This window comes from Mustela putorius, unplaced genomic scaffold, assembly GCF_011764305.1.
Source record: "Mustela putorius furo isolate JIRA1106 unplaced genomic scaffold, ASM1176430v1.1 tig00000407_pilon_pilon_pilon, whole genome shotgun sequence".
NCBI classification, from domain to species: Eukaryota; Metazoa; Chordata; class Mammalia; order Carnivora; family Mustelidae; genus Mustela; species Mustela putorius.
In genome coordinates, this window is record NW_025421373.1 from 29,945,007 (window position 1) to 30,089,185 (window position 144,179).

The following is a 144,179-nucleotide window of genomic DNA, read 5'->3' on the forward strand; positions in this document are numbered from 1 at the left end:
GAACTATTCCAGAAAGGAAGAGAAGTATGATAAAAGCAATAATGTGGGAAAGAGAATGAGGCACTGCCCCATGTGACTGGATAAGGGGTATGAAGAGAGGAGTGTCCAGAGATCAGAGGAGTATTGGAGTTAGATATGAAGAGCTTTGTTAAACACATTCAAAGAATATTCATTTGACCCTGAGGGTAATGAGAATGGAAAAGAGAGAATTCTAACATTTCAGTGAAAGCTGATCTACATTTTTTTCATACCATATTTTAGTTATTCCATTGTTTCTTTACGACAAGTCTAAGACATGGAGAAGGGCAACTATCCCTTTTTGTAGCCAAGAAAACAGTGTTAGAATCATGTCCTCCTAGGTGACTGCCAAGTTCCATTTTATAAGACAACCTGATGACAAAAAGCATCTCTTCCCTTACTTCCCAATATACACTTGTTTCTCCAAATTTAATTGATGGGATGTTGATGCTGAGATATTGTTCAAGGAGAAAAATTTATAGAATAGGGCAAATCCTTCAGGAAGATAGGTGACCTGATATGGGCCCCTATAGCTCCCGAATCATTTGATTCCATGGAGCTCAACATGCCTTGGCCTGCCTTCTCCATTTGGAAGTTCTGTCTGGGTCTGTTCTTGAAACCCATTGAGGAAACCATGTGAGGTTATCTCCATTACTCCCTCAAATCTTCCTCCCTTGGCACAAGGAAACAGTTAAAATGAGTGGGAATTTGAAAAAGGTCCAAGTGCAGCAGTGCATTGATCACATATATCAGAGAGAGTCCAAAAGCAGGGAGAGCAAGCAATATTTAGTCCAGAGATTCATGACTCTCATCAGACTCAGGTGACTGTATGTACATACATACAGATGCAAGTGAGCAATAACAAACATTAAAAATAGGGCTTTACCAGCTTGGAATTTTTCCAGCAAACAATTTTCCTCATTTTTTTCACCTTCTTAATGATTCTTTTCTCCCTTGGCTTTTTATCCTCATGAAAAGCCAATGAATTCACGAACAAGGATAAAATTCTCACAACCTGAGAGAGAGAATGAATAGGAAATAATTGTTGGAGGAGGCAGCTTTTTCTTTTTTCTTTAAATGACAAGCTTTTGGATGAAAGATGCTACCCTAGTTACCTAGAAAGCAGAGAACAGGGCTTTGCTTCTAGGTATAATAGATAATTTTGGTAACCATATAAGATGTCGTTTACTTTTAGAAAATTATTTTTATTTTGAAATGATTTTAAATTGCAGAAGACCTACAAAAATAGTACCCATAGCCTTCATGCAGTAATACACTTATGCTAACAGCTAATGTAACCAAGAAATTAATTTTGGTACAAAACTATTAACCAAAATACAAAACTTATTTAGGTTTTACTAGTTTTTCCAGCAATGTCTTTTTATGTCTCAGGATTTCACATTGCATTTAGTTTTATGTTTCCTTAGTCATTTCCAGTCTGTAACAGTTCCTCTGTCTTCCCTAGTCTTTCACAACCTTTACACATTTGAAGAGTACTTGCCAATTATTTTGTAGAATGTTGGGCAGTTTGAGTTTGTCTGATGTTTTCTCTTATTACATTGATGTTAGACATTATTGGGAAGGATACAGAAGCGGTGAGGTGCCCTACTCCAGGCACATATTAGGGGGACATAGTATCAGTGTATGTTATTGCTCATGTTAACCTTGACCACTTGGCTAACATCCATTGCCTGGCTGGCTGCCTGGACTTTCCACTGTAAACATTTTCTCTTTTGAAATTACTAAATATTTTTTAGAGGATACTTTGGGATTATGCAGATATTCTGTTTCTGTTTAAACTTTTACTCACCAATTTAAGCATCCATGGATGGCCCTTGTCTACTGTGATGTTTTAATGGTGATCTTCTATTTCTCTCCTTCTTTATAGATGCATCAGTTGGAATTCTTCTGTAAGGGAGAGTTATCACTTCTCCTTCATGTATTTATTTATTCAGTATGCTTGTGTACATTTTTGTTACTTGGATTATGTCCCAGTATTATTTTATTCATTTTGTTGCTTGATTGTTTGAATTTTGGTCATTGGCAACATTTCCAGATTGGCCCCTGTGGCATTTCCATATACTATCATTTGGGTTTTTATTGTTCTTTTGTTTTGTTTTGTTTTTGAGCCCTTGGGCACTTCCTTACTTTCTGGCCCCACAAGATACTCAAGGCCCCTGGTGTATATTCCTCACTCCAGCCTAGAAACCAATCAGTTGTCCAAGATGCCTGGTTCCTTTTATTGGAGAATGTTAACTTAGAGGGTCTGGGTGTTAGGTGTGGTTATTGTTAGGTGTGGTTATATCTCACTCTTTCTAGGTTCTCTCAGTGCATAGAGTTAGAAAAAACATGTATGTGTACTAAATCATGCATGCATACAGATCTATAGTTGTTTATCTGTTCCATATTGATACCTTCAACTTAATCCAGCACTGTAGGGTTCATTCTAGTCTTCCCTTTTTCCTTATTTTTAACTACTTTCTATGACAGTAAGAAACTTGACTCTCATTACTTACAATGCATATATTTATTTGTTCAACCTTATACACAAATAGCGTTTCAGAATTTCTAAGCAGTCCTCCTTTCCTAAACAGATTTACTAGCTAGAGTATAGTATTTGTGTATAATACTTTCTGTCTTTAGCCGAAGAGTACTACCTTCCCAAAACATTATTTCCCAAAGTTCCTTAGGCCAACTACATTGTCTCCAAACCCTTCGGTGTGGTTATGTGATTCATTTGAAATTCATTTAAATTTATTTGCCACACGCTGAGTTATATCTTTCCTGCCACATCCACATTTCCTGTTTGTTATTATTATTTTTTACATTTACGTAAAGTATGGTAGTTTTGTGTTTAACTTTGTAGGAAACCTCCAAACTGTTTCCAAAATGACTTTCCCATTTCATATTCCTACCGACAATATATGAGAATTCTAGTTGCTCTACATCATTGCCTGAACTTAGTATAGCACGTGTTGTTGTTTGTTTGTTTGTTTGTTTTAGCCATTCTAATAAGTGTTGTATAGGTCAGAGTTCACATTTTTGGACATGCAATTATTTAATCACCATTTGTTGAAAAGACTATCTTTACTCCATAATTGCCTTTACAATTTAAAAAATTGGTTAAAAATCACTTGGTTCTATATATGTGGGTTTGTTTGTGGCTCTCTGTTCTATTCATTGATCTTTGTGTCTATCTTCACCAATACTATGTAGTCTTAATTTATTGTGGCAAAGAGAAGTATAGGAAGCATTTATCTGCATCACCCTACCCCCCCAGTCTGGAGCAGCTGAATGCCAAGATCCCCTCAGAGAGAATTCACCCCATGGACAAGGCAAACAAGAGGATCCCAGAAATCCTTGTCACCTTCCTGGACATCTGCAGCCTTTGCTACTGAGGACCCCTGCAGTCTTCACCGATGCTGAACTCAGTAGATAGAGCCACCTGGAGTCCCTACCACTTCATCTCCTTTCTGGGGCTAGAGGTGTTCCTGTGCTGAGACCTGCTCCAGATGGCCCAAGTTGTTGCTATGCTCTGCACTTCTTGATTGGGGTACCATAGTGCCTACCATTTACAGAATTAGAGTTGCCATTGTCCTACACCCTGCCTCCTGAGTCCTAATGACCCTCCACCACTGAGACTATGAAGCTGGTGCTCTGTACTCTGCCCCATGGGTCCTAAGTTACAGATGTGACCCACTATCACCAGAGCTGTGCTGCTGCTGCTCTATACCCTGTCCTCTGGGGCCTGAGTTGGGACTGAGACTTGCCATCCCCAGGAGGTTAGGCTGCTGCTGTGACACATTTCCTGAGCCCAGGCTAGCAGTACTCCTTATCATCCCTGGGCCCATACTCATTGCTGCATCCTGCCTCCTCACCATTCTCAATTCACCATGGTGAGTCCTAGAGACCCAAATCCTAGTTCTGTAGGTAATCTAGACCCAGATCCTACACACATGCCTATATCTCAAGCATTGGTACCTATGCTATAGTAAATGTGCTGTGCCCTAGGCCCCAGATGTCATAGTAATTCCATGTGATCCTGAACCCAGGACCCTGGCTCCACTATCAGGCACTGCATTTTTTTTAAGTTTATCTAGATCTCCCCTTTCCCCAATACACATATATACACATACCCATTCTTTGTTAAGAATTTCCTCAGATAGGGGGCACCTGGGTGGCTCAGTGGGTTAAGCTGCTGCCTTTGGCTTGGGTCATGATCTCGGGGTCCTGGGATCCAGTCCCATGTTGGGCTCTCTGCTCAACAGGGAGCCTGCTTCTCTCTCTCTCTCTCTGCCTGCCTCTCTGTCTACTTGTGATCTCTCTCTGTCAAATAAATAAATAAATAATTCTTTAAAAAAAAAAAAAAAAGAATTTCCTCAGATAGGTCCTAACTTTATCCCCATCTATCAGTGCTAGGGAAAAGCCTCTCTAGATTTCTCTGCTTGAGTCTCACACAGATGGCTTCACATCTTCTAGAAGTGAAGTAGCTCTCTATTGTTTTATCCCTTGCAACACCCTCAGACAGAACCAAAGGTGCCGGTCTACCATTCTAGTACCATGAGTTGCAGAAACTTAGTCTTAGCAACATTACCTGTTAATTGTGCCCTCAAATATCCAAGTTTGGATCTGAGGCTGGAAAAGTTCTACTCTATGCACAATAAAAGGAAGAATAATGTAGACAATGATAAGAATCTCCCATTGATGTAGATTAGTCAAGTTTATACACTACAAAGATAATTTGGTTTGTGGGTATGTGCAATTCTTTTCTTTTAATTCTCTTAGCTATTCCATATCTCTCCAATAGTTTTGTTTGCTTATTATCAAGAAATGGACACAGAGCCACTTCAATTTATAAGTTTAAAAAAAATTATGAATATTTTCTTATATAGTGGTAGCACATTACCTGTGATGTACCATATGCATGATTGTGGCATTAGCAATGTATGAGAAAGCAAACTTGAAAACTTCTCAACTAGTGAAAAGAAGGGCTGTATGTACCCCAACGTTCATAGTGGCAATGTCCACAATAACCAAAATGTGGAAAAGCCAAGATGCCCGTCAACAGAAGAATGGATAAAGATGTGGTCCATATACACAATGGAATATTACTCAGCCATCAGAAAGGATGAGTACCCAAATTTGACATCAACTTGGATGGGACCGGAGGCAATTATGCTAAATGAAATAAGTCAAGCAGAGAAAGTCAATTATCATAGGTTTCAGTAATTTGTGGAACTTTAGGAATAGCATGGAGGACATTAAGAGAAGGGAAAAATGAAGGGGGAGAAATCAGAGTGGGAGATGAACCATGAGAGACTATGGACTCTGGGAAACAAAAGGAGAGTTTCAGAAAGGAGGGGGTAGGGAGATGGGTGAGCCTGGTGATGGGTATTAAGGAGGGCATGGATTGTATGAAGCACTGGGTGTTATACTCAAACAATGAATCAAGGGATACTATATCAAAAACTAATGATGTACTGAATAGTGAATAACCTAACACAATTTAAAAAAAAATGGAAGCTTCTAAACTAGTTTAACTCTTCATCTGAGTTTTGAGACCCCCTTACATTTCTGCCATCCTCTGCTTGCATACCTCCAGTGACAAAGGATCTCACTTCCTGAGGGAACTCTAATTCTCAATAAGCTTAGTGCAGATGAAGCCAAAATCTATCTCTCTGAAAATTTTCTCCATTTTATTCTATATTTTGAGGCTAGGTAGAAAATATCTGTGAAGAGGTCATGGCACAGGGCAGACTTTTGGCTCTTTCCCTGAGGTCTTAGCCAAACCTCTGATGTACCACTGGACTTGGTCAGCTTTTGTTTTTTGTTTTGTTTTAATTGGGAATTTTGCTTGATGATTGAAGCTGATTAGCATTCCAAAGCAGAGATGAAAGAGGACATTTTGGAGCACATCCAACCAAGAGTTGTATTTGAAGCTAATCTACTGGGAAAATTTAGAGGTGTGAAAAGCGCAGAGCAGATGACCTTTGCCCTCTCTAGACATCACTGAATACCAGTCTTACCCAAAGGAGCAGTATAGTCTAAGAAAGAAAGTTCATCTCTATGGAAATGCATTTGGATCCATAGCATGAGGGCAAACAAACAAAATTATTTTCTAGACAAAGCAATAGTTTATAGACTGAATAACAGTATTCAAGAATCCAGATTTTAGAAAGAGACTGCCGGGGTTTGAATCACAGCTCTGCCATTACTAGTCATGTGATTTTTGACAAGTTCTTTGATCTCTAAACATCAGCCTCTTCATCAGTACACTAGGAATACTAATAGCACTATGTCATAAGATTATTATGACAGTTAAATGTGGTAAATTACATAATGGATCATTATGGGAAATTATTATTTATATTTAAAAATTTACATTAAATTTTAAAAAGGTAATTTGGGTAAAAATTTCATAGATAAGCTGACTCACTTTTTTTTTTTCGAAAATAAAAGTTTATCTAAATTAAATTCATTTAAATGGCCTCCCTCTTCTCTTTTTGTTCTCCATTGACTCATGTCTAAAAAGATAGCTTTGCCAATCTCATCTGGACAGCTCTTTTCCAAGAATGTCGACAATAGTGGAAATACTGTATTTAAAACCTAAGGGTCTAGGGTTTAGGGGTGCCTGCGTGTCTTAGTCAGTTGAGCATCTGACTCTTGGTCAGGTCAGGTCATGATCTCATGGGTCATGAGATTGAGCTCCCTGTGGGCTCTGGACTCAGAGAGAAGTCTAATTGAAGATTCTCTCCCTATGATCCTCCTACTACTCACACCTGCATGTTCTCTCTCTCAATCTCTCTCTCTCCTTCTCTCTCTGTCTAAAATAACTAACTAAATAATCTTAAAAAAAAAAAAACAGCAACCCCAAAGTAAGATCTTAATAATGAGTACCTTCATGGTTTTAACTTTCTCTACATAGCAATTTAGAGTCATTGAACTTTTCTTTTCTAATGTTATATACACAATCTAAAAAATATTTTGATTCAACTGTTTGGATTAGGAATTCTATGTAGACATAGCCAACATTGTTGCTGGAGGGAAAATATGAAGAGGGCAAAGTGAGAAAAATCACAGCCTGGGGATAAAAGAAGAATAAAGGGAAAAAACAATTGTGCTCTTTATGAAGAACATTGAGACCAACATTTGAGCTACCTCCCATGTTTATTGTGATCTGGGGGCCAATGAAATACATGTTCTTTGACAGTGTCTTCCAAATTTTAACTGATAGACCAAAGTGGTGTCTTTTGTTTGATTTAACTAAAGTTGAACAAAGTATTTCTTTTATTGTGGACTTTCTGTTCATATCTCTTCTGCCCATTTTCTATTGGGTTGTGCATTATTTATATTAGATTGTTTTTATTGTTTTCTTCTTATGTTGTTTGTTAAGCTTATTCTTGGAGGTTTATAAAAACTCTTTACATGTCAAGAAAACAATGCCTTCTACATGAAGAAATGTTTTGCTTCATATTGTCAAATTAAGGGCATGACATCATTTAAAAACAAAAATCAGGAAAGCATCAATAGTTCTGGAAAATGATTACGTGTGTGTGTGTGTGTGCGCGTGCGCACGCGCAAGTTTATTTTATTCAATTTAATTGTAATACAAGCATGAAATAGCACCAAATTAGCACTTATTCCTATTTAAAAGAAAGCAAAGAAAAAACATTTTTCGTTCAATTTTGTTCAATTTTTAAATATTTTATTTTTATTACTGTTCCTTTTAGAAAAGCATCCTTTCTTATGAACCTCTATCAACGAAGATATTTGATACATATTGTGCCACTTTTATTCTAAGTTTCAGTAAGAGTTATATTCATACATTTTAGTTTTAAAAACATGTCAAGATTGGGTAAGAATTCTGTTAAGAATACCACAGTGTTTATTTTCTCTATTTTTCCTTCCAGATACAGTGTGGGTCAACAATAGTATTTTGCTTAAGGATGCTCACTGCATACAATTGCTCTCAAGGTACTGTGTTGTGCCATTACACTCTTTGGTTATATCTGAGTATAATTTCTTGTTTCTCTTATTTTTACCAGTAGTTTTCTGGCACTATCTTGAACTTTGGGTGATCAATAATAGATATTAACTAGTGAAATTAATTAAGCCAATTGATGCATTATTAATACTTGTCATTATTAATTATAGTAGTGGAAGTAGTAAATAGAGCTATAGTTTTTAGTATTTCTTTCCTAGAATATACGAAAAGAGGAAGATATGATCAGTTTTCTAATCTGTAAAATAGGAACACAAATAGCATTTTCCCTATGAGAAAATGGTGTCCTTTTCCCATCCCAATAAAATATACGGGGCTCAGCAATGCTCAAATCACTCCCCAAATCTGCTAAATTAAGTCCTTTTTTTTTTAACAGTTTTTTTTTTTAAAGATTTTATTTATTTATTTGACAGATAGAGGTCACGAGTAGGCAGAGAAGCAGGCAGAGAGAGAGGAGGAAGCAGGCTCCCTGCTGAGCAGAGTGCCCAATTCAGGGCTCGATCCCAGGACCTCAGATCATGACCCGAGCTGAAGGCAGAGGCTTTAACCCACTGAGCCACCCAGGCGCCCCAATTAAGTCCTTTTCTAAGAAAATGACCCAAACAGAGGGAGGAAAACAACTGCAAGCTATCCAGTATTGTGTATGTACTGAGACGATTAATTACCAGGAGTTTGATTCTGTGTTTGACCAAGAGAGAAATGCGATTCTTTCTGAGTTAAGCACATAGGCATTTAGAGACTTTTATCGTCAAGAGTGCTTCAGGAAGAGTTTGCCCTCCATTGTCATGGTTTATTATTGGATTACATGATTTTCATTTTTTCCATCCCCGGACTTACCACTTTAAATGCTCCATCCTTTGCAATCAAATGTATTTCTTAAGCTTCATTTAAAAGCAACAATAGTGATGTTCTATGGAATGGAAAAAGAAAAGGAGAGAAAAAATTGAGAAGAGATCTAATTTACCAGAACACATCTTAAGGAATGAGAAGAAGAGAAACCTGTCTCTTGGAACTCTCATGCTCCAGTACAGGGCCAATTGTAGGTTCACAAGGCTGTGGGTTTTAGAGGCAGATTTCTGAGAAACGGGTTTTGTTGGAAAGGGGAGCCACAGAGCCACAGGCCTATTGCAAAAGTGTTTGGGGGCCCTGTTGACCTAACAGCTACTAAAACACTTCCAAGGATAAGAAATGCTAGAAATAATAAACAAATATCACCAACCTCCTTGGGTTAGGAGCAAGATTTGGAAGTGAAGTGTGAAGATGGTGTAGAGCTAAGACCCTGGACATAAAAAAAACCAAGTACTCTTATAAAGCCTTGTTTGCTACATCTGCCTCTTGGTTCTTGTCTCTGCCCATGCAGAAGGGAGAGCACTTAGTGAGGAGTCTGAAGAACCTGGAGTTCATATCCACCCTTTAATCTCGAGTTATTTTCTCTATGAATCCACAGCCTTGAGGGTCCTCTTAGCATGGCCTGCAGTCTGTGATCCTACCTTATAAGTACAAGGGCAAAGACCACGGTATTAAATATAAGCAAATCCTTTCTAAGCAAGTTAAGCTATTTATTTTTTCCCAAGATTTTATTTATTTATTTGACACAGAGAGAGAGAGCACAAGCTGGGGGGGGGGGTGGCAGAGGGAGAGGGAGAAAAGCAGACTCCCTGCTGAGCAGGGAGCCCCATGTCTGGCCTTGATCCCAGGACTCCAGGATCATGACCTGATCCGAAGAGAGACGCTTAACTGACTGAGCCACCCAGGTACCCCAAGTTAAGCTATTTTGATGAATACATTTTTGTGTGAAGTCCTGGACTTTTTGATCATAAAACTATTAATGTTATCACTTTCCCAACTGCCTCCACCTCCCACCAACCCACCCATTTCCCATACATTTTTTAAAAAATATTTTATTTATTTATTTGACAGACAGAGATCATAGATAGGCAGAGAGACAGGCATAGAGAGAAGGGGGAAGCAGGCTCCCTGCTGAGCAGAGAGCCCGACATGGGGCTTGATCCCAGGACCCTGAGATCACGACCCGAGTGAAGGCAGAGGCTTACCCCATTGAGCCACCCAGGGACCCCATTTCCCATACATTTTTAAATTGTTTTAGAACTAGCCTGAAATATGCTGGCATGGAGGTATAAAATATAAGTTTGCCAGACTAACTCTTGTATCTTACAATTTTAGAGCTGATTAAAAATGCCCTCGGGGATTTTCTGGTTCAATTTCCTCATTTTAGGAAAGAGCGGTGGCATTTGTTTTACCCAAAGATCATAAATTGCTACTGCCACACCCAGAGCCTCAGACCCCACCACCGCATACAGTTCGCCTGACCACTCACACGGGGTTCACCTCCTTGCCTGAGGGCTTTCCTTTTGCCCCTGAAGCCTGCTCTGTCCACCCAAAGGACAGGCCAGAAACGCCTGGGGAATTACTGCTCCATACTCCAGCAGTCTTTTGCCAGTGATAGACATCCATAAATATGTACCCCAGTTTCTTCACCATCAGCCCCCACATTGCCTACTAAATAATTCTGAGGCCTGTGTTCATGTCTATACTCACCCCAGGGTTCCCAGCTGATTATGTTCTACTTGCTCACAATGGTAACTTATATTGTAATTTAATATAATTAACTTATAATTATATAATAACATTTGTTATAGGTGGTAACTATAACATATTATATATTACAGGTGATTATATATATACTAATATTAGACTGCTATATATGTATAATATATACATAAATATATACATAACATATACATATGTGTGTGTGTGTGTTAGTATAATAGCACCCCTATGCTGGCATATATATATAGAGAGAGAGAGAGTAGTATAATAGCCCCCCATATACATACACACACATATATATATGTGTGTGTGTATCTGTGTTTGTGTATGTATACATATATACACACACATATATAGTAGTGTAATAGTAGTGTATAGTATGTGTAATACACACACATATATAGTAGTGTAATAGCCCCCCTTATACTGGCATCCTTTTCAGCTTACTTCCCCATTACTCTACCCCTGCTTCCTAGATTGCCTTCCAAAATCTATTATTTCCACTCAGATCCTAATCTCAGGTTCTGCTTCTGGGGGGACTTCAAAGATAAACCTTCAAAGATGCATCTTGCACCTACTTCTACTTTTTTTCTAGCACATGGTTTCCTAATGATTTGTTTTTGTAGCTGTGACTCCTGCCAGTTAGTAGATTTGCTGATGACTGTCAATTGTTTTTCAACTTTGCTTTCTTATGCATAATTAAACTGAACTTGCAAGACTTCCCCACTGGTTACTCCAGAGCTGGGAGGAAGTGCCCAGGGCTCCTGGTTCCTGTGGTTCTCTTCATGCAACAGCATCATTCATGCCTTCTCTTGTGGACCTTTACTGTTTCTGCCCACCCAGCATGCACTCTACCTTTGGCCAATTTCAGTCCTCAAGGATAGGGCTTCAGATACATGCAGTTCTTACCTCTGACCAGTGATTTGCTCAGAGATCCAAACTGATGGGGCTGCTGGGAAAGAGGCTTGTTCTTTCCCTCTCCCTTCTCCTTCCTGCTTGCCTTCCTTCTCCCTGCTTCTTTGATTTCTCTCCCTTCCTCCCTTCCTTCCCTCTCTCTTCCTCCCTTCCTCTCTCTCTCTCTCTTTCTTTCTCCCTTCCTTCGTCCCTTCCTCCCTCTCCCCTTCCTTCCTTTGCCTTCCTCCTCTTCCCTCCCCTTCCCTCCCCTTCCCTTCCCTTCTCCTTCTTTCCTACCTCCCTTCCTCCCTTCCTTTCTTCTCTCTCTCTTTCTTTCTTTCTTTTTTAAAGATTTTATTTATTTGTTTGACAGAGAGAGATCACAGGTAGGCAGAGAGGCAGGCAGAGAGAGAGAGGAGGAAGCAAGCTCCCCGCTGAGCAGAGAGCCCAGTGCGAGGCTCGATCCCAGGACCCTGGGATCATGACCTGAGACAAAGACAGGGGCTTTATCCCACTGAGCCACCCAGGCGCCCCCCTCTCTCTATTTCTATTACTAGAGTTACTAGAGTTTATAGGAATGTAAGCCTAAAGTTTTTGGTAAACAGCTGATTATCAACAGAAGAGAGTCTGTTTATGGTAAAATCAATAGGGGGAGAGTAGAATGAATATTTAGAGGGGCTAGGGGGAAAAGCTGAATCCTAAACACACTTAGTTTTTGCATACAGATGTGTCTACAGATCTTGAACTTTCAGCTATGTAAGTTAGCATATTACCATTTTTGCTTAAGTCAGTTGAGTTGAGTTTCTTAGAGTCAAGTACAAGTTTTGTTAAATTACCCACTTTGTAGCAGACCCTGGCCAGGTACTAGCATGCAGGGATACACAAACTATCATGTTCCACATAGAATTTGCATATTAGTAGGTGATTTGAAAAGTAATATTATAACACTGTGCTTTTAATCTTCTTGGCTTCCTTTCTTGGAGCCACCATGTTTCTTCTTTTCTTGACTTTCTGGAGAGACAAAGAAGCTGGTTTATTTTCCTTTCAATATCCCCAGTCACACAAAACTCCTTTCTAGTACTTTTTTTAAGAGGCCAGAATATCCTGGTTGTTTGTTCCAAATGATGAATGTCCCCATTGCTTATTAACCTCCAAAATAGGCAGCCCCCACCATTAGGGCTTATAGTCTATATGAGACAACATAAAAACAAGACATATTCTCCCCCATGCACATTTCAAATGAAATGTAACGGAAGAGAAATAAATAAAAATGAGAAAAAAAATGACTTAAATGGTTTATGTTGGAAAATGTTATATGGGCAATAATGGTGCTTATATGGGCTTTGGGCAGAGACTTTGATAATGAAGGTTAAATGAGGGAATGTTGCAAAAAATGTTCACTGTTCATAAAAATAAATCTCTGGTATGAACCAGAATGAAATAAACAGAGTTGCAGGCACCGGGAGCAGCTGGGGTGACCTCAGCCTCAGGTTGGTAATAGCCAGACTCACCGCAACCACACACTCTCACCTCAGCAGGATTCACTTAGCTCTCCATCACAGGCACTTGGAGTTCCGCAGCCTCGGGGGTGGCTCTTCAGCTGTCTCAGTGGAAAACAAAGGCCTTGTCGTCTCAGGCATTTTTCCAACTTGCGTCCTGACAGGGTTTCCAGGAACCCTGCCTTTCTAGGTTAGCTATCAGTCCAGGAGTTTCAGATGCAAATGTCCACGGGGGCAGTAGGTTGCGTAGGAGTGAAATGGACTTGGAGAGGATAGTGGCAAACTGGAAAAAGCATGCCCCATTTGAAAGGGTCACCACTACTTCCACTACTCAGCTCCAGCTCACAGTGGCAATGCTGCCACTCGGTGGGGTCAGACCTTTCTATTTCTCAAGGGTGAGCTAGAAATCTGAATTTTATATGAATTTTTCTGATTTTTAAGGGTGGGCAATCCATTTCTGTTGAATATATATATATTTTATATTCTATATATATAAGCTATATATGATTATATATATAATTATAATTAAAAATATATAATACAAATACAAATATATATATATATATATATATAAAACACAAATACAAATACAAATATATATATAATACAAATACAAATACGTATATATTTATACGTATTTGTAGTGGCATAGGGGGAAGGCAAAATAATACATGTTTATAGAACAGAACTGGCTGAGCAGCATCCAATTTCAATCCCTCACTAAGTGAATACTGAGATTATAAATATCATTGTTTGGTTTCATTGATTGTTGCTGCAGAATTGTCAGTAAAGGTCCTCCATACTGTGTAGTCCTGGAGGTAGGAGTTTATATTAGAAACAACCATTCATTAGCATGAACTATGTGCTGGGCATTTTGCTATGAGTTTTGCAGGGATTATTTCATTATATTCCCCCTACATTCCTAAAAGGGAAGCACTCGTGTTAACCTACCTTATAGAAGGGGAAACTGATGTTTCCAGAAATGAAATAGTTGACCACAGTCATTATATAGGATATCCTGTGTACACCATTTTACATCTTCTTGACCTCGCCACTGATGCCAGCCAAGGCTGCCACTTTACTTCATGCTCTTCTCTCTGGCTTCCTTTGGTTTTCTGGGGACATTAACATATCATGGGATGACCCTCCACCAATGGAGGCAGGATTAAGTGGATAAAGGCTTTTATCTCCAGCCAACAGGTTTTTTTTTTTTTAATTTAATTTAATTTGTGTGTGTGTGTTCCAAATTCATTGTTTATGCACCACACCCAGGGATCCATGCAATACATGCCCTCCATAACACCCACCATCAGGCTCACCCAACCCCCAACTCCCCTGCCCTCCAAAACCCTCAGTTTGTTTCTCAGAGTCCACCATCTCTCATGATTTGTCTCCCCCTCTGATTTCCCCCAACTCACGTCTTCTCCCCATCTCCCCATGTCCTCTGTGTTATTTCTTATGCTCCACAAGTAAACGAAACCATGATAATTGACCGTCTCTACCTCACTTATTTCACTCAGCACACCAGCACTCCAGTCCCGTTCATGTTGATACAAATGTTGGGAATTCATCCTTTCTGATGGAGGCATAATACTCCATTGTATATATGGACCATATCTTCTTTATCCATTTGTCTGTTGAAGGGCATCATGGTTCTTTCCACAGTTTGGCGACTGTGGCCATTGCTGCTATGAAAATTAGGATACATATGACCCTTCTGTTCATTACATCCGTATCTTTGGAGTAAATACCCAGTAGTGCAATTGCAGGGTCATAGAGAAGCTCTATTTTTAATTTCTTAACCCACTGAGCCACCCACGTGCCCCTATTTTAAATTTCTTAAGGAATCTCCACACTGTTTTCCAAAGTGGCTACACCAACTTGCATTCCCACCAACAGTGTAAGAAGGTTCCCCTTTCTCCACATCCTCTCCAACCCTTGTTGTTTACTATCTTGTTGATTTTGGCCATTCTAACTGGTGTAAGGTGGTATCTCAATGTGGTTTTGATTCAAATCTCCCTGATGGTTAATGATGACGAATGGCTAATGATGGTTAGCCATTTGTATGTTGTCTTTGGAGAAGTGTCTGTTCATGTCTTCTGCCCATTTTTTTGACATGATTATCAGTTTTGTGTGTGTTGAGTTTGAGGAGTTCTTTATAGATCTTGGATATCAGCCATTTGCCTGTAGTATCATTTGTGAATATCTTCTCCCATTCTGTGGGTTGCCTCTTTGTATTCTTGACTGTTTTCTTTGCTGTGCAGAAACTTTTGGTCTTGATGAAGTCCCAAAAGTTCACTTTCGCTTTTGTTTCCTTTGCCTTTGGGGACATGTGTTCAAAGAAGTTGCTGTGGCTGATGTCAAAGAGGTTACTTCCTATGTTCTCCTCTATGATTTTGATAGATTCCTGCCTCACATAGAGGTCTTACTCTCTCTCTTCACAGAAGACATGATACTTTATATGGAAAATCCAAAATACTCCACCCTCTGACTACTAGAACTCATACAGTAATTCAGTAATGTGGCAGGGTACAAAATCAATGTACAGAAATCAGTTGCTTTCCTATATACTAACAATGAAAATATAGAAAGGGAAATTAGAGACTCGATTCCATTTACTATAACACCAAGAACCAAAGAAACCTGGGAATAAACTTAACCAAAGGGGTAAAGGATCTGTACTCAAGGAACTATAGAACACTCATGAAAAAAATTAAAGAAGACAAAAAAGATGGAAGAGCATTCCATGCTCGTGGATCCAAAGAATAAACATTGTTAAAAATGTCTCTACTGCCTAGAGCAATCTGTACTTTCAATGCCATACCGATCAAAATTCCACCGGTATTTTTCAAAAAGCTGGAACAAACAATCCTAAAATTTGTGTGGAACCAGAAGAGACCCCGAATTGCTAAAGAAATGTTGAAAAAGAAAAACAAAACTGGGGGCATCATGTTGCCTGATTTCAAGCTTTACTACAAAACTGTGATCACCAAGACATCATGGTACTGGCACAAAAACAGACACATAGACCAGTAGAACAGAGTAGAGAGCCCAGATATGGACCCTCAACTCTATGGTCAAATAATCTTTCCTGTCAAAGCAGGAAAAAATACACACTGGAAAAAAGACACTCTCTTTAATAAATGGTGCTGGGAAAATTGGACAACTATGTATAGAAAAATGATACTTGACCATTCTCTTACACCATACACAAACTCAAATGGCTGACACATATTCCATAAGATTCCTCAGAAGACTTTAAGTTTTCTCCCATTTTTCTTCCAATATGTGGTTATTTCAGTCTGCCATTCATTTTCCCAATTTAGACAGAGATGTGGTCTTGAAAGCTATTTTAATTCCTTTATTAAAAAAATAATTAACTAGTTAAATTTTTAGTTGAGATATAATTGACATGCAACATTGTGTAAGTATAAAGTAAATAACATGTCAGTTTGATACATTTATATATTGTAATATGATTACACAAGCATTAGTGTTAGATAACACTTCTATCACATCTCATAATTATCATTTCTTTTCTGTGGTGAAAACAGTTAGTATCTATTTTCTTAGCAACTTTGAAGTTTATAATACAACATTGTTGACTATAATCACTATGCTGTGCATTAGAGCTCTAGAACTTATTTATCTACTAAATGCAAGTTAGTATTCTTAAAAACAACATCTCCTCAATTTTCCCACCCCCCAAACCCTGGTAACCAACATTCTACTCTGTTTTTACAAGTTTGACATATATTTTATTTTTATATTTTATATATATTTTATATTCTGTAAGTTCCACATATAAGTGATAACATATAATATTTGTCTTTGTCTGACTTATCTCACTTAGCATAATATCCTCAAGGTCTATTCATGTTTTTGCAAATGGAGGGATTTCCTTCTTTCTCAAGGAATGTTATTTCATTGTATGTGTAGATACATGTGTGGTAGAGATGTATGTACCACATCTTCTTTAGCCATTTATCTGTTGACAGATACTTAGATCATTTGCATTATCTCATATATGTGAATAATGCCATAATGAACAAGGGTGTACAGATATTTCTTTGAGATATTGATTTCAATTCCTTCAGATATGCACCCAGAAATAAAATCGCTGGATCATATGGTTGTTCAATCTGTCATTTTTTGAGGTAGTGCCACTGTTTTCTATAATGGTTCTACCATTTTTACAATCCCACAAATATATAAGGGTTCCCTAATCTCTATATCCTTTCTAACATTTGTTCTTTCTCTCTTTGATAACAGTCATTCTAACAGATCTGAGGTGATATCGTGGTTTTGATTTCCATTTCTCTGATGATTAGTGATGTGAGCATCTTTTCATTTATCTATTGGCTGCTTGTATATCTTTTTTGGTAAAATGCCTATTCAGGTCCTTTGCCTATTTTTAAATCATATTATTATTTTTTTGCTATTGAATTGTATAACTTCTTTACGTATTTTGGATATTAAACCCATATCAGATCTGTTTTGTGAATATTTTCTCATTCCTTAGTTGCCATTTCAATCTATTGACTGTCCTTCGCTATGCAGAAGCTCTTTAGTTTAAGGTAATCTCACTTGCTTATTTTAGTGTTTTATCTAAGAAATCATTGACAAGACTAATGTCAATAATCCTTTCCCCTATGTTTTCTTCTTTGGGTTTTACAGTTTCAGGTCTTATGGTTCAGTCTTTCACCAATTGTGAGTTAATTTTTGTGAGTGGTACAAGGGAATGGTCTAGTTCCTCCTTTTGCATGTGGATAACCTGGTTTTCCCAACACCATTGAAGAGACTGTCCTTTCCCCATTGTGTGTTCTTGATGCCCTTGTCAATAATTAGTTGACCATATATGCACGGGTTACGTCTGGACTCTATATTCTGTACCATTGGTCTATGTGCCTTCTGTTGCTCTAGTCAAATCTAAGGGAAAAAACAATAACAAAACCAAAAAACAACCCTCAAGGATAATAACAAATGGCAGTGAGACTGTCTTTCTGACATGGAAATATGATGGAGTCTGGGAACTAGGGTTACTACCCCTCTATGAGCTCCTGCTGACTCCAGCTGGCTGTCACTGTGCAGGAATGCAGGTTCTATCACGCCAGATCTCCTAATTGTTCAAGAGAAGTCAGAAACTCAGAGATGTTTTTTAAATGTTGACAATGAATTCAGATTTTTAAAAAAAACAGCAGACAAGCTGAACAAATAGAACACATAGAACAAATAGAACACATCTACAAATTGTTCTTTTTTTTTTTTTTTTAAGATTTTTATTTATTAGAGACACAGCCAGAGAGAGAACACAAGCAGGGGGCGTGGGAGAGGGAGAAGCAGGCTTCCTGCTGAGCAGGAGCCCCATGTGGGGCTGGGTCCCAGGACCCTGGGATTATGACCTGAGCCGAAGGCAGGCACTTAATGACTGAGCCACCCAGGTGCCCCTACAAATTGTTCTTTACACACAGGCCACTGGTTTGCCTTCTGTATTATAGGTTCTGCCCTTTGTCCCCCCAAATCTCTGAACCATGTTTTCCTGGGAGAGGTGCAAGTCTTGGGAGAATGCATAGTACATGGCAGGCCACTGAATTTGTCACTTAGGATTCTCTTCACTTTCTATTTCTGGGGGAAGTAGGTTAAGATGTGTTTATGTATTTCTCTCTCTCTCTCTCTCTCTCTCTCTCTGTGTATGTTTGCTAAGGATCCAGAAAGAGACCTAATTCAAGAGAAGCTAACATGTATTACATTGACTTTTTTCAGATACTATGAAGAGGCCAAGGAAAAACAAATTAATTATCCAAATAGATGTCTTTTGCTGATGGATGGCAATACTTGAACATGTTAGATAGATATTTTTAAAAAGCCTTCTTAAATCAGCAAGAAAGGAGTATATGACTTTCATTTTTTTTTCCTTTGTGCAAAATCATTGTGTCCCCTGACCAAATTTCTATTGGCCTTGATCATTCGTTGGCTATTTTAGTTCTTCATTGTGTCAGCCTTTAGTAAGAGCCTCTTCTGAATGGGACTTACTATGTCATAACTATATAAAATATTCATTAATATGATGCTTTTAATGGATTTGTTTGGAATGAGCTTAAGTGGAGGGAGCCATCACTGATTTGTGGAGCAGGAGGGCTCTTCCAGGGCCATGTCTGCCCCAAGTGCTGCCTTGTCTCCAAAGCCCCTCCATCTGCCCTCTTTGCTTGCAGGCTCAAATCTGAGAGGGGACACTGAGACCATTCTGATGGGGGTTTTCCAGACTGGAAATGCTATTCCTTTTGCATGAATATGTTCCAACTTTGGGTTTTTTATGTTGTGTTCAGTGGAAGTATGCTACAGCTTTTCTGAATTATATTAAAGTACTTTTGCCATGTAGAATTAATTGCCTAGTGTGTGAATGCTCAAGCTCTGAAATTAGACAAATTTAGCTTTGAATCCTGGTTTTGCCACCTACTAATTGTGTGGCCTTGAGGCAACATCTCTGTGGCCTCAGTTTCATCATCTTTTAAACTAGAGCAATGCTAGTATTTAATTCATACAATATTTGAAGATTGAATGGGGATAGTTTGCAAAGTAACCTAGTGCCTGAGACCTATTAAAAACTTATTAACTTTAGGGGTGCCTGGGTGGCTCAGTCAGTTAAGCATCTGCCTCAGCTCAGGTCATGATCCTAGGGCCCTGGGACAGAGCCCCACTTCGGGTTCCCTCCTCAGTGGGGAACCTGATTCTCCCTGTCTCCCTCCTTGTGCTCACTCTCCCTCTTTCTCAACTAAATAAATAAAATCTTTAAAAAATTTATTACCTTTATCCATTATTCTCTAAGTAGTAGGCATCCAACTGCTGCCACGTATCTGGGTCCATTTGAAGTTTTTACGGAACCTTCTGCTAGGCAAGTGCCATTTGGTTCTTACTCATACCAATAGAGCAGGTATAACCAAGCACCTTTAAACCAATGAATGAAATATGGACCTGAGAGGTTAAGTGAAATGATCAAGACTCCTATGCAAGGTGGTGATGGGACCTGGGAATAGAATGAAATATTTTGACTTCTTCCTCAGCATTAATTCCAATCCTTTATACCAGATTAAAAGTTTTTCTTTTTATTTTTTGCATATAGAGTACATCTGGACCTAAATCATGCCATTGTTTTTGTTTTTAGAGAGAGGGAGAGAGAGAGAGGAAAGGGGGAGGGGCAGAGGAAAAGAGACAATTTTTTAAAAAGATTTTTATATAGTCATTTGAGAAAGAGAAAGAGAGCATATGTTGGGGGTAGGGGTGGAGGGGCTGAGGAGAAGCAGACTTCCCATAGAGCAGGGAGTCCAACTCAGGACTCAATCACAGGACCTTGGGATCATGACCTGAGGTGAAGGCGGATACTTTAGTGACCGAGACACCCAGGTACCCTGGAGAGAGAGAATCTGAAACAGACTCCTCTCTGAGCTTGGATCTGGGCACAAGGCTCAATTTCACAACTCTAAGGTCATGACCTGAGCTGAAATCAAGAGTTGGATGCTTTAACCGACTGAGCCACCCAGGTGCCCATGAAGTCATGCCATAGTGATCTCTACTATTTAATTTCTATCTGTGCACCTCTGTACTTTTCAGTCCTCAGTGCTCACCTTCCTTTCAACCTTTTGAAATATGGTCGCATGAGATAAATAACAGTAAAAAATCCTCCCTATCTTAACAATATCAACCTCAAAATCTGGACTCTTGAGGCCCAGCCCAAGCATCCAGCAAGCATACTATCGTTTCAGCCCATCCCATTCAGTTCTTCCTGGTTCCAAGCACTGTGTATGTGTTAGAGACCTGTAACTCCCCTGTTGGCGAGTGATCTTGGGCAGATATCATCACTTTTTGGGTCTTTGTTTCTCTGTTCTTAAAATGGAAAAGATTATTAATTTATTTACAAGGGAATAATACTTCCCCATAAAGGTATGGAAGACATTTAGCAATGATCAACTTTGCATGTTGCCCTCTGGGGCTGGGTGGGGCTAAGGCTTTATTTTCATAATCTTCAAACTGAAGTCACAAACAATTTTCATAAGATTGCTGGGATAATGAAACAGCTGTTTCTCAGGGCAGGGTCCAGTGAAGTGGCAGGGATGGAGCAACCACAGGGGAATGGGCCGGAGGCTGCTTCAAATAGACTCTTCCTAGGTGTCTCAGTCCTGGGAGGGAAAATATGCTCATCAAGATCCTGATTAAGCAGGGATTGCCAACGGCACTCTTTGTAACCAGGCAAACAAGAGGTCCTCCCCCACCCCCCACTTCTGCTCTTAAAACAAAAATCTATCAAGATTTAATCACATTGCTTTATCTCCAGGATCTAACCTCTGAGTGTTCATGGGAACATTTTGCTTTGTCTTCAGGCCCTAAGGCATGTGCCTCTATGGGAGCCATGGTCCCTTTAGGGTTTTTACTTGAGTTGAAAAAGCAAAGATTGCTTTTTGTTCCCCTTTGACTCTCTTCCGAATTAACATGAAATTGAAGATGACTGTAGTTAGGGGGGAAAAAAGAGGAGTGAGAGAGAGAACAATGAGGAAGGGAGCCAGGAAAGAAGGCTGGGAAAACCAGTGTGAAGAGTGTGCCTTGGAACCCAAGGGAAGCTCTGTGTTCATCAAGCTGATAGTTCCCCTTCCAGGCCCTCAGCAAAATGAAAATGCCTCACCCAACCACATTTAAATCCTTTCATCTAGGTCTCTAAAACCCTGCTCTGGGGAATGCACTTGGGAGTGTGAATTCCTCCAAGTTGATTATCTCATTGAAATTGCAGATGCCAACCCCCACCCCACCTTTGGTTGTCCTTCCATTGTAATGGATTTTTCTGGGGCTTTATGACCGAATTGATGCCAGCACAAGGGGGGCTGCATCTGAATGTGTAATTGAGAAACAACACAGACACTGATGTCTCAGTATTAATTAATGGAATTTGATGTTTATTGCTGTCCTGTCAGCCAATCACTTTTTTCAGAAAATTAATTAAACCATGGGTAGGGGTTTAGCAGCTCCCTACACAAGGCCGAGGGCTGATTGGGAGCCTTTGGGACTGGGAAAAGGAACTGCATCTGTGGTTTAAATCGTGCGTGAGCTTTGTCTAAAACCACAGACTTATATTCCAACTCAGAGAATGGAGAGGAATGTGGGGATGGGGTCTTTGTTGCCTCTTACTCTTAATCGCTCCTCACTTTTGTCATTGGATTTTTCCTTCTCACCTCCTTCCAGTGACCCTTCCTACTCTGTGCAGTGTAAATCCACCTATTTGCCTGCTGAGATGATGTGTGAAATAAACAGTGGCAAAAGAACTCTCATAAGAAAAATCTTAGTAAGGCTGGTTCAGATGCAGTCACCAGATGGCTTGTATTAGACAGAAAGGCCTGGATTTCAATAATCTGTCCTTCTAAAATGTCATTAGCATTTCTGGATGCTTCTTTCTTTTCTTCTTCCTTCCTCCATCTCTTTTCTTTATTCATTTTTTGTTCCTGGTTGAACAAAAATTACATTTATTTCAAGTTTTTTGAATAACATCATTTTGTGATTATGAACTGAAATGATACATATACACTTAAAATCCATTAAAAACAGAAAAGTATAGAAAGAATGCCTATTGAGGAGTAATAATTCATATTTGAGAGATTATCAGGTAACACGCTCTGTGCTAAGTGCTCTATGTGTATGATCTCATTTAATCATTTAAACGACCACATGAGGAAGGTACTGTTTTTATCTGTGTTTTGTAGATGAGAAAATTGAAGAAAGTTAAATAACTTTTCCAAAGTCACATGGCTTTTGAGGAGTAACATAGACTTTGAACCAAGGCAGTTTGACTCCAAAATCTGCATTCTTATCATGTGCTCTACTGTCTTGCACTGGGCTGTGCCAACTACATTTTGGGCTAGGTACACAGATCAAAACAGAGGGTACCAATTGAGAAGGTCTCCAATCACTCAGACCAGTGCTCCTGGGAGGCATCTGGTCTGGGAAACTCACTACCCTCCATACACAGGCTCTCTACCTTATAGGCTCAGAAGCCTGTTTTTTTATAGGAATAAATTAACATTAATTGGGTTCGTAGTAACAGTTATGTATGGTACCCAGGAATATTAAGCTTGTTAACTTACAAGAGCAAGGTCACAGTCTAGAAGGACTTGCATTCACCGACCAGTGCATCCTCCCTATAGTAAGGCTGCACGACAAGTTAACTAACAACTGTTTTCTTGCACTGGGTGCCTGGGATCATTGCATGGGGACTCATTTAGCTAACTCTGAGCTGAGTTATCTTTTCAGTACCACCCTTTCCCTCTCCTTCTCCCTTGCTCATTGTAAGAGTAATGGAAACCTTAACACACTATGCCAGTGCTGTCTCTCCCCTTTATCTATAGTCCTTTGACTTCCCACCCTTCATTTCGATAACATCCTTACCGTAGATTTCTTACTATGTTGTTATGTTATAGTCAAGTCTTGTTGGTCTGGTCTGGGAACCATTCTGTCTTCTGAAAGTGGCTTTGTGGATATCTGCCCACATCTATTATCCACTGATTTAAAGCTCTTCTTCCAAAGGGCTCAATTAAAAAAAAAATTATTGATGCATACGTTACATATCATAAAGTTTAAGTGTACTTTAACTTTAAGTGTACAGCTGATTGATTTTTAGGAAGTTTACTGGGTTGTACTTGTCATAACACATTCATCAGCACAAAAAATCCATAATGCCCAGTTATACTTAATCTCTGTTCCCATCCCCATTTCAAATAGATAAAATCCTATAGTATTATGGTCTTTTGTGTTTGGCTTCTTTTGGTTACAATAATGTTTTGGAGATCTAACCATTTTGTAGCATGTAGCATGCATTCCTTTTAATAGTGTTCTGTTATATGGACATGCCATATTTTGTTAATGGACATTTTGAGTTGTTTCTATTTTTTAGCTATTATGAATAATGCTATAGTGAACATTTATGTTCAAGTTTGTGTGGCCACATGTTTCCATTTCTCTTGGGCAGTACCTATGAGTGGAATTGCTGGGTTATATAATAAATTTACATTTAACTTTTTAAGAAGCATCCAACATATTTTCCAAAGTGGCTACATCAAAGGGCAGTTTTATTGCCCTAATTCCCAAGCTATTGAGGTATCCATCATGTTAGCTCCCCAGGACTGATAATAAAAGGAATAAAAATGACCCATAATCTCATCCCTATTAATATTTTACTGATGCATATAAATTACTATTTTATGTATATTTTATAAATATAAATGTAAAAAACTTTATTTCATGTATAATAGAAAATATTTGTTTATACATGTATATCTGTATTTTATGTCAAAATCCATATATTTATATATAGAAATGTATATGGAGATTATATAAAAAGATTATATATGTGTATATACATATGTAAGACATATTACATTAATAATTGAGCTTTTTAAACTTATAATGGGATTATAGTCATTTATCTGTTATTAAATATGGAATTTGATTTAGTATCTTCCTAATCTCCACAAGGATAGACTGTAATTTTTAAAACCATTGTCCTGTTTTTGAACTTTCAGATTGTGTTTTTACTTCTAAATCACAATTTAAGTATGCTGTACTTTCAACTTTGGATTAAATTTTTAGCTGGTCCCCTTCTCATACTTTTCTTTAATATTTTATCCCTGTGATTTCCCATGGCCATATGTTCACCCTTCACCAAGTTTTCCCTCCCTGCTGTCTCTTATGAAGTACATATGCAGTCCGGCCCCTTCACCAGAGGAATAATTTAGAAAGCAAACTTGTATTTAAAATGTATCTATTTCTAATAATATCAAACCTGTTGATCAATTCAATTAAAGAAACAATAAGGAGGATGCTAGTTTAGTGAATATAGATAGATGGGCTGAAATATTTTATTCTGTAATAGGGTTTTACATTCACTTTGTCACAGGATGGTGTAAAGGAGGTGACTTTTTAAGATTCTTACAGAGAATGTGGACATTTTAAGAAGGGTATCTTAATACTAACAACAGCATAAAGTCCTCAGTGGCCTCCTAACACGTTGCAACCTGTAAATCAGTCTCTTGACAAGCCTTCCTACCTCTAGAATAAACCAGAATCGTTACACAGTTCTGATCCTTGACTGTTCAGTTCTTTCTACACAGTCATTCAAGACACATCATAGTCTCCCACTCTACTGCACAGAACTTACCCAAACTAAGAAATTGTTCCATAAGAAGAGACTCAAACTCTCAATTTGTTTCTTCTTTCTTTTTTTAAATTACAATATTATTGAGATATAATTCAAAATCCAAAAATGTCACCCTTTTAAAATATATACTTTTGTCATTTTAAGTACATTCATGGTATTGTGCAGCCATTCACCATTTAAATAAAGAACATTTTCATTTTCGTCACCATAAGAAGGAATTCCAATCCCTCCTAGTTCCCTTCTCTCCCTAGCTCCTGGCAACTATTAATCTGCTCTCTGCCTCTGTAGATGTGCCTCTTCTGGACATTTACCTAGATGGAATCATACAGTCAATGGCTTTTTGTATCTGGCTTCTTTTACTTAGTATGTTTTCAAGATTCATCCACGTTGTGGATGAATGTATCAGTACAGCATGTATCAGTTCTTTACCCATTTCCAGGCCAAATAATATTTCATTAAATAGTTACACTGTCTTGTTTTATCAATTTATCATTTGGTGATTTTATTTTTTGACTTTCTGTGTAATGCTTCCATGAGTACTTATATACAAGATTTTGGTCGACATATATTTTGGAAGTTTTTCCTATAGTGCAGATTGAGTGAATAGATATCATTTAGGAAAATAGCATATTCATGTAGTAGAGAGTGAGTAGAATTGGAATTAGGTTAAGTGTTTCAAAAAGATAACTTGCCTCTGACTTACTTTTTTCTCCTGAAACAAGTTTATTCCCTTGAAACCTTTCTATAGCAGTGTGTACAAGGCAAGAATCAGTAATTCCTCGAAGAGCTTCCCTGTGCTCAGAAATCTCCTAGAAGAGAAACAATGTCAACAGCAAAAATATAGAGGGAAAAATCCTTGGAATCAGGAGAGAACTGTTGTGGCAAGATTACTGATCTGTTAAAACTGGGTTGGACCTACTGTTATTTTTCTGTTCACACAGGACACACTGCTTTTTTCCCTCTTGCTGCTGTTGACTAGAACTAGAAAGAACAGAGTGTGGTGAGAAGAGAATTTGCCTCTCTGAGAGTGACTAGCTGGCTGCATTCAGAATTAACACAGGAGGAAGTAACTCTCTGATAACTATGATAGTTAGCTCTGAAGTATATGTGTTTCTTTTTTTTTAAACCCCCCAAAATTTTGAAGTCTAAGCACTATAATAGAAGAAAACTGCTCAAAAGTACATGGATATAAAACTTGAGCCTGAAGCAAAAAATTTTGCCACTCACCTCCTCCGCTAGATGTCTTCAGCAATTCCCCTTACTCTCAAATTTGAATGCACATCAAAATAACCTAGAGTGCTCTTTGTACGTGTATTAGTAGCTCCCTCCCCAGACTTTCTGATTTAGTAGCTTTCTAACAAATTTCCAGGTAATTCTAATGCTTATTGGTGTAGAGAGCTTACTGCAAGAGCTGCAGCTCTAAAATTACCATGATGATCTCAATTTTATCCCATAAAATTCCCTTTTACCTCAATGTTGGTTTTATTTGGCTGTGTGGATCGCAATCTGGTTAAGTCTTCTTGAAAGCTGACTGAGTTTGCTTATTTTTGCATTCACAGTCTTCAGTATAAAGAGCTGGAAATAAGTGCTTATGTTTTTGAGCAAATGGATAGAACTAATTTATACTAAGATGTCCGTGATCTAAAGAACCTTAATGTGTTCCCTTTCTGGGATATTTAAATTTTAAGGGAAAATCAACATAAAATTAACTAATCTTGAAATTATGAAAATATGACCCAAAAAACCATACAACCTAATTTTTAAAAAAAGATTTTATTTATTTACTTGACAGAGAGGGAGCACAAGTAGCCAGAGTGGCAGGCAGAGGGAGAGGGAGAAGCAGGCCCTCTGCTGAGTAGAAAGCCTGATGGGGCTCACTCCCAGAACCCTGGGATCATGATATGACCAGAAAGCAAACGCTTAACCATCTAATCCACCGAGGCAAGTATCCCCACATGACCTAATTTTTAAAATGTATAGAAAATTTGAGACACTTCACCAGAGATAGTATTTGGATAAAAAATCAGCACATGAAAAGATATGCAACATTAGTCATTAGAGAGAGGCTTTAGAACCAGGATGAAATACAATTGCATTCATAACATTAAACTGTGTGACTCAGCAATTCTATTCCTAGGTCTTTATATAACTGTGATAAAAATATGTGTTCATGAAAATACGGTGCCCAAAGGTTGGTAACAGTTTTATTCATGCCATCAAAAACTGGAAATAATCCAAATGCCCCTCAACTGGTAAATGGATTAACAATCTGTGGAATATCTGCATAACAGAATATTACTCATTAGTGAAAAAGAGAGTAGTAGTGAGACATAGAAAAACACAAATGAATTTCAAATGCATTATGCCGAGTGAAAGAAGACTTGAAGGAAGATGCATGATATGGTTGTATTTTATATGATATTATAGAAAAAGGCAAATTAATAGGAAAAGAGAATAATCTATGATTGACGGGAGTTAGGAGTTAGAGGTGGGTGACAACAATGGGTTGGCATGAGAGATTGTTGTGGGGGAGGATGGAAGTGCTTCTATCTTGATTGTTGTAGCGTATATACAAGTGTATGACTTTGCTAAAACACTTAGAACTGTACACCACAAAGAATGTATTTCGTTTTATGCAAATTCTTTTGTTGTTGTTGTTTTATGCAAATTTAAAATAATTATTTAAAAAAATAGTATCACTAAAGATCTTTTTGGAGAGAAATGGGGTGTGAAGCTTGAAGCTTCATGGGTTAGGGGACAGATGACCTGGGTTAGGTATGGCTTGACCAAGTAGTTTCATTGAGTGGTTTGCTGCCAGTAGCAAGAGCTAGTGAGTAGTGACTTAACTTTTTAGGACATCAAGGAGAGCCTAGGAATGCCAGGAAGAGAAGTGGCCAATAAAATAAACAATCCGTCAGAATAGAAGTGAGGTCATAGAGTAACTACTTCAATTGTAAATTGAGGAGAAAGGGGCCAATGACAGATTGCTTCTTCTGAATAAGATATGGAAGGGAAAAAAAAATCTCATAAAGAATAGGATGAAAATGTTCCTCCTTGAGTGATTATCTATAGCAACATTACAGATTTCAAAGAGAATACACCCAGTGGTCCTCACTGAAAATACAACACCAGCCTCCTTATAGATTGGTTGTTCTGTGAAGGAAGTTATCCAGGGGGTTAGCTAAGGGTACATGAGAGGCAGAAAGGCCTAGATGAGTATCAATTCTGTCTTTTTAAGTTTAGAGCCCTTGTGAAAACGACTATGCTTTTTTGATTCTCATTTTCTCCAGCTATGATATAGTGTTAATGATAGCACATCTTTAAGTATTGAGAAAATAAAATGAGATAATGCATGTATAGCATTGAGCATAATACCTGGAAGCCCTCAATAGGAAACCTTCAATAATTTGCAGTGAGCATCACATTGCTGCCTGATTTTAGGAGCATGCTTATGCTTATTTTTTTCAAGCTCATACTTGTATTTAATTTTTTTTTGTCAGCCTCTCATCAATAGGAGATTCTTAAGCCTAAGAAGCATCATCTTGCTGCCTAGAGAGTACATATAGAGAGAGAATTTGATGAGAGATATCTTACTTCCAAAACATAAAATCTTTTATACTCAATACAAAGAACCTTCAAAAACAAGCTGTGACTTCCTCGCTCCAGAACTGGTTAACCTGTTGGGATATTTGGTAGATGAATTCTGCACCACGCTCTTTCCTTCACTATGCAGTAGACTGGGAGGCAGCAGCTGCTCTCTGTGCTCTTCTTCCAACACAGAAAACCAATCTCCCAGCACCAGGGGAGACCATTAAAAAGGGAAAAAATGCAAATGTCCAACACTGATTAGTTTTGCCAGCTGCTCTTCTTCCTCCAGAATTAATGGATTACCCATTTTAGCTGCAAAGTCCATTGGACAGACTCGGGTTTTGTTTTGGTTTGTTTGAAGAAATGGTATTAAAAAATAAATAATCCTTTCTAAGTCAAACCTGTCAAAAAAGTTAACAAATGGAAGGAGGGTTAAAATAAAAAGAGATAGGTAATAGGCCTTTATTGGACTTTTTCTGAAAATATGTTTTTCCCTGTGAAGAGTCTAGTTATTTTAAACATGGGATTGAAAACTCAGATGCTTTGGAGAGGCCGCAGTATTGATGTAAATGAGTGAAGAAGCATCTGGGTGTGAGGCAATAGGGAATAGTGGTGAGTATGGGACTATTTTTTTTTTGTTTTTCACGTATGAGGAAACATTTTTTTAAAGATTTATTTATTTATTTGACAAAAAGAAGGTGAGAGAGCACAAACAGGGGAGCAGCAGAGAGAGAAGGAGAAGCAGGCTCCCAGCTGAGTAGGGATGATGACCCTAGCCAAAGGCAGATGCTTAACAAACTAAGCCACCCAGATGCCCCTATGAGGAGACATTTGAATACAAAAACATTTCACTTTTCTTAGCTCTGCCATAGAGGGGAAAATAAAGTAGGTTTGATGATAAATGACAACTGATACAACCTCAGAGATGTGGAGCAATCTTGGTTCCCATCATGGTTATACGGTGGACTGAAGAAGCCACAACTAAATCAAACAGCTTTTATTCAACTCCAGTGGACTACTGTTGGTCAAGAATGTGAGCCCAGCATTGTTAAATATTCAAGAAACACCCCACATCTTGATTTTAGTGTGATTTCTCTACATCACATCACAAGTTTGATAATTTAGTGCTGAAAATTCCTTCCATTTTGAAAAATAATGATGTGGCCCAAACACAGTATGTCTTTATGTTACTTTTAGCCAGTGGCTATCAATGGAACCTCTGTTTTGAACCTCAGCTTAACAAGTGCTGTGAGGGGAGTACAACTTTTTTGTAGATGGAGATCAATGGTAGAAACAACATAAGTTATGTTATAAATAATCTCTTACTGATCTTTAAAAGGATTGTGAATTAAATTGGTATTATAAAGTATGAAATTACTTATCAAAGCATTATTCTAAAAGCAAAAGATGGAAAATAGACCAGATGTCTACTAATAAGGGATGGCTACGTAAGTTATATTACACCCAAACAATACTATGTAACTATTAAAAATAAGGGAACTCTATAGTTCTATCATAGAACACATGCTAAAGTACATCATTAAGTTAAAATAACCAAAGTGCAGAAAACTGTGTAAAGCACGCTACTGTTTTATTTTTTAAAGTGTAAAATATATATGTTATGCATACTTTATATATAAATTGTGCTCTATTAAATAAAATGTATAATGGTTTCCTCTTCCGCCGCCATTTTAAATCCAGCTCCATACAACGCTCCGCCGCCGCTGCCGCCGCGACCCGGACTGCGCGCCAGCACCTCCCGGCCGACAGCGCCGCCGCCATGGAGGACGTGAACGAGTACAGCAACATCGAGGAGTTCGCAGAGGGATCCAAGATCAACGCGAGCAAGAACCAGCAGGATGACGGGAAAATGTTCATTGGAGGCTTGAGCTGGGATACGAGCAAGAAAGACCTGACCGAGTATCTGTCCCGGTTTGGGGAAGTGGTGGACTGCACGATTAAGACGGACCCGGTGACCGGAAGATCCAGAGGATTCGGATTCGTGCTTTTCAAAGACGCGGCTAGTGTCGACAAGGTGCTGGAGCTCAAGGAACACAAACTGGATGGCAAGTTGATAGACCCCAAAAGGGCCAAAGCTCTAAAAGGGAAAGAACCGCCCAAAAAGGTGTTTGTGGGTGGATTGAGCCCAGATACTTCGGAAGAACAAATTAAAGAATATTTTGGAGCCTTTGGAGAGATTGAAAATATTGAACTTCCCATGGATACAAAAACAAATGAAAGAAGAGGATTTTGTTTTATCACATACACAGATGAAGAGCCAGTAAAGAAATTATTAGAAAGCAGATATCATCAAATCGGTTCTGGGAAGTGTGAAATCAAAGTTGCACAACCCAAAGAGGTATACAGGCAGCAACAGCAGCAACAAAAAGGAGGAAGAGGTGCTGCAGCTGGTGGACGAGGTGGCACTAGGGGTCGTGGACGAGGTCAGGGCCAAAACTGGAACCAAGGATTTAATAACTATTATGATCAAGGATATGGAAATTACAATAGTGCCTATGGTGGTGATCAAAACTATAGTGGCTATGGCGGCTATGATTATACTGGGTATAACTATGGGAACTATGGATATGGACAGGGATATGCAGACTACAGTGGCCAACAGAGCACTTACGGCAAGGCATCTCGAGGGGGTGGCAATCACCAAAACAATTACCAGCCATACTAAAGGAGGACATTGGAGAAAACAGGAGGAAATTGCTAAAGTTAACCCATCTTGCAGGACGACATTGAAGATTGGTCTTCTGTTGATCTAAGATGATTATTTTGTAAAAGACTTTCTAGTGTACAAGACACAACTGTGTCCAACTGTATATAGCCGCCAATTAGTTTTCTTTGTTTTTACTTTGTCTTTTGCTATCTGTGTTATGACTCGATGTGGATTTGTGTTTATACAAATTTTATTTGTATGATTTCATGTTAAACCTCAAATAAATGCTTCCTTATGTGATTGTTAAAAAAAAATGTATAATGGTTTGTAAGATATAATCTCTGGAAGAATGTGAAATGAAAAGATAACAGTGGTGACTACCTCTGGGAAGGAGATGGAGCCTGAGGAACTAAGGACGGGGATAAGGGGAGACATACTTTTTCTTTCATGTGTATTTGGTAACATTTGAATTTTTACCACATGCACATATTCCCCATTCAAAATAAATGTAATAAAAACAACACAGCAACCTCAAATTCATAGGCATAGTCTCTTCCAAAAAGGTAGTGGTAAGGTGGAGATGTGTTGTCATATCATTAGAAAGGATGGACATTTTTTCAGGAAATGCCATGGTTAGGAGGTGCTTCATCATCTTTCTACCACCTGTTTCTGATGGGCAGTTATGTTGGCTTCAGTGGATGGTCCCGGACTTCAGTATGAAACAGAACATAGTCACAGAAATTATCAATTTTTATTATTAAACTCAACAAGATCCTATCCATAAAGCACCAACTGGATACCATGGCAGTTCAAGTGCATGGAACTTGCTATCAGCTGGGTTTTCCAGCCATACCTTCCTTCCATTCTTTGTTATCTACATCATCTTCTTTGGGATATGCTCATATCCTCAGAAATGTTCCTGGTCTACCTGTTGGCTCCCCACTCCCTTGTCATGGTCCTGAGTTTGGCTCATTTATGAACATGATTAGTGTAGCTGTTGGCTTTACTAAATAATTTAGTGTTTCCTAGCATATACTTGGATTTTCCTGAGTTTGTCTGGGTTCTGTTGCAAATAAGTACTTCTTATAAGGAAAGGAATGAGATAACGAATGGACTTTCTTAATTTTACTTTTTTGATCTTTGTATATAGTTAGATAGATATAGATATGGAAATAAATATTAAGAAAGACAGGTTTATACATATATATGAAAGAATATAACAGAAACTGATAATGATGACTGACAATGGTGAAAACCTGATATGTATTCTTTTTAAGCTTAATAAGAGGATTATGGAATTGACAAACTGTATTGCTTGATGTTGTAGGTGAGATGAGGAAAGGAAAAGCTATCTAGTTTGAGATATATAAACTATATATATCTGAGGAAAACAAAAAAAAAGGAAATTTTCTAATCAGGGGAAATTTAGATAATTTTAATAAGTGATATTGAGACCTTGGCTAACCATCTAAAAAATATATATATATATATCCCTACCTCACTCCTTTTATCAAAGTAAGTTTGTGGAGTACAGAGATTAGAATGATCCTTAGGATCTTTGCCTCCTGGTATTTGTGCCTTTGTGTAATCCCTTTGGAAGGATCAGTGAGTTTCTTCTAACCATTGGGATGTGACAAATGTGTATGTGATCACATGTGTGTAATTTACATAAGGGTGTAATGCCCCTCTTGCTAGAGTCTCTCTCTCTCTCTTTTTGGCTTTGAAGAAGGAGGATGCCATGAATCCTATAGCAACAGGAAATGAATTTGGACAATAGTCTGAGGGACCTAAGAAGTGGAATTTTCCCTAGATGAGAACACAGTTCTGGCCAAAACCTTGCTCAGAGCCTGTAAACCCTAAGCAAATAACCCAGTTAAATAACGCCCAGCTCCTGATCCACAGAAACTGTAAGATAATAAATGTGTATTGTTTTAAGCTGCTAAATTTGTGGTAATTCATTATGCAGCATGGAAAACTAACATGGTTCCATATGGATTAATGGATTAATTGTAAAAAGGAAAGAAAAGAAAACATACAAATAACTAAAAGAAAATGTAGGAGAATGCTTTCGTAATCTTGAAGTACAAAAGATATTTCTGAAGAAGAAATAAATCCCCAAAACCATACACACACAAAAAAGACTGACAAACTTGACCACATAAAGTATTTAAAATTCAACATGGAAAAAAATACTATACTATAACTAAATTTCCTTAATTCTTTAGTGTCTGCAAATAAAGAAACAAAATCACCAACCAAAAGAAAAATGAACCAAGGATATTAACAATAGGTTCAAAGAAAAAGAAACGTAAATGTCTTTAACATTCAACAAAATGCTCAGCATTACTCATAATGAAAGAAATATAAATTTTAAAAAATGAGATTTCATGTTTCACTTAACAGATTCATTAAGATAAAAAGCTTGATAACACCAGAGAAACAGACACACATGTGCTATTGCTTAGAATATAAATTGGTGTAGCTTTTGGCAACAGAAATAAAAATTTGTAGCATACATATGCCAGTCTCTGTGTATAAATTCATTCAATAGTCATGTCCACATATGTGCAGTAACTTTTGAATAGAACACCTAGAAATAACCAAAAACACCCATTGGTAGAAGGCCTAATAAGTAAACTCAGGGGTAGCTTACTATAAAAAATATTGTCTTCTGTCTATAAGTCATGGTAAAAAATAATGTATTTGCTCAAGTTAAAAAAAATCAGCATTCGCACAGTTTATGCAGATGATTTGTTCTAAATTTTTCAGTAGTGTGTGTGTGTGTGTGTGTGTGTGTGTGTACACATTGGAAAAGAAGGGTGTACATATTGACCTCAGCCTAGGAAAGTGTCATATGGAGATGAAGAGCTAGATATGCATGGTCTTACAATCACATACTCTAGGAAGTAGTAACCAAGATGAAGGATTTAGAAAATTATAGTTACAAGAAGAGAGGCCTGGGAGCAGAAGACCAGCAAGATGGGGAGGAGTAATCATATCCTGGAGGTCAGTAAGTTAGGAAATCAGTGTCTCCTGGAAGTTCGTGGTTCTAGCAACCAGAGAATCCTAGATGTACCTAATTCTGGAGCAAAAGCTGTTTGTTTTCTGCGGAATCAACAGACAGCAGATACCATGCTAGGGCACTGGGGCAGGCGTCTGGGGAACTATAAGAAAGAATAAGAATTAGTGGGGCGCCTGGGTGGCTCAGTGGGTTAAGCCGCTGCCTTCGGCTCAGGTCGTGGTCTCGGGGTCCTGAGATCGAGTCCCGCATCAGGCTCTCTCTGGGAGCCTGCTTCCTCCTCTCTCTCTCTCTGCCCACTTGTGATTTCTCTCTGTCAAATAAATAATAAAAAATCTTAAAAAAAAAAAAAGAATTAGTCTCTATAGTCTAGCAGAAAAAAATTAAACATATTAAATTAAATAAAAATTAAGTAGCAGAATACTATACAATAGTATTTGTGTATTCACTGAATTCAAGCATCTTGTAATAATCTATTTCCTGGAATCTAAATTTGTCATAAAGTTCTAGGTAGTAGTTTACACATAATACTCTCTGATTTGATCTTCTCAACTAAATTTTAAGGGAGTCTTAATACTCCTATATTATAGGTGAGATTCATAGAGGTAAAGCTCTTCTTTTTAAAGACCTTAGAAAGTGGTCTCAGGATCTGGGAGGAACCATGGGGAAGAGTGAGAAACATGGGTGCAGAAGACTAAGGAAAGATTGAATCCAGTTATGGGAGACCAATTTTTAGATACCTCAACCAGTCTACAAGATCATCTTGCCTCAAACATGCTCCTTTTCTGTATCCTCTATCTTCATAAATATTTTTTAGCACTTCCTGTGAGTTCAGATCATCATTCTAGGATATGGGGTTATAGTGAACTGGATAGACATGTTTGTTTTCTCTCTTTTGAATGGAGCATTCTAGAAAGGAAGCTAGAGAATGAGGATGTAACAAATAAGAGAGTAACATTCTGGAAGAAGAGATAGAGAATAAGAGTAATATATACAGAAGCAAGATTTTGATAAGTATTATAAAAAAAGAGTGAAGCAAGACAAGAGGACAGAGAGTAGTGGTAGGGAGGAGGAGTGGGAAAAGTGTTTTTTTTTTTCATATGGTTGGATGAAGACTTTCTGAGGGGAGTCATTTGAAGACAGAGCTGAATAAATGAGAGAGAATCATAGGAAAATCTGAGAGAAAAGCTCAAGGGCAAAAGTGGTGGGATGGTCATGAGCTTTCCTTGTTGAGGGAGCAGCAAGGGCTTCAGCATGGCTAGGCTGAGGTGGGCAGGAGAGAATGTACAAGAAAATGAGCTCAGAGTGGTAGGCAGAGCCAGGTCACGTAGAGCATTGTAGGGCATGACGAGGAGCTTGGATTGCATCCAGCTCAGAAAGTTTTGTGGAGGAAGATTTTTTTAAATTAACATATAATGTATTATTTGCTTTAGGGGTACAGGTCTGTGAATCATTGGTCTTACACAGTTCACAGCACTCACCATAGCACATACTCTCCCCAATGTCCATAACCCAGCCACTCTATCCCTTCCCCCCAACCCCCAGCAAATCTCAGTTTGTTTCCTGAGATTAAGAGTCCATATAGTTTGTCTCCTTGTTTCCTGAGATTAAGAGCCCATATAGTTTGTCTCCTTCCCTGGTCTCATCTTGTTTCATTTTTTTCCCTCCCTCCTACCCATAACCCACTGCCCTGCCTCTCAAATCCCTCATATCAGAGACATCATATGATAATTGTATTTCTCTGATTGACTTATTTTCCGTAGCATAATACCCATTAGTTCCATCCATGTTGTTGCAAATGGCAAAAATTTCGTATTTTTGATGGCTGCATAGTATTCTATTGTGTATATATACCACATCTTCTTTTTCCATTTATCTGTTGATGGACATCTAGGTTATTTCTATAGTTCAGCTATTGTGGATACTGCTGCTATAAACATTTGGGTGCACATGCACTTTCGGATCACTACATTTGTATCTTTAGGGTAAATACCCAGTAGTGCAATTTCTAGGTCATAGTGTAACTCTATTTTCAAATTCTTGAAGAAACTCCATACTGTTTTCCAGAGTGGGGCACCAGCATGCATTCCCACCAACAGTGTAGGAGGGTTCCCCTTGCTCTACATCCTTGCCAACATCTTTTATTTCCTGACTTGTTAATTTTAGCCATTCTGACTGGTGTGAGGTATTATCTCACTGTGGTTTTGACTTGTACTTCCCTGATGCCGAGTGATGTGGAGCACTTTTTCATGTGCCTGTTGGCCATCTGGATGTCTTCTTTGCAGAAATGTCTCCTCATGTCTTCTGCCCATTTCTTGATTGGATTATTCATTCTTTGGGTGCTAAGTTTGCTAAGTTGATAATAGATTTTTGGATACTAGCCTTTTATCTGATGTGTCATTTGCAAGTATCTTTTCCCATTCTGTCAGTTGTCTTTTGGTTTTGTTGACTATTCCTTTGCTGTGCAAAAGCCTTTGATCTTGATGAAGTCCCAGTAGTTCATTTTTGCCCTTGCTTCTCTTGCTTTTACCAGTGTTTCTAGGAAGAAGTTGCTGCAGCTGAGTTTGATGAGGTTGCTGTTTGTGTTCTCCTCAAGGATTCTGATGGATTCCAGTTTCACATTGAGGTTTTTCATCCATTTTGAGTCTATTTTTGTGTATGGTGTAAAGAAATGGTCCAGTTTCATCCTTCTTTATGTGGCTGTCCAATTTTCCCAACACCATTTGTTGAAATGACTGTCTTTTTTTCCATTAGATATTCTTTCCTGCTTTGTCGAAGATTAGTTGACTATAAACTTGAGGGTTCATTTCTGGCCTCTCTATTCTGTTCCATTGATATATGTGTTGTTTTTGTGCCAGTACCATACTGTCTTGATGATGACAGCTTTATAATAGAGCTTGAAGTCTGAAACTGTGTTGCTGCCAACTTTGGTTTTCTTTTTCTAAACTTCTCTGGCTATTTGGGGTCTTTGCTGATTCCATATAAATTTTAGGATTACTTATTCCAATTCTTTGGGTGGGGGAAAAGGATGGTATTTTGATAGGGATTGCATTAAATGTGTAGATTGCTTTAGGTAGCATAGACATTTTCACCAAATTTGTTCTTCCAATCCATGAGATGGAATATTATTCCATTTCTTTTAGTCTTCCTCAATTTCTTTAATGAGTACTTTATAGTTTCCTGAGTACAGATTCTTTGCCTCTTTGGTTAGGTTTATTCCTAGGTATCTTATGGTTTTGGGTGGAATTGTGAACGGGATGAACTCCTTAATTTCTCTTTCTTCTGTCTTGCTGTTGGTGTATAGAAATGCAACAGATTTCTGTGCATTGATTTTATATTCTAACACTTTACTGAATTCCTGCATGAGTTCTAGCAGTTTTGGAGTACAGTCTTTTGGGTTTTCCAAAATAAAGTATCATATCATCTGCAAAGAGTGAGTTCGATTTCTTTTTTGCCAGTTTGAAAGTCTTTAATTTGTTTTTGTTGTCTGATGGCTGAAGCTAAGACTTCTACTACTATGTTGAGTAGCTTTGGTAATAGTGGACATCCCTGCTGTGCTCCTGACCTTAGGGGGAAAGCTCTCAGTTTTTCCCCCATCGGGAATGATATTTGCTGTGGGTTTTTCATAGATGGGTTTTTTTGAGGTATTGAGGTTCGTACCCTCTATCCCTACACTTTGAAGAGTTTTGATCAAGAAAAGATGCTGTACTTTGTCAAATGCTTTTTCAGCATCTATTGAGAATATCATATGGTTCTTGTTCTTTGTTTTATTAATTAATTATTAAATCACATTGATTGATTTGCAGATTTGAACCAGCCTTGGTTCTTCTTCTATATCACTAATTCTCTATCCTGCCTCATTTATCCTAGCAGTAAGAGCCTCTATTTTTTTATTGTACCTCACTGATAGCTTTTTTAATTTCAACTTGGTTGGATTTTAGTTCTTTTATTTCTCCAGAAAGGGATTTTATTTCTCAAGAAGGGGATTCTCTAGTATCTTCCATGCTTTTTTCAAGCCCAGCTAACCCATACATACAAAAATAAAGGTAAACACAATGAAGGGATGGAATATGAGACTAAATATGAAAATTTAAAAAAATTCTAAAAAATGAATTGATAAGAAAGGATTTTATTTCTCCAGAAAGGGATTCTCTAATATCTTCCATGCTTTTCTGAGCTCAGCTAGCACCTTGATAATCATCATTCTGAACTCTAGTTCTGACATATTACTAATGTCCGTATTGATGGTGCCTCGCTGTTGGCACTGCCTCTTGTTCTTTTCTTTTTTAAGTGAGTTTTTCCACCTTATCATTTTATCCAGATAAGAATAGATCAGTGAGAGTACAAAATGCTAAAGGGGTAACAATGACTCCAGAAAAATATGCACTAACCAAATTAAAAAAAAAAAAAACTGGGGAGAGAAGAAAGGAGGAAAAAGAAAAAATATATATATATAAAATTAAAAATATATATATATACACATATATATGATTTGTATGATGAATAGAACAGAGTCACACATTTGATTTTGGGTGTATTTTGATCTACTAGAAGAAAGTGTCTCCCAAAATTTTACAGAAAGAAAAACATATACATAGAAAAATAAGAGTAAACATAATGAAGGATGGAATATCACTGTAAAGATGAAAATTTAAAAAGATTCTAAAAAAGGAATTGATAAGATATGAACCTGGTTGAAAAAAAAAAGAGGAAAGAATGTGATCAAGTTGGAGACTAGAACAAAGTGATGTGCTAGATTTAGGGTATATTTTGATCTATTAGTAGAAACTGTATCCCAAAGTTTTAAAGAAAAAAACCTATAGTATACAGAAAAAAAAAAACAAACCAACAACCTAAGTACAATGAAAGCATAAAATCTGACTATAACAATAAAAATTTAAAAAGATTTTTAAAAAGGTATTGATAAGATAAAATAGTTAATAAATGACAAAATTGGAAAGAAGAAAAATTTTTAAAAAATGAATAAGGTAAAATAAAATTTAAAAAGTTTAACTTTGGGGCGCCTGGGTGGCTCAGTGGGTTAAGCCGCTGCCTTCGGCTCAGGTCATGATCTCAGGGTCCTGGGATCGAGTCCCGCATCCGGCTCTCTGCTCAGCGGGGAGCCTGCTTCCTCCTCTCTCTCTCTCTGCCTGCCTCTCTGCCTACTTGTGATCTCTCTCTGTCAAATATATAAATAAAATATTAAAAAAAAAAAGTTTAACTTTGAAAGACCAAAGGATCATGGGGAAAAAGCCATGAACTATGTGTTGCCTTTACCTAGCTCTGGAATTCTGTAGTTCTCATTGATTGGTGAACATGGTCTTTGCTGGATATTCTTGCTGATTTACCTGGAGAGGGTCCTGTTGCAGTGAGTTTCAAATGTCTTTGCCTGAGGCGGAATTGCACTACCCTTGCCAGGGACTGGACTAAGTAATCTGTTCAGGTTCATTGTCAGAGCTTTTGTTCCCTGAACACTTTCAGTACTGCTTTGGAGGATGGGAATGACAATGGCGGCCTTCTGATCTCCTGGAGGAGCTGAGAGCTGGGGCTCCACTCCTCAGTGCACCCTCAGAGAAAGCAGTCAATCCCTCCCTTGGCCCTGGTCTCTGGCTGTGCTCTGTGTTCATCCAGCCTGTGACCAGGCATTTCTATCTCTGGTGCACAATTCCATTTGGAGTCTCCAAACCCAGCAGATTCCTGCAGCACACCCCTGTGCTGCTTCTCCTGGAGGAAAAAGGAGGGGGGTCTCCCTGGGTCTGCTGCTTTTGGGGTCCCTGCTTAAAGAGTAGTGGCCTGATTGTGCCTCGGATCATGGTTTAAGGTAACCTGAAGCTGAGAGTCCCCTCCTCGGCTCTATCTCTGCAGCTGGCTTTCCTGCTCTGATACCTGGGAGCTCTGCTGCTCTCAGACACCCGTGATCTTTTTGTGACCCCACGCATCGTGAGACCACACTGTCCCTGTGAGGGCTCCATCCCCTGTTCAGCTTCTGGAGCAACATCCCTCAGTGGAGCAGACTTCTGAAAGTTCTGATTTTATGCTCTGCTGCTCTACTGCTTGCTGGGAGCTGGCCCCGCCCCCCGCAGTCTATCTTCCTGTATATTGCCTCAGATTCACTTCTCTGCATGACCTACGTTCCAGAAAGTGATCTCTTTTCTGTTCCTAGAATTGCCACTGTTCTTCTCTTTGCTATCCTGTTGAGTGTACAGGTGTTGATAATGGTTTAATAACTATGTAGCTGAACTCCTGGGACCCAACGATATTAAGTGTCCTACTCTGCTGCCACCTTGCTCCTCCCTCACCCCTTCTCCAGAGATGGGTTTTGATTCTTGCTAAGGAAAGATAGCTCTGCAGTAGGGAGAACAGACCATATGTAAGAGTGAAAACAGAGAGCTGTTAGGAGACTATCTCAGGTGACAGGTGATGGGAGCTATGAGGAGGGCAGAGGCAGGCATTGGGAAGAAAAGTGATCAGGTATTGGAGGTGGAACCCACAGGATTGTTTAATGGATTAAATATACAGGGAAAGATGAATAATGAAAAATATGAGGTTGACTCAGATTTTTGACCTGAGCAACTAAATGGTACCAGTTAAAAAGATGGCAAAAATCAAACCATTCTACTTCTCTGCTTAAGCACTTACTGATTCCACATCACAGGCAGACTTTTTAGCATGGCCTCTAAGCCCCTCCCATAATCTGCATGATCTGCCTTTCCAGGCTTATCTCTAGCTCCCCTGTTTTTCTCTCTGTGTTCTCTAGCAACTGCCTTGTTCTCCTGCACATCATGCTGCTTCTTACATTTGTGCTTTTGCTCATGCTCACGGCTCACTACAGAATTCTTGGTCTCCTTATCATTCAGGCCTCAGTGTGGGTATCACTTCCTCCAGAAAGCAGTTTCTGACTTCCCAACTAGTATTATGCTGTGTTAACTAGCTGGAATTTAAATAAAAAATTGGGGGGAGAAAAAGGAAGAAACCAGAATGCAGAAGTCTAGACTAGTTAACTGAAACCTCAGGACCAAACATAGAAACTCTGACTTGGCCACTGGCAATCCTGAGGAACTTTGAGTACTTACGAGGTGATTTTGATTAAGATAATACTTTCTACTTCCATCAACTTCATTGTAAATGGCATGATTTCATTCTTTGTCATGGCTGAGTAACAGTTCATTGTGTGTGTATGTGTGTGTATTTATCCACAACTTATTTATCCATTCATCAGTTGATGGATGTTTGGACTCTTTCCATAATTTGTGTATTGTTGATAATGCTGCTATAAACATTAGGGTGTGTATGCCCCTTCAAATCATATTTTTGTAACCTTTGGGTAAATGCCTAGTAGTGCAATTGCTGGGTCATAGGGTAGTTCTATTTTTAACTTTCTGAGAAACCTCCAACTGTTTTCCAGAGTGGCTGCACCAGCTTGCATTCCCACCAACAGTGGGAATGGGCTCCCCTTTATCCACATCCTTGCTAACATCTGTTGTTTCCTGTGTTGTTAATTTTAGCCATTCTGATAGGTGTGAGGCGATATCTCATCATGGTTTTGATTTGTATTTCCCTAATGATGAGTAATGTTGAGCATCTTTTCATGTATTTATTGTCCATATGTATGTCTTCTTTGGAAAAATGTCTGTTCATGTCTTCTGCCCATTTCTTAAGTGGGTTATTTACTTTTGGGGGGTGTTGGGTTTGGTAAGTTCTTTACAAATTTTAGATACTAACTCTTTATCAGATATGTCATCTGTAAATATCTTCTCCCATTCTGAAAGTGCTTTTTGGTTTTGTTGATTGTTTCCTTCACTGTGCAGAAGCTTTTTATCTTGACGAAGTCCCAGTAGTTCATTTTTGTGTTTGTTTCCCTTGCCTCTAGAGATGTATCTAGTAAGAACTTGCTATATCTGAGGTCAGAGAGGTTGCTATTCATCTTCTCCTCTAGAATTTTGATGGATTATTGTCTCACATTTAGGTCTTTAACCTATTTTGAATTTGTATTTGTGTATGGTGTAAGTATATAAACCAATTTCATTCTTCTGCCTGTGTGCTGTTCAATTTTCCCAGCACCAGTTGTTGAAGAGATTGTCTTTTTTCCACTGGATATTCTTTCCTGCTTTCTTGAAGATTAGTTGACGAAATAGTTGTGGGTCCATTTCTGGTTTTTTTTTTTTTTAATTCTATTCCACTTTTCTATCTGTCTATTTTTGTTCCATTGGTCTATGTGTCTGTTTTTGTGTCTTGACAACTACAGCTTTGCGATATTGCTTGATGTCTGGAACTGTGATGCCTTCAGCTTTGCTTTTCTTTTTCAATATTGCTTTGACTATTCAGGGACTTTGTGGTTCCATACAAATTTTAGGATTGTTTGTTCTAGTTTTGTGAAAAATGCAAGTGGTATTTTGATAGGGACTATATTAAATGTGTAAATTGCTTTGGGTAGAATAGACATTTTAACAATATTTGTTCTTCCAATCCATGAGCATCCTTTAAAACATTTTTTGCCTAGAGGATAATGCCAGTACATTAGCTTCTTCCCACAGTACTCTGTTATATATTAGAATTGTGTATGAACATTTACTTAGATAACATTTTAGGGTCTTTAGTTACTGACAAATACCGTGCACTTATTTATAAAGAAGTTTCACATACAAGATGACCAGGAGGTGTGAGCAGTGGGGAGGGAAACTCCAGCATCCTCTAGAGGACATTCATATACAGTCCTCCAGGACATTCAGCTGCCAGCACAACTTATCCATGTGCTTCCTAAGTTGCTCATATCAAAATTCAACCAGGTCATATATTTCTGCTTGTGTTGCATCATTTTCCCTCTTGAATGTCTGTGGAGTTCACTTTCTACCTAAAACTTTCTTTTTGACAAGATTTGAACTTGGGCATTTGCGCTTAGATACTTCCTTAATGTGCTTTCTTTGGAGGAAGGATTAGCTCATTTATGTTTCAATTTGGGATTTAAAAGAAAATAAATAGTACTTGATAAGTCTTTCCTTCTTTTTTCTTTCTCTTCTTCCAACACAGAATACCTACCATTCATGAAACGTGTCTTAAAAGATGGAGGAAAATAAAGGCTGGATGCTGCCCTCAAGGAAACTATGATAAGGTACGGAACCTGACATGCACTCACACAGGTAGCTATGATATAAAGGCAAATGTGGAAAAAAAAAAAAAAACCCAACCCAAAATGAAAGTGGGGAGAACAAGCAAGATTTAAGGAGAATTCATAGGAGGGAGATTGGGCTTCTATTAGGTTGATAAAGGAAGCCTTCATGAAGTACGTAGTTTTTGAGTTGTCCTAATGGATAAATGAGAGGTTGCCAATTTTTTTTTCTCATATGAAATTACTACAGGTGTTTCAGAAACAAAACAAAACAAACAAACAAAACAAACAAACAAACAAAAATCAGGGAATTGTAAAGAAAGGAAGAAAGTGAGGGGTACCTGTGTGACTCACTTTTTTGAGCATCTGACTCTTGGTTTTGACTCTGGTCTTGATCGCGGGGTCATGAGATTGAGCCCCTTGTTGAGATTCTTTCTCCTTCCTTGTCCCTTCCGCTCTGTTCCTTCCCCTGCTTTCTCTCTCTTTCAAATAAATAAATAAAATCAGGGGGAAAAAAGAGAAGAAGGATACTTGGGCGGCCCAGTTAAGCTTCTGATTTTGGCTCTGGTCATGATCCCAGGGTCCTGGGATCAAGCCCCACATTGGCCTCCCTGCTCATTGGGGAGCCTGCTTCTTTCTCCATCTGGTGCTCCCCCGGCTTGTGCTCTCTCTCTGACAGATAAATAAATAAAATATAAAAAAAAAAAAGAAGAAAAGGAAAGTTAGTCATGTTTATAGATGCTTTGGGTTGATTACCCAATATCCTTTCCCTCCTTTCTTAATAAAATAACCTTGATTACATTCAGGGTGGCAATGTCCCCCTCACCACCACCAAATACTACAATACCCAGCCAACTTTGTGACAGACACATTACCCATGAAATTAAATTCTGGCCAATGAGATATAAGTGAAAAAGTGGAAATTCCAGAAGGCTCCATAAGAGAGATGAATTCCCTGGGAGATTTGGCCCTCTTGCCCTTCCCCATTTTTCTTTCTTGACACCTGGTATAAAGGTGATGGTTAAGTATCCAGCAGTCAAGGTAGACCAGGACATTTCACTTTGAAAATGTCCTTATATATTAGTGAGGATAGACTAGTTTATGCTATAATAAGACTAATCCCCAAATCTCTGTGGCTTTATACTTCTTCCTCACCTAAATGTCTAATAGACTTCAGCAAAGAACATGTGCTGTCACCAGCTGATGGAGGTTTCCTCTTGATCTGTGCTTTCAAAAATCATGATAGTGAGTAGAAGGACACACATAAAGAATTGTGCACTGGCTCTTAAAACTTCTGCATGAAAGAGATACATGTTATTTCTCCTCACAGTTTGTCAAAGCAAGTTACATGTCACACGAAAATTCAAAAGAGGAGGGAAGTACAATCCTACCATGTGTTTGAAATGATAGAAGAAAAACTATTAATGAGTAGAAATAATGACTTCTGTATTATGTGCTAGGATAAGGAGCAGAATAGTTAGAATGCTCCTAAATTCTTAATGACTTTGCAAATTGCCATACCAAGCCTTGACTTGCTATCTCCAGATTTCTTCCTCTTGAGAGAATAAACCCCCATGTGTTTAAATTATTATAATTTTTGGCTTTCTGTCACAGGGAACCAAATCTAATCCTAATGGATTCATTTCTCCTTCACCATTCAGGCCAAACAACCAATATTATTTGATGAATGTACTGGAGAGGAGACATGCATCTTTGAGTCCTTGCCATGCTCTTAGAAACTTCTGAGAATGGGGTGCCTGAATGGCTCAGTGGGTTAAGCCTCTGGCTTTGGCTCCGGTCATGGTCTCAGGGTCCTGGGATCGAGCCCCGCATCGGGGTCTCTGCTCAGTGCGGAGCCTGCTTCCCCCTCCCCCTCTGCCTGCCTCTTTGCCTCCTTGTGATCTCTCTGTCTGTGTCAAATAAATAAACAAAATCTTTAGAAAAAAAAAAAAAAGAAGCTTCTGAGAGTGGCAGCCATGGCAGAGCTTGGCACATACATTCCAGGTTTGTGTCATGTGATTATGCTATCCTGCACATGAGTAATTGGATCAAGGTTAGAGACATCTGTCTATAGGCTGAGCAGACCACAGGCCATGAACTGGTCTAGCCTGAGAGCTCTTCCCAGTACAAGGGGCTCCATATTGGGTGATGACTAAGTGACTGAGTCAGACCCTCCAATTCATGTTTTTGTTTTTTTAAGATTTTATTTATTTATTTGACAGACAGTGATTACAAGTAGGCAGAGAGTCAGGCAGATAGAGAGGGGGAAGCAGGCTCCCCACTGAGCAGAGAGCCCAACGTGGGGCTCGATTCCAGGACCCCAGGATCATGACCTGAGCCGAAGACAGAGGTTTTAACCCACTAAGCCACCCAGGTGTCCCTCCAATTCATGTTTTTGAATTTGAATCACACAAATGACAGTAGAAAGATACTGAGAGATCAGCAGAGGTTAAGAGAAGCTGCGTTCATGATCGACTATCAGTCCCTGGAGTATCTGACTACCTCTTGCAGAGCATTGTCACAGTTTTGAACAGTGCATGAGGTCTGGCTGTGTTAGTGCTAAGAACTTTCCTGCTTTTCCATTCTTCTTTGTGTGGCTATACAATACATTTTCTATGATGTGATAAAAAATTAGGGACCAGCCAACACAGGGTTTGTCCTCCTCCTATGTTCTCTATTGTACCTACTGATGATTTTATAAATGGTACTTTTGTTCAGCCATATATCATGATCATCTTTCCGTGCCATTAAATATTCTTTACAACAGCATATGGCTGGTATATAGTACTCTATTGTTTGACCGTATTACTTAATCAGTCTCTTACTGTTGGATATTTGGTTATCAACTATTTTTGTTTGTATGTTTGTTTTGATTTTATACACAGACTCAAACTCAACATATAAAATTAAATATTTGAATACATTCATGATATTTTTATAGGTAAGAGTTTGACAGGCAGATGATGAGAAGCAAGACATTTTAAGCCAGGAATATGGCATGAGATAAATGCAAAGTCGTGAAGTAAAAAGCACAAGGCATGTTATCAAGTATTGAAATTTTGCTAGTGTTGGCTACATGTAAGGGGGCCAGTGGCCAAATTATTGATAGACTTCAATGCCAAGTTAAGGCACAGTCATTAATGAGGTTGTTTTTTGCATATGTGGACAGAAAACCTTGACTATCTTGGAGTGAATTTCTTTGTTTCTGCAAGGCTAATGGTTGTGTTAGAGACAGTCAGCAGAAGTTAATTTGGCCCATTTCATGTTAGTGTAATTTATAGTAAATGAGAAAAATTTTCCTTTTTTTACTTTGTATTGTGCTTTATTAAAAAGAAATACTATGCTTTTATGGGGACTTTACCAGTATAGAAATAGTCTAAAGACAAATAATATCCTAAGTGGAGGTAATTCTATTTCAGGTTCATACCACCACTTCATGTATGTGTCAACCTTTCAGGAACAAACTGAGGGTTTTGGAGTGGGGGTTAGGTGAGCCTGGTGGTGAGTATTAAGGAAGGCACATATTGTATGGAGCACTGAGTGTGGTGCATAAACAATGAATCTTGGAACACTGAAAAGATAAAATAAAATTAAAAAAATATATATAAACAGTGTTTCACTCAATCCCCAAAAGAGCCTAGCTCAAACGGAAGATACCCTGCCCATTTTACTGATGAAGGAACTGAGGTTAGGTGATCTAAAGAAATAGAATATCAGAGCTAGTATGTTAGAGCTTGACTTTTCAAGATCACCAGAGCCAATGTCTACATCTTCCAGTGATGACAGTGAGGCTAAGCTCAACTATTAACCACCATCACACAGTTCTTGCAAAGAAGGTAGGTCTGTGCCCCTTTGACTTCACATCCCATTTTCTTTCTCCTTGCTATGATGTCATCCAGCCAGTTGGCAGCCATGTCTGGATAAAGGATCAGGTAGACTGATGCCAAATTCAGTACTTTTTCCAAAAAAAAAAAAAAAAAAAAACCGAAAAAAAACAAGTGGAAATACTCTTGTCCTGCTTTCTTTCCTCAAGGAATTCTTAAACTTTAATATGTGTAAGAATCATCCAGGAGCTTGTTTAACATGAAGTGCCCCAGACCCAGTCCCCAGACACTCCCTTTCAGCAGGCCTGGGGTTAGATCCAGGTATGCGTATTTTTAACAAACTCCTCAGGTGATTATGAGAAAGGTGATATATACAGAGCAGACTGTAAGAAACACTGCCTATCCAATTTTGAGCTTTTTGAGCTTGAAATATGCTTTGTCTTCTCTTCAAGCATGCCTGCTCTTAGAGATGTGACTCCAGCCCCACCTTGTTGTAACCCCTTATCAGTTCTATGTGTTTTGCAAATTGCATTTGCTCTTCATTGATGGACAAATCAGGTCAGCACTGCCAGGCCAATAAGAGCTGGATTTTCCCTGGCCTCATGCATCAGTGACATATTTGCCAACATCAGCCCAGTTCCAACATCCCCGCAATCGGCAATGGTTGATGATGATGCAGGATACACATGACTCGATTTGCAGAGAGCCTGCTAAGCTTTCAGGGAAGTCAATAAGAAAAATCTCATTTTGATCTGCAGCTTGAGCTCATTTGATTTGGAAGTTACTGGTGGCAAAAGAAATATGGGGCCTGGGAATGTCTCTTCAAGCCCCTCTCTGACTGTAATCACCCCTAAGAAGCAGTTTTCTCTGTCTCCTCCTGTTAGATCCAGTGTGTCAGCAACAGAGGCGTGAAAAAAAGCAGCAACATCTCAGACTTTCTGGATGATTCTTCTAGCTCACTCTGAACGGTGAAGAAAGGGTCGAAACAGCAAACACACCATTCCCCCAAACCATTCTCTGCCTGACTTCTAGGAAACCCATTTGACTTTTCACCTAGGTCTGGGGCTTCCAGCTTGATGAGGTCAGATAGGAAGAAGTGAAAACATCATGTTGCCTTGTGAAGTAGCTCTTGGGTCTGGATGCTGCTTAGGCTAACGTGCATGTCAAAATGGTTACATTTACCTCCTGAATAATCCACGGAAGTCTGTTTATTCTCCCTGACATTACCTTAATGTCTCCTTTAGAGTCTATGATCTCCTCCTTTCTGATTTCCCTGTTCCCACTTTTTCCCATCAAATCCATTATCCACGGAGCAGCGTGGGTGATCTTCATATCCCATTCCTCATTATAGCCCTACGGTGGCTTTGCATAAAGATGACGTCTACACCTGTGCTGTCCATTGCATTAGCCTCTAGCCACAGGTGCCTGTTGAGTGGTTGAGATGTGGTGAACCTGAATTGAGATGAATTATAAATGTAAACATCAGATTTCAAAGATTTATTAGAAAAAAAGGATGTAAAATATATTAATAATTCTATATTGATTTTATATTGAAATAATATTTTAGATATATTGGGTTAACTAAAATATATTATTAAATTTAACCAGCTCTTTTTTACTTCTTAAAATGTGACTACTAGTAGATTTAAAATTACATATGTGGTTCAAATTATATATCTTGGACAGTGCTGATCTGGATTCTTGAACATGGTCTGCCCCATCTTGCTCTGTTTCTATCTTGCACCCTCATTTTGGCCATATGAATTTCCTTTACTCTCTTGAATTACTCACTCATCCTCTAGTTTCTGGGATTTGGGTGGGCTATTGTTTCCTTCCATTACTTCTTTTTCACTAACTCTTACTCATATTTTGGTATGTCTTCCGGATGTCATTTCTTAGATGTCACTAGCTCTAGAAAATTATTCTTGACTTTGTGAATCTGGCTTAGATGCCCCTTCTGTGGATCCAGTAGAATCTCTACACTTTATCCTCTGTAATACTGTCCATAGTCCTTTGGATTTACTAGAAAAAAATAACAACACATATGTATAAGGGACATATGCACATATATATGTGCCCATTTTACTAAATTGTAAACTCCATTAAGATGAGAGCTAAAACTCTCTTATGAACCTTTAACCCCAGAGTAGAAAACACAATAAATATTTGTTGAGTAAGTCTCATCACTTCATTAAATAAGCAAGGGAATTGAGGTTCAGAATGGAGAGACTTCCTACCCAAGTCACACAGTGAATTCATGGCAAAGTACCTTAGGACATTGGCATGCAGCAGGAACACAAATTTAAATAATGTATGACACTGGGAGAATTTTTAAAAATTCTGTGGACAGAGATTTGGGCATGTTGGTTTAATTTTGCCCAAAAAGGTGAAGAAAGAGCTAACTACCTTATATAGAAGCAACTGTTCTGGTTGGAACACTCTCCGGCTTAAGAAAATCCCTACCCCATCAACTCTGATTCAGATACTTTACTTCTGGCATTGTAGGGTTAGAAGGAATAGGAATGGGGAAGGAAGTGACAAGACTGTGGAGATCATGACAATATATAAGTGGAGCAGTTATATAGGGCAAGCTGAGTCAGGGCTTTGATGTGCTGCATGGAAATTGTTTACCTGGATTATAAACCACAGGTCATTTCTTGAGATGTGGGCACAGCCATTCCTCATGTTGACATGTTTCTGAACAGAATGAAACAAGAAGAGTGTTTGAAGCCTCCAGGGTTCTGGTATCATCCTTAGCCAAACTTGCACCTGGGAGAAAATCCTATTGGATTCTAGCAAGACATAATTTAGTGTATTTGCAAAATGCATCATATCATAAATTCTTTTGGAAAAAAGTGATATAAAGAGAAATCTATTTTCTATAGGATTTTCTGCTTTAAATACATCATTTTCTCTCCTATATAAGCTCAATGCAGAAAAGTTGGAAAACATTTCAACACAAAGAAGGAGAACTTACTCCATAATTTCATCACCACAAATAATCCCACTATTTATACTTTCTGTAAGTCTTTTTAACGTTATTCATGTATATTCACTAATATAGCTTTATAAAAGATACAAGTAGGATACTACGAATACTATTTAATAGTATTTTTCCTCTTAGATATATATCATGAACAATCTCTTATGTCAATAGTAGTATGATTTTTATTGCTTAATATTCTAATATATTTAAACCCTCCTAACAATCTTCTATTATTGAACACTTAAATTGTTTCCAATTTTTCAGTATTATAAATTACTCTAGAGTAAATTTCTTATGCACATATGTCTGATTTTTTCCAAAGGATAAATTTGTAAAAGTACAATTTTTTACTTAAAGATAATGCACATTTTAAAGAATGTTGGCATTTATTTTTAATCAGCCTTCTAAAAGTACTTTCTTTAAAATTTTTTAGTATTTCGAAGTATTCTTTGCATACAAGTTCTTTCATGTTTTTAAGCTGTACCATTTACTGTCATGAAATTTGTCTCCATAAGTTGATACACCTAAAAGGGAATTCCCCAAAAATGTCAAAATGAAATAAATATTAGACTCTGAATCATATTGATATCCACTTTCATCTAGATCCTTAGAAGTGGTATTTTCTAAAATGCTCAATGGGAAGAGTTCTGTGTTCTGGTAGGTTTGAGCAGTTGTGTCCTCCATCTCTACGCAGATCTTGAAAAATCCTGCAGTAAATTTGAACAGGTTCAAATCTTTCTTTCTTAAGGCTATTTGGTCACCAAACTACTAAAAAACAAACAAATAAACAAACAAAACTAAGCCTACAAATATTCCAATGCATACTCTTAGAAATCCACGTGTTTAAAGTAAGTTCAAGGCAGCTTATATTATAGGAGCTATATGTGTGGTTTTTTATTTTTAAGGTTTTGTATTTTTTAAAAAATTTATTATTATTTTAAATTTCAGTATAATTAACATACAATGTTATATTAGTTTTAGGTGTACAATATAGTGATTCATACATTACTCAGTGCTTATCACCATAAATGTACTCTTTTTAAAAAAAGATTTTATTCATTTATTTGAGAAAGGGAGAGAAAGAGAGTGCACAAGCTTGGAGGGAGGGGCAGAGGGAGAAGCAGACTCCCCTACTGAGCAGGGGGCCTGCCGGCAGGGCTCAATCCCACAACCCTGGGTTCGAGACCTAAGTTTATGGCAGACTCTTAACCAATTAAGCCACCCAGACACTCCGTAAGTGTACTTTTCATCCCCTTTACCTATTTCACTCATCCCTCCACCATCCTCCCCTCTGATAACCATCAGTTTGTTCTCTACATTTAAGAGTCTGTGGGGTTTTTTTGGTTTGTTTTGCTTCTTAAATTCCACATACAAGTGAAATTGAGTGGTATTTGTCTTTCTCTGACTGGTTTATTTTGTTTAGCAGTGTACTCTCTAGATCTGTCCATGTTGTTGCAAATGGCAGGATTTCATTCTTTTTTATGGCTTAGTAATACATATATGTGTGTGTGTATGTGTGTGTGTGTGTGTGTGTGTATACATTTTCTTTATTCATTCATGTGTTGATGGATACTTGGATTGCTTCTATATCTTGGCTATTATAAACAAAACTGTAATAAACATAAGGATGCACATATGTTTTCTAGTTAGTGTTTTTGTTTTCTTTTGGCAAATGCCCAGTAGTGGAATTTCTGGGTGATATGGTAATTCTGTGTTTAATTTTTGAGGAACTTCCATTCTGTTTTCCACAGTGGCTGCACCAGTTTTCATTTCTACTGACAGGACATGAGGGTTCCTTTTTCTTCACATCCTTGTCAACACTTGCTATTTCTTATGTTTTTGATTTTAGCTATTTTGGTGTGTGTGAGGTAAGATCTTATTGTGGTTTTGACTTGAGACTTTGTATTTGAGTATAGATGGCGGGGCCAGATCAGCTAAGTCTTATGTCCATGGTCACATGACAGCTGAAGGACTCTCTGCTATCAGACCTTATGGGTCTTTCCAGTAAACCAAGACCATTTTCTGACAAGCAAAGATTAGAATTAAGAACCCTCAACCAAAACAAACAAACAAACAAACAAACAAAAAACCCCCCAAAACTCTATTTTGTCTCCTCCCCCAAAACAGATTTGCTTATGACTATGTGATTGCAAAGGAAACGTTCATCTATGTCTCATCTTCATATGTATGAAGTCATTATTGTTACCTCTTTAATTCCTGCTCCAAATTGTTTTAAAACTAAAATAAGTATATTTGTTAAAAATATAAGTATATTTGTTAAAAACCTCTCTTTGGCTGAATTTTCTTAGAATGAGAGAAATATAAAAATCAAACAAAGTGTTTTGGTGCTCATTGTGTCTGTGTTTATCAAATACCAGAGTTCTGCCTACAGTCATCTTTTTAAAATTGCATTATTAATTTAGTATTTTTCCTTAAATTAACTTAAAATTTTCTCTCTATATATTATTCTTTAGTTCTTAACAACAAAATATGTAAAAATATGTATTTGGCAATTTGATCTTTTTTCTAATAGATATTAAAATAAACATATAACTATTAAAAATAAGACTGTTTGCTTTAAAATACCTGAAATTGGGTGCCTGGGTGGCTCAGTGGGTTAAAGCCACTGCCTTTGGCTCAGGTCATGATCCCAGAGTCCTGGGATCGAGCCCCGCATCGGGCTCTCTGCTCAGCATGGAGCCTGCTTCCTCCTCTCTCTGCCTGCCTCTCTGCCCACTTGTGATCTCTGTCTGTCAAATAAATAAATAAAATCTTAAAAAAAATAAAATAAAATGCCTGAAATTATCTCAGGTCTAATGTTGATAAACTTTTTCTATAAAGGGGCAGACCGTAGACATTTTAGGGTTTGAGAGTCCTACGGTCTTGTCACTATTATTCAACTTTGTTGTTGTAGCCCAAAAACAGCCCTAGACAACAAGAAAACAAATGGGCATGAATCTGTTCCAATAAAACTTTTATTTACAGACAGGAGGAGGGCTGGATTTGGCTCATGGGCTGTAGTTAGCCAACCTCTGCTCTAGATGAAACAAAAAGCTTATTGACATTTTCACCTTCTTAGTGACTACATTGGTTCATTTTAGGTGTAATCCAAATGCATTAACCTGGGCAATAATTGAATAGTAAAACCTCTTGCATTTCACGCCCTATTTTCAGAATAATCCCAATTTTAAGCCACATGTCTCAAGTTTGGGGATCAGATTCATCACCCTGAATCTTATAGGACTAGGATTAAAATAAGAATCAGAAACCAGGCTTTGCAACAAAACAACAGACATCCTGAGGCAAATTAACTTCAACTCACCTTTCTAATGAACTTTACACAAATGCCCTGCTCAGTGATTCTACCCTTGTGAAATTATTCTTCATAGGAGGAAGAAAAAAAAAATCACAACCCAAGCAAACTGGTATCCTAAATTACTGATACATTAAAATTTAAAATGTTAATTAACAGAGGCTCTTATCTGAGAGAAGCAAGTTTGCGATTACTTCCCAACCTTGCTGAATCTAGACCCCTATACATCTTCTATTCACTGAGTTGGTGCAAGGTTTGCCCCAATGGCCCCAAGATTTATAAGAGAGAAACTTCCTAAACATGGTGTAAAGCAGGACTTGCTTCTGCAGCATTCATGCATTGGGCCACATCATTGACCTTTGTAGATAGGAAGAATATATGTTTTCTATAAAGACAATAAGCCTACCTCCACTTACTACTCAGTGTTTTCCATCTGAGATATTCACAAATAACAATACATCTGAATAGCATTTTTTATGTTTGTAAAGCTTTTCTAAATATATGGCCTCATTAAAGTTGCTTAGTAATTCCAGGAGCCAGGAATTATTATCCTTATTTTACAGGTGAGGAATCTGGAGTTCATCCTGCAGTTGAACAGCCAGCCACACATTAGGGAGAACCCTGGAGCTATGATAGCCAAATTCCACCTGCTAGAATGGAATTGCCAAGGGCTCCTGTAGGTGATTCTTTTCCTTACTCTGTTCTGCCACACTCTGCTCATCTCCATCATCCCAACTCTTATCCCTCACCCAGCCCTCCACCTACCATGATTGTCCCCATGTGGCCCACTCAAGGGTGCATGGCTGGGTCAAGGTAAACCCATCTCTACCACTGAAACACAACTGCAACCTAACTTAACAACTAGTAGTGTCAACTCCCATCCCTAAACTGGACTCATATTTCCTAACTCTATGACTAGTGTTTTCCTATATATTGTAGCTGCTTCTGAGATACAGAGGAACTTAACTTGTATTGACAGAATTGCTAATTCAGCTTTCTGTTACAAAAGGTAATCAGCAAATTAGGATGAGGAATTATAAAGCAGCATGCATTGATGAGTCTGTCTTCTTTTCATTTGCAAACCATCTGAAAAGTTTCATCCAGAATCCAAGGTTATAACTTAAAAGCACCTTAAATATCATCTAGTTCAGCTCCTATATTTCATATTTAAGGAAGCATGGGAGAACTTTGCCCAAGGTAATGGTTAATAAAAAATAATAATAATGTTTATCATTTGTTTAATACTTAACATGTGCCAGGCACTATTATAAATACTACAAATGCATAAGGATTGTTAATCCAGTCTACGAATAAAGCATCTAAGATTTGGAGAGAAAAATGGACTTGCCTGAGGTCATGTGTGTATAGGTAGTTGGGCCAGGGTATGAGGTCAGGCCATCTGACTTCAGAACCATTATAGTGTAGCTCTTCTATCATAGCAGAGCCCAAAGTTGTGATGAGAACAGCAATATCCTGTCATGAGAAGGGCACTTTGCCCTGCGGTCTTCCTCTTCAAACCTGTAACAGCAGTCCAACCATGAGAAAAAATCAGACAAGCCCAAACTGAGGGATATTCTACAAAGTTCCCAACTTGTACGCTGCCCAGAGAATGAGTGCCCTGGACCCACCTGCAGAGACACTAATTTAACCAGTCTTGAGAGGCCCAATGTACTGGCATTTTTTAAAGGTCCCCAGTGATTCAGATGTGCAGCCAGAATCAAAATACCACGAGGCATGCATTTTTCCCAGAAAGAGAGTTAGTGAGCGAGCCAGGAGGGAAAAGGAACAGTAGGATTTGGGCTGGGCGAAGCATTGTATCTGGAAGAGGGGTTCCTCACTGCTGAAGGTGTGCAGATTTTTTTTTTTCACTGCAGGAAACAACCAGGAAAGAGGACACGGGGTTGGGATGCCTGAAGACTGCCAATCTCACCCTTCCTAATCAAGAGGGTTTTGGGGGATCACTTTGGCTCTAAAGATCACCACATCCTTTGCTCAGCAAATTGCTAGTTCCTCTGCCTTTTTCCTTTGAATATCTCCAAAGATTGTTTATAGTCAGGCCCACACCTAAGTGGACACTTGTCAGTTATGCACCTGAAAGGTGTGTGAACAACCAGCCTTGTCAGCTAAAAAGGAGGCTGACTTCTTGCATTTAAAATGAATATTGACTTAAAAAGAAGGGGGTAGGGGGAGGAGAAAAATCAAAAGTGAGAAAAGTGGCTGACTCAGGCCAACCTCAATGCATATGGTGTGAAATAACATCATTAAGAGTTTGGCCAGGGGTTGGAATTATGCAAGAGCCTCTTTCAGCAAACCTATGATGTTTGGGAAAATTGCTCTGGAAACTTACATGTTAAACGATTAGGAAGAACTGGAAGGCTACCTGAGAAGATGCACATAATATTTCAGAAAACTTAAAATAGAAGACTCTCATTACTGCAAAGAAATGAGTGCTATTTTTTTTTTGAACTGATAATCCCAAACTTTTGAGCTCAATGGATGTGAGTTTAAACTGAAGCTCTACCACTTGTAAGTTACTTCACATCTCTGAACCTCAGTTTACTATTCTGCAAAATTGGATTAACCATGCTTGCCTCAAGGATTAGTTAAGAGGATTAAGTGAGATAATTTGGTGCACAGAAATCAGTGACTTGGCCCACAGTGATGTAATTAGAAATGACAAGGATCAAATTCTGGCCCCCTGTGCCATGTATTTCTATTTTACCTCCAAGGTAAAGGATGCAAAAGCCGGGGAGAATCCAGTCACCTTAATGAGTACTATGTTCTTGGTTAAGAAAACTACATGGATGTATGATTTCCAGAAAGGACATTGGGAGGCTTTTCCACGTCCCCCATTTTATCAGGAGAGTCTCTGGAGGAATCTTAGCCTTCTTTAGTGAGAGAAAAGGATAATGACCCCAGTGCTTTTGTACAACTTGAGAAGACCGTGAGAGAAATGGATAATCTTACATGTGATCGACATGTGCTAATTATCAACATGCTTTCCCGTGGGTTGTATCCTCTATAATAGTTCCAATGAAAATTTGGGAATCATCAACGCCAGCCTTGACCTTTGTCTCCCTGAACCCAGCCAGTCATCAGGCCCTCCCAGTTCAGCCTTAGTGAAGCTTCTTTCCAAATGAGTCTTCTTCAAGTACATCTTTGACTGCGACTTCTGCTTACAGCTTTCCTGAAAGCCACGTCTCTGTGTGGGGGACTTCAGCTGATATGCTTAACCTTCTCTCCTGCCCCTGCTTTTCACTCATCCCTTCCTGCAGCCAAGTGTAAACCAGCCAAGTGTAAACACCTCGAGTTGTGTGTGCCCTTGAGCACACAAGTTTGTACTTGTCCTGTCAGTTTTCCTGCCACTCCCTTCCCAACTACCTGGAAGTGGTCTTTTTGTGGTGGTTGGGAACTCAGGCTCTGGATTCAAATCCTGACTTGACCTTACAGCGTATGTGTTCTGGGGAAAGTTATTTTATTTTTCTCAGCCTTGAGAATAATATGAGGGATGATAATAATACTTAATTCAAGAGGTGAGTTAATGAGATCAATAATATCTAACTCATGGGGTTGATTAAATGCTTCTCATAGCACCTGGAATGCAAGAGGCACTCTGCAAGTGTTAGCTGCTATTATTACTGTTAATTTCTTATTCTTGTTTTGACTGTTACCTGTTTAAACAAATCCATCATTTAAGTATCACCTCCTTCAAGAAGGCCTCCTAAAAACTCCGAGGCCCCTAAAGAAGTCATCTCTCTTTTGTTTTCTGTTGCTGTAACACTTTGTGGATCACTCATGGACTCACCATTCAACATGTTCTTTTGTGTGTCTTTGTCTTACTCTTCCCTTTAGACTATAAACTCATTATGGAATTTTACCTTGGTAATCTTTATATCCACAAAAGCCCTAATCACTGAGTAATGACCAAATATTTGTGAAATTTAAACAACTTGGACAAATAAAAATAGTAGATGCCATTAAATGTAATCATCTAAGAGGCTGTTAGCTTAGGATCTGCTTCATAGGAAATGGTCTGTAAATTTTAGCCGTTATTATTGTTTAATGTTGACTCTGATATTTCACGCATTCTCTAATTTATTCTTCATAACAGCCCTATCAGGCAAGTTCTATTAATGCTACCATTTCACAGTTGAGGGTTAGGGCACAAAGAAGGTGAAGTAATTTGCCCAAGATCATGTGGCTAGTCAGGGGCAAAGGAAGGATAAGGATCCCTGGGGATTCCACTATGTTCAAAAACCTTTATCTTAATCAGTGACTGAGGATCATTAGATTTTATGCCCAAGTAACAGATGAGAAAACTGATGAACTGAGTGAGAATCAATGCTGGGCTGACGAGTCCATTGCGTTCTTCATAGACAGGAGAAGAGGTCCAGAGGTGAAAGAAATTTTAAGCATTAACTTGTCTCAAACTCAAGTAAAAATCAGATTTCATCAAACCACTGATCAAGGTGCCAAAAATGGTTTAATTTTTTGAAAGCACATGTAACTTATTTTAATCTGCTTGACTGGTCAAGCCAGTAAAAACGGTAAAAGCAGTTTATTCAATGAAAAACACCCACACCCACACTGTGGTAGTTGGGCCAAGCTGGCCAGCCAAGCAGACAGTTAAAATAGTCAACCAGGTGTGGATAGAGTTTCAGAGGGAAACATTGAAAGAAGCCATTAGCAAAATGCTTTAATGTCTGTGGAGATCATTTAGAGTGTGTACCAAAGTATCCGGCCAAAGAAACTATGGCTAAGCTGCACAAAGGAGGAGTGAGGTCATTTGCATAGGAGTCTGGGGACCTTCTATCAGGTCAGGACTGAGTCTCTCCTCCTTTCCTAAAAAAAAAAAAAAAAATTCTAAGCTGTCTGGATCTGTACCTTTGACAGACTCACTTGGTGGAACAGAGATCTTGAGATTCCTGGAATAAATAACTCCGAGGGTTGAAACACATTGGTCGGGACTTTAGCCCCTTGCCATAGTAAAGGGGATGGGTCTTCTGGGCTTGAGAGCCAGAGGACTTTAGAACATGTTCTGATTCAGATCTTCTGGGTTCAACACTGAGCCTTGGGAAGCAGCTTTTTAAATAAATAAATTATCACATGTACATACACACATACAAACTAATTTGGGACGCCAAGGAAGTTTTACCCTGGAACAAACCAAATGTAACATGGATGAACTATTGGATCTTCAGTAGAAATTTACACTGGTGAGGATGAAGCCCCATGGGATATAGGTTGTTCCCGAACAACCAGCACTTTGCAGGAGTAGGGGAGTTGTCTAGGTTCAGGAAGGCACATAAGAGTTCTGGTTCCACTGGGCAAGAAAGACCAAGCATGACTTCATCTTAGAATAGTCAGGAAATGGAGATGCTGGGTTTCTGCTAACAAGTTATTGGGTGTATATTGTACTTGGGGGAGGGGGAGATATTACTTGGGGCAAGAGAGAGGGGAGAATGTTCTTCACACCCAATAATAAAGCTAGATATCCAGCTACTAGTCACTTTCCAAAATCCATTAGACTTAGTTAGATAGACTGGATAGAGAGAAAGAGAGAGAGAGACCGAGATAGAATAAAGACCTATTTGGGGCGGGGGTGGGGGTGGGGAATACCTATTTAGGAATGAGGGCAGACGTGAAGGAAGAAAGCCATTAGAAAAGCTACACAAGGGTTTCTGGGTGACCCAGTCAGTTAAGCATCTACCCTAGGCTCAGGTCATGATCCCAGGGTCCTGGGATTGGAGCCCCATGTCGGGTTCCTTGTTCAGTGGGGAGCCTTCTTCTCCCTCTCCCTCTGCCTGCTGTTCCCCCTTCTTGTGCTCTCTCTCTCTCATTGTCTCTCACTCTCTGTCAAATAAATAAATAAAATCTTTTAAAAAAAAAGAAAGAAAGAAAGAAAGAAAAGCTACACAATTGAAGTTACTTCTAAACCTGTGTTTAATGAGAGAAATCAAGAAAACAAATTTGGTGAATCAGAAAGTAATGAGGACTTTGCAAAAATAACTATTGACAAAAGGCAGCAAGGGATTTCTCCTGTAATTTAAGCATAACACACACTGTATGATTTAGCAGGTCAGGAGGATATGCCTCCTAGAAGATTAGAATTGGTATCATGCCTACTCAATTTTTGGCAATGATTTCTTCATTTAGCAAGCAGAAATGTGATCTGAAATGCACCTGGACTCCAGATAAATGGGGTTCTAGACATCTAAACCAGGAGGAGGCCACATATTAGCGACTATTCAGTCCAGGTATGGCTGGTGCATTTCAAGGGGACTAAGGCTGAAGTGTGATGTCCAAAAACAAAAGCACGAAAAGGAATTCAAAGGGCAGGCCATGGTCTATTAAGGTAAATTTATGGTGTATTAACCAGCTTTATAACCAGATTATCAGAATACAGCATGAATCATTCCAGACAAATAGTTCCTTCTTTAGGTTATCAGAAGGGAAGGCAGTATGCAATCTTCTTATCAGAGTGAAAAATGAGGACATCATTTCTTTTTTGCGTGTATATCCATCAGAAAAAAAAAAAAAAAGATAAAGAGCTGACCTCCTATAGTACTGGATTCCATAAAGTTTCACTTCCAAAGCAAACTGTGTGTGTGTGTATGTGTGTATGTACATCTGTGTTTGTGTGTGCGCACATTTGGTAGGGAATGGGACTTTGATAGAATCTGGATAGTCTTTTCCTGAAGGTGTAGAATATGGGGAATGAATGTAGGGCTGGTGTTGCATTACAGGCATGGGTCCAGGATTTAGTGTGATCTTGAGCCTGTGAGCACTCCGAAAACTTTTAACCAGGTCATTAAGAAATGATTATGTAGAATGTTAGAGCTAAAGGACTATTAGCTCTTTTTGCCTTTTTAACCATTTACTAGACCAGCAACATTAACTCCTTTTCTAAAGCCACATGGTATGTCCATGTCACAACCTAAACTAAAACTTAGATTGAGGGGGAATTGTCTTTTTATCATACCATCCCACTTCCTGCTAACGTCAATTTGCGGTATCTGTTGCTAACTAGAAGACTAAATAACACACGTGTTTCGAAAATAATAAGAGGAAAAGAAAGTAAAAGATTCACTTTTAAATAAAGATTCTCTTTATTTAAAAATAACCCAAAATGGTCAGACTTTACTGGTGGACAAATGCCCTACAAGTTGGCATGCTGGATGAAACTTAAAAGTAATTTAGTTCTATATTGAATCATCTGGCGAGGGGAAAGGCCTTACTTGGAACTGTTTGTAAGGCAACATCACCAAAGAGGAAGGGCAGTTTTGTCAGCCTATACTGGCATCTTGTACTTAAATTTTGGAAACGCTTCTAGGTTAAACAAACAAACAAACAAACAAAATCTGGACATTGGAAAGATTCCAGAGAAAAACAACGTATAATTAAGGGAATGGAATTGCTGATTTATAGAAAGCATTAAAGCAATACATTTTTTATGGCTCTGTCACAAATAGGGGCACATCTTTGACATATATCAAGGACTTTAATTGAAATAATGAGTTAATCCAAAGAGAGATGATTAAGGCATAATATCAGAGGACAGGGTAACATGATGGGATTAGAGAATTACTGCTGAAATGATGAAATTGTCATCTTTCAAACAAAAACGAGACAAATATAGAACAATTAGGGAAATAGTGCTTAATAGTAATTTTATAGAAAAAGATTTGATTTTTAGCTTTTGAAAAAACTGTGAGCCAGTAGAATCATGCTTTCTGTGATTCCCCAATTCTTGAAGAAACTTGAACTTACGATACATCATCAAGTTAATAGCAGCTATTAGACTGCATTAAATGTACAGGTTGATTGTAATCTACATCTCACTTTGAAAAAAATGTTAAAATGTAAAAAATATATTCATTTTAGGATTGGAGAACTATGGTAATTATTTAAGTGATATACACATACAACCCTGTTCGGTAGGTTCACTTCCTGACTATTTAAGAATTAACTGTATAGCTTGTACGATTGTAGATGTTACAGTCAATTTGCTTGCTGTGGCCTCATCCCCTTCTCAGAGAATCTGTTCCCACCCTGGTGACTGGGAAGCTGACCAACTTCTCTGGCCATTACTGATAGGACCAGGGATAAATATGTGACCTGAACTAGACCAGTAATTCCCTTAAAAAACATAAAAGAATCAAAAGAGAAAAAGGCAGTCGGTGAGATGGGGGGTCATGTAAATTTGGGGCCACAATTAGGCCATGGCATCCAACACCACAAATAAATTAGTGAGGGGCACCAGAGCCATCAGTAAAATGGAGAGTTGGCACAGATTAAGAAAAAACAGACCAGATATCTAGTGAGTACTAAAGAAAATAGGTGAGTAAATAGAAAGCTACTGTATTCCCTTGTACCTTCTTCCAAAAGGTTCAGTGTGACTCCATGAGAGGCAGTTCCACTTTCTCATATAGACCCGAAGCAGTCTAACTGAACTCAGTTTCTAATCTCTGGGTAATCTTAACTTCCCCTTCAATAAAGATACACTTTTATCTGAACCGGTTTGAATGGATCTCATTCCTAGCAACTTGGATCTCTTTCTCTCTCCTTCTGCCCATTTCATGAATGCCTCCCAGTTATAACACATTAAGAAAAAGCTTTTCAGAGCAAACTCATAATGTTGACAGAATGAATTGTCACAAGAGTTGTGGTAATGCTCCAAATGAATAAATGATATAACTTCTGATGTCTGAATAACTGGCTGAAAAACCATTGTCTCAGCTGTTGGACAATGTGATGCAGATTGGGTTGACTCTTGTCCAGAAGCCAGGTCCTAACTCAACCTGTGTTTTCTGGATCTGCTTGCTTGTACAGATCCCATGGTAGCCCGTTCTTTTGAACTCTTCGACTGTGAGACTCCTTAGACCATGGCTGGTCTACCTTCCCCCTATCCCAAACATTCTTTATCTAGGACAGTGGGACAAACATTTACATTCTCAGAATGTATAAGTCCTTTCTTCCCAATAGCCCACATGGTGGTCATTTTGATAAACAGTCATTCTGATTTCAAGAGAAGCTCATTTTCTCTTCTTTTTTTTTTTTTAATTTCTTTTCAGTGTAACAGTATTCATTGTTTTTGCACCACACCCAGTGCTCCATGCAATCCGTGCCCTCTCTAATACCTACCACCTGGTTTCCCCAACCTCTCCCCCCTTCAGAACCCTCAGATTGCTTTTCAGAGTCGATAGTCTCTCAGGTTCACCTCCCCCTCCAATTTCCCTCAACTCCCTTCTCCTCTCCTGAATTGCAGTGCCTTCTTCTGCAGTAGTTCCCTAAGCAAATGTATGGGCTGTTTGCTCTGCTTTCAACCCTCATGAATTTTTAATGATTTAGAAAGAAAAGATTTTTTTTCTCTCCATTTTTTTTTTTACAATAAATTTAATGACTTAATACACATCAAGTGGAATTGTTGGTTTGTGGTGACGGTTTTATAATTCCAAGTTCAAGGGTTTTTTTTTTTTCCTATTTAATTATGCAAAATAACTCTCATGGAATATAATGCAATAACAAAAACATGCACCAATGTTGGCATAAGAGCCTGTTGTTTATTAGTATTGGTTCTATGCTTTATGTTTGAAATAAAATATTTGGAACTAATGTTGGCCATGTTTCCTCCAAACTAGATAAAAGAAAAAAAAAAGTTTCTTTCTGAAAACATCATGCTCCAACCTTTGGCGATAAAAGCCAGCAGCTCTTGAGATAGCAAATTAAATTCTATTTGTAGAAAACACTGTGCTGTGTTTTGTTGCTTGCTCAGAGTTATTTTTTAATACTAATAATTTAATAAAGTGGAAGACATTGACCTGTGTTCTCTGAGGCAGCAGAGGTTTTCCGTGGGTTAAAAGGCATAGTTTGCTGAAAGGTTGTTTGTTTTACATTCTAACCTATTACTTATTTCTTTTGCTGTCTTGCCAGATCTAGCCTTTTGAAATCATTCAATTTTAGAAAACATAAAGTAGTTGAATTTTCAGAATCTTTAACTCAGACTTTTAAACCTCCAGTAGATAAGGACTCATATCCAACACATTTGAATTTTGTATTTATGAATAGCAAAATTATTTCCATTCTATGGCTCAAAAAATAAATTAGAGTTTCTTAGTGGAAAGGAAGTAGATATCCAGCCTCATCAAACAAATTCAGCAAGAAGTCTTGTTCAACATTTCTACTTTGGATGGTGAGAGGAATTATCCAAAGGCCCAGCCTGGAACATCTGGACTCAGGTGAGGGTTCTGGTGGAGCAGGACTAGCCTGAGGGCTTCAGAGTGTTCAGCCAAACTGGACCCAAAAGACAATATCTAAACATAAAACCAAAGACCAAGCAGACACGGTAAATGAAACATCCTCTGTAGGAGCTAGGAAGGAAGGCTGAAGTCAGGTCTAAGATGAGAGGATGCGAACCGGATGCCTCAGAAGAAAGCGAGATGGAGGACAGGGACAGCACCTGGAGGGATTGTCTGAGGTCCTGGAGACAACTAAGGGTTTTTTAGAGAGTGCCTGTGTCCTTGCTGTGGAAGAAAACGTAATGTAGTATTTGAAAGTACAAGCTGGAGGAAAATGGACAAGGATTCAACTTCCAGCTCTATGTGTCAATAGTGATATGTCTGTGGGCAAGTCACGTTACTTTCTTTTCTTTCTTTCTTTTTTTAAGATTTTATTTATTTATTTATTTTGACAGAAATCACAAGTAGGCAGAGAGGCAAGCAGAGAGAGAGAGAGAAAGAGAGAGAGGAGGAAGCAGGCTCCCTGCTGAGCAGAGAGCCCGATGCGGGACTCGATCCCAGGACCCTGAGATCATGACCTGAGCTAAAGGCAGAGGCTTAACCCACTGAGCCACCCAGGCGCCCCGTCACATTACTTTCTAATACTCAGTTTATGTGTGAAGTGGGACAAGTAAAATAAACCATAAAGGCTGCAGTAATATTTAAACAAAATAATGCTACTATTGATTATTATCAGTGCTGAGTCAGAGAGGAAAAGTTACTAAGTCAGATTCTTTTTAATGTAAAAATGCTGCTTTTAGTTGTATACAAGTCCATATTTGTATCGATAGAAATAGATGAGGTTTTGTGCTTTTTACACATAGTAGTATATATCATTGGGTACCTATACTCTTATTTTTAAAATACTTCATTATTTAATTTTTTTTATGTAAACATTTTTTAGTTGAAGTCTAACAATTATTTAGTGAAGTGAAGTGTACACCTAGGTGTACTGTCTGATCAATTTTAACAAATGCATTCACTGATATAAGCCATATCCCTATCAGGATATAGACTATTTCTATCATTCCAGAAAGCTGTATTTCAGAAAACCCTCTCACTATCTCACAAGCCCAGAAGCACATACTCTTTCGAGTTACCATTATAGAGTAGGTTTTCCTGTTCTAGAACTTTATTTAAATGAAACCAATCAATATACATTATTTTGTATTTACATTATTTTGCTCAGAAGAGTGTTTTGGAGATTTATCCATGTTGCTATGGTTCACTTCTTTAAATTGCTGAGTGGTACTCCATGTACCACAGGAGAATGTACTGTTTATATTCTCCTGTCAGTGGAAATTTGGATTGTCTCTATTCTAGGACTATCAGAGGGAAAGCTGCTATGAACATTCTTATATACAACTTTCTGAAGCCCAAGTTTTTATTTCTTTTGTTTATATACCTATGAATAAATTTCTGGGCCATAAGTAAGTGTAAGTTTAACTTCATGAGAAAGTACTGGACTGATTTCCAAAGCGGTTAAACCATTCTACACTCCCATCAAGAATGCATGAGAATTCTAATTGTTTTACGCCCTCCCAAATAATGTTGTCAGTCTTAAATTTTATCCATTCTAGTGGAAACATATGGTTTTGTACTATGATTCAAACATCCTCAGGGCACCTGGGTTGGCTCAGTGGGTTAAGCAGCTGCCTTCAGCTCAGGTCATGATCCCAGGGTGCTTGGGATCGAGTCCCATGTCAGGCTCCCTGCTCAGTGGAGAGAGCCTGCTTCTTCTTCTCCCTCTGCTTGCTGCTCTGCCTACTTGTGCTCTCTCTCTCTCTCTCTGTCAAGATATATATATATATATATATATATATATATATATATATATATATCGATATACTCAAGATATACTCTTGTTATACTCAATATACTCTTGATATACTCAATATATTGAGTGTGTGTGTGTGTGTCTGTGTGTGTCTGTGTGTGTATATATATTTACTCTTAACAAGTTAGCCATTTTTGTAATTATTCAACTAATGATTCTTCTAATTGCTCAGACTGGAAAACCTGGTGTCATCTTTACCCTCTTTCCTTCTCTTACACCTCACTTCTGATCTATTGACAATTTCTATTAATTCTGCCTTCAAAATGATTGTATCATTCATTCACTTCTTGTCATCCCCATTGCCACCCCAGGTCCAAGCCATTATCATTGCTCACCATCATTAGCCTTCCACCTTGTCTCTTTCTTCAGCCCTTACCCCTTGCAGTCTGTCCTTAACACAGGAGAGACATCTTAGAACACGTCAGTCCTCACCTTGAGACCCTCCAAATGTCTCCTCTCTCCAACTTAGAATGAAAGTCCAAGTCTTTTCTGTCATTTGCTGGGCTCTACGTGATCTGGATTCATGGCTGCTTCCTGCACATATTCTCACATAATCTAATATCAAATATCACCTCTTTCCTGACAACACTCTTTATAAATATAATTCTACTTCCACAATTTCCACAATTTTATCTTTCCCATCCTGCTTTATTTTTTCTTCATGGAACTTCCTCTTCCCTGAGATTATTTACTTGTTTATTATCTATCAACCTCACTACAATAAAAGCTCTATATTGGCCCTAGAATACACCCAGTACTTCATAAATATTTGTTGAATATATTCCTTTTTGTCATCCTTGATATTTTTTCTAACCTATTTGTGTGTGTGTGTGTGTTATGTATATTAATTAACGGATCTCATCTCTTCATCCAAAGGCTCTTAGAAGACTGTGACCTGACTTAAGAATCTTTTATTTTCAACATATATGATAGATTTCTCCTAAAGGATAGGTGCTTGGGCACTATTTCTTGAACAATTGACAGTAGAAGAAAAGGGGTGGCTACTTTTCCAACTTGTTTCTTTGCTTGTTTATATATGTGTTTGTATGTTTGTATGTATGTATCTATGTATGTGTGCATTTTATTTTATTTTTTTTTTAATTTTTTATTTTTTATAAACATATATTTTTATCCCCAGGGGTACAGGTCTGTGAATCACCAGGTTTACACACTTCACAGCACTCACCAAAGCACATACCCTCCCCAATGTCCATAATCCCACCCCCTTCTCCCAAACCCCCTCCCCCCGGCAACCCTCAGTTTGTTTTGTGAGATTAAGAGTCACTTATGGTTTGTCTCCCTCCCAATCCCATCTTGTTTCATTTATTGTTCTTCTACCCACTTAAGCCTCCATGTTGCATCACCACTTCCTCATATCAGGGAGATCATATGAGTGCATTTTAACTAACAAATATCACTTCCTCATATATAGGTTTTTGGAGGATAGTACTATGACTTAAATATCTTCTTTTTTCAACATAGTGTAGACTTCACAATCTGTTTTTACATACATCATTAAAAAAAATATAGAAGAACCAGAGTTTAATTCTGAAAGAATCCACAGTCATCTGAATGACAGTTTTGGGGTATGACGGGCGACTGGAATGGACACAGAGCTCTTTTAATTCTGTCAAACAAAGCCACAGACTAATGTTAAGGAATGTGTGTGTGATCTCTCCAGCATGGAATCAGTTACCCAAACACAGGAGTCTTTGCAGAGGTCCAAAATAATCATAAAACCATTATAACCACAAGACCTCTTCGGAGTTATCCCCTCAATAGTGAATGCTGCCCTTTTAAGCCAACTCTTATATTCAGAGAAGGATTGTAATATCTCCAGCCTGGAAGAAATCCCTATTCCTGTGGCTCATTTACTTCATCTCTGTGGTTCTTGGAAGTTAAGATGGAGTGAAAGCCACCAGAGGCAGTTGACTGAATTCTGTCTTAAGCTGCGTACAGAGAGCTTTAATAAACTTTGGCCATTTAACCAGCCTTCATTCCTGGGAAACACTGTCCAGCTATCTCCAAGTTCCAGTAAATTGTTTGCCATGGGACAGCCCTCTGACTTAGGATCCTGGGCATTCTTAGGAATCCAATCAGTCAGAGAAGGAAAAGGCATACTCACCCTGCAGGAGCTCTGAAGGGAAAGCCTACCCTGGGACAATCAGGTGCTCCAAGAATGGCACTAGTGGACATAGTTTCACTTTGTATCTTGCTTCATTGATATTCCTGCTCGATGCAATACTGGACACATAGGAGACACTCCATAAATAAATATTAAGTGAAAAGGAGAATGAAATAAGATAGGAGAAAGAATGAAACAAAGGGGGAGGAATGAAAAGCAAGGAACTTATTCTTACTGGATGCTGGCTGTCTGATGGGGAGGGAGGGACAAGAGCTCAACTGGTTTTAAGTTATAAAGCAAGGTTAGAACTTTTAGCTGGCTGTGAATTTACATACCTGTAATTCTTTATTTAACATTTACATTCTTCCTAGACTATAAATTCTGTGAAGGTAGAAACTGGATTTTTTTTAATATTAATACCATCACTTGAACTACATAAAGAGCCTGACATCTGAACCCATCCAAGAAACTAAGTAGGACCCTGCCATAAGCAGGTCTATGGATATTTCATGTTTGTATTCCTCACAGAGTTTAGACTGATGATTCATACGACATGAATGTTTAGTAAGCATTTCATAAATGAACCCCTGATTAAAAAGAAATATGAAAAGGTTTTATAGCTATGGATCTTTGTTATATTCTTAGAATTCCTTAGAAAAACAACTTTGCTGAATATGAAGTAGAAGCACCAAGTTTTTTCCCATGTTCAGTTAACTTTCTCTTGCCAATATGATGGGTGATGCCAGCAGAGTGTGTCAAACAAGAGAGTGGGATTTCAACTCATTACATAATAAGGGGAATTTTTCAGAATCCCCAAACCTGCTTTGAAAACATTTCTACGCAGGTCACATCATGATCTATTTGCCATTTGTGAAGTAAAACACCATCATGAAAAAGAATATTTAATGCCATAAAGAAAAACCCTACTTTTAAGCTAATAAATGTCAGATTCCCCATTCCAGCTGCATGGGGAAAAAAGAAATCATAAGTCAGATCATAGCCTCCTGTGATTTTTGAATCAAAATGGAAATTAAGAAATGAAGCTTTAATAATCCTTAACGTTTGCTCTTTGGGAAGTCTGCTATTTGTTGAGAGCAGGGCTGGCGTACATTAGGGGGTGGAGAGCTCAGATCAGACTCCTTTTCATCACCTTGCTCTTGTAGTGTTCAATTATGCAAACTTCCTTGCTCCAGGGTTGTGCAAATACAATGTCTCCCCAATGGCTTCACAGCATGAAACAAGGGAAAGCTGAGGAGATGCCAACCCTAACTTTCGGAGCCCGTTTTAAGAGGAGAGCTACAGCACCAAAGAAGCCATGGGCTTGGCATTGTCTGTGTGCCTCTAATTGCTTTGGTTCACAGCTTTCGATATCCATCTTTAACCTACTACAGGTAGAAATGCCTTTCTTCAAATCTTCCAGAAAGAAAATTCAGAGTTTCCTTAGTTACTACACCAGCGCACAGTGTTAAGCACTCATAACATTTTAAAAAGCATTTGATAATATCTCCAGGCTGACCACGTGTCTGAGAACATTTGGTACATTTGAGTCATGTGATAAATTTTGGATGTTTATTATATATATTAATATACATCAAATGTTTTATTGATATGATGATATAATTTATAATAAAATATTATTTATGTTTCCTGACTTTCAGCCACCATGGATTACTTTCCTAATGTACCTACTCTATAACCCACACTCTACTTCGCATCATCTACTTGGCCATGTGCTCAGAGAGGCACAAATAAAAGTGTTCACTGTAACAGTGATTGCTCTGCCAAGAAAATAGGTGGAATTCTTTTAAAAAATTATTTATTTTTACTTAAATTCAATTAATATATAATACAGTATTAGTTTTAGAGGTAGATGTCAGTGATTCATCAGTCTTATATAATACCCACTGCTCATCACGTGCCCTCCTTAAAAATTGGTAAAATTCTAAATGTTTATTAGTATAAATCTAGTTAATTAAATGCCATGTGTATGAGAATGAAATAATAAGATAACGAGTAATACATAATGATTTATAAGAGTGACCCTCTCCGACAGAATACTATAATATATGGACAAAATGCAAAATACAAAAACACCCACCTTAGTGAACAAGAATTGGGAGATTTTGGAAGTCCATTTTGAAGTCAAAACTTTAAATTTCTGACTTTAGTGGTTTTGCCTTACAATGGGCAGCACTTTTGGCGCAGGGCAGGGCAACTAAAGCTAAAAAAAAACAAAAAAAGGAAAGAAACTCACTATTTTTCTGGTCTAGGGAACTAGACGCAGAGCCTGGGGAAAACACTGGTATTTATCGGGAGGGCCATTTTTAACAACAGGCCACAGATTCCTGCCTTGGTTTAATAATTTGTGCAAAGACACAAATTCTTGATTATTGACTTTAACCTTTGAAAATTTAATGAAGGCACTGGGATCTTTCCTTAAAAAAAAAAAAAAAAAAGCACACAAAAATCTACATGTACTTTCAGAAGTGTCACAGACTCTTGAAAGCCATTTATAATCCTCAAGATTTAAAGAAAAAAAAGTGTTGCTATAGGTTAGATTCCCTTCATGACAGAGACCAACATAAGGTTGGTGACCAAGTAATATTGTGGAAAAAAATATCAGGATAAAACATTTCTTTAAGGTTGGGGATGCCCCATAATCCAATCTGGCATAAATGTGAAATCTTTCATTTAAGTCTAAATTATTAATTGCAAATGTACAGAATGACAAAGACATGACTCAGTAGACTCATAAATAGAAAAAAAAGCTATGGAATTTTGTTGATAATAAGCTCCATTATGTACTATAAATAATATTATGTGCCTGCCAAAAAACAAATGTGATCTTCAGTTGCTTTAATGGAAACAAAAGTCTCTATAACTGTGCTGTACAATATGGCAGCCCCTAGCCATGTTAACCTATTTAGGTTAAATTAAGTTTAATTTAAACAATATAAAAAACCCAGTTCTCAGTCACATTAGCCACATTTCAATAGTCACGTGTGGTTAGGTGGCTACTGTATTAGCATGAATATAGAACATTTCCAGGATCGCAGAAAGTTCCATTAGATAACACTGTTTAGGGGAGTTAAGAGTCATACTTACTGTGCATTGGTCAGAACACACCTGGAATAGTCGACCCATGTTTTTTACTGCTCAGAATGCATTCCTCCCTTTCCCTAGAAACAGAATGCTGAATTTCCTCCTTCCCATTCTCAGCCATGAGATTTGGGTCGGATTGATGCCTCTACTAGCTTTAGGAACGGACTCTTGTTAGATTTACTAGAGCCTCGTGGCTCCCTCTGGAACATGTGCTATGAAGATGAGAGATACAGAACTGGTCTTTTGATAACATAACTGGAAAGTCCAGACCTGCCAGACCTGCTGAAGCCAACACTGGATTATAGTATGGAGAGAAGAGAAAAGAACAGTTGAAAACTTGGTGACACTGTCTGAACTTCTGGATCAAGCTTCATCTGAAGCCCATCCAATTTCTTTTAGGTAATATGAACTCACAACCTCTCTTCAGTGTTAAATCACATAAATTTGGTTTTCTACCACTTGGGACACTAAGAGCACTAAATGATATCCCTGATAAATTGAGTTCAGTTCAGTGAGTGTTCCATTTTGGACAATGACACAACATGATGGAATGTTTTCAGAGGAGAAAGACCAGGATGGTGAAAGAACTTCAAGGAAATATTTATCTACTATTCCCATGACCAAATTAAGTCTTCATTCCCAGGCTAGTCCAAGTGGCTGATGTGACCATTTGACATTTCATAAGTTCCCCTGGGAAGAAGGATTCTAAAAGCTTTCAGTCTTCATTTAAAGTAGCATGGTAGAAGGGACAAGACCATTTGATGGAGTCCCTGAATCACAGATCTCCCGGTATCATCAGGACAAAAAATAAGAGAGAAAATCATGTAAAATTACTTTCCTTTTAAAAATAAGTGACATTCATACCAGCATAAAGCTGCATTTTAATAACTAGGCTGCTTCAAAATGTGTCACTTTAGTTGGATGATATTATAAAAGAAAACCAGTGGATATTATTTTTGTGTCATTTTCCAATCCAGTACATTTTTATAAAATTCTACAGATTGAATTAATATTTTAAAGCTGTATATATAATGAAATTTAAAATATTCTTTGAAGATAGCTCTCTTGAAAGGCTGATAGAAATGTCCAATAAAGGGCTGCAGAGAATTTTTTCAGAGGCTTGAGTAAGAAGGTAGAAAGTTTCTGTATACTCTCAAAATCATTTTTCATTTTGTTGTCTTTTGGCTAAATCAGCTAAGCTGCCCACTTGCTTCTTGCCCGCTGCTTCCCTCCTCATACTGGAATGAGAAGGTAAAGATTCTTCAGAGGTTACAAGCTCTAACGCCGAAGTTTACAGCCTTGTCTATACACTGGAATCACCAAGCAGACTAAAAATGCAGACACCATTAAACATAGAATTATCATATGATCCAGCAGTTTTACTCCTTGGTACATACCCAAAAGAATTGAAAGCAGAGACTCAAAGAGATACTCATACAGCAACGTCCATAACGGCATCATCCGCAATAACCCAAATGTGGAAACAATCCATATATCCATCAATGGATGAATGGATAAACAAAATATAATAATATGGTAAATACATACTTACAATGGAATATTATTCAATCTTGAAAAGAAAGGAAATTCTGGTACATGCTGCAATATGGATGAACTTGGAAAACATTCAGTGATGTGAAACATGAACTTGGAAAACATTCAGTGATGTGAAAAAAGCCAGACACAAAAGGACAAGTATTTTATGATTTCACTTATATGCAATACCTAGAATAGACAAATTTATAGAGACTGAAAGTGCAGTGGTGGTTCCCAAAGGCTGCTGGGGGGTAGGTGGGGATGGGGAGGAGGAATGGGAAGTTATTATTTAATGGATACAAGAGCTTATGTTTGTAATGATGAAAAACTTCTACCTATGAAGGGTGATGAATTTGCACAACAGGGTGAATGTATTCAATGTCACTGAAGTGTGTATTTAAGATGTACAATTTTGTGGGGCGCCTGGGTGGCTCAGTGGGTTAAGCCGCTGCCTTCATACTTCATACTTCATGATCTCAGCGTCCTGGGATCGAGTCCTGCATGGGACTCTCTGCTCAGCAGGGAACCTGCTTCCCTCTCTCTCTCTCTGCCTGCCTCTACATCTACTTGTGATTTCTCTCTGTCAAATAAATAAATAAAATCTTAAAAAAAAAAAGATGTACAATTATGTAAGATGTGCATATATTAACATGTATGTATATAGATGCCAGGGTCTCACCCCAGAAAGCCTTATATAATTGGTATGGGGTGCAGCTAAATGTTGGGATTGTATTAGTAACTCAGGTATTTCTAATGTGTAGTTTCATGCTGCAGGGTCCAGGTAGGTAGAATAGATGGGTGAAAGGAGCTGGGCAGGAACTGTGAAGATCTGCAAGGCACATGTTTGTCTTATAGAGAGAGCTGCCACCACCCGGCCCTGGTTATTTGCTGCCCTGAGGCAACATAGGTCTCAGAATGACCAGATACTCTAATTGTTAAAGAAGTACTTATCTGGGTGCCTGGGTGGCTCAGTGGGTTAAGCCTCTGCCTTCGGCTCATGTCATGATCCCAGGGTCCTGGCATCGAGTCCCGTATTGGGCTGGTCAGGAAGCAGGCTTCCTCCTCTCTTCTCTCTGCCTGCCTCTCTGCCTACTTGTGATTTCTTTCTGTCAAATAAATAAATAAAATCTTAAAAAAAAAACAAAAAGACGTACTTACCTGGGAATTTTTAGGAAACCTGATTTTTTAAAATGATTCTAACTCAAATTTTAAAAAGAAATAAAACACCAAATGACCAAATAGAATATGTGTGAGGGCTATATGCTGGATATTACCTATCTTGGTTTGCCCAGGACTGTCCTTGTTTTAGTACCAAAAGTCTTCGTCTTGAAAAATCACCCTGTCCAAGGCAAACCAGAATGGTTGGCCACTCTGGTAGGCTACTAGTTTATGTCTTCTGGTCTGAAGAGGCAGAGCAGTGCACATTTTTTTGATTCCCTTCAATGGTCAGGGGTTGGGGACATGCACAAAGAGAGGACTCACAGGGTCTTTTATCTCTCTCTGATGCTCATCAGCTGTCCCTCTACCCCGAGCCATCCCAAATAAATATGTGTTCTAAGTAAAAACAACAAAAAACAAATCCAGTCTTAAGACAACTCTCACAGCATTTGTCCTTGTTGGGTTTATTTGTAAGTCTAGGCCCCTCCTTCACAGAAAATTTGGAACCACCATTGGCACAGACAGCTTACATGAGGCATAGTTCTGGGAAGAAAACATCATAGTCATGGTCTAGGATTCTCATTCATTTTTGTTATAAATGATGTTGTAGAAACGATAAAGAAAGATATAGGGCCTGTTCCAAAAAGGGGTCACTGGATGTTGCTTAAGGACTCTGTTTAGGTTTCTATCAGTCCCTGGGGCTCTAATTTTTTTTGTTTTGTTTTGTATTTTTGGTGGTGGTGGTGTTGTTTTTTTTTTTTAAACCACTTATGGTCAACCGCTTTGCTTGGAGGTTTTTCCTTGGTGGGTAATACATTTATTAACATAAGTGGCTGTGATAATGTGATAATGTGATTTATAACAATAAATATATATTTGGTCTTCATCCTCATTCCTGGCAGAGATCTCCTAAAACCCCTGGAATTTCCTGGGGGCTGAGAGCAACAAAGGTGTCTTCTGTTATGTTAATGAGGCAACTTATGAAATCCAAGTAAGGGTGGGGACCAGTTGCCAAGAGAACCAACCACATGATTCCCTAATTTCAGGAAGGTGAGAGGGACTGGAGGTTTAATTAATGACCAATGGCCAATGATTTAATCAATTATGCCTATGTAATGAAGCCTCCATAAAAACCCAAAAGAACTGGGTTTGGAGAGTTTCCTGGTTGGTAAACCTGTAGAGATTTGGTGACTGTGGCCTGGAGAGGCCATGAAGACTCTTTGCCCTTTACCCATCCATACCTTGCCATATGCTGTCCCTGAGTTATATCTCTTCATAATAAACAGGTAATTGAGTGAGTGAATGGGTTTCTCGAGCTCTGTGAGCCACTTTAGCAAATTAATCAAACCCAAGGAAGAGGTAGTAGGAACCTCTGATTTATAGCCAATTGGTCAGAAGTATGGGTAACACCCTGGACTTGCCACTGACATCCAAAGTGGGGGCAGTCTTGTGGGACTAAGCCCTTACTTAACGTGTGCAAGCTGATGGTATCTCCAAGTAAATAGTATTAAAATTGAGTTGAATTGTAGGACACCCAGTTGATGTTGGAGAGCCGCTTGTTGGTGATGGAAAACCCCACACACATGGTGGAATCTGGTGCAGAACTTTGAGTGGAAGGATTTAGGGCTATGCACAAATTTTCTGCTTCCTTTCTTTCTGGTCACATGGCTTTCCTGGGTCCAGGAGAAGGTTGCACACCCAACCTATAGATCTTGGGACTTGCCTTCCCATGTACTTGTAGGAGCCAATCTCTTATAATAAATCTCTCTCTTTTTCTCTCTTTTGTCTATCTCTTTGTCTCTCTCTTTCTCTCCATATATATATAAAACAAAAACCAATAAAATGTATTTGTGTACATATGTGAAGATATATATCTATTTTCCTCCTGATTTTATTTCTCTGGACAATGATAATACAGAATGGCAGATAAAGAAGGGCCTAGAAAGGTTGTATATTTCCAAGCCATTACTTCTCTTTGGTGTTCAAAGCCCTTCCTAACCAGACCTGGACTGCAGACTCTCTTCCCAATAAACCAGTGATACAGCCTCACTGGAGTCCTCAAACATGTGGGCATCCTTACCTTCATGCCTTTGTACATCCCATTCCCCATACCTGGAACGCCCTCCCCTTCTTCTGGAAGTGTCTTAGTTTATTTTGTTTTTTTAGCCATCACTACTATCTATTTCCAGAACTTTTGTATCATTTCAAACATAAACTCTGTACCCACTGAACTCTAATACCCATTTTGCCCACCCCCAATTCCTAATAACTTCAATTATACTTTCTCTATGAATTTGCCTATTTTAGATACCTTATATAAGAAGAACCATAAGTTGTTCATCCTTTTGTGTCTGGCTTATTTTAATTTGCATAATGTTTTCAAGAGTTATCCATCTTATAGCACATATCAGAATTTCATTCCTTTTAATGGCTGGATAATAGTACATTGTATATATATACCACATTTTGTCTTTTTTTTTTTTTTTAATGGAGACTCCACATAGAGTGTGGAACCCAACATGGAGCTTGAACTCAGGACCCTGAGATCAAGACTTGAGCTGTGATCAAGAGTCAGCTACTTAATTGACTGAGCCACCCAGGTACCCCAACATTTTATCTATTTTTGAATTGGTTGTTCATTTGGTTGTTCTCATTAGGCTGTAGGAGTTCTTTTTGTATTCTGATATTAATCTGTTATCAGATATATAATTTGCAAATATTCTCTCCCATCCTGTGGATTGTGTTTTCACTATCTTATAGGATCCTCTTGATGCACAAACATTTTTTAATTTTGATGTAGTTCAGTTTGTCTATTTCTCTTTTGTTGTCTGTGCTTTTGGTTTCATATGCAAGAAATCATTCCCAAATCCATGGTCATGAAAATTTTCCTCTATCCTTTCTCCTAAGAGTTTTACATTTTTAATTATTACATTTAGGCCTTTGATCCATTTTGAGTTAATTTTTGTATTTGCAGTGTGAAATAATCTTTTCGTCTAATATTTGTATTTGTGGTGTGAAGTCATCCTTTTGCATCTGAACCTCTAGTTACCCCAGCACCATTTGCTGAAAAGATTATCCTTTCCCCATTTTATGGTCATAGTGCTCTTGTCTAAAAAATCAATTGACTGTATATGTAAGAATCTATTTCTTAAAGTCGAAGGAAAGTTTATTATTTCTCGATCTGATTTCCTATTGTCTTTTTTCCTAATTACATAAAAAATGCAGCTAATCATTGCATTTAGTCATCAGGAAGATGTAAGTGGCAAACAAAATGGAAAAGCTTAAGTAGTGTCTGTCTTATATTTACATTTGTGCTTATGCTTGTTGTAATCAAATTCAGAATTTGCTATAAAATACTGCATATAATATAGTATAGAGAAATTCCTATTCCTATAGGATATAGGAATTTCTCTATATTATGTATTTTTTAGTTTAGAAAGATTAGGCACACTTCAGTATTCACAGGTAGGAAGAAATGAAATGATAGTCTTTTTAGACAGGTGTTAGCTCACTACCTCCTTGGTATCCCTTGTTTCAAAGGCATCTGTAGTCTGAAGAATAAGGCTGTACCTGTGCATTAGGCCCCCCGACACCTTCTGGCTCTCTTCAGCTTCTCAGGGCAAGCCTTCAGCAAATGTAGCCCCAGGTAGTTCCAATCATTTCAGCTTCTTTTCCCCTTTTCTCCACATCTTACACTAAATCTAGGAGGTAACAGTGGACTCAGAACACTTTGGCTATGGCTGGACTACTGACTTGCAGAGATTATGAAAATCCTAAAAATGTCAACTTCTGTATTTCATTTCTCTAAACTACAGATGCGGAATGCTCTCCACCCACTTCCCGTCTTCACAGCTTGAGCAAGAAGCCTTCACCTTCATGTTTAAATAGCAACTAGAATGGCACCCATCCCTGCAACAGGTGATCCTGAGATGTTTCTCCAACCTTCTTGCCAGAAACAGGTTCCAAGCTGTGGATAAGGAACACTCTGACGCTGTCATTCTTATTTTTACCCATTGGCATGAATAACCTTTGAGGAACAGCTGTCTGGTCAAATTGAGAACCATCAGTTGCAGAATGATATAGGGCTTAGAAATATATGATTAGAAAATAATATGATTTCATTGTATTTTTATAAGTAAGTAATACTAAAATAAAATAATAGCAGCTAAAACAAACTAAGCTTCAAATCTATGCCAGACACGAAAATGAATGCTCTATGCACTTAATTTTATTTAATTTTCATGTCACTAGGACTATTTTACAGTTGAGGAAATAGACATGCAATGGCTTATTGAAGGCTGCACAGCCAGTTGATAGTTATTTGAAAACCGACTGTCTATTATCATCAGAGCCCATGCTCTTTCTCTCACACATCCTTCCTCTTGTTAACTGCTATTCAGGTTTTTTCACTTAAAAAATGAATATGTATATGTACACATTTATGTATACGTATAAGTAGGTGCATGTTCACTCCAATGTTAGTGATGCATGATTCTTAAATGATTAGAACTAGTATCTCTGTGTGGACATTACGGGAAGAACTTTTGCTGGAACCTAAGAAAAAAAAAAAAATTTAACCATGCTGACTGCCTCCGAAGGAGGAAACTCCCTCTTTGGAGGGTATTCGTGCAAGGCTGAAGGATTATTGTTAGCAGTGTTGTAGAACAGATACTTGCCATGAATGGGTAGTTGGGGTAAATGACCTTAAAGTTCTCCTTTGTTTGTAGGAGCTTAGGTGAAAGGATTCTACAGGATCCGTTTTAGATTTTCCAAGCAGTTTGTTTCTTCTGGGACTTACCTCCCCATGATGCAGGACTCAGAGATGACCTCCTTGTACTCACATTGGCCCAGCTTGACTCTGTTCCTTGCAATAGACAATTGAACCAGAAAAGTTACCAGATCCAAGATAAGTGCAACAGCTCCCATCCTCAGGAATTTGGAATTGGGATGAAGAAAAGCAAGTCTGGGTTGGCCTCTTCAACAGGAAATTTAAACTGAAGTACACTGTACTCCCTGTGCAGACCAGGGATTAAAGGATAGGATGCACTGAGTGGGAGAAACAAAGATGACAGGTGGTGGGGAATTATCACCTCGTCCCTGATGGCCTCTAATTCCCACTACCAGTTCTTCCGGGAGACTTCCAAGTTCTGAGCGACACTCCTATACCTTTACAATTAAGTTCCCTGATGAGTTTCTATTACTTGCAACCAACCAGAAGAGGCTCAAATAAGAAAGGGTGGGTGAATAGGGATCAGCTCTCTCTTGAAAAGTAGCAAAAGGATGGTTCTCTGTGCTGTGACCCACTGTCTGCATTTACTTCACCTTTGAGACCTGCGAGTCCAAGTCTGGGAGTGCTCAGGAGAGTCCATTTCTGTGTTCAGGGAGTTGTACAAGTGCAAGGGAGATTTGTGGGGCTTTTTTTGATTTTGCTATAGTTTAGAGGGGTTAGTAAAAGCAAGGGTGAAAGTGAAGGAAATGTTACCCAACAAAGGGAGCTCAGGAAACTTGTGTTTTAGAGCAAATCCAACCATTACATCCCAGGGTTTGGCCCAAGTCTCAATCTCTTTAGGCAAGTTAATATTGTTGTCTTCTATAGTTCAGAAATCCTTGGCTCATACATGATAAATCATCTCTGAGAATAGCTTTAGGGTGAAACTAGTGAAGCCTTACTGCTGCTTTCCAGTGAAAAATTTGGGGCCACCTCTTGAGCAAACTCTTTCATTGGGCATGCTTAATCGGGAGAAACATTACCCCAGAGAGACAAATAATCTTCCCATTCTTAAGGAAGTCTGGACTGTTTTTCTAGCACACATGGACAACTCATAATTATTCTTAAGTAACCCTGAGAATTTTAACATGAATTGAGTTATGTGTTTCTTGTTAAATGGATCGAATTTCAACAAAGCCCGGGAAACATCTTGAAAAATCACATGAATGCAATTTCCAAAGAAAACAATCCAAGAATTACTGCCAAAGAGTTTTATTTCCACTAGGAAGGAAGAGAAGAGTTTCATTTTGCCCCCCACACAGACTGTATGTTCAATTTGTGGTCTACAATGGAAAATTCTGCTGATTTTGCTGAATTCAGGAGAGGAGAGAAATGAAGTGGACTATTGTTGTTTGAGTGATAAAACTGTCTTTCTTTCTCTAACATTAATATGTTATTAGCATCTTCAATTTGATTCTACAAATATTGAGTTTTAATGGTGTGTGAGGTACCACGGGAGAGGGAACAAAGAACTTACCACATGATGCTTATCCCATGGGTCCTATAAATTAGACCTACAAATAGGGCATTGCCAGCCCACAGAATACCCTTGTATAAATTAGAAAAAGATGCCCCTTCCTGAAAGATGTAACCTTGTGGACAACCAATTAGCACAGGGGACTTTTGTGAAAATTAGAAAAAAAAAAATCTCTTCCTCTGATGGGCATAATCTTGAATCAAGGTACAGAACTTGATTTTATTCTTCTTCCCTTTGACTGGATATTCTTGTGCTGGACACAACTTGCTCATTTGATTGCAACATTCCTACCTACCAGATATGTAAAGGGCTAATTTGGGAATCATCCCTTGTCTAACTGGATGCAATACAACCACTATTTTTCATCTTCAGTGAGTGGAAGGACCATCCGGGAGCTTGTTAGGAATACCTGAACTTAACCACAGATATTGTGATTCAGGATAACTGAGATAAGGTCTAGAGATCATATTTACAACACACTCCTCCAGGAGTAGTTGTGATATAGGTGATCCAAGAACAATAGTTTGAGAAGTAAACATGTAGGAAATAATGGGCTGGGCCATCCAGAGAGAGAAGAAATCAAGGCTGGCTAAACTTATTGCAGAAGATGTACAGAAGATGGGGAATTTTATTTATGTGATAAATAAACTGTAATTTCTGGAACTTTTGCCTCAGTAGAAAAATGTTTTCATTTCCTAAAATGGAGGAGAAAAGCTCAGCCAGGCTTATTTGAAGTTGTCCAGAAGAGTACAATGACAGCTAAAGAAAATTGTTTCTAAGATGAATCCCTGAAGTAAGATTTGTTTGGGGAACTGAAAACTTTTCAGTCACTAGTACTAACTTCTGCCTTTAGACAAGGGGGAAAAAAAATGATAAAGAGCCAATGTGTTAGCTGGGACTAGACAGAGATTGACAGTAACACCAAGACATCCACCAACATGATAACTTTGCAACCATCTTTCCCATTTGCTTCCCAGAACATTCCTCCAGTAGCACCCATAACTCTCCAAGGCACTGCTGATAATACCACTGCATACTTAATAACAGAAAACAACTCTAGCTTCTGGCACAACAAGGTTTCCTTGGGAAGTGGACTGTGGTGTACATGGAATGGTTGTTTCCATTAAAAAATTCATTAGAGGTTTTGAGGCTGTTAGCTTGGAGTTTTATACTTTTCTAAAGAAAAGTATTCTGAAAATAAGCAAAATATAATCCAAAGTATTCTCTGGCACATAAAATTTTCTTTTTTTATTCTTCCCATAACAATAATTACCTCTTTTTGGTCATATGATTTGGGAAGAGGAGCCTTCCCCATCATTCCTGGGTCAACTTTTTTTTTTTTTTTTAAGATTTTATTTATTTATTTGACAGAGAGACAGCAAGGGAGGGAACACAACAAGCAGGGAGAGTGGGAGAGGGAGAAACAGGCTTCCCACTGAGCAGGGAGTCCAGCATGGGACTCAATCCCAGGATCCTAGGGTCATGACCTGAACCAAAGGCAGACGTTTAACGACTGAGCCACACAGATACCTCTATTCCTGGGTCAACTTTCTGTCTTTGCGTTTTGTCTGGGTTAGAGGCAATCACTTTATCTGTAAAGACCATGTTTGAGAAAGCTCAGAATGAGGAAAGTGAGAAGAGAGAGGTGTAGTTGCAATCCATAATATAGCAATCCCCATGACTCAACAGTCTGTATGCTGGGTAGCAACAGGTAAGAAACACTGCAACTATTAATCAGTTGTTAGTAAGAACAGGGTCTTGACCTTATAGAACCTGGAGCAAGAGAACATTTTCAGTTGGCTCAGGTAACAGCACAAAGGTAGCAAGAAAAATGAAAGTTATCCCATTTGAAGTGATGGTAGGCCTTTCCAACCCATCCTTCATAAATCAAGTATATCAAAGTTCAATTTGTTTCTTTCTTCTGGTCAACTTTATTGGTTCGTTAGTGCTTCCTACTGAAGATCAAAACTGAAGAGACCACCTGTGTATGGAAAAGGGAAAAGGAAACTCTTCTTTATGTTGGAAATAATTCTTCCTTCTTGTCAATTTTCTCTAGGCCATTCATTCTCAATTAAGAGAGTATCACTGGCAGGTAAATGATCTATTAAGGCTTAAATAAAGTAAACAAATATCTTGAGTAATAATTCTGATTCCATTTTGATTCAATATCAAACAACAAGTAACTTTTATGAAGCTGGAACTATGTAGAGGGGTGGAGAGGCAGTGTAGAATATACAGTGGTTAAGAGCATGAACTTTAGATCAAACGGGTCCATCTGGATTTGAGTCATAGGTCTGGGATTTAATGGCTGTGTATCCTCAAGAAAGTTGTTTTACCTCTTTGAATTTTATAGAACCAAGATGAGAATACCTAATCTATTGAGTAGTTTAGGATTTAAACCGATCAACACAGGGACACAGTGATTGATGCATAAAAAGCATCCAATATACAAAGATTATTATTCAAAGATGAATATCGTGTGGTTCTACCTTCAAGACACTCATGGTCTAATTACAGGGATCCACAACCTTTTTCTGTAAAGATGCAAGTAGTATATGTAGGCTTTGTGGGCCATTTAGTCTCTTTCACAACTATTCATATCTCCTATCGTAGTATGAAAGCAGCCATAGACTTCTGTAAATGAACGGGTGTTCTAATAAACTTTGCTTTCATAGAGAGGTTGCAGATCAAATTTGATGATGCCTGGTCCAGTAGAACAACTTATCGTACTAAACTCATTGAAAGCTAGAGCTAGGGCTTATGCTGCTGTCGCCTTCCGTAAAGGAATGTGTAATGGCCCACTAAATAGTTTTTTTATCCTAATTGGCATTCTCCCTGAATATACCTTCTACTTTATGGAGGAAATAGGTTATATGTAATGATGTCAGCCTTGATGTTAAATTTTGCTACTTCAGTGAGCAGTAGATTTCTGTTAACTAGTAAATTCATTAACAAATTTATAAGCAATGTGTTTATAAATGTCAAAAAGCAATAAGTTTATAAATGTCAAAGCAATAAGTTCATAAATGTCAGTGGCTCAATATCACCTTCATCTGGAATACGACTCCAATAAGAAAGCATAGTTCATGACGGCAACAAGTGATTGATGTTGCGTCTCCACCAAATTACTATTTTTAAGGACTTATTGCTCTTTCTTGTAAGAACTTTTTGAAAGCATCTTTCAGCTGAGAAAAGTATTCGATATCTAATTATAGTCATGCAAACTTTTCTAAAAATTCGACTTGACCATGAGATAGTAGTGTAAGCAAATCAAGACAAAAGGTCTAATCAACCACTCTCAGGATCCACCATGCCCAGTACTTCTAGCTCAGAGTCTCCCTTACACACCTGTGTAAGCGGTTCAGTATACAGCTGACTCCACCAGAAATTAGAATCTCTCTGTACCATAATTCAATGAATTCTTGGTTAAAATTAATTAAATATTGACTCAATTTGACCTAAATAGCAAGGGCACTTTATTAGTTTAGGGGTATGGAAAATCTAGAATGGGATGCTTGGGTGGCTCAGTCAGTTAAGCTTCTGCCTTTGGCTCAGGTCATGATCCCAGGTACCTGGGATCAAGTTTGGCCTTGGGCTCCTTGCTTAGCGGGGAGCCTGCTTCTCCTTCTACCTGCTGCTCCCCCTGCTTGTGCTCTCTCTGACAAATAAATAAATAAAATCTTAAAAAAAAAAAAAAAGACAGAAAGAAAGAAAAGAAAATTCCAGAGTAAGAATTCAGTGGAGGACTGATCCTCAACTCAAACAATGTCCACAGCATCCTTGTTTCTCTCTGCATTTCTGGTGTACCTTCCCTATGACATCTTAGTCCTAAGATTGTGTCCTTTCATATTCTAAGGATGGGGCCAACAGCTTCTGTCTTCTCTACTCCTTAGTCACATGCTACAAGTATAAGAATGTCCCAATTTTTGTCCCAATGTTTACAGCAAAATCTAGTAAACTGCTGTTATTAGACCATTTAAGTTATATATTATAACTGGACTAATCACTGTGGCCAGGTGGATAGGGTGCTATAGTTGATTTAACCTTGGTCACATCTTCCGATTCTGGAGGTCAAAGTAGAGTTGGTTCCCCTGAGAAATTGTAGGTGTTGGAATGGAGAAGAAAGGAGGTGATGTGTAAGGAGACAACAAACAAAGGACCCAGAAAGATCTCTGTACCCACTGGTGATCAATTTATTCAGGTTGTAGATGGCACATAGAAATAAGTAGTGTTTCTGATACTATCACAGCCCTTGCCACCTTCCACCGGCCACCAGAGGATGTAGTGCCTCCTTACTTTAGAAAACTTGCTGCTGACTTGACCTAACATGTCCCACACCTCTTGTAATTTTTGGCCACCTCGAGATGTGTTAACTTCTCTGTTATCTCTCCTTTCATGTACTCTTGCTTCATGCTTTATGTCTGGCCAATATCCCTCTTTTTTTTTAAGCCCTTTCTGCTATGCCCTCTGAAGTCTCCATCACATGAATAACATGTTACCCTGCCTCTTCAACTGTTTCTTGTAGTCTCAGCCTCATTACATGTCTTGCTTGTTTTTGAACTGAAACCTAGATCTCCTTTTTTGTCCATGTCCTAATAGTTGTTCAAATTTTCCACTTGAATTTCCTAGAGACACCTAAAACCCAGCATGCTGCCGATAGAAATCATTACCCTACCCCTTCCAAATTCACTCCTTTCTCTGGGTTGTCCTCAAAGTTTAATAGATATATAGATAAATAAACATATCATTAAGTATGTGTATATGTATGGCATACTTACATATTTGGACATGGATTATTTGAATTGAGTTGAATTCTAAGAAAAAAATAATTTGGTGGTAGGATTTTAAAGCTATAATACTCTTGATGTCTTCATATCTGGTATTAATTTAAGAATATTGAAATCTTGGGTTGCCTGGATGGCTCAGTGGGTTAAAGCCTCTGCCTTCGGCTCAGGTCATGATCTCAGGGTCCTGGGATCAAGCCCCGTATTGGGCTCTCTGCTCAGCAGGGAGCCTACTTCCTCCTCTCTCTCTACCTGCCTCTCTGCCTACTTGTGATCTCTCTCTGTGTCAAATAAATAAATAAAATCTTAAAAAAAAAAGAATATTGAAATCTTATGTCACAAGTCAAGAGAAGATACTATTAGTGTATCTCAAAGTGTAATCATAGCATATGTGTTCTGCAGGATTTTAATAGAAATGCTCAGAAGTGTTCCATTCTAAAAAGAGGAAATACTAGGTTAAACACTAGATTGCTCTACTGTATAATTTCTCGGGGGTTTTAATATGTTAATTCACACTATTAACTATGTCAAATAGGGAAAGAGTGCATCATTTTCAGACTTTTTTTTAAAGCATAGAACGTTTCCTCCCACTTCCATCTACCATTTCCTTTAAACACACACATGCCCACTTTTAGAATTAATATACTATGGAATATGCTTAAAGAATATTTGTGTTGGCTTGTCTCCTCAACAAATAATAGTCACCTTTACCAAAACTCAGTCTTTCATCCCAGTGATTAACAATTTACCTCATGGTCTAAGATAAGCTTCACCATCTTAGAAATTTACATTCTTCAGAGTTTATTGGGAGAATGAAAAAATTATTCTTACATGAAGCAAATAGAGAAGACGAAGAACAGTACTATGTGACATGGTTTGAATCACCATAGCAGATCAGAGAAGGGTATAGCAGACACTTGTTGCTCATCTATCATCCATCCCCACTTTCTCCTTTCTAGAGGAACCCTAACTTTGTTCAGGTATCAACCTCTTCACATGAAGACTTGCACCTTTGAAAAGGTGAGCCCCGGGTGCGCCTGGGTGGCTCAGTTGGTTAAGCGTCTGCCTTCAGCTTAGCTCATGATCCCAGGGTCCTTGGATCGAGCCCCACATCGGGCTCTCTGCTCAGCAGGGAGGCTGCTTCTCCCTCGCACACAACCCCTGCTTGTGCTCCTTCTCTCGCAGTGTCTCTCTCTGTCAAAAAAATAAAAAATCTTAGTTAATAAAACAAAAAAAAAAAAAACCATGTGAGCCCTGGGTGCAGGATTGGCTCAGTTAGTTAAGCCAGTGCCTTCAGCTCAAGTCATGATCCTATGGTCCTGGGATCCAGCCCTGCACTGAGCACTGAATGGAGCCCTGCACTAGACTCCCTGCTCAGCAGGGAGTCTGCTTGTCCCTCTCCCCCATCCCTCTCCCCTATACCCCACTCCCTCTCTCTCTCTCAAATAAATCAATAAAATCTTAAAAAAAAAAAAAACGGGGGGAGGACCCCACCTCCAGCTCTTGGGATGGGCCTAATTTTTTTTTTTTAATTAGTCAAATTCTCTTTGTCTGTGACAAAGAAAGGCACATGACCCCATCCTGACCAATGAGACAAGAGGAAAAGACTGCAGAGGGGGCCTGTGGTAAAAGTTTCCTTCTTCATAAGAAAGAGAGGTTTGAAGAAATAGTCTTTCTCCTTTTTTCTGGATGCGGTGTCTAAAGTTATGGCTGGAAAAGCTATCTTGCCAATCAGACATAAAGAGCACGGATTTCTGATGATAACACTCTAAGCTCCCTGAAGCCTGCCTGACAGGGCTCAATTTCTGGTTATTTTTAAAGTCTATCTGAGTTAAAGTTTTTGTTGCTTGAGACACGAAGTATTCTAGTTGAAATTGAGGATGAGATAAATGTGTGATGGAGTCTAGAGAGGGGACTTCTGTGTTTTCCACTTTTGTCATATTCCCATGGCTAGTCAAAACATGGTTCCCCAAAAATCTTGAGTTGAAACTACATGGAAATATTATGTGGTGACCTAAAAGGTGTTATTTGGAAAACACCATATTTGTTAGCCATCCAGATCTAGAGAAGACCAGGATAGCAGAATGGTTGTGGTAAAGATCAAATACTGGGGCCAGCAGAATTTGGTTTGCTTCTGAGTTCTGTCCCTTACTGGCTGTGTGACCTTGGGTAAAATACTTAACCTCTCAGAAGTTCTGTTGAAACTGTAAAAGGGATACAAATAACAGTATTTATATCATATAACTTGTTGATGAGTATTACATAACATAACCCATGCCAGTTCCTACCACATAGTAACTGTCAGCTCTCAAAAGGCTGGTTCTTAACTATTTAGGCAGAAGAAAGGTATTTATTGGCTTCAGGAGTCAGAGAAGGTATTAAAATAAGTAATGTCTATATTACCTTCTTATTCTTAAACTGTAAGTTTCATAAAGATAAGACAGAGAATATGTCTTACTCATTTTATGTCTTCCAGCCATAGTTAGCACAGAAAAAGCATTCAGCAACCATTTATGAAGCAAAATTACATCCTGGAGTTTCTTCTGAAAACTTAGCCCATTCTTAATTCTGTGTCATGGAAGTTTCAAAGCATGGCCATAAATTCTTTAACACTCTTCCTTTCAAGAAGTGGTTCTATGTTAACTTTTGGATCTGGGTGGGTTTATTACTTGATCAACAGATTACAACAGAAGTAATGGGATGTACTTTCTGAGGATAAATCATAAAAAGTCATGTAGACTCCACTGTGTTCTTTGGAACACCTACTCTTTGAACGTGAAACTTACATGAAACTTCTTTCATGTAAGAAGTTTGACTACCTTGATGTTACCATGCAAGCCCAAGGCTTGTAGAGAGACCATGTGTATGGTCTCCGGTCAGTAATCCTGGCTTAGATCAGCCTTCAAGTCATGCCAGCCTAGATTTCAATATATGAATGATGAAGTTTCCAGGTAATTCTAGTCCACAACTGTTCTATTCAACTATTTGAGTGATTCCAGTTGAAACCCCAGACATCATCAGGCAGAGATAAGACATCCCCACTGTGCCTTATCTGAATTCTTGACACACAGTATTTGTGAGCATAATAAAATGGTGGTTGCTTTATGCCCTTCAGTTTGGGGTTATTTCTTTTTTCAGCAATATGTAACTGGAATACCTGTCATTCTTAGTTTGATGTCATAGCTCAAATAGCTCATGGCCTAGGCTTTCTTTTTAAAATAAAAGCAAATATTAATGATTTTGAGAAAAGCTTGCATATTTCACGACTCCATCTTTTAAACTTTGATGCAATTAGAGCTACCCTGATTAGGGATGGTGCTTGATATTTTATTGTTTAGTTTCCTTCTTCTAGAATTCTGAAGAATGAGATATAGCTCTTGATATATCTGAAAACCAAACATTTTTCTGAACTTCTCTCAATTCAGTGTTCTGTTTCTGTATAACTGGCTTGAGAGATTTTAATTGTTGGGTAAATTTTAAATCAATTTCTTATATAATAAATAGCTAATTAAAGTCAGAATACCCTTACCCTCTAGTTTTGCTTTTCATTATCTTTGCTCTCCTACATTGTAGGCAATGTTGAATAGTGCCAGACTTTTTAGCATCTGGAAGTCATATAAAATTCATTTTCTGAATAAAAATATTCTACCATTTCCTGGTCAATTTATTTTGTTAAATACCAAAATTTGGCTTATTACTTTGTAAATGATGAAGAAAGGCAAAAACTACAACTTTCAAAAAATATATGATTTTAAAATGATCATCCTGTTCCATAAAATAACTGCACAAGTTAAGTAATTTAGAAAATCTTTGTCTGAGTAAAACGCAGCTCTAAAAATGAAATCATTCATTGATTCATTCATGTAAATATTCATTCAATAAATATTCATTGAATACCTGTTATACGTTGACCAGTATATTGGGTAATAAGATTTCGGACATGATAAAACCCAAAGATGTCTCTTAGAAGGATTCTAAAGAGACACAGAAAATGTTTTTCCTGGTGATTACATTCCTTGAGCTTTCAGCCCATTTTTGCAACAGCTGCAGAAGGTTCTCAGAAGCGTATTTGCAGTATCTCCAACTACTTTGTCATTGTTGGCAACAGGCAGGAAGAATCTTAGGTGGAGCTGTTCTTTCAGTAAATTAAACAATGATCAAAACTTGGTTCATTTTTTCCACCACTACTTGTCAACTACTTTTCCATGACCAATAAGACCCTATGTATGCGACAATTGTGTTTAGGATCATACATGTAACAAAAAGAAGACATGCACATACACAGCACACAAACATACTGGGTGAGGCATAATGTACCCCCATAGTTTTAAATATGTGCTTTCACCCCATGAGAGTTGCAACCTCAAGATTTTGCTCAGGATATCTGTTGTTTTGCCTATCCAGCACATGATTTGTTTTGTTTTGTTTTGTTTTCCTAGTACTATCACCCTAATTCTGCTTGGGGAAACCAACGTTGTTCCATTCTCAATGTGTTTTTGTTTTTTGAAGATTTTATTGATTGATTGATTGATTGATTGATTGATTTGAGAGAAAGAAAATCACAAGCAGGGGGAAGGGAGGAAGAGACAAATAGTCTCCACACTGAGCGCAGAGCCTGATGCAGAGCTTGATCTGGGGTTTGATTCTGGGCTTGATGCAGGCTTTATCTCACCACCCTGAGATCTTGACCTGAGCTGAAATCAGGAGTTGGAGGCTGAATGAATCCAGCCACCCAGGTGTGTGGCCACACACAGCCACCTGTGTTTTGAGTGTGGTGAACCCTGCTCCCCAGATCCAGGAGAGGGCATGTGACATAAGCAGCCAGTCAGCATATGTCCATCCTTAGTCCACAGTTATTGGCTCTGGAGCAGTCATGTGACTCCAGCTAATTCAGTGAGAGCTTCAGCCAAATTGCTCACCTGTCCTAGATAGAGGTATTTGTTTTCCCCTTTACGATCATTAGCTGATTGTGATGCATTCTTGGAACTTTAGGCTCTCCTCTTGCTACTACATGGGAAGATTCATTCAGAGAATGGAGCCAACCCAGAAGGCAGAGCTAAGAAGAGGAAAGAAACTCACACCCCATGATGTTTAAAGCCCTTTTCCCCAGCCTGAAATTTCCTTTTTTTTTGTTTTTAGTTTTATTAGCAAACCTGTCAGTTTTAGTAACTTTGTCTGCCTCTGGATGTTTATAAACTAACCAGTCAATATATAGTACTTAAACACTCACTTTGCCTTAATAAGCTGCCTTTTTAAGCCATTAGAGAAAGATTTAGAGGTTAAAGAATGATGTGGTAGATAATTTATATTTGAATCAACCTCCTTTTTTATAGACTATGTTAAAAACTACCTATAAATATTTCTTCTTGGCATCTTCAGTAATCTTAATGGGTTAAGTGCCCAGTTTGTTCTACATGTTGTTCAATTCATAGTAATCTACCTGAGCAGGCATAGGCTTCTCTTTCATTTCCCTTCTCTTATTTCCATTATCACTCCAAAGTCTATCTCTTCTTCAGTGCAGGACAGTGGATCTCTAAGGTTACATACACACACACACACACACACACACTTTATTCTTGGCCATAACTTTCTGCTTCTACCCCCAGGATTCTGATTTCTCTAAGCCCAGGTTGAAATCCCAGAATATGCATTTTTTTCACTGAAAACCCAGGAATCCTAATCCATGTAAACTACTCTTTGAGAGGAACTAGTTTAACTAGCTCTAGATTAGAATCCCAGAAAATTATAGCTGGAGGGAACTTTAAATATGATGTAATCCAATCTTTATCTCCAATACCCATTTCACAATCATGAACTGAAATTGAGAACTAGAATTCAGACCCAGAGCTGAATGTAACTGATACCAGTACTAGAATCCAAATCTTGACTCTATCCAAAGCCTTTTCCACTGCACTGGTGTGGTCTTCATGCTCTAACCCAAAACAGAGCACAGTTGTGTTCTCCTCTTCAGTCTCAACTCAAGATTACATTTTTAGAAAAAGAAAGAGGATAAAAGACTAATGTGAAATCTTTTTACTGATGTAATGCTATTCTGCTGTGGTCCTTGGTCAGTTGTTTTTTCATATGGAAGAGAGAACACCTGTAATGACAATATGCTTACAATTTTCTAAGGATATAATATGGGATAAGTACTATGTACGTACATGTATTCTTTCTTTTAAAAGAATCATTCCTAAGAATGATGCAACATCATTCTTAGGAAAGAGACACTGACATTGATACCGGGTGTGAAAAGTGAGGTTAAATGATTTGCCCAAATAACTCAGCTAGGATTCAACTATGATTTCAGTCCTAACAGACATAAGTAGCTTGACCGACTTTCCCTTCTCCTGCATCTTGCTCTCTCCCTCACTCCCTCCTTACCCCCACCCCCAGCCCTGCTCTCTTCTCCCTTCTTCTTCCCCCTCCTCTTCTTTTTCTCCTCTTCATTATCCTCCTTCTCCTTCTTCTTTTTCTTCTTCCTAAGGACTAGACCCCTGACCTCAGCCAGCAAACCTGCAAATGTAGGCCATTTGTTATAATATAGGAGTGGCTGGCAGCGTGCACTGTGCCCACACAGCAATTTAGAATGGGGTCAAAGCTTTGTCTTTGTCAATAGAGGATGTGTTTTAAAATAAAGCCCCAGAAAGTTGAGTTACCTGGGACATGTTGGAGATCATTGAGCTTGAATCTCTTGAGGTAGAGGGAAAGTCTGGAATATTCCAATGGTGGTGATGATGATGGCAGCGATGATAATGATGGTAAACAGTAACATTGAGAGCCAGTGATGTTTCAGACACTGTCTTTGGGCTTCTGTGTATGTTATTTCTTTGACTCCCTGCAACAGTCCTAAGATATTGGAACTATTATTATTCTAATTGCTTTTGTAAATAAACTGAGTCAAGAACAGTTTAAGTGGTGAGCTAGGAGTCAAACTCAAGTGGCTGAGCTCCCGAATCTACGCAAAATAAGATTGTTGTTAAATTAAAAAATTGAAAGACTTGCCCAAATCAGGAAGAGTAAATCCCCAATTCAGAGGCTTTAGGAGTATCCAGAAGACTATATTTCCTGCTTCTTTTGCATCTTTCCAGGTCCCTAAGACAGTACTTAGCATGGAGAATAATGACAGTAATATTGATTGCTAATACATTCTGAGAACATACTCTATATGTTGGATACCTTAAGTCCTTTGAAAGCATTATGCCGTGTAACCCCCTAGTCACCTTCTGAGTTGAGCACTGTTATTACATTCCACTTGCAGATGAGAGATTTCAGAATTTGCCCAATGTCATTGCACAGTTGACATCAAAGCCTTTACTCACACATTTGAAGGCACTTAATACAAAGTACTTGATCTCTGAGTCTAAAAGTGCTAAGAGATTCCATAGATCCTTGCAAGACACTACAAGAGCATGCCTGTCCCCTTACAGAAATAATCCCAGTCTTAGTGTGGCTCTCAGGGGCTGAGAATAATTCCAGGATATTGTGTGCAGAGCGGCCGTTAAACATCCTTCTATGGCACCAGAGTGCAATGGCGCAGACCCGAGTGTAACCAAGAGCAGAGAGTCCAGGTAGGGTCAGGGCTGGACTCACTTCTCCCAAACAGCAGCGAACTTGATATTCTTCCTGCCAATTCCTGATGTGGAGTCTGTTGGAAATAACCACAAGGCTCCCCTTTAGAGACTTCTTTATAATTCCACAAAAACGAATTACCAAGAAGTAAAATTCTGAAGTCATTTAGCTGTATATCCTGTAAGTATAATTTTAATAGCTTCTTTTCCATTAAAGCTTTGTTCTTTTTTCTCTCTCTCTATCTCTCTCTTCCTAACAAAGCAGCTCCCTAGCCGATTTCCTGTCTGTGGTTTTGAGTTGAGTTAAAAGTCGGTGGGTTGAGCCAGCAGCCCACGGTGAGCCCTCTCTTGTACCATCCGCACACCTCATTTAGCACTGAATCATGCATTCTTCTGTCCTAATGTGTCTCTTGTATTGCAGCTTGTATTGTTATTTAAATTTTAGTGCATTTAAGTCTCGTCTCCTCATTTAGCTTGTAAGTTCCTTGAGGTCAGGGACTATGATTTATTCTTTTTTGCAGCCCCCACAGCGCTGTTCAGTACGTTGCCAATGAAACATATTGAAGGAACTCTCTCACATGCTGAGTTCTCTGTGCCTCGCACATTGTGGTGACTTCATCATCTTCCTAAACTTGCAGTCCTGTCTCTGTTCAAGACGCAGTGATAGGTCCCCAGGAGGGCTCAGTAACAAATAGTGGGTAAAGGTCAGACTGCTTTGGCTTATGTACCAGCTCTACCACTCATTCGCTATCTGACTTCAGAAAAGATTTTAGCCTCTCTAAAGCTAAGTTTCCTCAAATACTGTGGTGATAATAATCATGCCTGCATTCTAAATTTGGCTTAAGGATTGAGGAAGTAAACACATGTAAATCGCATCAAAGAGGCCCCGGTGTTTGGTAAATGATCAGTAAGTGGTGGCTGATGTTATTACCATTATCAGTGACCTTCAGCCAAAGACCACTAGGAGCAAACTTTCAGTTGAGCCACTCATGTTTATTAATCATTCCAGTGGCAGAGAATGTACCTCATAAGAAAGCATGGGGCATCTCAGTAAGAGGGCCTTAAAAAGAACTTACTGTAGGATTTGGGCTTGTGGTAGATGATTTGGAAGCAGGTTTAAGGAAGCAGGGTTTGGCTCAGGATGGGTCCTGTCAGAAAGTAGGGATAATCCTCTGGGAATCTAAGGAAATCTTATTTAGAAGGAGAGATTAGATAGAAGTCAAGTTTCTAAGTAAGTCTTACATGGAAGTAGGGAATGCCCAACAATGCTATGACTGTATTGGTTAAGAAGCAGTAGTTGCTTATTAACCAGGAAAGAGGGAGTGTGGTTATTGTTGTGGTTTGGACAATGTTTATGCTTTGACTTTATTCAGATGTGATTATGGAGTGGTCTTAGTTTTGTCTTTTGTCTTCATGCATCATGGTCACCAAAATGGTCTTGTCTGAGGTTGATGCTCTGTGATATTTTTTGTGTTCAATAGGAGAACACCATGGCCTAGTTGAGAGTATTAGGCCAGTTCCTGGACTTACAACCATCCTATAAAGTAGGTATTATTATTAACAATTTACAGATGAGGAGACTTAGGCCTGGAGAGGCTGAGCAAAGTTGACCAACGTTACAGAGTTGGAAAGTGATGGAATCTTATGAAAACCCAAGACTGACCAACTCTGAAGTCTGTGATGTTCAACTCTATGAAAACAGCTGACTGAGGATCCAGATTGGGCCTGGTGCTTTGCAAGTATGATCTCATGTATTCATGATCTTTCTCTCGAAATCTCATCTAGCAAGAGATGCAAGACTAAAATGAACATCTATCATATAAAGCAGATTATGATACAACTATGTTATAAGTGTATAAAAAAGGGAGTCATACACTCATTTGTTGAATATTTCCTCCAATGTGGAGGCACCATGTTAAATGCCAGATTTAAAGTTGAGTGAGTGAAATAAATTATATCCCTGACCAATTATAGATTACATTTTATAGGAAGGAGAAACATTAAACAATTAAACAAATAAATATGTCATTATACAATCAGAAAAAGCAAAAGAAGATAGGAAACAGATCTCTCTGGTAGAGAGTAGCAGTGTGAAGTGAGGACAGATGGTGGCCCTAGGTAGGCAGGGAAGGATCTCTGAAGAAGTAACATTTCATCAGGAACCTTACAACTAAGAGCAAGACAGCTTTGAGAAAAACCAAGGGAAGAGTATTCCAAGCAGAGGGAATAGAATGTGTAAAGGACCCATGGCTGGAGAAAATGAAGGAGCTCCTAGAAAGGGAAGAGGATCTAGGGTGGCTAGAATATAGGTTGAGATGAGATAAAATAGGCAGGCAGATCATTTAAACCCTCATAAGTATTTTTTTTAAGATTTTATTTATTTATTTGACAGACACAGATCACAAGTAAGCAGAAAGGCAGGCAGAGAGAGAGGGGGAGGTAGGCTCCCTGCTGAGCAGAGAGCCTGATGTGGGGCTCGATCCCAAGACCCTGGGATCATGACCTGAGCTGAAGGCAGAGGCTTCAACCCACTGAGCCACCCACGCGCCCCAAACCCTTATAAGTTTAGTTAGAGAATCTAAAATTCTTTCCTCAGTGCAGTGGGAAGCCATTGAAGGCTTTTAGGTAGAAGGATGAATTAATTACACACTAGAGCCTATGAAGGGTTTAATAACAGCAGGGCATTGGAATTGGCCCATGGAAGATGGAAATTATGAACAAAGGTGGAGAATGGCATTCCAGAAAAAGCAGGGCATTAAAAAAAAAAAAAAAAAGAAAGAAAAGAAAAGAAAAGAAAAAAGAAAAAGCACAGAATGGGGAACTTCAGAACATGTGTTGGGAGCAGCGAGTGATTCTGTGCTGCTGTTCTGTGCTGCTGGAGAGGAGAGTTTTCCTGAAATTGGAAAGTGCAGTGGGAAGACAATCTGGGAAATTTTTGTTGGAGTTCAGCTGTGGGGCTTAAAGTCTAAATTTCTACAGAGAATGAGCAGTCATAATATCGAGAAATATAAGATTAATAGATGAAACAAAAGCCTTAAGTTCTCTTTTTTAATGTTTTCTTATTTCTGTGGATTGATTTGTGCATATTCACTGGGTCTTTCCAGATTAAGAACCAGTGATAACAGAGCCAGGGAGACAGATTCGGTTTGCCTACAAATACAAACAAAGCAAATACAAGCTTTGAGGTTTATGATATTGAGAAGATTCATTGTCTGTATTGCTAATGCTTTATATCATGATTATTGTTATTAATGAAGGAACTGTTCTCAAAAAGTCTCATACTTCAAAGTTTTAGCTGCTCAAGAAGGCTAATCAGTATTCTGGACAAACATGTGGTCTTTTCTCTTTGTACAACAAAGACTTTTGAAAAAAATTCTTTTCATAATTCTGTCATTTTTGCCATATTTAGAAGCTCAAAAACACAAATTTCTGTACCTGAGTAGCTTTGTCCTCTGTTTGGACAAAATACCAATATGGCTGTGGGCCTACCGTCTACTCCTGTGATAGGACCATTTGAAATCATAGGGAGGGAGAAGATTTATGAGATCTTACGCAATAACTGTAGGGTGTATTGTTGTAATTGTTAGGATTCTTTTAATTCTAACCTATTTAATCTTGCATGGAAAAAATTTTTTTTTTTTTAAATAAAAAAGGGGGGGCACCTGGGTGGCTTAGTGGGGTAAGCCTCTGCCTTCAGCTTAGGTCATGATTTCAGGGTGCTGGGATTGAACCCCACGTTTGGCTCTCTGCTCAGCGGGGAGCCTGCTTCCCCCTCTCTCTCTACCTGCTGCTCTTCCTACTTGTGATCTCTCTCTCTTTCAAATAAATAAATAAAAACCTTTTAAAAAAATGGGGGGACACCTCTTATTTTTTATTCTACTGTTTATCTACCATACATATATTACCATAAATCAATGTCTTCTGGTCAATCACTTCTTTCACCTCTCAATCCATGGACTTCAGTAGAGCTGGCTTTTTCTTTGGCACAAACCTGGCCATGTAATTCAGGTCTGCCATCCAGAGAAGCACATTTTTCCAGATCCTAGGTATTGGTGAAGTATGGCCAACTGAGAAGGAAAAGACTTTTACTGACAATCCTGTTGAAAGGGTCTCACTTTTGCCACTGAGAATAAACTTAGCAGGGAATAGTGCTGGGTGATCCTGGGAAACATCTTACGAGTATGAGAGGTGAGCCTGCGGAAGAGCTGAGAGGAAGTTCTGCTAAGTACTAGAGCTGAATGATGGAGAAAGAGAAACAGTTCATTACTTGAGGCCTTGATCAAGCAATGCCTGAAGCTGATATATCCCACATTGTTCATTAATATGAAACAATAAGTTCTCTTGCTTAAGTCAATTTGGTTAAACTTTTCTAGGCTTGCAACTGAAAAATACAAGGGGGTCGTGAGGATTTTATGAAACTAAAGAACAGGAGTTCTGATGGGACTCAGAAGAAAAAAATAGTGACCTATGAAGAACCCCAAGCAGTTGTCTTTCTCTTCTCTCTGCTTCTGCCTAGGTGCCTTTTTAACATTTTCTCACTGCAGACTGGTCTCCTCTCTTCAAAAGTTACCTTTGTAGCACCTGGCTGTCAACAGCTCCTGGCGTGTGCATTACCCCTCAGTCACTGGAAGAGATTAACCAAGTCTCTCTAGGTCCTAATTCCAAATCCCCTGGAGAGAAGGCCTGAATGGCTTGAGATGGGTTGGGTAGTTTCAGGAATAAATTTTAGTATCTGCAATCTGAACTCTATTATTATCAGGGCTTTGGATGGAAAATGTTCAGCTTCAGAAGAGATATATTACCTCCACTCTAAAGTTACCCTTCATTTGTCAGAGGTTTGGGAACAGGCAGCATGAAAGTCATGCTTAGCACTGATAGAGATGAGCAGTCATGTCCAACAGTGAAATGTTTCTAACTTTGAGAGGAGACTTCCATAGTCAGTTCTTTGCAAATCTGGGCAGGAAAGATGGTGACCAACTGTTTTCCCAGGACTGAGGATTTTCCTGGAACAAGGGACTTTAGTGCTAAAAGCAGGACAAACCTGGATAGCTGGTCACCCCAGATTTGCTGTGGCAAGCTGAGTCTTTATCCTTAGACTAGGGCAGAGTGCTGGCCTCATGGTACTCCAACTAAAATTGCGGTTTGAGAAGTCACACAGTGGTATCAACCACCTTCTCCTTGTTCATACTTCTATTGGCATCCTGTATCTCGCATCATTGGACATAAATTAACAATCACTCAGTAACATTTCTGTCTGAGAGGAAGTTCTACTAGGGACTAGAGCTGAATGATGGAGAAATCATCCACTGGATTTGGGTTGGATTGGTAGAGAAAAAAACAAAACAAAAAAAAAAAAACAAAAAAACATGTTCTAGTTTTGGTCTGGGATGTAGGGCTCAGTGGAGAGGAGGTGGCTGCACAGAGCAGAGGCAGAGAGAACATATATTGATGTGACTTTTCCCTGGGCCTTTTGGTCCTCCACAGGGCTCACAACTGTCACCAACACTCTATGCAACTCTAGGGACCTTGTAGTAGAAAGATGAATGCTCACCTCTGGTTCCACCATTGCCCTTTAACATTTAGACTTATATCACCATCATGGAAGATTTCCAGCTTACATTCTAGGGCTTTAATTTAGGAAAGTGGTGGGTGGTAGCATGGCCGAGTGGTCTAAGGTGCTGGATTTAGGAAAGTGGCTCCTGACCTTGGCTGCATCACTTGGGTAGCTTTCAAAAGAAATACTCTCATGCCTCCTCCCTCCCTCCGCCCAGGCTAATAGATCAAAATCTCTGGAATAGAAGTTCAGGTTTTGGCAGTTTAGAAATGCTACCCAGGTGACTGATTCTAAGGGACAGCCAGGTTAAGAACTTCTGGTGTAAGGGACTGGTTACGAAGAATGGACTCTCTTGGTTGCTGAACCAAATACATCAACAAGGCTGCCTTGTTATCTTGAAAAAAGCAAAGCCAGTGCTAGGTGTCCTGGAACAACATCTTAGTCTCCCAACCCAGAGTTTCTGAAAGCCTGCCTCCCTGAACTGGCGCTCATACTTCCTGTATTACCCCTCCTCACTCCACACAGTGCTTGGTTACCCTCTTCATGTTAACCTATCTTCATCTTGTCCAAATAAGACGAAGTAGGGCTGTGATTCACAAAAAGCATTGTATTGCAGAGTGGGGAGGATTCTAGCCTCCAAACAATGAAGATTTCCCAACACTCCACTGTGATTCAACCACCCATTTTTGTTCTGGGCAGCCAAGGCCAGTGAGGTAGACATCATTCAGTATGGACTTGGTTGTTGAAGTCCCAGCTTTACGCTTGTGGCTCAGAGGACAGTGCCTAGCAAAGGGGACCTTTATGAGCCAGATAAACACTCCAAAGATGTCAAATATAGTAATTCTTTCCAAAAGGAAATATCATAGGTGGAGACAAAAGGGGCATTAGTAGGGTCTCATCCCCTATGCTTCTCATCATTGAAACCTGACACTCCCTCCAAACACTCCATCCACAATCCGATGTTCTATGTGAAAAGAATGACACATTTGGGTTAGGAGAGAAAGAAATGATGGAGAAATATGGTAAGAAAATGTGGAAAAGTGTCAGAACTTGTTAGAAACAAAATGTTTGGAGCCTAGATCACCAAAAGAACAGAGGTTGGGGGAAACCTATCTTTTTATCCCAACCAGTACCCTCAACTTTGAGGGGAGGGACCTGACTTTGTTTGAACAGCTGGAACAAGGAGTATAAAGTATAGTCCACTTGATATGTCTGGGTCTTTCCCTTTCAAGAGAAGGCCTGAATGGCTTGAGATGGGAGAATGACTGGCCTGCAAACAGCCTTGGTGCTTGTTGACTGTACTCGCTCACCTTACTAGTAGACAGATGGGGAAACAGAGGCTCCTGGACAGGGAAGGGACTTACCCAAAACATTTAAGCTAGTTCAGGGTGGGGCAAGGACTAGCTGCTATGTCTCCCAACTCTGGAGACAGTGAATGTTCTATTTAGAGATGGGACTTACCAGGAAGAGCGACAGTGAATTCCCGCATCCTCACCCACTGCCAAGGGGACCCTACATTCCGTCTTTTAAGACAGGACATTTCCTTTCCAACTGTAACCCCCCACTCCCAACAGGATCAATTCTAAGTAAGATTGTGAGATAATCCCTGAACCTACAGATGGATTTCATTTTGGAAGAAAACATCACACTCACAATGAGATTACACTGAGGACGTTCTCCAATTTTGCCATCCTGCTGAATGACTGTTTATTATATCATCATATGTCATGTTGGATTTTTCCGTTTTTCTTTTCTTTTATTCTTTTTTTCCTTTTTCTGAAACAGTAAACCACATTATTTCAGACCAGCAAGACGTGTCCAGATGGACTAGTGATTATGATAAATTTGACCATGTTTTCAAAGAAAAGTGTTTTCATTATTTGAAAGGATACTTCCTAAACCTAGTTAGAAGTCTCAATTTCTTATGAGAAATCCTTAAGGCATCTTCCTTAAGTAACGTACCTTCAAAAAATATTTTTTAGTGCCTGCTATATGTTGCTGTGGTCATTGTTGGCATGACAAAAATGGAAATAGTTAATTTCTGCCCTTAAGAAGTTGACAGTAGAGCAGGGATAGTAATCAGTTAATGAAGATGACAGTTTTTTCTAGAATACGAGAGTCTCTAAGATGGCTCCAACATGGATCTTTTCCATGCAGCTTATGCCCTTCCAATCTTCTGCCTTAGAATTTTCTTCATGCTTCTATTCTCGTATCCTCAGCAAATCTTTTCAATACAGAAAGTAAAAGGGCAAGATTGGCCCAGCTCCAGTTCCAGGGATTGCAAATTCTGACTCAGTAACAAGATTTGATGAGGTCTTCTTTGCACACAGCCGCCCCTAGAAGAGCACATACCCTCTCTTCCACCAACATAATGCATGTATCTACTGATCTGATAAAGGCAGCACCTCGCACCGTGCTGATCTCTGTGAAAGACCAGAGGTTGTGCCTTCCCTTGGCTTCATCTCTAAATCACCTCCAGCCCCGAAGTCCCAGCCTGTCCCCAGGCGGCAGGGAGAAGGGGCTCCTGTTATCTGGCTTTGCTGATACGCCAGGCTAATGGCACGAAACTCTCTTGGCTGTCCAGAATGGAAGAAACAGAACACCAATTTAAATCATGAAAAAAGTCAGTGAATCTATCATCATTAATCTTGCTGTCAGTTTTAATTTTGGGGACATTACCTCACTCAACACCAGTTGAAAAGAGCTGCCAAAACCGATGATGTCATCATCACTAGCTCCGTCTGACCCTGCCTGCTGATTCTCAGAGCTCGGAGCAAGTTAATAAATCCCCTGGCACTTGGACACACAGTGGAGTTTTATTACAATGAAGGTATAACCCATGATGTTGTTTCAATTAAATGGCCTGAGAAAATACTTTCTTGTGTTTAGCAAAACTGTAAAACATAATTATCCTCATGCAGTTGGGCCTGTTCATTGTGCTGACGTGATGATTCTCTACCCCACTCCCCCCCACCTCTCTCTCTCTCTCTCTCACACACACACACACACGCGCGCGTGCACAAGCCTCTGAGAGGAGTGGAAAGAATTCGAAACATGGCTCTAAAGACAGCTGAGTATTCCACACAAATGTCTTTTCTAGGTCACCACCTAGAGACCTGGCCGGCGGCTGTGGTACCTGCAGAACTACAGGGAGGCATCCAGAAATCTTTTGTGTGAAAGGCAGCTGAGGGAATTCTGGGGCTTGGCATTTGAAATCTCAGTAAGAGCAGAACATTGACTCTCTTAAGAAGGGGCTAATACACTGGGGAGAACCTGGAGACCAACAGCTGCTCACTCCAAACTTGGACCTCGCTGCTCTTCAAATATTTATGAATAATTTCCTTCGACATGTTTGCTAACTGTTAAAGGATATTAGTTTTTGCTGGTTCTTACTCATGGCCCATCTGAAGTGCCTTGGCCTGCACCTCCTGTGAAGTCATCCTCTTGAACAGGCGCCATTGTCTTAGGGGCATTGCCATAGCGTCGGCGCATGGGGCCATAAACACAAGCCCTGGCGGATCCCTGCCCTTTCAGTTGGAGGAGAGCTGGGCCATAAGGTGAGAAGGCTCCTTCCTCCCAGTCCGGTTTTCTCTTAAGCAATGTGGCAAGTTTGGAGGATGCCACGCTTGGTACATGATGTAAAAAAGCAGTATTTTCAAACACCACTGCTTTGGCTTGATTATCTCTGTTCTTCAGCGCTTCCTATATGATATTCTGCATGTGTGACTGCATGAATGTAAACATGCTCACACACACACATTCACACACATGCATTTTAAGTTTTCAAGTGAAATGAGAATTGATAAGCATCAGAAACCTGGGCTAGGTCTCCACAAGTTCGCTCCCTCTGACTTATTCCAAGTGACTCCCCCTACACTCTCCCTCCCCTCCCCCAGCAAGCTCCCATAAATGGCCCTCATCAATCATGCCAAATGATACAGTTGGCTTTGCACAGAGCACAAATGAGGATGAAGGGAAGACCCCCAAGCTCATTTTTCATGACCATCTCAAATAGGAACTGATCCTGGGTCTCCAGAGGTGAGCAAGCAGTACACAAATTCACTGTCCCTTTTGCCCTCCCAGATGGGGGCCCTTGGAGGTTCTTTATTATTATTTTTAATGGTCTAATATAAAGTATATCCATTCACAAGATACACTGCCTGATCTGAGAATCCCTAACTGCATCCTGTTAGCAATTCCTGCTGTTTATGGAGTTTTGTCTTGACATACTTGTTAAACCTCAATAAATATGTTTTTTAATAACCATATGGTATTTAACATACAATAACTGTCTTATTAGGTCTAAATTAAATTCTTGCTCGTGACACTTTATTTAAAGTGTGACAGTCTTTTCCTGGCTAAAAAGGGATTCAAAATATCCACTGTGGGCACATTTCTTTGGGGGAGAACAGGATGTTCAAAAATCGTATGTTTTGATGATATGATTAAAGCAGAATTACATTTAAAAAAAGTCCTACATGGGGGATCCGAGTGAAAATGACAGTGGAGTTGTAACTGTACAGGAGATTGACTAGGTAAAAGCTCACATTCAGAATGCAATTATTTCATGCGTGATGCACGTAAGTCTCCAAGGTATGCTAAGAGACTCCTTGTCGCTTCTCTCTCCTTTTGTTCTTCATGTTCTTTTTCACTGCCCAGCATGAAGGTGGTAGACGGTGCTGATTCTGGGCAAAATAACGAAGAACAAAAATGAGGTCGCAATGCACTTATGCTCTTTATAGGTGACCTTTACCCTTTTTTATTGTTTTTTGTCACTTCAGTCATTTTGTCCCTTGGTTACTCAGTTTCCCACCTAAGTGCCTGAAAAGGACTTATATAATCTTTCATGCTCCAGTGCTTTCCCTAACACTTTGATAATCCCCAATGTGGAGGGGTGAGCGGACAGAAAGAGGCTTGCAGACGACTGGCTGGGGAGATGCCTGCCATGGTTGGGTTTTGTTCAGGCAGGGAGGCTGCCCAAAGTGCTTTGGAGAAGTAAGAAGTGGAAGGTGAGTGTAAGTCACCCATGGGACTGGGTGAATGAAGTACAGGGGAGAGAAAGTTCCAGAGGGCAGTGACAGAAGTGAGAGAGTGACACTGAAGACAGGGACCAGCTGCTGCAGGAATCCGAGAAACTGAGCTGATGCCAGGACATGCTCTGTGAAGGGGGTGGCCTCTGAAACCTTAGTTGAGTAATGTTAAGCCCTGGTGAAAACCAAGGTCCCTTCAGTCTGGACAATGGTTCTGGGGTCCCCGACCAGCAGCTTCAGTATCTCAGAGAAACTAGTTAGAAGTGCACATTCTGGGGCCCCACCTCGGATCTACAGAGCCCCAAACTCCATGTTTTATAAGTTTCTCAAGAGATTTAGATGCTGTAGCTTTTTGAGATCCTCTGCTCGAGAACAGGCTTTCTCAGTCTTAATAGTACTGACATTTGAGACCCAATAATTCTTTGCTGTGGGGGACTGTTCTCTTCATTTTAGGAGATTTAGCAGTGTCCCTGTCCTTTCCCCACCAGATGCCAATAGCACCCCACTCCTCCCCGGCTGTGAAAACAAAAATGTCTCCAGGCATTGTCAAATGTCCTCAGGGAGTGAAATCGTTCCCCCTGGTTGAAAGCCACTGCTCCAGAAGAAAGAACAGCCTGTGAAAAATCACAGCATTAGGAATCTCAGGGCATGTTTGAAAAATAATGGGTATTCCAACACAATGGGCATTCTAGGTAGGAGTAGAGAAGTGTTGTAAAATAAGCTACAAAGGGAGGCCCGAGCCTGAGTTTGGAAACTATTGAATGCTGGGTGAATTTGTTTGGACTTCATTCAGAGGGCACAGTAAAGTCCCTGCAAGAGTTAGGTGGAGGGTGATCTCACCTAAATCTCTGCCTTGGACTACATTAGATTAGAGCAATGACTTGAAGCTATTGTGAGAAATATATTTGTAGAATGATGGCTCAGGGCATATACATATACCTTCAGCAAAATTTTTACAGTCTGATTTTTTTTTTTCCTGTTCTGTTCTCCTCTATTTTGCTCTGTTCTGTTCTATTTCATTTATTTTTTTAAATTTTTAAAGGACTTTATTTATTTATTTGACAGAGAGAGAGAGAGAAATCACAAGTAGGCAGAGAGGCAGGCAGAGAGAGAGGGGGGGAAGCAGGCTGCTCCCTGCTGAGCAGAGAGCCCGATGCGGGGCTCCATCCCAGGAGCCTGAGATCATGACCTGAGCCAAGGGCAGAGACTTAACCCACTGAGCCACCCAGGCACCCCTATTCCTTTTATTTTTAAAATGCCAGTTATGACACACTAAATGATTTCATAATGTAACACAGTCCACTGCTTGAAAAACACTGGATTAGAAATGAAAGACATTGGAAACAAGGCTGCAGAGAGGAATATTTCAGTTACCCGGAAAAAAGATGATGGAAACTTGACACGAGGGTGGGCACGAAGCAGTCGGAAGAGCTGGCAGGGACGTTTCAGCTATAGAGACTGTAAGGAAGAAAGAGAAGTCAGAAAAAAATGTCATGGCTTTTGTCAACTTTTGTAATTATTTTTATTTTTTTAGTACAACCAACATGCATAGGTGCCTAAATAATAAAGTTGAGGAAGGTTTTCTTTGTTATTTCTTTACTCATTTTTGGCAAAGAGGGGAATAATGTTTCTGGCTATGGGAGGGAAGGGCTGGGGCTGCCTAGCATGGTAGAAATGTCCAGGAAAGCACAGGAAAGGTAGGCTGTGGCATGGATGAGGGTTAGAGGTGGGGTCGTGGATTTATGAGTCGTGCCCATGCAAGGCCTGGTGGATGAGGTCACCAGAGGAGAATGTGGTTTCCGACACTAATAGCCTCTCTCTGTGTATTGATATCTATCTGAGTAATAATATTCATTTCCAGTGTAATAAAGACCCACTCAGCAGATGGTATCACATCATAAATAAGTCAAGGCAAGCCCAAGATGTGATCCTTGCCCTTTGAGAGGCTGTATTTCATTTCGGCCCCCTGGTTGGAGCTGAATAGTATTTTCATATTTATTGAGCACCAACTATCAACCACATACTATTCTAAGTGCAGAGAATAAAACAATGGACAAAATAAACACCCCTGCCAGCATAAAGCTTATTCTCCAGTAGAGGGATACAGACAATACACAAAACAAACAGACCAAAAAATGAAATACATATCATTTCAGATGGTGGTAAATGCTGTAGAGAAAAATAAAGCAAGGAAGGGGCGGGGATGCCAGATGGAGGGATCGCAACTTTAAATCAGGGACTCCTCTAGAAAAACTGGCAATTGGCCCCCCTCGGAGCCCCTGGTTTCTTGGGATGACTGACATGACCAGAGATAAAAGCATAATGAGACTAGTCCTGATGGTTTCAAGGCAGAGCATGATGGAAGGCTGTGATGGACATGGGCAAGAGGCAGAGGGTGGGGATCTTACTCGGAACACTTAGCTCTGGCTCCTCTCTTCACTTCAGCTTTGGAGACACAGAGGCCAGGGGAGGGGTCTCTTCAACATTGATTCTTGCCTTCCTCTTACTATATTCCCATTTATTAACTCTTCCTTTCCAAAGTTCTTTCCCATCTTATTTTCCATTTAGAAGTCATAAAACTCTCTGAACATGGGAACTCAGAACTTAATCTCATGGCAAGTGGAAGACAATGATCTTGTGTTCTAGGTGTGACTGCTCATAACTGACTGTGGGACGCTGTTACTATGGGATAAGAGCTATACCTCAGAAGAGGATTTTGTGGTCAAATACATTTGGGAAATGCTGAGCTAAACAAGTATAATCCTGTTTATACTAAACAAGTATAATGGAATTCTTAACTGCAAGACATCACAAAATCTTCAGTGTGCTGTTGTTGGGCATTGCAAATCTCCAAGAAGGACACAGAGTAGGCATGATTTTCCAAACTTATCTGGCCGTGGAAACCCTTTCTTAGGAAAAATCTCTCAAGGGACTGTTTTTCCTAGATATACACTTTGGGAAATAGTCAACTGGCTGTATTCTATGAGGGTGGGCAAGTTATTTAGCCCTCCTGAATCTTGCTCTCCTCATCCATAAAATGAAAATGTTGGCCTGCTGCCCAAAGAATGTCAGCAGTACCACAGGACTCTGTTGTTGGCCTTGAAGTTGCTCAGGATTTTATCAGTGACCTCAGTGAAGAGAAAAGAGATTATTATCACATCTGGAGATGACACAGTGTTGGGAAGGGTGACTAATAGGTCAGATGACAGAATCAAGACTTAAACTTATCTTGACATGTTAGAATGATAGGCCAAACTGATTTGCAGAAAATTTAATAAGGATGAATATATGTTCTGCTTCTAGTTTCAGAAAATTGATTTTTAAAGTATAAGATGTGGGAGAGTAGGTTTGACAGCAGTTTATGTTAAAGAGAGAGAGAGGGAAAGAGAGAGAGAGCAAGAGAGCTGAAGATTTTGATTGACCACAAGACCAAGATGAACCATCAGGGGATGTGGCTGCTCTAAAATTGAAACCAGTGAGGCTTTATTAACATAAATAATTCCATTCCAAGGGACCTGTGGGGGCGGGATCTTCTGCTTAGTTGCCACCTTGAGTATTAATATCTAACATTTTTGAATGTTTATTATTTGTTTGTCACTGTATCATGCATGCTGTGTGTATCATCTGATTTAGTCCCCACAACAGACACACGAAATGCCATTATCATCATAATAATAATTTCCATTCCACACTTGAGGACACTGAGACTTAGAGATCACACCGAAAGTGAGTTATGGAGCCTGGATTTGAAAGTAGGTGGATTACATCCAGAATCTGGGTTTTTCTGGCTTCTATCAAGATGGCAAGAGATCTGGGAATCATAAAATTTGAGGGACTAAGTGACGTTGTTTAAATGGATGAAAGAACCAAAAATAGGCACAATCTCCTAACATATGAAAACTCTTCAGTTGGGGAGGCATCAACTCTTGCTATGCTACTGTATTGGGTGGAACTAGGAATGGCTGGTGGAAGTCACAGAAAAATTTCAATTCAATATAAGGAAAGACTTTTTAAGGGTTAGAGTGATCCAAACTGGATCGATAAACCTCATTGAATAGCATTCTCTTTCTTTCTCTTTCTCCCTGTCCTTCCCCTTCCCTCCCTCTGTTCCCCTTTCTCTCTTCAGGTGGTACATGATCATGGGTTCCCAATTTTGGGAAAATATTGAGCTGCATTAACTGGGCTAGTAATTAATTAATTGAATAACTCAATATGTTTATAATTCTTAAAAAACTTTGGGTTATGCAAAATAATGTGACACACTCCCTCCTTTCAAAGAACTTCCTATTAAGTCAGTGAGAGAGACATGTAAACAAATTATTGGTGATCCTAGACCTACAGTAGCTTGACTTGTGAGCTCTGCTTTCATGAGCCTTTTTAGCATAAATATCACCCTCTCAGAAACAACCAAAACTCGTATTTTGGGTGGTACAATGGCTGCCAAAGATAGCTTTTTGACAGTTAATGTTGATCAGGGTCTAAGGCAATTCAGGGCACTCTGGTCGAAATGGGAGAGCAAGAGATCATTGAGCAGAGGGTGGGAAGTAGGAGGAAGGGGAAATGGAAGCAAGCATTCGCTGAAGACTAAGAGTAGGAACATGCCACCCAGAAGCTGTTTGTTGCTGACATTGAAATATAGGGTTTTTAAGACTGATGTCCCTAGTTGTGAATACCATGAAGGTCATGACAGCAAAGAAGAGCACCTCCAAGGAGAGAGCTAAGCTTCTCTAATCCAAGCTCGTTGGATTCTTGTTTTGAGAAGCTTCATCTATTCTAACCCATGATGAAACAGTTGCCCCAAAAAAACTTTTAGAACATAGCATTTCTGATCAGTGTTTTATTTTTATGTAATGAGTGCTTTTCAGAATCATTTTTTTCAACTCAATTTATATTTCATTTAGAATTTTTATAGATTTTTTTAAGATTTTTATTTATTTATTTGACAGACAGATCACAAGTAGGCAGAGAGGCAGGCAGAGAGAAAGGAGGAAGCAGGCTCCCCTATAAGCAGAGAGCCCGATGTGGGACTCGATCCCAGGACCCTGGGATCATGACCTGAGGCGAAGGCAGAGGCTTTAACCCACTGAGCCACCCAGGTACCCCGGAATTTTTATAGATTTATGGACTGACTTAGAACATCCTTTATTCTCTATGTCAAAGAACCAATTGGGTCAAAGGTAGAGGTCATCAAGTGTGAAGCAGCTCCTATAACTGAAATGTATGTAGGATATAATGGGGACTCCAAAGAAGGGGTGACCTAAGGCCCCAAGAGGGTTTGGGTGGAGGTCAGGGAGGGTTGATGATGAGATGCCCCTTGAAATAGCAGTAAGAATCATTTAGGCAGAGTAGAAAAAAAAGAACAAATACCAACAGTGGAAGTAATGATCAACATCACAAAGTTCCCCAATAGTGTGGCTGTGGGAAGATCTTCCATTTCTCAAATTATTCTATGACTGGATCATTCTCTAACAGAATTATAGGATAGCTATTACCTAAGGCATATAGAATGATTTTAAGTAGGTGGCACAAGCTAATGGCATCAAATAAGAATGACTCTCATAATGAAAACGTTAATTTCTTTTAAAATTCTCTTTTAATCCTTATGATTATGTCAGGACAAAGTCTTAAATTCATATATGCATGGATCCTAACATAGCATTTTAACAAAGAGAAACCAGGTCCCAAGTTTATGTCTCATCTATAAAATGGGAGTGGACAGGGTGAAAATAGGTACTAATCATAGAGTTGTAATAATTAAATGAAATATTATATGTATGTAAAGCATTCAGAACAAGGCCTGGCACATACCAAATTCTCAGGAAATACTGCATGTTATGTTTGCTTTGTTGCTATTGTCTTCTTAGACAAGCAAAACTTACCTGGCTAGAATTTAATAATATGGCTTTGTTTGTATTAAATTTAATTTTATAGTTAACAGTTACCTTCTATATATTTTAATCAATACCCATTTCTTTTAAATTAGATTTATGGAAGTAAAGAATCATAAAAGTGGTGCATGGAAAAGGCACAAATCACCCAGGCAGAATTGCAAATGAACACAGTTTAGAAACTACAGACCTGGATGATCTCTAAGGGTCTTTGTAGTTCTAAAAGTCAAAGATTGTACTGATGAAGGAGGGAAGCCCAGAAAGAATAGAAATTTTACCCAAGGTCACTGGGCTCATTAGTGGTAGAGCTAGGAGCAGATCCAAGACCTCCAGATGCTCAGACTCATGTTCTCCCCTCTGGGTCTTGCTCATGGTCCAAAGCCCTGGGACTTCTCAGCTGAGACAGTCCTGTCCCCTGGCAAAAGGGGCACCGACAGGGGTACAGTCTCACAAAAAAAGTTCTGCTCACTCCTTCTGACTGCAGCAAACAGTGAGCCATGTCCTAAAACCAAGCTGCCTGCTGGAATCTTGCTGCATTCGTACCGAGACCTGACACCACGTTCAGCACTGGGAATTTGGGTGGGCCTAGAGTGCCTTTAGTATTACTGTTCTAATTCAAAACATCCAAATTATTATTTTCTCCACAAGATGAAGCCAGGGGAGTGCTGTTAAGTGGAGAGAAAAGTGTTTGTTACGCTAGGCGTTCCAACAAAATGTCCTCCTTTGCCATTAAATCATAGCATTTCTAAATGAAATGATATTTTGCAAACTTTGGCAGTGCCTGAAATTTGGACATTGTGCAGATTTTTTTTTCTTTCTCATTTTGTGCTTTTTCTCCATGTAATCCAGAGGACTACTATTTGCTGGCTTTACTTTTCTTATTTGTCTTTCCTTATGATTCAAGTTGTCTACTTTCCCCAAAGACCTCAGATAACTTCATTTTCTGCTCGTAACTTATCATTTCTAATAAATAGTGAGGGTGATAGAGACTCAAGAATATAACCATTGCCCAGATTGGTTGTTTCTCAGTATCCACCTTTCTCGAGGATTAATCATGAGGGACTTCCTAGGAAGAGATCTGTTTGTTACCATGATATCCTCAAACAGAAAATCAATGAAAATTGATTTATTAAAAATAGATACATGATATATGCATGATATATTAAAAATGTATGTATGCCATGAATATTACTCAGCTATAAAAAAGAATGAAATCTTGCCATTTGCAAGGATAGACCTAGAGAGTGTAATGCTAAGTGGAATAAGTCAGTGAGAGAAAGACAAATACCATATGTGGATTTCACTTATATGTGGAATTTAAGAAATAAAACAAACAAGCTAAGGGGAAAAAATGAAAAGAAAGGGGCAAACTGAAAAGCAGACTCTTAACTATAGAGAAAAAAACTAATGGTTACAAGAGGGGAGGTGGGCTGGGGGGATGGGTGAAATAAGTGATGGGGATTAAGGAAGGTACTTGTTGTGATGACCGCTGGGTGACGTATGGAAGTTTTGAATCATATATGGTACACCTAAAACTAATATTATACTGTGTGTTAACTGGAATTTAAATAAAAGCTTAAAAAATCAAGTTCATGTAAGATTTTTTTAAAAATTAACAAAGGTGTATTGACATGGCAATTAAATCCTCAAAGACCGAAGTTGACCAATAAAATCTATGAAAATTGGCTTCGACCGTGTTAAACTCTCTATTGGACTAGTGCAGTCTTGTACACTCTGTGTGAACAATGCTAATGTATATCCACCTGTTCTCCAATTACTTCTGTTTCCACGAGGCTGCTCTGGGTAGAATTGACGTCCTGAGGCCCCAGCTTCTCTTTTCTCTCTTGGTCTTCACTGACAAGGGCTGCACTACTCGAGAAAGTAGCTTTTGCATCCACAGCCCCATTGCTGGAGCTCAATGTCTCAACTTAGCAGCCGGGGAAATCCATTGACAGGCTTGGGGTGTGTCTGGGTCTACAGCTGGGCTGCTTTCCTCCTACGAGACCTGAGGGGCATGGAGTAGGTCTGAGTTCACAAGTCAGAAAACTCTCCCAGCAGTCTGGCTTACATTAGGGAAAATTCCCCTTGGGGAATCGAGAGGCCGGACTGGACTGTTCCCCTGCTCCCTGGCTCAGGAGCACACTATGCCTCTTCTCTCAGCATCTCTGGGCAGTGTTTCTTAGTAGGCTTGGCTCTATCTCTCTTTGGGCGCACTCTTTCTCCCTTTCTTGCCAGCTCTCCATCCTTAAACAATTATTTAGGCCTATAACCTAACTTTGGAATGCTTGGACTCAGAACTCAAGGCACAGAAATGATAAATAAGAATGACTCTGTTCCTTGGATTGGCCTGGGAATGGGAGATTCTCGTTAATTGAGTATCTTGTTGTTCATTCATTTACTCATTCATCCATTCAACAAATATTTATTAAGAACAGCGCCAAGCACCATTCTAGGGACTATCTGTGAACAAAACAGACAAGAATCTCAGCTGACGTGGGAGCTTACAGTCCTGGGATCAGGACCAGCTTCAGAATTTGCAGGGGCCAGTGCAAATGAAGATGCAAAGTCCTCAGTTCAAAAATTGTTAAGGATTTCAAGACAGCAACAGAAGGGCATTAGACAAAATGCGAGGGCCTTCTAAGTGTGGGGCCTAATCGGACTTGCACGGGTTGCACACTCATGAAGCCAACCCTGGCAGGGATAAGTGACAAGTTTACATGCACCCCACAAGTGGATGGACAAAACTCGGGTGGAACACAGTAAATCTACTTTCTACGAGGGAGACAATTGTTGGATTTTCCTTTGGTGATTCAGAGGTCAACACAGAATATTTCTGGGTCTTGGGTCATGTTAGATTATCATTTGTCATTGCACAGTTGAAGCGTTGCCTTTGTGACCTCTGAGTATCCGGATGATGGCTTTATAGACAGTGTGTTTGGGAATTTGGAAAGAAATAAGCAGCCCACAAATATGATACTCTTTAAGATTAAACTGAGTGGAGTTCCTTCACCTGAAAATCCATTCAACATCCAAGCAAATAGAAGTACACAGGCCCTATGAATACGGAAATTGTTATAGCTGTAGATGTCAATTATTCTGGTAATGTAGGACAACCTGTTTGAAAGGTCCCAGTGGAATACCAGTGCAGTAAATTGGCTCAGGGGTTAATTTCTCAGATGATCTGTGTAGCTCCTCAATGTGATTTTGAACGTACTGACTGCAGATAGCTGTGAATGGCTACTCCATCACTTCAGGCCCCAAGCTTGCGCCAGCTCCTTCCTTTACCTCTGTTCAAATGTTTCCCTTCCATCCAAAAGTCAAGAAAAGAGAGCCAAGTCTCTGACAGACTCTGTTAATTTCATTTCCGGAGAAAAATACCAAGAATATGATTTCCAACTCCAAGCCCAACTGACAAGGACGGGAACTCACATGAATGATGTCTGGCATACTCATCCTGGAGTTTCGTGAAAATAGAAAACTCATGCAGTCTTTGAAAATGAAAACTGACTGAGTAACAGCACTGGGTAGAAGAAGTTTCGTTCTCAAGGTGACCATTTCACAATTTGGACTTTTTGGGGACTCTTCTTTTTAACACGTAATGTGGCTCATCATATTATTGACTTCAAGGGTGTGGAAAGATCACTGAGTGAGGAGTCAGAATAAGTGCTTTTTTTTTTTTTTTTAAAGATTTTTTTTTTTTTTGACAGAGAGAGATCACAAGTAGGCAGAGAGAGGAGAGGAGGAAGCAGGCTCCCTGCTGAGCAGAGAGCCCGATGCGGGACTCGACCCCAGGACCCTGAGATCATGATCTGAGCTGAAGGCAGCGGCTTAACACACTGAGCCACCCAGTCGCCCAGAATAAGTGCTTTTGAGTCTTTATTATTAAGTCAAGTTTCTAGGTCTCTGAGCCTCAGTTTCTCATCTGTAAAATGGGGGAGGTAATAGTTTGCTACTGAATTGCAAAGTTCAGATTAACAGTAGGTATAAAAGTACTTACAGCACACAGAATACCTCACAATTGTAGGGTTAATAATCATGGTCCTTGCTGTGGTTATTAGTTTCTATTCTCCAAAGTGAGTTCTTTAGTTGGCAAATGCCAAGAAGGATGAAAGCAGGTGGAGCCTCCTGATTATTCCCTCGTCGGGGGGACGTGGGTAGAGTACAAGATTTTGCCTGACGGTGATGGTTGAGGGCCGCTGAATCCTGTCACAGAAAATTTAAAGGCCCTCCCCTTTTTCATTTCCCTCCATGGACTTCTACCTGTAGCAATAAAAAATCCTGTGTTTGTGCCTGTGTCGCTTCATTTTAGGAGCTTGACTTTTATATGAGTCTTGGTCCCTGTGTGGGGCTGTTGAGTATTATTTCTGCCTCATCTTACCCACAAAGAAAGGGAAGTATGTGGCATTAAGTGATTTGCCCAGGTCACCCAGAAAGTCAGCGCTGAAGTTTATGAAAGAGTCCATTGTTTTCTTCATTCTCCATCCCAGTCACCAGAGGAAATCCCTGCAGAGTCTGGTCAGAATGGTCTGATAGTCTGTCTTAGTTCCTCACCAGGACCAGAATCCGCAGCTATCCTTATATGGACGTGCATTTGACCTCCTCCCTGCCCCATTTAACTGACAGAACTTGTTTTCCTGTAAGACCAACACATTGTCAGCACACGGGGATTATAAGCAACATTCACTACACGCAAAACCCTTAAGGCTACGTACTGGCAGTCATGGGGAGGGGACCTACCACCATGACAGCAAAAGTACAAGCCTAGAAAATAAGATTGGAAGAACCTAAGGAAGGCTGCTCTGACTTGAAATTTAGAGCTGACTTGAAATCTCAGGGTAGCCACTCACTGGCTGTGTCACTCTGAACGAGTTACAAAACCTCTTGGAACTTCAGTCCCTTCACTTTGAAAGTGGAGCCTTTTGCATCTACCTCAGGAGGATTGTTGTGAGAATTCAGAGAGCCTATACTTGTGTCCATAAATGTGGGCATACGTGGAGATAAGATTGAGAGGAAGACAGAACGAGAAGGGGAGACTACAAGCATGTGTTTAGCACACCCTGGTCATTCAGGAAGCAACCATTTCCAGCTTCCTTCCCTCAAATTGGCTTGCTATCCATCTCGGCATTCTTGACTCCATGGCACTTCAAGGACTATCATAAAGACTGGTTTTGTGGGCTGCCTGGGTGGCTCAGTGGGTTAAAGCCTCTGCCTTCAGCTCAGGTCATGATCCCAGGGTCCTGGGATGGAGCGCTGCATCGGGCTCTCTGCTCAGCGGAGATCCTGCTTCCTCCTCTCTCTCTGCCTGCTTCTCTGCCTACTTGTGATCTCTGTCTGTCAAATAAATTAAAAAAAAAAAAAAGACTGCTTTTGTTTGAATTGGTAACTACTTTGTATTCACGGAAAATTGATAATTAGTACTCAGAGAAGTCAAATGTCTTATGACTTCTTAAAAGAGGATAGGACCTGGAGCAGGTGGGCGTCAGACATTGTGTCCCTGTAGCCCCTATTCTCTCCCATCATAACCTCCAAAGGACTCATTGCTATTGCTTGTTTCAATTTTTGTCTTTCCTGCCAGGCTTTCAGCCCCCTGAGGGCAGGGACTGTCCATCATTTCTCTACTCACACCAAGCCTACTACCTGCATATTCTAGCAAATCAATAAATGTTCCTGATGACTGATTATAAGAGAGGCTAATAAGAATGAGGTTTGTGGATGCTAGGTTTAAAATGGGTTATTAAGAAGCTAAGTGCATTTCAGGTCCATTTCTGTCTTTTCAATATCAGTGTGCATAGAACCGCCTGGTTCTCCACAGAAATTCCTTATGAAAATAAGAACCTTGGTCCGGCAGAGCCATGTGTTCATTCATTCCCTTATTCAACAAAATACTTTCAGCATCAACCACACACCAAAGACAGTTCACGGTACTGGGATACATATACGAGTGACCCAAAGAAAACTAAGTCCCTGCATTGTAGTAGATTACAGTCTAGTGGGTGAAAACAGACAACAAACAAACAAAAAATACACAACGTGTCATGTGATGCTAAATGCTGTGCGAAGGAAAGGGAAGCTGGGAGGGAGCCAGAGAGTGAGAGAGGTTCTAGTTTAGGTATTTGAGGTGCTATGCTATATTACATAGGAGGATGGGAGAGGCCATAGGCAAAGGGCAGTTTCAGCAGAAGCCTCAAGAAGGGAGGGGCTGAGGCTGTGGGTATTAGAGGAGGCATCGTAGGATCAACCAAAGTTGATTGTCATGATTGGCTTTTGCTCTGATGGACGTTGGAAGCCGTTGGAGTAAGAAGGAAGCTATTAGAGCCACGACGGTGGTTTCACAGAAAATACGCTTCTGAGAGCCTGCTCAGGGCAATCCTGGCTCCTCTAGGGCAATCCTGGCTCCTCTTTCAAGCAAACGCAGGTGACCATTCTTGTCTTTGGGCTAGAGAAGCCATTGGGGCTTTGTTTTATATCTTGGCCAATAGTCTTGTGAAGTTTTTAATGATGGAAAATGCAAACCTGCAGATACAATTCCCAAACTACCTGAAGGCCAAACACCTATTGGCTTTGCCCAGGCTGCTGCAGGGCCTGGCCGGGACTCCTCTGTTCTGAGAGGTGAAGCCAGGAATCGGTCTTGGGAGCCAACCAAGGCCGATGCCAGCCCCCTTCTCCATGCTCACACCCCAGAATCCTTCGCTGACAAATGGCAGAAGGGCTAGGGCAAGGGAAGAGGAGGCTGCCACCCACCCACCGAACACACACTGTAGCAGCGAGATAGTTAATCTTCTACCTAAAGAAATGTTCAGGCAGCTTCAAGAGGACATATTTCCAATTTCTCCTGAGAGGAGAAACTGATGGGAAATTCGCACCTCCCAGTCAGTCCCCAGTTCACAGTGAAGAGCTCGAAAATTCACACACAAGGAGATGTGAAGCAGATAAACAGAGCCGAGAGCTCCTCTGAGAAACTCAGAAATGCAGTGGCAGCTGGAAAACCTTGTTTTCCTCAGGTTTCCAAACTTCCCTCAACGAACCTCACTGTTGGTCTCCGTCTGGTGTGAGATGATTAATTCTTTTAAATGATGTAGGGCATCCCAGGGATCCAGGGTTTCTTTTCTCTGTTCTGAGACTAGAAAGAAACAGATTTCATCACTACCTTCTCGTTGGTTTTGTGATCTGACCTCTCCCCCATAAATATTGATGCTGGCAATTGAAAATGACCAAATGATGCTGTATTTACCTGGGGCAAGCTTATCCTCATTAATTCATTGTTTTTCTTTTGTACCCTATCTGCTTTGGCTATGGGACATACTTGTCTGCTGATCTAAAGATAATATTCATGTATTCTGTAGTCCCAGGGGTGAGGCAGTGCTTGGTAAGAGTAGTAGGAGCTGACCTAGACCATGGGACTACAAGAAAGTCAAGTAGGTTGGCTGCTTAGTTTGGAATTATCTCCCAGGGTCTTGTGAATTATTCAGTGATCCAAAATTATTGGGGTTACAGCAATGAATAAAATGTGACCCTCAGCCTCAAGATCACAGATTGGTAGAAAAACGGTATGAAATTAGGAGACCAATGTGACAGTAGTGTGTGTGGTAGTGGCCTGCCCAGAAGTTCCCCACTGCCCCCCCACCCCCTTCTTCCCTTCCTCCCTTTCTTCTCATCACTCTTCCTTACATATTATTGAGCACTTACCTGAGGCAATTTCCAGTTAACACATAGCACATTAGACCAAATTGTTACCCTCAACACACTGACTTTTTAGTATTATCCAATGTCTCTGTGAGAAATGGGTTTATTTTAGAGGTTCAGTGGCTCCCAGATTACTGTTACTTTTTTTTTGGAAATATCTCAGCAGACTGTATGCAGTTTCTGAGAGTAGGAACTCAGTTTTTCCAATTTCCTTCTACTTCCTATTTCTCTGGCACATATTAAGAGCTCCGTAAGTATTGAATGAAGTGAGTGAGTAAATGAATAAAATACCCCAATTACCACAGAGTGTCTGGGGAGACTTGACATTCCACCAGAAAATTGGATCCTCATAGGGGGCCAAACCAGATAACTCAAACCACAGCCGGAAAATTGACTTTGGTGTTTGAGTTGTAGGCCATAGATATAACTCAATAAAAATATGTGGCTGTGTTGCCCAGGATGTTTCTAGACCCATCTAGGAATGATCCTCACTGAAAGTATTTTGGCAGCTCTTTTGTCAACTCCTTCCACTGCTTGAAAGCTGGGTTTTAGTAGCAAGACTATTTTACTAACTCTTACCTGGAAGATTCTGATTATGCCCAAAGGGAGCCTGACGATGACACGATGGAGTCCACTGAGCTTACTGTTTGTGCTGATCCCATACCCCGTTGCTCTACCTTTAGGTCTTTGGAGTCTGGCTTGCTCTGTGCCATGTGCTTGGTGTGGTAGAAGGGGTGGAAGCAGCTTGAATTTGAACGTAAAGGATTGAAGGTCAAGTGTCCATACAGGCGGTGTGATCTCGAGTCCTGTATTAGCTTTCCATTGCTACTATAACACATCACCACAAATTTGGGGGCTGAAAACAATACAAATTTATTCTCTTAGAGTTCTGAAGGAAAAAAGTAAAAAATGAGTCTTACGAGGGTAAGGCAAAGTGTTGACAGGGTTGTTTCTTCTGGAGACTCCCGGGTAAATTCATTCCTTGCCTCTTCCACTTCTAGAGACTGATGGTATTTCTTAATTTCTGGCTGCACCAACCCAATCTGAGCTTCTGCGGTCACATTGCTTTCTCCTTTCCTATGGTCAAATCTCCTGTCTGCCAACTCCTTGTTGCAAATACCCATGCACTGTGATGACATTGGGCTACCCAGATAATCCAGGATAATCTCTTCATCTCATGATCCTTCTGAAATGTCCTTCTTGTTATGTAAAGTGACATTCACAGGTTCCAAGGATTGGGGATCATTGTTTGGTCTACTATAAAGCTTTTAGTCTTGCTGAAATTATGTATACAAATTATGGAATAAAAATGAATAAATATTCACATGGTTTCTATATCACTCTTATACTGTAAAGACCATTGAAACACAGTTTATTGCTGTTGTTGATATTGTCATTACTACTCCTATCCTGAAGAACCCCACTACATTTGCCCGTCAAAGCAAGTTCATGGTCCTCAAACAGGATTGTTTTGGTGAATTTCCCCATCCCTACCCAGGCTCCAGTAACCTGTGAAACAGTGAAATTTGTTTGATTGTTACATTTCTTAAGGTGTACTTTGCATTCAGTAAAGTGAACAAATTTTAGCTACAGCTCAATGAATTTTTATATATGTATGCATTTGAGTAAACAGATTCAGATCAAGATATAGAAAATTCCTAGTACCTTAGTCAGGTTTCTTCAGGCCTTCTCCCTCCCAGTCAGTTCCCTCAGGTAATTGCTATCCTGTCTGGATGGGTTTTTTCTTATTTTATTCTTTTTGTTTTGTTTCTTCATTCAACAATTTGTCCTTGAGATTACTTTATGTTTTTGCAAAAAACAGGAGTTTATTATTTTTTCCATTCTGTGTAGTATTTCATTGTATGACTACGCCATAATTTATTTACTAATTCTATTTTTAATAGATATTTGGGTTGTTTAGAGTTTGGATGATCATAAATGAAGGTGTCCTGAGCATTTTTATGTATGTCTTTTGGTGGATATAAGTCGTCATTCCCAACTACGAAGGAAGTCCTTCATAAAGGAGAAAAATAGGGAAACGCAAAGCCAATTTCACTTTTAAATGCAATGTAAAAACATAACAGACTCTATCCAGACCCAGATGTGGAGTTTTAGAAACACATAACATGAGAAAGTGTTCTTATCCAAGTTAAAGATGTCAGCTCAAATCCAACAGAAGAATGTCTGAGAAGTTCACCGTCAATTTCATGGCCATGGTTTTGTCTGGGGCAAGAACTTGGTTCTCTATAGGAGCTGTAAGCACCTATCAAGTCCATTAGCTGACCTGCATCAGTTCAGATGGAAAACTCTGGCAGGAATGGAATCAAACTCTGGGCTGTCTCTCTCTCTCTGCAGAAGGTTGTCGGGTAGGTGGTAGTGGGCACAGTTCAAAGGCAAGTAGGGAGAACTGTGGTTGAAGAGAAAGGAGGAGCCATGGGCAGCTTAGGGCTATGGAAATGTTGAAACAATCCATGTCAGTTTATTTTATGATCATTCCTCAGAGTTTCCATCTCACATTGGATTTTTTTTTTTTTCTGGGGCAGATTAAGAAGGAGAATCAATTAATGTGAATCTCATGTTACTGTAAACAGTTGGAGGTCTTAATTGGGCCAAGAGTGAGCAGGTGGTCCTTCCCCAGTCAGCTATCCTTTCACCTGTCAGTCAAATGAGGAGAGGGCCTCCATCGCTCATTAGGAACCATTTGTCACCTCGAACAGAGCTTTGAAAGGATTTCTTTGAACTTTGTTTGGGATTGATTTTCTGCATATGCTGAGCTGTTACTGACAAACTCTGGGCAACTGCTCCTCTGTAACAAATGCATTAAAAGAAAGGGTGAGAGGATTTTAATAGCCTCCAAACTACATAGCCTAGAAGGCTCCGATTCTTTCCCCACCCCCTGTCCACCTCACCAACCCTCCACGTTCTGCATTGCATCACAATGAATAATAAGAACTCTACCCAGTCCAAGAGAACTGTCTTGAACTTCTGCTTTTCTCCTCTTTTGAATTTTTCTTATCTGCCACTGGCTCCAGACTAAAATTGATTCAAAACAATACTTAATTAAGAAATTATACCTTGGCTTTTTCTCTTACTTTTCAAGGAACCTTCAGGGAGGGGATTTACCTTAACAAGGGCTGGTTGGGAGCCCTACCCAGATGGTCCTAAAGATGCTCTTTTAGCCTCTTTCTTCCATTCTGACTCTTCCTAAGGTCAGGGGTCATGGCTGGTTTGCTCAATACTGTATGTCAAGTGTGCTTCCCTGTGTCTAGCACAGAGGTGATACTCATTAAATATTTATTGAGTTAATTAATTGATTAAAAAATAACTAATTGTCACTTTTGCCTTGCGATTGGAAGGTAAAGACACATTGTAACTTGCTGTAGCCAAGGAGAGTAGCCATTGTTCATTCGCCAAATAAATTGTTGGGAGAATTCAGCTTTTATTTCTGATTTATTTGTTTTATTGACTGTAAGTAAAACTTACACATTGGGGAAATTTTGGAAAACATACATAACTCTTATGAAGTTGTGATATCCCCTTCCACGGAGCAGGGTCATATTTAAAGAAGCATGAGTGATCCAGCCAGAAATAACCATCTTCACCTACATTTCTGTCCTATGTGGAAAGCCACTGACGAGCTTACAAAGTGGTAACTCTTACTTAAATCTCTCCTTCTCCCTATTTCTTCTTTGAAAGAGAATATTCAGGGTCTCCATTTTTCTGTCCGTCCCTCTCTTCTCTTTCACCTCCCCGTCTCCCTCCAGCCCCCTCCCTAACAGAACATTGATCCCAGTGACGGTGGTTGCACCCATCAGCTTCCCAGTCCCCTTGCTTTCTCCACCATGGGAAGGTGGTTCTGTTGTGGCTCTAAGTGCATTTTCAGAGACAATCTGTCTAAGTAGCTTCAGTTCTTTCTCAGAAAGCAGGGATAGATGAAAGGATGGATTTCCCCTGCCACACACACATTAATAATTATCATCCCATCTCATGTATAAAATATTAGAAAATTCAATTTAAATCAAATCTCACTATACACACATAACCATTTTGTACTTTTTTTGGTGACTACACTATAAATTACAGTATTGTATTCTACTTTCTAACTTAGCGTTTTGAGCATTCTCCCATGTAATTAAATCATACCCCCCAAAAATGATTTATAGGTGCTGCCAATACTCAGTCTTATGGAGGCCACATTGTTTTAGAGAATTCTCCTATTGTTGGCCATTTGGGTTGAAGTGGGTTTTTTATATTTCTCTTCAATTCCATGCCACAGGGAAGGCATTGGCTCTAAAAAGTAGACTTTGCCAGAAGACAGGAACCAGCATAATGAAAGAGGGGCACTTTCATTATGGACCTAGGTCTCAACATTTACTATACACATTTCCCTCTTGCTGGTTTGGCCTCCTGGGGGTCAGAAACTGAAGCTGTAATCAGTGGAAGCCAAGTGTGCGGGCTGCCAACTTGACTCACATTAGGAAGTTCCCAAATCTCCTGGGCTGTATCTTTCTTTAGAACCTGACAGATCCAGGCATAGTGCAAATTAAATAGGATGAGCGAAGCCAAATCTCCCCATCTTTCAAATTTCTAAGCGTAGGTCTGAAGCAGCAAGGGGACTTTTAACACTGACCTCTGGTAAAAAATGATAACACACTTCTGTTAATGGACCTGGAAAACCCCCAATTGCTAGAATCAGTGTAAGGGGAGCGGTGGTGGTATTTTGCATTCTCAGTTTTATTAGTTTGGTTCACTCTACCAGATTTTTATACTCTGTTCCATAGGAACTATGGAATGCCTATAAACTCTGAAAACTGCACTGAGCTTTGGGAATTGATCCAGTTCTGGTTGCTAAAGAGATAAAAAATAGAAAAAGAGGAGCTTGTTGGAAGATAAGCTTCATTTCCGTGCTTGATGGTCTTCATATGTGAAGCCCCGGGACCATTCTGCCTTAGTTTATTTGTAAGGGAGATAAATGAACAATCATCTTGGTGGGAGTAGCGGGGGGGGAGGGTGGGTTGTCTTTCCATGTGTCCTTCATGTCCTGCCATGTGTCCTTCATATCCCACTGCTGAGTAATCACTTGCTGACTGACATGGGCTTCCTGTGGTCAAAGGACTTTGGGAGTCAACACAGATCCATATGGAAAGCCAAGCTCATCCTTGAAATCCCTTCAGTGTTGGTTTTTGGCCAGAATCATGTTTCTGGATCACCAGAGAAGGCATGCTTTTTGGTGTGTTTCCTTTCACTCTGGCTAACTTTTTGCCTTTTTGTTAGGGAAAGGAGGTAGTGCATCATCTCCCTTGTGTACTTACAAAGGTGGCCATCCTGGCATCATATAAAAAAAAAATGTGAAAAATGTGACCAAAACTGGGGTGGTAACATTAATAAGTGATCAGGTCTGGATGTATGGGAGACAGGTGTGAATGGGACACTGGTGTCTAATGGCTGTCTCTTTGTGGATGTGTCATAATTTCTTGACACTAAACATGGACAAACCAGAGGTTGTGTTAATTGGGATTGACAGCCTGTATCCTGCCTGTGCTAGTGTTTTGTTGAGGTTGACAAAAGTTGACTAAGCCAGATACTGTGTGCTGGGAATTGGGCATTGTTTCTGACACGGACCTATCCTTGTGTACTAATATTAGCCCTTTAATGAGGTCATGCTGGTATCAATTTTTAATATATAAAAATTCGTAAATATCTGACCTTTTAGCTGCCGAGGAGGCCTTCACAATCTTGTCATCATCCGCACAGATTCCTGTTTTGCATGTTTTTCTCCTATCCTCTTTAATCTCCATGTTTTTTTTTTGGTCTTTTTACATTTTTTTTTTAATTCAAAAATACCAGAACCAACTTTCATGTTGGAATTACATATCATTCCACTGATTTAAGAGCCTCTTTATTGGTCAGCTACCTCCAGGAATGGGATTTAGATTCCTCCCATCTCTGTGTTAATCCATTTATATCATTCTCTCTTTAGCGTCATGGCAACTTCAGATCATCATAGAAAGCATAGGGTTATTCTGGTAACACACTCTGTCCAGATCACTTACCCAATGAAGACCAGCGCGCGCGCGCGCACACACACACACACACACACACACAACGAAAAAACGAAAACACTCTTTTAAAGACTTAGCCTGATAGGGTGCCTTGGCAGATCTTTCCACCTTCTGCCTTGAAGCCAGTGCTGAAAGCAATCATTTGAGATACTGCGTAGGAGATATAAAGTATCTGGATCTAGCTTGCTATTTATGATTGTAGCACATCCATGCTATCAGAGAAACAGAATAGTTCTGTTTAAAAATCCTTGGTACTCTCGGGTCATTCCTTCATCTGCCTTATCGCATGTATACGGTGATAACTGATACTGAAGCTAAACTCGCAGAGTCCTGACTCAGCTATCACCAAAGAGTTAAAGAATGGAATTCACAGCTTAGATTTTCCTCACCTATACTTTGGGAATAATAGTTAAATGCACAGCACCAGGTATTGGCAAAAGTGTAAGTTAAAAATGACTGGATGGCTAGGGTACCAGGAGTTGAGATGACAGCAGGAATTGGAGATGTGGAGTAGCTTCATGAGACAATTTGGAGCGAGAGAGGAAACTGAAGCAAAATGGGTAATGGCTTAAGGTGTTGACTCTTGTGAAAATATTTCTGTTTCATAAACTGGAAAATCTTAGAGAACGAAAGGATTGACTCTGTAACAATAGAATACCAGGCCAAATGACAAGCGGTGAGAATAATTTGGGGGCAGGGGTTTTAGCACAGAGCCCTTAAGTCACTGAATAAGCTATCCCCATTAAGAAGCCTCTTTAAGCTGAGTTTTGATAGTCAATGCCCTTGAGCACCAAATCGTTGAAATAAGGCAATTTCTCTGAAAGAGTAATTAGTGCCTTGCTGTAGCACTGCCCCTGGGGCCCTTGCTTTGGGACCACTTTAGAACTGAGACTGCTTTGTCACCGAGTGCTGCAAGTGATTGTCAGAAACAAATCCTCTTGGCATCCCTTTTCCTTGCAGCTGATGGTTTTAATCTGGCAAAATCTGGAAGCCTGATAAGAATGAGGTACAAAAACAGCTTTGAGTAATCGAATCTGCACTGAAGTTTTGTTGTTTTGTTGGCAGTGGTTTAGACCAGAACATTCATGGCACAGGCTCTTGACCAGACTCACAAGGATTTGGCTGGAGACATGGACTTCTCAGTGCTAAGTTGTTGTCATGGGCTGTTGTCACCTGTTTGATCCCAGGTACCACTGGCTAGATACATTGGGAGATAGCTGATGGTGGTACCTGGCAAGTCTGGCAGTAGGAAATGAGCAAAAATTCCAGAAAAATTGCCAGATGCCATCCATACCATATTCTAGAAACTTCCCTGATCTAGTTCTTTCCCACTTATCTAACCCAGCTCTCCACTATTCTTCCGTCATTCATTATTCTTCAGGCATAATGATTTTGGAACAGGCCACGGCTGGTTTCTGCCTCAGGACATTTGGACTTACCGTACAAGATGCCCCACCCTCCTGTGTTTGGCTCCTTTTCATCCTTCAGTTACCATCTTCAGTATCACCTCCTAAAATCATAATCTCCCAATCATTCTACCTAAATTCTACCTATTATTCTACCTATTATTACTTCAGTCACATAGATTATCTGGAATTTTCTCATGAATTTGTGTGTTTCTAGCTTATTTCTAGAATATAAATTTCTTTGAGAACAGAGGGTGTATCTGTTTTTTCAGCACTGCCTTCCAGGTGCCTAGAGCAGTAGCTGGCATACAATAACTGCTGAGTAAATATTTCTTGCATGGATAAATAAATAAGTGGACAAACAGGGGAGTCAGCATGGGAACTGAGAGGTAGATATAAAAATAGCTTTGGGGCATAAGGCCATGAGCTGATCATTAAGAATTAAGCAAGAAAATAGTTATTGGGACCAAGTAAAATGTCAAGCTGAGCTTAGCAGTAAATTGATTTGATGAGAAGCCACAAAGCTGGTCCTTAGATTTGCTCTAATTAGCGGTCACTTCTAGGTTTATAGCCTGTAGTATGGCTTAGCCTATATGAGGCTTAAGTCATTTCTAGAGATGGGTAGCTTGAGCTAGAAAATTAAGTGGACATTATAAATAAAATCTGAAATCAGAACATCAAATCCCAGGCTAGCATTGGTGCTACCCCACTCGTCTCTGCACTCATGGCAGACATTGCTAATAGAGGACGACATCTTTACTGCTAATCCAGCAACCACCGAGCACTAGAATGCAAAGTCCATTATGGCAGGACTTTTGTCTGTTCACTGTTTTACTCTCTGAACCTAGAACATTGCGTTTTACTTGTAGGAATGCAATAAATACTTATTGAATTAAATATTTGATGAGTGACTCAATCAGATTTGTCAAATGAGATATATTTTATTTGCTATTCCTGACCTAAAGCAAAAAAGATAAGGAATCAAAATTGGATTCAAAGGATTGTTATCACAAAAGAGTAGCAATTACTCTGATGATCCTAAGAAGTGTTTCCATGATGAGAACAGGCAACTGCTTCACCATTATCCTAAAGGACAAAGCCTGGGGCTGTTGCTTCAATTGGCTATACATTTGAAGCAAGTCAGCTAAGATCCAAGATGCATTCTCTTTGTGTCAAATTACACTACTTAGCAAAAAATGCTATTGCAGTATATCAGTTTATTGTCATATACTACAAGGACACCCACTCAACATTTATTTACTGTCTACTATACACTTACATTGTCCTCCATGATGAGATTTTTTGAGCCTGAATTTCTGTTTCCAAAGAGGAGCATTTCTCGAGCAGTCATTTCTCAAAGAGTGACTGTTCAAAGAAAGATTTGTCTGGCCGTGATTTTATCTATTAACATACTGTTTATCCATCACGGGGAACATGGCTGGAATGGGCTTCATATGAAAGAACAGGATCTCTCTTTTTTTTTTTTTAAAGATTTTATTTATTTATTTGAGAGAGAGACAGTGAGAGAGAGCATGAATGAGGAGAAGGTCAGAGGGAGAAGCAGACTCCCCATGCAGCTGGGAGCCTGATGTGGGACTTGATCCTGGGACTCCAGGATCATGACCTGAGCTGAAGGCAGTCGTCCAACCAACTGAGCCATCCAGGCACCCCAGAACAGGATGTCTTTTTAATCCATTCACTTATACAATCAATTTTTTTTGAGAACCTACTATGTGATAGCCCTGTGCTGAGGTCTACAGTAATGAAAAATAATGTTTAATAATGAGAGAAAACAAATCTTGAGATAATCTCAGATAATGACAGATTATTTGTTTCAGTGGGGTAGGGGAAACAGGAACTTGATTAGAATGGGTTCAAGAAGGAACAAGATATTAGGAAATAAAAAGGTAATACAAGATAATTTTTTAGGTGGGTTTTATTTTACAGTAAAGTAAAAAAAAATGGTTATAAGAGTAAGAGTGCTGGGGTCAAGGGTTTTATTAAGGTGAGAGATCATTTCAGAGCTGATGGCAGTGATCCACTGGATGGGAAAACTTTGCAGGAATGATGTCTTGGAGGAGGCATGAAGGGCCAGGAAGTAGTAAGTAAATGCACCTCTACCAGAATATAGGTTTTCTTTTGAGGAACGTCAAGGCCATTTTATGCAAGAATGCTAACTTGTCCAGAAAGAAGTTAGATGTTCTTATTCTTGTTCCCATCTGTGTTTCTTCATGCCAACCTATTGTCAGCCACATTGGGGAAACTGAGGCAGTTTAGTTAGCTGGCTCACAACTGAACCTGGAGATGCCAAGAGAAATGAGGCAGAATTCTTGTCTTCAAGGACATCTCAGTAGTAGACTTTGGAAAAATTCACCCCTCTCTCCCTAATAAGGAGAGGTTTCTCTCAGAGAATTATTTGATCCCGTAGTCGATTTCGTTGACTCATTTTAAATCCGGGTTTTTACTAACCTTTCTTTCTTTTACACCCATTCTTGAGTATCTTGCCTTGAATTCAAAAACTTCAATTAAGTATTCTTGGCTAATAACTTCACCATGAAAATATCTCAAACTATTAAAGTCTTGAATAAAGTATTCTGCTCTTGACACTCCCCACAAACCTCATAGGATTTGAAAAACTTGAAGTATGCAGAGGGAAATCAGACTAAACGCTCACATATATTTTATTAGAAACATTTCTTTAAAAACATGAAGACAAGGAAAAAAAAAAAAAAAGACCAAATTCAATTTTTGAGCCTGGCACTTCAAGTTCTCTGCAGATAGCTCTATTCTAAACAGGAAAAATAAAATCAGCTTTGTTCCTGAGCATATGCTTTTGACATTTTTTTTTCCTTGAAGTCTGTGAATTATTAATAAACTAATTTCTCTTTATAGTTCAATCTTTGGAGATTTAAAGTGTTCACTCAAATGCACAGGGAAGAGATAGAGAGCTTCAGTTCCAATCAGCTCCAATCCTCTCCAGAGATGCTGGCCTTGAGGTATCTCTGAGTCTTTGATATCAATCTTTGATCCGACTGGGAATTTCTGATCATTTCTAGAACTAGTCTGTTAATACTACTTAATGCCCTGTTTAAGCTGGGCCATTTCTGCCAGCTGATTTTATGCTTTCACTTCGCTCCTGAGATATTTTATGTGTGTGTTTATGGCATATATATGTACATATATCTCTCCCTATAGTTATACTTGATGGATTATTTCTTGGCAAGTTGTATTAGAAGACAGGGTTTTTGATAACAGAGGATGCCCAGTGCATTGACAGCTCTTGTAATAAACCACGCTGGAGTTAAGAACCACCAAGAGTGCTTCTGTCCTCCTCGGTAGATCTTAGTGAAGAGAACTTTTGGCTGTGTTCTATAGAAAATAAGTTCGCAAACCCCAGAGTTTCATGACAGTGGAATGCATGAGCTCTGCATTAAGTTCCTTCCATCTACCCTGCACCAGTGAGCATGTTAAAAGGAACAATTGGTTGACCAGCGGTCAGAGGAGGTGAGGGAGAGAAGATTCCTCCACCAGGTGAGAGTTCATGTGTATTTTCTAAAGATTTTATTTATTTGTCAGAGAGAGAGAGCACAAGGCATGGGGAGTGACAGGCAGAGGGAGGAGCAGGCTCCCCGCTGAGCAAGGAGCAGTTGCGGGACTCGATCCCAGGACCCTGGGATCATGACCTGAGCTGAAAGAAGATGCTTAACCTACTGAGCCACCCAGACATCCTGGGAGTTCACATAATTGAACTGAAATCACTTCTAACATTATAATTCCATTGCCTCCTGTGGTTTCAATGTATGGAGATTATCATTCTTTTTTTTTTTTTTTTTTTTTCTATAGAGGGAGAAACTGAGACACTGACTTTAACTGACTTCCTGGTATCCAGCATACTGTATTAAGGAACTGAACTTGCTTTCCTATCTATTTGATAGACCTTAGGGTAATTCAGAGTCTGGTTGAGGTCTTTTGCCTTTCTGATCTCTAGGCTATTTTATTGATCCAAAAGGAGAAAAAGATGGAGCAAACACTGGCCAAGCTGTACGCACCAGCTCCTTGCCCCTCTCTCCCTTGATACTCTCGGAGGGAAGTGGCTTCATACTGAACCCATCCCTGCCTTTATTTTTTTCTCTTCCGTCTCCTTTGACAACCTGCTGGATTATCAGTGTACAGTGATCCAGCAAGAGGTTCTCTAGGCTACCATGTTGAAAGGGCTGCTTAGCAGGAGCAACAAAGAATTCAGATTCTTTCCCAACATTGCCAGCTCCTATAGACAGCAAATTTGCCTCCCTCCTGACAAGGCTTGCATCAGAATCTGAGTACAGAAGGGAAGGGGGAAGGAGGAAGGGAAGGCAGAAGAAATGAAAGCTTTTCCTTTTTTATTTTTGAAACCAGTTCTATTCTGGGACTTTATTTACTTTTTTGTTGGGCTCCAGGGGTTAAAGGGCTCACAGTAATGGAAACTGGAGGCCACCGCGTTATTTCTCTTCCTCTGGACTCTCTGGGCTGATTTACTTGGTGCTGAGTATCAGCTTCCTCAGCCTTTCTCACCTAGGACCTCAGCCTTATCCAGCCCTATGAACTCCCTCTGTCCAGGACCTGGGAAAACACAGCTCAGCTGTAACCAGTGCCAAGCTCGGCCAATGGAGGCTCAAGCGGTTGTCCATATGACACAGCGTTCACTTTTACCAGTGTTTACTCTTCTCCATCAAGACCTAGAAAGCTTTGGGATGAAAGAACCTGTTTGTCAAAGAAAAACTTTTTGTATCTTTTGTAAGATTTGCAGTCTTTCCAAATTTCCTATAAATGGTTTGGTTCTCCCTCTTCTTTCAGTCAAACTCCTGGACTTCTTCCAAAGAAATATTTCCGCATTCCACCATTATTCATATTGTGGAAATGTGTGTGCAAGAGTGTGTCATCTCCTGTGGATTTGATATAATTTGCATCAGATCCTTCTCTGGAAGGAACAAGAATATCTCGGGAATGGCATGGAGAGTCCCTCATAGCACCGTATCAGGGTTCTCCAGAGAAATAGAACCAGGAGCTGGGATGGGACAGGCAAGTTGGAAATCTATAAGGCAAGTCAGCAGACTAGAAACTTGGGCAGAAATTGATGGTACAGTTGTAAGGCACGCATTTTTCTTCACTGGGAAGTCTCAGTTTTCCTCTTAAGGTCTTCAACTGATGAGATAATGCTTACCCACATTATCTGGTGGTAAACCCAATTAATTGTAGATGGTAATCACATCTACAAAACACCCTCACAGCAATACCTAGGATAGTGCTTGATTATTTCCCTGGGTTCTAAAGCTAGCAAACTTAACACGCAAAGTTAATCGTCACATGCACCAACAAGTCCTCTCACTTATATTTACATACTCTCTCCCTAAATCATTCACTTCCCTCGAGAATTCCACTTCCCACCCTAATCCAAACTGCTATCATCTCTCCTGGACCAGCTCAACTTCCTAATTCGTCTCCCTGCCTACACTTTTCCCTCCACTCTGAAACTGATCCTCTACCCCTCTGCTTAAAAACACTGCTTAAAAACACTCCATTGCTTTAGCCTGGATCTAGGATCTCACTCCTTAACATCACCAAGGAAGCCCTTCAAGGTTGGGTTCTGCCCAGTTCTGCATACTTTCTGCATTCCAGCCACACTAGCCTTTCATGATCTTGTGTCCGTCCCTTCTGCCATGGGGTCTTTGTTGGCTGCTTGTAACAGGGCTGTGGCTCCTGCTGGACAGCTTGTTCCCTCCTCCTGGGCATAGGTACCTCCTACTTATGGCCATTAGTCAACCTAGTCTCTTCTCCACTACCCTGAGTAGATCGAAACCTCTAATTATATATTATCATAGCCCACGCTTCTTCTTCGGAAAAAGTATTATGTTTGGCAGTTAACATTTATTTGTGTGATTATTTGATTGATGGTGTATGCCCCCCGCAACTCAGGCATTGCTCTGTGAAGATAGCAGTTATGATTAACTTGTACACCCCCACATAGCTAACGTCCAGTATGCCAGTATTGTGTTGATTCACGGAGTATACTCAGTGATTATTATTGACTGAATTTAAGAATGAATTGTCTTTTTCATGACAGAGGTCATGAAAAGGATGCTACTTACATCCTGCCCCTTTCCCCTACTCATTTCCAATTCTTGTTCCCACATCTTGAACACTGTGGCTACAGTTTTCTCTGACTTACAGCCTTCCATCACGGTTGGACGCTAAGACTAGGAATTTCAAAAAATGGCCCAGAAATCAGTGGTGTTCATTGCTTTTCCGCCCAGTTGGCTCCTCCATTAAGCTTGTCTGGCACCTAGAAGAGGCATAAACCAGCCCAGATAGCTAGTGTCCTTAGTCCACCATACATTTTTATAGCTTCGAAGATAGCCCCAATATTTTAAAATCAGCAGATTTCATCTAAAATATAAATTTATGATTTTTCTCTTAAAAAATGTGTCTTCCCTGAGCCTGTCATCTAATATGGCAAAAGTCAACTTGAGTTGAGTAGCTACTGTCTGTGAGTTCATCTGAGAAAGGACAGGTGTCCTCCCCTGTGGACCTTAGAGTTTGAGACCCTGCTGTAACTGACAATAAGGTACCAACAACCTTACGTTTTCCTCTCTTTCTTCTCCTCTTGTCAGCAATAAACTCCAAGGAACGTCTTCTTGGGGGGAGGGAGAGAATGCAGTAATTTGAAAACAAGGAGCAATTTGATGTTGAGTCTGTGGATTCTCTCTGCTATGAGCTCTGACCCACCACAGCAAGGCCAGCAAGCTGTATTGTTCTCTTAAGCCTTTTGATTTGGGTGGGCCAAGGGTGAAGCAAAGCTGTGAATTTACAAGCAGTTAATCTGCAAAAACTGAAGCAATTGCTGTATCTGCTTTTGTCTGTAGAATGGGAGTGAAAATACTTAGCAGAATCGACAGCCAAAATGGCACAGAATGAAGGCCATGAGCACACATTTTTTATGGCCTTACTTCTCCCGGGAACTTAAGAAAATTCCCTGAGCTTGTGACCTTCCATTGGATGCAATACAAAGGGTTGTTATTTTCTTGATTCTCATGCTTAAAGGGGGGAAAAAAAAAAAAAAAAAAGGAAGTCCAGATGAAAGTTAAAAATAGGGCATGTGAATTTAACGCAACTTTCTCTGGGATCGTAAGTCTGGTGAAAGGAAATAAAGAAGGAAGAAAAAATAGACACTGTATCAAATGAGCTTCCTGGAAAAATGTTATTTGCTCACAAATATTTATCTAGAGAACTCCTCAGACTAATTCCTCATTAACGAAAGTATCCTGGAATGTAGGTGGAATCCATCCGAACATCCTCAAAAGAAACTTGATAGCTCAGAAAAATCCCAGGCTTAGAGACATTTTCCCTGCTCTGTAGATCTTTTCCAACTACTCTTCTCCCTTAATAAGTACTTTTTTCGTAATATCTAGAACACACACATATAATACTCTCACCTTTCTGGAAGTCAGAATTTTGCTTTGGGTTATATGGCTGAGCGAGAAAACAATACGCACACCATTCCCCAAACCCAAGGTCTATAGTAAAAGAGCCTTTTCAACTTAGCAGCTATGATTCCCTTGTAATAAACAAAGATTGTATTCTTCAATTTGGTCGAGGGCAGGGGTGAAGAGTCTAGACTTCCAACGCGGCCTCTGAAGCATTATTCCAATCAGGGAATTATGTTGCAGGTGGAGACACGTCCCTGGGAAAGAAAGCATCTGTGTCCATACAAATGTCATCAGTAATAAAGAAAGACGGGGAAGCCATGTGATTGAGGATTTGGATCGCATCCATATCAGATCTGCTTTTCGGTTGTAAAAACAGTAAGCTACCCTCAATTATTCTTATGCATTATGTGAAAAACTTTTCTTAGCTTTACCAGGGTCCAGAAAGAGACACAAGAACCTGGTGACTGCTTTAGAAAATGATAGTTTCTGAATTCTGCCTCAAACTCCAAATGCCACTTCCTGGTTCAGAAGCAAGAAGCTTGGGGGGAAAATAAGTTTAAGCTCATAAAAACACTCAAAGGGCATTCTGGTCATCAAACAGCTCTGAGCAAACTACATTTGCAAATGAATCTGAAAACATGTGGATTCAATTTTCCTTGAAATGCCCAGAGGTTAAAAAATTAAGGGGGGGAATGCTTGGCAGAAGGAGGCTGGGGTTTGGCTATGTGCACAAGTTTCTGAGACATAAATTGATTGTTTTGCCAGAGAGAAAATATTACCTGGTCCCCCTTCTCAATCACATCTCTAACTTAATTATCAATGGCCCCGTTTCTCATTGTGCCTGCAAAGTGGACAGAGGAGTTGAGCTCATCTGAAAGAAAGCAAGTTTAATTCATTCCCAGGGTGGCCTTGTTCATGGCCGACCCAGGATCCCAGGACTGTCATGGGTTTCAACTCAGTGACACGGTGGCAAGGAAACCATCTGCTGGCAAAGTCATTTCTCTTCTGCTGATCGCTTCCCATCTGCCTCCACTCATCAAGTTTTACCCCTCTTTTCTCTTCTACCAACCCCCGAATAATACCTTTTTTTTTTTAATGACCAAATAAACACAGGCAAATATGGAACTGCTTTAGAGCAAATCCAAACTGTTTTAAGAGATCATGAAAATAGAGTGGGTGGGGGAAAAAACTCCATCTGTGAAAAAGCAGTGATTAGCCTTAAAACAATGTGAGGCCAACGGCACAGAGTCCCATTACAAGATGATGTGTGGTGCCTGTGAGTGGCTGTTCCTGGTCTCTGAGGTAGCAAAATTGTCACATGTTTCTGTTGTTGCCATGGCAATAATCTGTAATTGTGCAGAAAATCCACAGAACTCGCAAGCAACTCCTTAGTGGATTGGACTGAGAGGAAAGCAGCCACACGAAAGCCCTGAATTGATGTGGTTGTGCAAGTGTGTTGGCCAAGCGGGTCTACTTCAAGCTGACCTGATTTTGTGGATTTCCTCCCCCCAACCCCCAGCCCCTATCCAGCTAGGGTGAACTCCCTCTGTATGTACGGTTTTTGCACTTTTATGTTCATCACCGGTGAGAGGTATAAATCCTAGTCAGCTAGGGAAATGCTTCAGCTCATTGCTTAGAATTCTGAGCACACAGTTTGGGATCTATAGAGTGGGAATCATGGCTGCTGGCCCCTCTAAACCTTAGACTCACACTGAAGACAGAAGCCTGATTTGTCTCTGAAGGTGAAAAAGCATTAGAGTGTCCACAAGGCCAGGTGGCTATTTTTCCCCCAACAGAGGCACTGAGGACACACTGGGCAGGCGATGAGTGCAGCAAGGGTGTGTTGTTCCTGGGGTAGCTTGGCAACAGAATACACACACATGTACAGCACATCCATCCGAAGGCGTGCCAAGACTCGCCTTCTAGAAGGCAGGCTAATACAAACCATGCCCAGAATATGGCCAGGAAACGGAGGGTAGGTAGCACTTCTCCTTCCTGCGCTAGATGCTGGATGACATTTATGTTGTATCAGCCGTCAACCCCAAATGGTTGAGGGCATGAGCAAGTATGGGGGCCCCTGTCAGAAAATCGAGCAGGAAGAGGAGTCAGACAAATCACTCTCATGTTCCAAACTTCAGGGAGAATCCCATGGGAATGCAGCTTCCAAGTAGATCCCATGAGAACATCTGGGATGAAGATACTCACGCCAGGCCCTAAACCCAGACTCGTTAGTAATAAGGCTTCATTTTTTTCCCCTCATTTATTTATTTATCCTCTCATATACTGTGAGTATGATTGTTTTCCTTCTGCAACTGGAGAAAGAACAATGAGTGTACATTAGGATGCTTTCTCTCAGATACCCTCTCCTTTGAAGTTACTCCATTGCAGGCAACAGAAACTTCCTTTGCTTAATTTAAGCAGAAAGAAATGTAACATAGGAGAGTGGAGGGCTCATGGATTTGGGAGAAAGTCTAGAGAATCAGACTAGGAAGCAGGAGTCTAAAAGCTTAAGGATCTAGGTACCAACAAAAATACAAACGGTCTCATCGTAGTTTGTCCCTGGAATATTGACTTTCAACTATTTCACTTTTCTGTCATTTTTCTCAAGATTTAAAATCTTGGGAAAGAGAATCAAAAAGGCCTAATTTAGATCATAAACCTAGTTCTCTCTTGGTGGGACGGGTGTGAGAGGAAAAGAAGAGAAAGTGTAGATCTTAACTTAGAGTCTCATCAAGATTGCAAAGAGTGGGCGAGAGATAATTTCTCAAAACAAATCCTAAAGTGCACTCAGGCAGGGAGGAGATTGGGTATGGTGATAGTTGTAGTGCTGGCTTGGAAGAGAGAGTCCAAACACAAATGTTTAACATTGTACCTTGGAAGGAAAGACTCCTAGTGGAAGTGTCGATCAACCGGCTTGTGTTAGTATGCCTGAGTAGAGATTTACTAAGAAGAATTGGAACAGAGGGGTAGGTGGACAGAGAGTGAGTGAAGCAGAATCTAGAAAATATTTTGTTTGGCATCCAAAAGAATTTAGAAAAAAAGACAACAACCTGATTTGACACCAGCCATGCTAATGGGGCAGACTTCCTGCTAGTCAAAGCTCCCGGTTAATGTCCACTTCTCAGCATGCCTGATTACGGGTTGAAGTTGACCGATCAGCAAACTACTCAATTATAAGCCCATCTTCTCCCCGTGGTGCCACTAATTAAAACAGGAACCATGTTGCAGCTCACACACTCCATGGAGTTCTACCTTCCAAAAGCTGAATTAGTCACAACAATTAGCTGTTGTCCATGGAATCAGCCCGCTTTTTCCCTTTTTCCAATCCCATTCCTGTTTGGTGTGAATTCATCTCTGAAAAAGCTTCCCTTGGGATTATTGATCGCCCATACCCTCAGCTGTGAGAAAGGAGCACATGTGGCGGGAGCTTTGAAATGCAACCTCAAAATGCAGCTATGTGGAAATCTCAGTGTTCTGGAATGCTCTGACCTTTTGTCCTGCCAAGTGCCTTTTTTTTTTCTTTTCTGAAATCATGTCGTGAAGGGTATTCCTACATGAACTTAAATTTTAATAGGAGAGGAAAAAAAGTAGACATGGCTCAGTACCCATCCATTTGCAAGAAAGCTGTTCTTCAGGCAACTGGGACAAACTGTGACCTTTTTTTTTTTTTTTTTTTTTTGTCTTGATAAACATAATGGGCCACTTCGGTAATTTCAGCTGTAAGTGCACTTCTCTATAACAGGATGATACTTCCATGTGCAAGCGTGGAGAGCAAAAAGATGTTGAGAAGCACCATGGTGACAGGCTAGCAGAACGAGGGCTTGCTACACAACTGCTGATAGTATCCCAAACTCTCCTGAATGCCAAGTCCATGGTTTCCTGACCAGGGAGGAGAACTTTTGCAAACTGCTCAAGGTCCAGTTCAAATCTCCATTAGTATTAAAATCAATACCCCTGGCTGGAAACAAGATGACACTTCTGGCAGTCTTCCAGAGAGACTGCCAGTTAGCCTCCAGCAGAAAGCTCTCTGCCTGCACTCCTCTTAATGTCCACTTTCCCTTGAAAAGAGGCAGCTTTAGGTGTCTTTGCCTTTTAACACAAACTTTCCCATTCAGCATTTGATCACTCTGTTGTTTTTCCCCAAACACACTTCTGAATTTCTCTATCAAAATACTTTCTTCTTAAAACAACTGTGCACATTTAAAAGCTTCTAAGAAAATCACTGCACGCGATTGTAGAGGGGTGACCCATCTCGGGGTCATGGCACAGATTCAGTGCCGTAAATGAGAACAGAATGTAGCTCAATATTCCATATAACACAATGGTTGAGTGCCTTGACTTGGGTTAAAAAATATTTTCATTTCATTTCTGAAATTACTAGTTAATTCATCTCTTCAGTTCTCAGTTTCCAAATCTGTAAAATGAAAAGAATAATAATGTCTACCTCATATAGTTATTGGGAGGATTCATTGAAAGGAGGGTTAAAACACTGGGCGTAGTGTCTGTCACGTAAGAAGTGCTCAGTATATGGTGAGAGTTATTATGAACAATGTGCATCTCAGACAGGTCTCCCAAGCAGGTGACCAGTCAAAGTGCGTGAGGAGGAAGGAGTGGCTAGAGTTCTGGAGCCCTTATGATATGCTCACAGTGCATGAATGCAGGAGTCTTGATGGTCTGTGTGTCTCCATATTACCCACATCTCCTTGCCACTTTGTTTCTACCACTTACAGCTTTGATACAGTCATGTCTTCAATCCCAAATACCCTGTCTTGGGTAAGATGTGCCCAATGAAATATGGGGAGCTGCATAGGAATAATAAAATCACACTTATTTATTAAGATTCTTTATCCCATGTGGCTTCAAGGTACTAGTCAGATGACAAAAATGGAGTAGGTAACACAGACATACACACGTACACAGGTTAAACCAAAGTCATCCTGTTACAAGGATACATGTTCTCAAAGCCAAACACTCAGTGACTATCCACTTATTATCTATTGATGGAGCATCTTGGAGAGGAGATCATTTTGTGTTTTCCATATGTTACTGATCAATTTAGGTTGGGATCACAAACTGATATCAGCCAAAGGTCAAGTCAGTTCAGAGATGGAGAAACGGGGTCCACAAGTGGGCAGTTCCTCTAACCCCATGCCTTTCTGACAGTCCATACTCCAAGCAGGGGCTAGGGCTCATGCTAGCAAGGATTTGAAAAAGCAGGACAGAGTGATATTAGGGAGATGGTGGGTGGGGTGCAGGAAATAGCGTGGCTAGCTCTCACACAGGCTCAGGTTGCTCACTGTCATATACAATAAATCTGCAGAAAATGTTAAGGCAATTAAATAAAATGAAGAGAATACAAATGTGGAAAAAAGCTATTGTAATTGGATATTCCAGAACTTAAGACCCAAGCATAATGTTTTTATAATAGTGTATATAAGAGAGTGTTCAATTCAATAACATAACAAGGATTATGTAATTGAACAACATTATTTCAAAATATTTTCTGAGTTGGATCTTATGTCCCAGCATCTCAAATACACACAGTTCTAGTTATGGGAATCTGCAGTGTTAGGACAATGAGCTCCAGCCCATGGAACATCTGGCTTCAACCAATGTTGCCAATCTCTTCTTTTTATGAGCAATCTATTTGGAAGGCCAGGTTTGCATGCTTGGTTCATTTGATTCACAGATCATTTGGGCCACTTGTTAGAGCTAGTAGCCAGAGGTACCTGACTTCAATCTGTAAGAATACAAATGGTTGTGGTCTTTCCAATTAGCCATTTAAGTATATTTTGGGTTCCTGGTACCTACATAACACTCCATGATGGGTCATGATCAAATCATTTACAAAAATGCATATTGAGAAACGATGACACAAGTTCCCTGCTCTCACAAGCTTCCAGTCCAGCAGGGAAGGCAGACATTGGATAAATCAACACCTAAATGGTTATTTAATTACAGTTATGAAGAATGATTCAGAGGAGGAGGATGGATGCTCACTTGGGCTAGAGGTCAGGCAAGGCTTCTCTGAGAAAAGCAGCATTGAAGACATCTAAAACGACAGCTGTCTTGGTCAAAGGTAAAGGGAAGAGGTGGGAGAGGAGAATTACATTCCAGAGAGGGAACCGTGTTTGCAAAGGCCCTGAGGCAGAAGGGATAAGATATATTGAGGAACTGGAGGAAGGCAGATCGGTGGGGGTCTGAGGAGCTGCAGGGAGCTTGGCAGAAGATGATGAGAAGGAGGTAGCAGGTTCTAACTGAGGACAACGATCTTGTTTGTAAAGGTACCACTTAACAGAGAAGCAGCTACTTTCCGAAAGTAAATTTTGTTAATCAGGCTCTCAGGAAAAAAAAAAAAAATATATATATGTATATATATATATATATGTATGTATATATATATATATACATATATATATTTTTTTATATATATACATATATATATGTATACATATATATATACATATATATATATATATATATATATATATATATATCCTTCCAATTTATTCTCACTACTGGTGAAAGAGAAAAAAACATAATTCAAGATCTGTCCTACTCATTGCGGATTGGTATAAAGCACAACACATTTCTGTTATCAATGTTTCCCAAGTTTCTGCCATTCGTGCATTAGGCGGGGTTCTCCAAAGAAACATTGTATATATCTCTGAGTTATTATGAAGAATTTGGGGAGAATCTGAAGGCCAAGAAGTCCCAGGCTCTGCAGCTGGTGAGCTGGAGGTGCAGGAGGGCCTGTGTTCAAGTCCCAGTCTGAAGCCTGAGAACCGAGAATTCCAACCATGTAAGTTCTAGTCTGAAGGCTGGCAGGCTGGAGACCCAGAAAGAGCGGATGACTCAGTGTGAGTCTGAAGGCCAGAGAAAACCTAGGTTCCCAGCTCAGCAGGCAGGCCAGAGGAGTTCCCTCTTATGCAGTCCTCTTGTTCCATTCCTGAAATTGATCCAGGCCTGAAATTGACTAGAAATGGACTAGATGAGCCCTGCCCACATTTGGGAGAGAAATCTACTGACTAAATCCACCAATTCAAATGTTAATCTAATCCAGAAACATCCTCACAGACACACCCAAAATAATGCTTCATCAAATGTCTGGGGACCTTGTGGCCCAGTCAAGCAGGCACGTAAAATTCAGTCGCACAACCCTAATGATTTTTGCCACAGTCATGTGACACCGTATCCTAGTTTGTATCATATTTTTGTTTCAACAAAATACTCTTTTTCTTAAACACTTTTGCTTGTAAATGGAACTTCCAGTCACCACTGTAAATGGAACGTCCGTATTACCTGCCGTAAACTGAAGGCATACATAAAAATAGAGTGGTAACAAAACAGTATTATTATATACTTGATCATCATTGTGGCCTACTGGAGTGCTTAGCCTGTGGTCTCTTCTCCATTATATAAAAAGAGAGATTAGCAAGAGATGGAATAAAAAAGATGCTCAAATACCCAACGGAGACTTCTCCCCTGACTCTCCATTGGTTTCAAAGAGAATTGAAAAGGAAGTAATTTTCTCATCGTGTAATGCAGTGTAAGTAAAGTCATGTCATAGTGCCACATGAAAACATCCACAAACCACTGGTGGCACATGGCCCACACTTTGGGAACCAAAGTTATTTCCTAGATAAATGTAAGCCAAAAGTGTACAGTCTTAATTCATTGAAGGAAGGCAGGCCAGTCCTTGCCATGGCAGTATATGGGTACTCTGCTTTTTGGAAATGAAGTAGACACTTTGATAAACTAGGCAGTTTTTTAATAGACAATTATCTCAGAGATAAGCATCTTTATCTGGACCAGGACTTGGCCCTGGTGGACCCTGAAACTAAGGGAATCAGCCAGAGAGAGTGACCTCAGAGAGAATCTTGCCTAAGAGTTGGGCAGCCCAGGGGTCACGTAGTCTGGGGTAGTGGGGTGGTGGATGACCACTAACAGAGGTGGAGTGGAGCTTGACAGCAGTCACAGAAGACTCTTAACTAGTATTCAGTAAGTACAAGCTCTAAAACTTGTTGATGCCGATGTCACCATTTTCAATTAAGGTGCCAGCCTGTTGCTGGTATCAGTAGAGACAAACTGTTGGCGGCCGAGACTGGAAATCAAGGACACGATCTTTGACCTGGGGAGGACTAATGAGAGCCAAGGAAGATCCGAGTTTCAGAAGGAATGGCCTGTTAGGCTGTTATTGGGTCAGAGCCTGAAGCATGAGGAGAATGAACAGAAAGATTCAAGCATTGAATCTGCAGGCAGTTGGCCACCAGGTATGAGGTGGGCATTCAGTAGCCTCATGAAGGTCAGTGCAGAAGAGACGCTGACCAGGTATTGGTTTCTATACACACAACGTAGCTAGCCTAGGCCAGTAGTTCTCAAAGTACAGTCCCCAGACCACCAGCAGCAGCAGCATCTGGGAACTAGTTAGAGGAGCGAATTCTCTAACCTCACCTCCTAACTACTGTACCGGGAACTCCGGGGTGAGGGTCAGCAATCTGTGTTTTGAGAAATCTTCCAGATGACTCTGGTACATGCTAAAGTCAGAACTACTGGTCCAGGGCAAAGGGGTAAGTCTAAGCGTGCACAGCTAGGGGGCAACAGGGTTACTTTCCTGGCAGGGAGCCTTTAATGAGAAGGCTCTCCCCTTGAGTCAATGTTAGTGTTTATCTTATTAATAATAATATTATTTTTATTTTCTCTTTTGGGTAGAGACTTCTGGGAGAATTTGAATACATCTCCTAATTTATCTGATGTCGTAGATGAACATCCCCTAAGGGTTTTTGTTTGTTTTGTTTTGATTTAAAGCAAGGACTCCTCTCTATTAGCCTATGCCTAATGAGGCCCTCAATACTTATCTGACATTGCAGCCTGCAGCCTCTGTCTGGCCGTCCTTCATGCAAATAGGGCTTAGTTGTGGTGAAGAGGGTGCTTGTGCAACAACGAAACAAAGATCTTGGCAGATGGAGGCAGCATAGGAGGTAGTAGGAGAGGTGTTGGGGCAGAGGCACAGACAATGGATCCAGACAGACCTGGGTTTGAATCTTGGCTTTGCTAAATGTTGGCTGTTCAACCTAGGGAAATGACTTCATCTCTCTGTGCCTCTGTTTCCTCATAGTAATAAAACAATTTCATAAAGTTATAGGGAGGGTCCGGAGAGAGAATGTATACATGTGAAATGCCAAGCTTACTTTAATTGCTTAATAGATAGATGTCAAGAAATTGGATCATTCTCTAATTCTTTCCCAAGTTTCTTGGAATCCATAGCAGGGTAGTTTACTGGGCACAGTCTGACAGATCATAGCCAATACTTACTGAAGTCTTATCAGTTAGATGATTTTACTGCGTAACCAAAAAAAACCTGGCTGGAACCAGTGTAAATAATAAATGATTACCTCCTTTAACAGGAAATGCAAAGAAAGGAGAGGTTGTAAGAGGGATGCAATCAGAGCTCCAGCCCTGATGTTCTTGGCTTTCTCTGCTTTGTATGTCCACTTTCTCAGAGTGGCCTCTTTTGTGGTCACAAGATGACTGCAGTAGCTGACCATAGGGGCTTCTCTGCTTAGATTTAGCAAGGAGAGAAAAAAATGTCTGTCGTGACCTGTCTTACTAGACCAACATACATCATGTGCTTTCCCCTAGAATAATAACATGTACTGATTGTCTGGTTTTTTGGAAATCTGGAGGTTTGATCCAATCACTGACATCTAATTATAATGATTAGTTAGTCAAACTAGAACCATGTCTGAAACTTGGGAGATAGTAGTCTCAGCTTCCCCTGAAATTCTTGAGTGAAGAAGGATGAATAGCTAGAAATAAGAAAAGGAGAGCTAAAGAGGTTCACTCCACTTTCCTACCTCCCAGGGACTGTGCTTAAGCATTTTATATTTAATATTATTTGATCTTCACAACCACTCTACAAAGTATTGCTCTTTTTGCAACAGGGTGAAAGCACTCATTTGCTGTATATCACTGGCAGGGTTGACAGACCAGAATGCAGACTCTGACCCCAGAGAACCCAGAGCCATATTCTTCGCCTTTGTCTTGCCCAGTTTGGGCGGGGGCAACACTTCAGGATCACAGTGTGGGGGCATCCAGGGATCCTGGCACTGGCCCAGTGAGGTGGACTCGTTTTTACCCCATGCTGAGGAATGATGGGAACACTCTGGAAAGAGCTCCAGCTCAGATCTCAGGTTTCCAGTTATTTGTCTGTTGTTACCAAACACTAAAGACTTTAAAAATGCACTGTGGTCATATAGGCAGGAAAAATGACCTCATGCTTGCAACCACAAATCCAAAATGCTCTGGAATCTGTAAGATGAACTGCATTTTAATTAGAAGAGAGAAAGAGCAATGAAGACATTTCTTTGGATATTTTTTCAAACCCTCCCTTGGCTTGCCTTCAGGCCAAAATGTGACAAGTGCCCTAAATCTGATAACAAACACACACTTCTGAAATCATTGTTAGCTTTCCTAAAAAGAAAAAAAAATCACATTAGTTTCCTGTTACCAGTAAGAGTTCAAGAATGTGTAGCCTTGAAATACAGCACATGGGGACATGGGGAATCATCCCCCATTAAATATTAAAAAGTAAATGTGGAGCTTTCAACCCATTTTCCTCTTTGCTTAGAAGGTTTTTTATTATGCTAGGTCCTCAGAACCTTGCACGAGGTGATATTAAAGAGGCTTATAATTTATCCCTAAAACCTAGTCATCAGTTATGGTCCATGTATTATTTTTAACCACTGGGTCAAACTTCCTAGCTGTTGATGAAGTTTTCCCAACTAGCAGTAGAGAGTGATCACGGATATCAGTGAGTTATTCTATCTTACGATCTGTAAATAGAAACTCTTACTTAACCCTTGACACAGAAACATCTTAATCAAAGAGTGATGTCAGGGAAACAAGAGAACTTTTACATGTTCTTTGCTTATTATAAGGTACACACCTTCCTGAGAACCTAATATGTATTATTTCATTCAATACTCTCAACAGGTCAATGTGATTTTTATTCTATTTTATAGATGAGCACAATGGGACCTGAGAAGTTAATTAACTATAGCTGACAAACAGTATGGGTTAAACTACAGTTGACAAACAGTATGGGTTTAAAGTGAGTCCACTTATATGTGCATTTCTTCAATAAATACAATATAGTACTATAAATGCATTTTTTCTTACTTATGATTTTCTTAATAAAATCTTCTTTTCTCTAGCTAGTGTTATTTTAAGAATACAGTATATAATACATATACAAACTATGTGTTAGTCAAGTATTTCTGTTATAGGTAAGGCTTCCAGTCAACAGTAAGGTATTAGTAAAGTTTTGGGACAGTCAAAAGTTATACCTAGTTTTTTGACTGTGAGGGAGATCAGCACCCCAACCCCATATTACTATTCAAGGCCAACTGTATATATAAGTTAGAATTACTTCTTGTTATTATTATTTGTTTATTTTTTATTTTTTTGCTTTAAATATTTTTTGGGGAAAGGACACTACACTTCTACTCAATTAAGAGAAACATTTTTTACAGTCTTGAGGTCTTTTATTTTCTTTACATTTATCATGCCATGAATTCATAGGGAATGGGTTCCAACAGTTCGGGCTCCTGTGTATATATGTATATATATATATATATACACACACATATGTGTATGTATGTATATGTATATATGTATACATACACATATACGTACACATATACATACACATATACATATATATACTCATATATATGTATATGTTCAAAAGTCTTTTGTTAGATTCAGTAGACATAAAATCACTCCATCAAACTGTTAGGAAATTTATAAGTCCTTTCAAATTCTGTACTTAACATGAACCAGTAACAAATAGCCATGGAATGGCACTATTTTATGATTGACATTTTGAGCAACCATGCTTTAAAGATTAGGCTATTTATTATCTCACCTAGAAATAAATCCAGGGGTGATCAGGGTCAACTACCTAATCATGTTATCAAGGTCTTTCTACCCCTCATCTTGTGATCCTCAGCATTGTCTCTCTTTTTGGTTCAAGATGATAGCCACAGTCCTCACTGCATTCTCATGGAACAATTTCCAAAGCAAGAGGGCAGAAGGAGAGGCAAAAAGAGTTTCCACTTGGGCTACTAACACTTTTATTAGGCCCTGTAAACTGGCCCCAAACAACAGTCTGTTCCTGTCTTTCTCTGGCTATGGATAACATGACATAACTATACCAGTCTCTAGGAAAGGGTCGTAGAGATCCCATGGTTGGCTTAATCAAACTGTGATTTGTCCCCTCAGGCTAGACCTAGAGCCACCCGACCTAAATTAGGACTTTTAAAACCAAGATGGATGCCAGCTCCAGAAATGTGTTTAGGGAAACCTTGCTATTTGTTTACATTCTGGGCCTGCAGTCCTGATTTATTCAACTAACAAACCGTACTCCTTCTGTTCTAGTAGAAGGTTTTCTTTCTACATATGGTTTTGGCTTTATGATCTGTGTCCTGTTAATCATTTGTATGAAGCTTTAAAACTTATAATGTGCTTTCATGTGTATTATAAACTTTGTATGTCAAAGCTTACATGTTTGAACTAATATTATGTCAGAGGGTAGAATTTCAACCCACTGATGATGTTTGAGATCGTACAGCAAGAAAGGGCAACATGAGAGCTCTAGCCAAGGGCTTCCGGCACTCTTCAGTGAGTTCTCCTTGAGGTATTTGACCATTTTCTCTGTGCTGATCAGTCAGTAGCATGAAAACCACAGTCAGCTAATCTTGGCAAAAGGTCAAC

At 39.5% G+C, this 144,179-nt stretch overlaps 1 protein-coding gene and 3 long non-coding RNA genes across 4 annotated transcripts; 2 read left to right on the plus strand and 2 right to left on the minus strand.

Moving 5' to 3' along the window:
• Positions 1-7,927: 7,927 nt before the first annotated feature.
• On the plus strand, positions 7,928-81,002 carry LOC123391943. Its single transcript, XR_006606631.1, has 3 exons — positions 7,928-7,992; positions 43,480-43,561; positions 77,532-81,002. It is a non-coding gene; the product is annotated as an uncharacterized LOC123391943 (long non-coding RNA).
• Positions 30,447-31,733, plus strand: LOC101678787 (heterogeneous nuclear ribonucleoprotein D-like). Its single transcript, XM_045079624.1, has one exon. It carries the CDS (start codon positions 30,546-30,548, stop codon positions 31,449-31,451), a length of 906 nt encoding a protein of 301 aa, XP_044935559.1. The 5' UTR covers positions 30,447-30,545; the 3' UTR covers positions 31,452-31,733.
• Positions 43,985-50,604, minus strand: LOC123391942. Its single transcript, XR_006606630.1, has 4 exons — positions 50,014-50,604; positions 48,610-48,834; positions 44,714-44,852; positions 43,985-44,230 (listed from the first exon to the last, which is right to left on the minus strand). It is a non-coding gene; the product is annotated as an uncharacterized LOC123391942 (long non-coding RNA).
• On the minus strand, positions 55,031-73,037 carry LOC106003817. The gene is made up of 3 exons (XR_001176540.2): positions 70,019-73,037; positions 67,921-68,039; positions 55,031-55,199 (listed from the first exon to the last, which is right to left on the minus strand). It is a non-coding gene; the product is annotated as an uncharacterized LOC106003817 (long non-coding RNA).
• Positions 81,003-144,179: the final 63,177 nt, after the last annotated feature.

Excerpts from the sequence above, each read along its gene's own strand:
- LOC101678787 (XM_045079624.1), top strand. The coding sequence starts at position 30,546 with ATGGAGGACGTGAACGAGTACAGCAACATCGAGGAGTTCGCAGAGGGA.